The sequence below is a fragment of the Thermochaetoides thermophila genome (genome assembly GCF_000221225.1).
Source record: "Thermochaetoides thermophila DSM 1495 unplaced genomic scaffold scf7180000011821, whole genome shotgun sequence".
Lineage (NCBI taxonomy): Eukaryota > Fungi > Ascomycota > Sordariomycetes > Sordariales > Chaetomiaceae > Thermochaetoides > Thermochaetoides thermophila.
The window spans coordinates 1,285,925-1,421,490 of record NW_006383037.1 but is presented as its reverse complement, the minus strand read 5'-3'; the positions used below and the strand labels follow the sequence as shown (position 1 = coordinate 1,421,490).

Here is a 135,566-nt window from a genome sequence, read left to right as displayed (position 1 = left end):
CATGGGATTAAATCTGGTTCATGCCTGGTATATCCAAAAGCATCTCGGCAATGGAAAAGGATCCATTTCCAACAGCTTGTTTGAAAAGATCCTGAAATCCCAACTTTCTCAGTTCGTGATGTGCCGTGTTAGATTTAAGACCTGCTTTGATGCTATTGATCAACATCTAACATGTGCTCTTACGAGCATTCTGGACAGCATAGAACAAGGGACTTCGTTTAAACGCATCTTTTGTGTGGATCAGCGTTCCGGAAGACGTTTGGAAAACAATCTGAACCGTATCATTTTCCATAAAACGAGCAGCTCCATTGCAAGACCATCTAGGCTGGTGAAATCAAATGTGTCAGATCCCATCTTCTTACCAAGAGCGTGATATTTTACCAACCATATAGCTCCGCACAAGCAAAAATGATCCCTGCCAGTTCTTGTTGCCTGCCCTCAGCATCTCTACGCCTGGTAGCCGATGCGGCTATATTAGCTGGCCGCTCAAGAATAGAGCCAGATTCATCCATAGTGGTCATCACGTCCAGCATGTACTAACATCATGATGCCCATGATATGAAGAACTAAAGGCAGGATGATTGGGAAAATCAAGCCAGTTTGGCGATTCATTCCAACAATAATCTCTAAAGTGAGCGAGTCCTCTGCAGCGGCAGTTGGGATTTCTCGCATGCACTGATGTGTGCTCGCCATGAGCAGCGTTGAGTTGCGCAGGCGACTGCTTCAGTCGTACGGGTACCAGAGCAGAAGTGGACGTAACGGTGGGAGGTCGATGTTGTTGCTCTTCTAAAGAAGGCTATTGTCCTTGGAAGCCTCATTTTTATACCTGAATACGGACATAAATCGAAGCCCTTTTTGCCCCCCCAAAATCAAACCCAAATCGAAGAGAGAAGGGAGCAAATGGAGGAGAGCGGTAGTGCAAAGGTTGGACTGGAAACATGCAACTAGGTAGTTCTCCGACTGAACAAGGCTCCCGAAGAAATGCGGGGTGTGGGGAGGATGTTGAGGTCTATTGACATATTTGTTACCAGGGACACATGTTTATACATTACCCCCATGGTTTGCCCAATGACACCACAACTCAACCGAAAAACAACGCTTTTCAGAGCAAAAAGGTGGAATAAATGGTTGGAGAATTCATTTCTTAATTATTCCAACTTTTTTTTACCAATATTAGTGATTTTGAGCAAGAAATATGTGGTTTACAGTATGAGGCCGACCAGAACCCCTGTCCAAAGGTTCGCACTAACAATTGAATAAGGGGTGAACTATAGTTCTACCCTTGAGTTTCCAGTTACCGTAAAGCTTTTCTGCGAGCCACACCCACGCTGCCTGAAGGTTCTGGACATCTGCCTGAATCAGTTTGAGCACTCTCAATTGAAGGCTGGTACTTCAGTCACTCAACTCTATTGGCTTCGTTCTCTGGCTGATACCCTTGCTGTAGCTTGCAGTAAGGACAACCTAACAAACAAACCAGGGCAGAATTAGATGCCGTGTCAAGTATATGAGTTACTCGGGGGTGACAAACAGGAAGCCGAGAGGTTCGTGTTAAGCCTAGCTACCTAATCTTACTTAGGGAGTCTTAACTATCAAGTATAACTAGTTGACCTAGCTTTTGACTCTTAATAGGAATGAGTATCTAACTTTCATAGAGGTCAAGAAGGCAAAAAAATCTACATCATCAGCTGCGCGATAGTAAGGTATTCGCAACCAAGGCAAGGGTACTAAGATCAATAGCTCGTTTCCCTGCACAAGTTAAAAGTCCCCGTGTCACGACCAACAATGACTCTGTCTGGGAGAGTAGCTTCCGTGCAACTCGCTGATCGGAGTATAAGGGCGTTGTAACCCATCGAACTCGGATATCCGCCCCCAACAACCGAACATTGGGAAAGTGTTCCTCAACACCCAAGGATGTTGACTCTCAACAGTCTGTGCTGTTGAGGAAGAAGGAAGGGAAGCCACAAGAGTGCATGAGATGTATATAGATTCCAAGTAGGGCCATCTGGCCCAAGAAACTCTCTAGTCAGCAATACAAACAGTTGTTTTCCAACTGGTGACCACAACGGCCACTTTGATTGTGTGAGAACTCCTGTCTCTTAATCCAGCAGCCTGGCAATCATCGAACCCGTCTCAGGAGGTCTGTCTGGATCGTTGCGCCCCGCTATACAAGTCCGAGTGTCCGACCTGCGAGAAGCGCGGTACCACCTCGACGGATAGGACTGGTCGCGCATCGTAGCTAATTGTTAGCTATAACGTGTTCTGATAGAAGGGAGCCGATCTCTTTAGAGACGATGTCTAGGACTAAGCAAAGAGGGAAGCAGGTACAGAAGAAGATAAGGAGCAGGGGCTCCCAGTACTGCCGCTACAGTGAAAAAGGTTCGCTCGGACAGGGATAAGCAAGTCTGGGTCAAGTGGGCACACCAAGGGCGGTAAGGTAGCTTGGGTAATCGCTTGAACCAAAGTTGCGCGCTGAGGATATTGTTGCATTTCTGAGTGGCTCAGGCCGCCAGATAGGTCCGAGGAGTATTGTGCTTCCAAATCAGCCAGGAGGATGGCTTAGGAGAGTATAGCCGCAGTTAGGCGCGCGACAAAAGGTGAGATCACGTGGTATAGACTCAATCAAGCAGTGTCAAGCTCAGCTTGCGCGGATAGGACCCACAACCCGTAGGAGGTCTCAGCAAGGCTAACCAATAAGAAGCTGCTCCTGAGCCAGACTCCCTCAGCCTCATCGGAATGCGCATCTGTCGCACGCGCACGTTGCAAGCTGTCCTGTTTTCTACTTACCCGTTCTCTTCTCAGGGTTGTGATGTGACAGCCTTCGTTTTCACCAACCCTGAGTTGGATCCAATCAGGTTTCCGGGTGTTTCGTTGCCATTGGCTCAGCTTGGTGCAAATGGAAGCTTGAATTGACCTGATTCGTGTTTTTACGGGATTTTCAATATCCAATTCTGCGCTGTGCGGCGACGGGGAGCTTCAAGTTGGTTGGTTTAGTGGTGAGCTTGGACCTGGGGACGAACTACAGCTTCGACGTGAAGGATTGATAACGACGACAACGAACAAGCGCGACGATAGTAGACAGACAACGAGACATCGAGTAAAGTGACCTCCTGGCGAAGTCACGTCCCCAAATAGCCGAAATGAATGGCTACGGCTACCCCAGTGAGAAGCATCACCACCATGAGTTAGACGAGGACCCCTTCGCGCCCAAGTCGGGCAAGATTTTCCAAGCGTTCGATGCCTTTCGTACGTCTCTTTCAAACCCCCCTATGCCCCCTTGTTCTTTCCAATACTAACCCGCATATGCTCTAGCCAAAACCAAATCCCAATACACCACTCGCACCTCCGGCGGCGGTAAATGGACCGTCGCCATGTCCTTGATTGCGCTCATCCTCTTCTGGGCTGAGCTCTCACGCTGGTGGCGCGGTACCGAAGAGCACACCTTCGCGGTAGAAAAGGGCGTCGCCCGCACCCTCGACATCAACTTAGACATCGTGGTGCGCATGCGTTGCGCCGACCTGCATGTCAACGTACAGGATGCTGCGGGCGACAGGATCTTAGCGGCCGAGCGACTTACACGCGATCCGACGATGTGGGTGCAATGGGTGGATGGCAAGGGCGTGCATCGGTTGGGGAGGGATGTGCAGGGGAGGGTTGTGACCGGGGAAGGGTGGGTCGAGGATGAGGGGTTCGGCGAGGAACATGTGCATGATATTGTTGCGTTGGGGAGGAAAAAAGCGAAGTGGGCTAAGACGCCGAAGCTGCCACCCAGGGGAGGGCAGGCGGATAGTTGTCGCATTTATGGGAGTTTGGAGTTGAATAAGGTGCAGGGGGATTTTCATATTACGGCTAGGGGGCATGGGTATTTGGAGGGGGGGAATGCGCAGCATTTGGATCATAGTGGTATGTCAACTTTTTCCCTTTCTCTTTTTATAGAAGATGTCGCTGACTTTTGTTCGCAGCCTTCAACTTCTCGCACATCATCTCTGAGCTCTCCTTCGGTCCTTTCCTCCCCTCCCTGTCAAATCCCCTCGACCGCACCGTCAACCTGGCCAGCCACCACTTCCATCGCTTCCAGTACTTCCTCTCCATCGTCCCAACGACCTACAGTGTCGGTCGCCCCGGCGAGATGGGCTCGCAGTCGATCTTCACCAACCAATACGCCGTCACGGAGCAGAGCCACCCTGTCTCGGAGAGGAACATCCCGGGCATTTTCTTTAAGTATGATATTGAGCCAATTCTGCTGAATATCGTTGAGACGCGGGATAGCGTTTTCAAGTTTTTGGTCAAGGTGGTGAATATTGTTAGTGGTGTACTGGTTGCAGGCCACTGGGGGTACAGGTTGACGGATTGGTTCCAGGAAGTGATTGGGAAGAGGAGGGCGAGACGGAGCGAGGGCGTGCTTGGGGCGAAGGGAGATGATGACGAGTGAGTGGTAAAGTGTGTAAATATGAGTCTTTTGTTATATCTTAGTTGTTTTTTTTTCTTTGGCGTATCTGGGTTGGTTGTCTCATTGCATGGACAGGTAGACAGCAAAATTATATTCCCTTTTTCAATACTCCTTGCCACGGAACTAATACCTTTCAATCAACCAAGCCCGTCTCTCCTCCTCGCTCATCCTCCCCAACAGCCCCTCCTCAGCTTTCTTGACCGCCACGTACCTCTCCACAACCTCCTCCCCAAGCATCTCCACTAATTCCTTATTTCCCCTCAAAGCCCTCAATGCCTCGTCCACACTGGCAGGCAACATCTCCTTTACTCCCATCTCGGCTCTATCATTCTCCGACATCACCGCCGGATCCATTTCGCAATCGCCCCAAACCCCCTCTAACCTCCCTCGATCAGCAACCCCCCTCGCGCCCGCAAAAATGACAGCCGCCACAGCAAAGAACGGGTTAGCCGTCCCATCAATGCACTTCATCTCCCAATGACTACCCCTAATCTTTCTCAGGGGCGTCTCTCGATTCTGAGTGCCCCACGCAACCCATCTCCCTCCGGCCCAACACCCATCACGCACTCGTTCATACGATGCCGGCGTGGGATACGTAAACGCGCAAATTGCCCTCAACCTCTTAAGGACGCCGGCATAGAAAGCGCCATATACGTTAGGGTTCTCCCCATCCGGGCTCTGAATCGACAAATGCATGTGTGAGGCGGTACCACACGCACGGGGGAAGGGTTTAGGATGTAGAGTGAGCTTGTAGCCTGCTTGGGTCGCTAATGCATGCAAGACGTCGCGCGTGTGGAGGAGGGTGTCGACTGCTTCGAGAGGAGGCAAAGGGGGTAGGATGAGCTCGAATTGTGCGGGGCAGGATTCCGCGTGGAGTTGTTCGACGTGGATGGACATGCTGGCTAGGGTGGCGACCATGTCGCGGAGGAGGGTTGCGAGCCGGGGATGGGAGAAGTAGCGGGAGACAGACCAGGCGTGGCCGTCTGTTGCGAGGGGGGTGTATTGGTGCTGGGCATCAGGGGTGCGTTCGAGGAGTAAGAACTCGACCTCGAAGCCGATGAGGAGGGAGAGGCCGTGCTCGGCGGCGTATTCGATTGCGCGTTGGAGGATGGAGCGCGGGCAGAGGGCTACGCGTGCGCCGCTCTCTTCACGGAACTCGCCTTGCATGCTGATGTGCCCGTCGATGGGGCCCACCTTCAAAGACGAAAAATCTGGATGCAGACGGTATTCGCCCGTAGCGGAGGCGCCTGGTACGAGGAGGTCATTCTGGAGCATGCCCAGCGTGGCTTTCGTGATGCCGATGTCTGTTGGCTTGCCCTCGTTGAGAAGGGTGACGAACTTTCGGAAGGGCACCATTCGCATGCGCGGGGTCGCTGTGTAGTCTGTCCAACAGATGCGCACGAAGTCTGGGGTTGGCTGGTCCTTCAGGAAGGTTCGGAGAAGGTCGGCGTCAGTCTGGCACGCGCCTGGCAGCACGCCGGTGACGTCTTCTTGGAGCTCGGAGAAGTCGAGGTCCAGATGGTAGAGCTTGTTGGCGTTCTTGAAGAGCACGTCGCGGACCAGGTCGACAGCGGCACGCCAGCCGATATGGCCTTTCCGGACGTAGTCGCAAAGGACCTGTTGTGTGTTAGCCGCTGCGCTCTCAATGGTATAACGAGGATCATACCGTCTCAAAGACTTCGCGCATCTGCATCACAGCCAGCAGGTACGTTTCTGGGAACCAGTGGCCATCGGTACTCCAGAGGATCTTGGACCACGGACACAGCTCCAATATCTCACGGAGTATCCTCTCCTGACCATCCTGGCTCACACAGGGAAACACCTCACCAATGTCGGCATACACATTCTCGTATACCGTCGCCAGATATCCCGTCTCGCGCACAAACGGATAACCAGCATGCAACAGAACAATAGGCACCGTAGGATAAGCCCTGATGAAAGTCTGCAGATGTGACGGCGAAGCACTTGTCATGCTTAGATCGTTATCCCCCAGCCCAGTATGAAACTGCAACGGCTTCTTCTGCTTCGACGGACTGTCCCTTATCAGGCTGGCTACCCGATGCACAATAAAATTGTTAAGCGCATCATCCCTCAGCTTCTGCAACTCCAGCCCCGACGCCGATGTCGATAGCACAATGTAATCTAGCGCTGTCCTCGCAGCATCATTATCCGGCGCGAGAGGGATCCCCAGCCCCGTCCGATAACACACGACCGACTTGAACGCCACCACATCAGGATCATCCAACGCCGTCTTTACCATCGTCTCGAACTCCTCCACAAACATGTCAAACACCGGCGCCGGCGCATTTGTTCCCGAGTCCCCATCATCCCCAAGCTTCCGTGCCAACCTTCGTATGATCTCCTCGGCGACCGCTTCCACTCTGACAATCCGCTTACACCGCGATCTCGTGAAATCGTCATGCCACGAGTACGGCTGCGCATCATCACCATCCAGTCCATCATCCACCAGGATTGTCTCAATCCCCGAAAGACACGTCGCAGTCCAGTCATCTGGGTTCTGCAAGCGGCGGTCCTCAATCGCCGCGACGACTGCCTCCCAGGAGAGACCGCACCCGAGGACGGAAGCTAGCTGGCGGACAGCACGAAGATGGGGCAGGGATGTCGTAGCAGAGTGGATGGCGTCGCCGGTCGCTTCGGTGGTAAGGGCGAGGAGGGGGTGTTTAGCGAGGGCGTCTGGCTTGAGCAGCGGGTGCGCATGGTGGTCGATGATGGGGGTTTGGCGGATGGCGCGGGCCACGGCGTCCAGCTGGGCTGGGGTTGCGGTGGCGCGCATGCCGACCCAAGAGGCCATGTTTCTGAGCTTCTTCCTTTCTTACTCAACGTTTGACTTAAGAGAACGAGGTGCCGTGATGCTGTTTGGTCAGGGTTAAATAGGCAGCACCTGGGGCAAGTAAATGAGGAGGTGCTGAGACACGGCGTGACAGCGCCTGCCAAGGTCGATGATGTAGCACGCAATCATCTTGGGCAGCTGCCATCATCTATCGGCTGACGGTGTATCGCGTATCTTACACTGCAGTATTCCGTGCGCTTGAGCCCTCCAATCTGCATCGCGGCATCATCGCATAGGCGTTCGCGAGGTACTCAGCCTGATAACAACCATCCCTGTCTTCCTTAGGGGGGATTTGGCAGCATTCTCGTCTCTCTCACACGTATCTCTGCGTCCAATTACTGGCGTCGAAGTCCAGACTAGTTCTTTTTGTTATAGTATAAGCCATTTACATGTAGATTTACAACAAGATCGACGATTTGACGGTCTCGATGTTGATATTTCTTTAAAGGTCGACAGAGTGGTTGTGCTAGTGAAGACGGTCGTTTTGGCGGGGTAGGTTCCCGAGGTGGGCTGCCCCGCTGCCAAGATGACACTGGCTAAAGGGTGGGGGCTTTGTGGTGGAGGTTTTGATGCTCGTCTTGGCATGAAAGTTAAAACGCCGATCGATCGATCAATCGAAGAGGCCAAGGCTGATATCCGCAGATCCGCGTAAACATTTGGTGACATGATAGAGGACAACGACGGTATTATAGAAACATTTTTACTCGGGAGGAGTTCCTTCAACAGGCATTGTCACTGGATTTCGGCGAGCCAAGCACAACATCGAGATGCCGAAGAAAGAGTCGATGGAGATAAAATGGACATGATCGCACATAACCCTAACTGTTTATAGGCAGTTCCTGGACAAGAAGTCGCATAACCAGCACCAGTCTCGCGCGAGCACTAGCTCGCAAATAAGCTGAATTTTAAATCGATCAGGTTTGAATGCTATCATGAATCATCTATTTAAACTCGATACTTCACTGCCTTTTGGCCCCAAATGCAAGGCAACCCCTGGCTGCGGGATCATCGGCACAGGGCAGCGTCATGCGGGCTTGGCAAGGCTTGTTGATCGCCAAGGAACAACGGCACCCGCGGTTGTGGGAGCGCCAGCGGATCCACGCGCTTCGCATTGCGACGCACCAGAATTTCCTGGATATCGTGTTGTCGTCCGTCATGACGTACTTCCTGTGCGTTAAAGGGTCTGTAGGTTGGAGAAGTCAACTGATTGGGAACAATGGGTCTGAGAACTCACCGAGGATAGGTGTCGATAAGGGGCATCAAACACAATTGAATGCGGTGACATGACGATAGATTGCTTAAACCACGTCGCATTGTTCTTGGGGAACATTGATGGAAAAACGAAAAAAATCCCCCCTCCCTCTTCCCAATACATAGGTTGTAAGAAAATTTCTCGACTCCACATTTTAGGCGGCACCTTTTCCACGGCACTGTCAACTGATCAGTAGGAAGGCTGCGCGTTGCACAAGACCGCTGATATTCCCACTTGGAAAGGGTCTGTGAGAGGGCGGGAGGGTACTGTCGAAAAGGCCCTGAGGGATGCCAGCCAAGCGAATCTCTCCCAGGGGGGGACAGGAAGTGGATGACGACTACTCCTCCGCTCTGCCGGTGTGCGTCTATCCAGTGCCTTGACCTTGGCTGCGGACCGCCCTATGCCGCGATGTCCCTGGCACTGTCCGTTCCACTAATTTTCCAGGCCCGGGCCACAGCATGACCTGTTCATCCGGATTTCAATCGCTCACCCGTCCATCTTGCCCTCATCACTAAACCTTGTTCAAGTTTCAATGGCCATCACCTCTGTCTGAAGTCGTTCGTTTTATTTTTATCTTTACGGTACAGGAGGAGAGGATAGGGCAGTCGCTCACTTAGTCATTCGCTTAGTCAGTCGAGTTTTCCTTGAACTTCCTTGCCGGCCCATCCGATGCTCCCACTCTCGCTTTCATCACCACGCTGGCTGGCGACAGCCGTCCTCTTGGGCGCCCGCGTCACCTATGCGGCCTTCAAGCTCGACACAATTGGTACGCTTCCAACATCCAAACTCCAACTCCCAATTAAATGCTAACCCTCCCCCAGAAGACATCAAAGAAACCGCCGCGACCGTCGCCTGGGACCTCATGCAATACTACCACGGCAACGAGTCAGGCCAAACCCCAGGCATCTTACCTGGACCTCCTCCGGCAGGCGACTACTACTGGTGGGAGGCGGGTGCCATGTGGGGGACGCTGATCGATTACTGGCACTGGACGGGTGACGACTCGTACAACGACGTCATCACACAAGCTATGCTCTGGCAGGTCGGCCCAAACCGCGACTACATGCCCCCGAATGTGACCGCGTCTTTGGGAAACGATGATCAAGGGTTTTGGGGTATGTCAGCCATGTTGGCGGCTGAAAATGGGTTCCCTGATCCACCAGAGGACGAGCCGCAGTGGTTGGCGCTCGCACAGGCCGTGTTCAATACCCAGGCAAGTCCGACCCGGCACGATGATACTTGTGGAGGGGGCTTGAGATGGCAGATTCCTTGGTCGAATAACGGGTACAATTACAAGAATAGTAAGTCGTAAATTTTTTATTTTTATTTTTATTTTTATTTTTATTTTATTTATATATTTATATATTTATTTATTTATATATTTATTTATTTATATATTTATTTATTTATATATTTATTTATTTATATATTTATTTATTTATATATTTATTTATTTATATATTTATTTATTTATATATTTATTTATTTATATATTTATTTATTTATATATTTATTTATTTATTTTGCGCAACCAAGAAAACCGACTGACGGTCCCAGGCATCGCCAACGGCTGCTTCTTCAACCTCGGCGCGCGCCTAGCCCGCTACACAGGCAACCAATCCTACGCAGACTGGGCCGAAAAGACCTGGGACTGGATGGTCGGTGTCGGCTACATCGACAAGGATTACAACATTTACGACGGCGGACATGTCGAGCAGAACTGCACCGACATCAACCGCGCCCAGTTCTCCTACAACAACGCCATCTTCCTGCTTGGCGCCGCCTATATGTACAATTACACCAACGGCAGCGATGTATGGGCAGCGCGCGTGAATGGGCTGGTTAACTCCACGCTGCGAACTTTCTTTAGGGATAACGTTGCTTATGAGGTGGCGTGCGAGGAGCACATGTCTTGTACGACCGACATGCTCTCGTTTAAAGGATATCTGCACCGCTGGCTGGCGACCGCCACGGAGGTTGCCCCTTTCATCAGGGACACAGTACTTCCCGTTTTGCGGACCAGCGCCGAGGCTGCCGTGTCGACATGCACTGGCGAGGAGAACGGTCGCACATGTGGGTTCCAGTGGGTGAAGAGGCAGTACGACGGGAGTAAGGGCGCCGGGCAGCAGATGAATGTGCTGGGCGCGGTGTCGGCGCTGTTGGTGGAGTACAGCAAGCCGCCGCTGACGAACGGCACAGGCGGCACGAGTAAAGGCGATCCGATGGCCGGCTCGAGGTCGGATACGCTCACGCAGGAGGTCAAGCCGCCTACGGGAGGGGATAAGGCGGGGGCGGCGATTCTGACGTTCGTGGTGTTGGCTACGACGGTGGGGGCGTTTACTTGGATGAGTATGGGCGAATGAGTGAATGTGGAGGGGTATATATTTGAGCTTGCTTGATTGAGCCAGGTGCATATTGGGCGTTGGCGGCGATATCCATTTGTTGATAGATTTGTTCGGGTTAGGTACATTTGAACGAAGCGCAATAATGCTTCAGAAGAGCCAGTGAAGAATCGAAACCAGAAGAGTGAGATCACGGCCAGATCGCCTTGATGGCCTTGATGATCTTGCAGTCGGCCTTATGACCTCCTTCGTTCCATGCTTTGGTTTGACATTCCTGTGAAAGTCAGCATCTCAACCGCAACTTCAAAGCCTTTCCCAAAGTGAGCCTACCTTCCCGCAATACTTGACTCCACGGCACCCAGTACATTGCTTAAGCGACTTATCCTCTCCCCCCTGCGCTCCACACTGTGCGCACGAGTTCCCCTTCGCCTCGTCCTGCTCCCTCTCCCGCAAGTACTTCCCCACGCGCTGCACGTCCTCCAATTTGCCCGGTATGATCTTGACCTCGTCCTCCTCGGCTTTGCTAATCCGTATCGAGCCTTGCTTGCGTTTTCTTTTTGTTGTCCCCCCATTCTGGTTACCATTGTTCTGACTCTGGCTTTGCTGTCCCCCGTCCTTCTCCTTTTTGGCATCATCCCCTTCCCCCACAGCCTTCTCAACCTCCTCCTCATCCTCCTCCTTAAACTCGTTCCCTTTCCCCAACCCGAGATCAACCCCCATCCCCGTCCTCATCCGCTCAATTTGGTCATCCCACCCCTCCCTGACCACAACATTCCTCTTAGCATTCTTCAACACAACAGTCGTACTTCCCGCCTTGAACCCCTTCCTCCCCAAATCCAACACATTGGGTCCTACGGTACCTCCTCCCCTGGGCCCGGCAAAGGGACCGGGAGCTACCCGGTCGGCGTAGACGAGAGCAAAGCGTTGCCCAGTTGAGTCAGTGAGGATGAGGGTTGGTTTGGTGATTGTCATGTTTTGCAGGACGGTGGCCATTAGGTAGTAGTCATGTTGTTGCAGGGAAGGGTCGGGGTATTCGATTTTGTGGGGTTTTAGGGAGGAGAAGTTGGTTAGGGCGGCTTGGGAGCCTTCTGTGCCGGGGGGAGGGATGGTGGTGGTGGTGAGGGGGAGTGAGAGGAAGGGGGGGAAGAGGGTGGGGGAGTTGAAGTCGGGGGTTGGCATTTCGGGCTAAGGGTAAGACTGAGAAGAAATGGAATTACAAGAAGTGTGGGAGGTGTAGTTTCAGGTGAGTGTCGAAGTGGGTTACACTAGGTTCTAGGTTTAAGTTGAAGTGAAAAGATAGGGGCAGTCAGTGAGGTTGACTTTAGGTTGTTTGAGGCGAAGCATGGAAGTTTCTAGGCTCACAGTGAAAGGTGAGTGGTCACTGGCGATGACGTGGGGTTGGCCAAGCAAAGCTTCAGCAGTCCCACTGCGGGGCTTGGGGGGGTACGGTACCATGCCACCGGGTCTTGTGTGAAAGTGGCGTTGCTCAGGATAATGTTTTGGTTGTTTGCATTGGTTTCCATGTAACTATGATTCGAGGTCAAGTATCCAAAAGATGATAACCCTAGTTGCGCCACAAACTTCCACAAAAATGTCGTCAAATATCATCCCTTTACATGACTATGTCGGTATCCTGCACCATGTCGGTATCCTGCACCTTCCTTCCCTCATCGTCTAAATCCTCCTTCGGCACAAACTCATACAACAGATCCATCCTGACAGTATACTTCGTCCCAGTCCGCACATCATCCCCTGAGTGTACGAGGCGATAATGCTGGAAAATGAGCACGCGCCCAGCCTTGGGATGGACATCCAGCCCCCGGGTTTCATCTGGCGAAAAAAATGGCGTCGAGCCCCCTGCCAGCTCAGCGCTCGGATCCTCAGCCTGCGAGTCGTTCAGATAGAGATGAACCGTAAACAGAGTTTTGACGGGGCGAAAAGGGTCCGGGTGGGCGGTGTAGCTGCCGTCGCAGTGTGCTATCATCATCATCATCATCATCATCAGCAACCTGTATCTCACTCATACCAGTCGGCAAGACCACCTACGCCTAAAGAACCCGCCAACTCCATACTTTAAAAACCTCATCCTCTCATTCATCCCCCTCACCCTCCACTCCCCCTCCCTGCCCGCATCCTTCCAACTAACCACCTTCTCCTCCTTCCCCCCGATAACCGCCAACTTCTCCCTCACCCCTTCAACCCCCCAACACCTCGCCCATATCCTATCAACTACCTCCTTACAATCCCAAATAATCCTCTCCCCATTCCTATACCCCCTCTGCAACACCTCATACCCGCCGCCGACATTTTACCAGTGCCAGACTCCATGCACTGTTCCCTTGATTTACGGCTTTGATAATTTCCGGCACACTTTGCTCCGCTAGTTGGAGGAGGGTCTTGCATTCGGAAGGTGACAAAACGTGGTCCAGCACCATGGCAACGCACCCATCGTACTCGGGAAAGCCGGACGCGGGGAAGTTGATGGGCGTTAGGGTGATGGGTTTGCTGTCTGGGGGGAGATGGGAGGGGTCACAGGAGAGAAAGTTGGGGGGCAGGGGGACCGGAAGCGAGTCGTAGGCTGTTTTGATGGAGGAGGGGTGGAATTGGTTGTTAGTTGGGGGGAGGACGCGGAAGGAGGGCCGTTGGTCGGGCTTAGGTTTGGCGAGGAGGTTGCTGATAACGCCGCGCATTTTGGGTGTTTACGGGATCGAGGTTGAGAGAGGTGGGCTGGCGGTGAGGGGTGGTGCTAGTATGGGTGTTGATGTATGAGTCTGGGTCTCGAGTTGGTGGTAATGTTCCGGCCCACGAGGGATAGTTTCATGGGTCAATGATGGTGAGCCAGACAGAGGTTCGGATACCTGATGCAAGAGGAACGACAACAATACTTTCTTGAGGATGTTTCTGGCTTTTATACCTACCATATCCTATCCCCAGAGCAGCTGTGACTTCGGCTTGGCGTTGCTGCCTTCAGCTGCATCCTGAGTAGTATCTTACGCTACGCGTATCTGTTGATTACAGACCCCATAGAACAGCACCCAGAGACCAATCAAACGAGTCTCCTCCCCCCAAGTCCTCTGGCAAAACCGGAACCATTACACGTAACTTTGAATGTCCTTGTACAGATACTGTCAAGGTAAGATGACGAAGCTCTCGCCGTCGGATTGGTCATCGAACTCATCGCTCTGCTGCCCAAGTTCGGTCACCTCGCCCAGGCAGTCACAAAGAATACATCACTGCCTATGATGAACCCTAAGCACGATTGAGCATATACCTTCATTCATGGATTAATATACCCTATCCTCTAAGTACCCAACCTAAGGTATCTGTACTGCTTTAAAAATCTATACGAACTCTATCCTCCTCAGCCCCAGTAGCCTTCTCAACCCAACCCACATCTCAAACGCCCGCAATTGCATCTCAACCCTCAAAAACCCCAGCCACGCCGCCAGCACCCTAATCGCGTTCGGCGGCCAACAGAGCGACCCATGCGCCCGAATCTCATCCAGCTGCTCCCGGAAAACAGTTCGCATACAATACCGCGCCAAAATCAAAAATTGCCGAACTGGACCCTGCCGAGTCTGCAGATTCTCATCCAGACTCCGAGTTAGGTCGTTGGTCTTGAGGATGAGCAGGATAATGCGGGGCACTTGGCCTAGCATTTGAACTAGGTCGACGAGCAGGCCTTCTTGGAGAGCAGTGCTCATGGATTTTTGCTCCGAGGGGTCTTTCGGCTTCATTATTGACGAAGAAACAACGCTCCAATCGCGGCCAGTGATGGCCGACGCAAAGAGTTGGAACTTGTCCTCTCCTACGCCGGCGACCTCGCCGACGTACTTTTTCGTGCGCTCCATGTCGCCGTCGATGATGGCAAGCCACATCTTGGCATAACTCCTGCGTAAATCGGTCGGGATGTCGCGATAAAGTCCGTGATCGTACAAGATGAGATCAAAGTTCGGTCTGCCCAGACCCCGGGATGCGTTCTTGCGAATGGCGATGTTGCCTCCGTGCGGGTCACAATGCAGGGGCGCCCCATCGCCAAAGATCATCTCGTTGAAGATGCGCGCCAGCGTGGCCGATACCTCATCACGGTCGATGCCTTCGGCGTCCATGTACGCTAGGTCGTCGAGCCGCTTACCCGTCTCGCACTTCATGACCAGGATGCGCTTTTGGGCCCAGATCACGTCAGGGATAACAAGAGGAAGTTCGGGAATACGGGAGAAGTATTCCTTTGTGCGGCGCGCGTTTTCGGCTTCACAACGGAAGTCGAGCTCCTTGGGCAGAGAGACTTCGATCTCGGAGGAGAGCCATTCTAGGTCGTATTCGGGGAAGAAGCGTTTGAGCGTTGAGAAGGTGAAGCTTGTGAGGGACATGTCGAGCTTGGAGAATTGTTCCAGGCTTGGGTGTTGGACTTTCACCGCTACCTTCTGGCCTGTCTCCTTAATCGTCGCGAGGTGTACCTGCGCTAGGGAGGCTGCGCCGATGGGCTCAGGAGAGAACTCTGAGAAGTAGTCCCATAGCTCGCCGCCTGTATCGGTGCGGAACATCTCCTCAATGGACTCGAACGAGGAGACGGGGCATTTGTCTTGCAGAGGTATGAAGGTCGTCGTCCATTCCGGCGGGAGTAGGTAGTTCATTGCACTCTGTCCGGGTCAGCCTTCTTTCCCTCTATCATCTGGTTACGTAAAACCTACCAAGTGCTGCCCAAGCTTGATAAATATCCCGCCATTCTGCTCCAGCACCTTGAGCGTCCGCAACGCGCACCGCTTGTGGCACGCAGACAGTAACCGCTCTTTCTCCTCGTCGTCCTGTATCTTTTCGCGCTCGTTAAGCGTGCTGCGGTAACTGTAACTGTCTCAGTTTCCTATCCATCCAATTGCTCGACTCAAGAGTATCCTTACTCATTGATGCACAACACAAGCGCAGCCGCCACGCGCCCTGTCCGCTCCAACGCTTCGTAGCCATTCTTCACGTCCTCGCCGGCTGCCGCAAGCATTGCTAGTATCCCGCCGCCCGCTGACGCTAGCAATACTATTGCTGTGCGCCGGCTGCGTGGCTTTGACCGCCCCATCTTGGGGATCGTGGCCGACGGTGTAGTAGTAGAAGCATGCCGACGAGCAGCGGCTCGCTGGGCCCGGGCTCGGATGAGGGTCTGGATTGGTCTGGAGAGAGGAGGCAGCAGCTGGCTGCGACAGCGGGCGCAGGTCCAGCCAAGCAGGGCCGTCGTGTTTAGGAAGCGTGCAGAAGAAATTGTTCGCTTCAACATGCTTGCTGGTGGTCACCGTCGTCGAGGCGGGTCATTGGAAAGGGGTCAAGGTCTCTTCCACTGTAATAGTGATCACGTATCCTGGCATGGCAAAAAGCACGTTGATAATTATTGAACAATGGGACAACCTCTCAGAAGGAAGACACCTCGGCGCAAGCGCGCGATCGAACTGTGCCCTGTGGGTGTAGATGTGGGCTGGAGCAGGAGCCGTAGCGGTTCCGCTCGCTCTCTGCTCTGGTCTGCTGGCACTTGTCGAGGAAATCTCGATGCAGAAAAAACGCCGCTGTCTTCGTTCTTGCAGGGAGGGATATTGCCAGGGTCCGGCCTGCGCCTGGGTCAAATGGCGCCGCGGCGTCGGGTGGCTTCGGGACTTCCCGCATAGGGGTTAGGGTTGTATAAGTGTGGTCTCGTTAGGGTTCAGAAGGTGTGTGCAGATCCCGGCTGTTTCTTTGCTTCTTGCTTTTCTATCTGCCCTCCAAATTCTGCGGTCTTATTTTTTCTGAGGTCAGCTGGGGCTCACAACGCGTGTGTTTGGCCAGGATTTTGATCAGTGAGAGCCCAGTATTGTTGAACCATCAGGCGCAGAATGAACCCCAGGGCTGAAAATGTCCAGAAGAGCTGATGGAAATGACTTGGGATGAACCGCCAGCCCCAGCTCCTGAAACGGCCCGAGTCTATAGACGGATGCATCGGCCCGAAACTTCCATCACATTGGAGCTTAAGGATTTGGAACAGCATGAATTCTTGATCCTGAGAAACTGTGTGGAACATTTCTATCACAATTAAGATTGCTACCGTGACTCTAAGGTGTCTTGACAGCATCCACATCATGGACAAGGACATTGATTCACTACAGAGTTCTTATTGTGATATTCAGTATAAAATACCTATAATTTTCATTAGCAAAAAAAAAGCATGGAATGATATTAAAATACAAAAAGAACCACATGAACAAGGGAAAGCTTGTGAACAAAAGTGAATGATTCTTGACAAGAGTGAGATTTGAACTCACGCCCCATTTCTGAGACCAGGAATCTTGAACATGTATTCAAGGAAATTCAGGTGGACCTGAACCTGGCGCCTTGGACCGCTCGGCCATCTTGCCTCAATAGTTGGAAGACTCGCATTCTGTAATCTCACTCAACCTCCCCACCCCAATGCCTACTCTCAAACATCACCACAACCATCCCTAAAGAACCAGAAAAATCAATTTAAGGCCGATGATGAGGCCCCAAATTTGTGGTCACACCTACCTGATTCTTCCTTTTCTCATCAAACTCCATGGAAAAAGAAGAGTGGCCGAGGTGACCATGGTGCAGACCCGCCATTGACAGAGAGGGAGGGCTGCCACCGATATAAAGAGTGATGGAAAGGGAAAAAAAATCAATCAGAGGTTAATTATGTGATTATGAGCCATCACAATTGGTGGTCACTCTTTTCCTCAGCCAGCTTGAGCTCCCATAGGACGAGAAAGGGCCAAGGTAAGCATGCAGGCCTTTGCCGTTGAGGAGGTCAGCATTGCAGCATGAGAAGAAGAGAAAGGAAAGAAGTTTGAGAGAGGATGAGAAGTATACATAACTGGGAATGCTGAGATGGGCGATGTGATTTGAATGGAGGTGTTCAGTAGTGTGCAAGGTGCTACTCTCATCGCAGGTTGACTGTTGTCAGCTTCGTGTCATACCGCCACAGTGGTTCACTGAGCTTTCAGGGTTGAGTGCCCCGACTGCCATATGACTCGTGATGACATCATGCACTTTGCCGACAGATGATCTTCGACAGATGGAAATATAAGACTGAAAGATACAGCTGGTTTTGTAAATGAAATATTTTCTAGCATCTCTGCTCATTTTCTTATCATAGTCAAGGACCAACAAGTTGAGTTATGACCATATCGCAGTATATCTAGAGAGCTGACTTCCTAATCATTCATCAATTCTGAGAATGTCCAAGGCAGACAGAATTGAACGAGCGCAGGGGAATATGCCTCTTCCAGACCAACCACCAGCTGATGCAGATTGGAGCACAACGGAGAGAGCAACAACAGCAAGCGCTGGAATCAGCCCAGAACTTGTCTCAAAAGGCATGGGAATGACCTCCAATTTGAGTGAGCCAACTGCAAAGGATTCAAAGAATGATGACATGAGCGGTACTGAGAGACAAAAGCAAGAAAGGTTGAAACATGTGGTTAAGTAGACCTTTTTGGTATGAGTCAAGATTAGATAGCGGCACTCCGTGCATGCTCTGGCTACAGCATTGGTCTGTTAAGTGTAACCAAAACACTTTGTTCTCTTTATTTGTGACTGCCAGATGCATTCCTTATGGGAACATGTGTTGAAGGCAAAATATCATATCATCCTTGATGCTAGAAGTCATACCTCCCTCTCACACTCTAAGTATCGGCCCATAGAAACAGCTAGTTATCTAGGAACCTGTCATTAAGCTTGCTGGACTTTAACGACTTATGTACACTTTTATGACAGCAGTTGAAGCTGCGAAAATATCTTTTAAGAATAGCAGAGATCTCTGTGATAAGTGCAGGAAGAATAAGTGTGAATGTGGTGGCAGGTAATGTTAGGAATGAGGAAATTCGAAATGCAGTTGATGCCTGCTCCTAAGTGAAAGAATGTTACGTGTGGTATTGAAAGATATGGGAGAGAAGGGTTGGAAGACATGCCAAAGGATGCAATGAGTAAATAAAATGCTGGACATGTGTGAAAGCATGCTTGGGGTAAGGGGCGGAGAGATGAGCAAGCAATTAGTGTTTTATGCTGTGCCATGCTTAGGCAGTTCTGCTTAATTCACAGTACAGAATGGTCCAGGATCCCAAATAACAAGCAATGGATTGGCTGGCGTTGATTTTCCACATGTGCTGCATTCCCATGGAGTTAACCTGGTCTAGGAGCTTTTAACTGGAGGTTGCAAGATGCAATATGAAGTGATGTGGCTCATACAGCACCAGTATCCTATCTGCCTAGGTACCCTTGTTGTCTCCTACAATGAAACAACTTAAAGGGCAGGGAAACATCTAATAGGTGCTGTCATCCTACAGTTCCTGTTCAACTAACTGCTCTACATCCGCCATCAGATTATTCCTGGCAAAAGAGAGAAAAGTAAACAAAAAATACATTGCAAACTGGAGCAATGAACGGCAAATCGTCCAGGTTTTGAAAACACTACTAGTTTGAATGTTTCTGTATAGGTAAGGGTGATCTGGAAGCACTTTTAAGCTCCAGCTTGATGAACCACCTTCATGACCTGCAGGTTCCTGAACCAGCTTGTCTTAACTCTGCACAACATTTGACTTTGCATCACTGTTAGGAAGGGTTGACGCTGTTAATCACCTTGAAATATATATGTATATACCACCAGGCTAACTAAAGATCCAATATTTGTGCCCTTTCCTTATCCGCATCCCTCTCATCCCCCTCATACTTCTTCACTGTGCTCCTTGGCCTACCATCTTCCATCCCTATGTCCAATTGGCACCCGACCTCCTCCGCTTTGGCACAGCCTTCTCGGCATCACATTTGGAACCAGCCCCCAGCGAGGCCTACCTCCGTCTCCGCGCTGATGACGCCGCCCTCACAACCCCAACATTCCCTCAGCATTTCCGCGGCGGAAAGCCCTAAGATATCCACGTGAGAAACACGCTGCTGATCTTCAAAACTCTTCCACAGGAATAAATGCTTCTGCCAGCCAGACTCTACTTGTTCCACACTTTTCCCTTCTGTTACCAGAGCCTTAACCTTTCCGGAACCAACAACTCTCCAATGATACCACTCTTCACTGCCATTTACCTACTTAGTGCTTACTGATCTCGTTTACCTTGTCTTCTCTCCTCAAGCGTCACTCTTAAACTGAGACGCCTGCCAATCTAGCTCTCACTGAGGCCAGCGGGTGTCGATTATTCTATGGGCTGAGTCCTCCCTTCTGGTGGACGCTCCGGTTTAATACTTACTACATATTTCTCATCAATTCTCCACTCCTTTCGGTCAGTTTCCCTCAAATTCTTTGACTGATTGCTCCTAACAACAGAACCTTTTCAGGTTCCTTGCCGAAGTTCGGTTATTTCATCATCACCAAACTATTGAAGCTTCCATCCATCGATTTGGGCAGTTCTCGTGCTTTTAGGCACTCCCTCAACATCAGTTGCTGTTTTCCTTGATGCCACTCTTCGAAAACCTGTAAGTGTGCCTTCATTTGTGGCAGCCATTCCTTGCTCCTTCCCCGAACTTCTCATGAAGTCTGCTGTCACCTGCCACCAGCTGCCTTCTCTTTACTGTTGAGGCCTCCTTCCCTAACTACCTCTGACTTCAAATATTCCAATCTCCCCACAAAATAGCAGGATTTTAGAATTTTTTTAAATGGCACTGGCTGACTTAACATCAGGATTTCGAAGTTCCTTATATGACACTGGCTAACTTTAATATTCAGTTCAACCCTTCCTGACCCTCTTAACTTTCCCAACCTCACCAAGAGCCCAGCTCTTCCACTCAGCCCAACAACTTGCTGAAAAATACGACCTGATCCGGCCTGTTTCTGCTCGATATTGATTGCCAACATTGACTGTCATAGCTACTGTTAATGATGGCCAACAAGAAAAATGAAAACAGTCAGATTGGTCAACGGCAAAACAGAAAGACCGTAGCCCAGATCTTCTCCGAAGAGTGGGAGAGGAACGTGAAGACTACCATGCTGGTATGTCTACGTTGAGTAGTTTGAACACGCCTGACCTTGGGCCTTACTAACTGGATTACTCTACAGGCGGATCTTGACCAACATCGCGAGAACGAACTTCATTTGACGGACGAAAACGAGGAGCGCGATCCCCGTAATCGGGTGAATCGAGGAACTGAAAACCGCCAGAATGGTCAAAACCACAATAATAATGGTGGCTGCCAGGCCAATCAGCCTTTACTCAACGTTGCCACAAGCCTTGGGGCCATTTGGCAGGGTCAGTTTTCTTCTACTGTTACTTTCGTGCAAGTCCTGACAGACTCTAGCGGCTATTGAATCTGGCGCCTTTGATGATGATGAAGCGGAGCGTGTCAAAGGTCTTCATGACCTCGGTGGCGCTAGGATCTATGACAAGAAGAACATCACCGTTTCTCGTCAGCAGAAGGCGCGAGATTTGACCATGCGCATCTTGAAGCAGAGTGCAATCAACCAGGCTACTCAGACGTGGGTAACACGCTCGCTGCTTTCATAGTGTGATGCTAAACTGCTATTTAGGGTTGCCCAATCCAATGCTCCGAAGAACAACAAGTGCAAGGCACAGAGTAACGATGCCGAAAACGAGAACGCTGGGAAGAGCAACGCCGGGCAGAAGGGTGCCCCCTCTGTTGTCAGCTCTGACATATTTGTGAAGTCCAAGAATTCCAAACAAGGTTCGACATCTATGACGCGCCCTCCTCCTCTTCAGCCTCCCTTGCCGGTTCGCATGCAAGACTTCTTGACGATAGAGTCCAGCACAGCCCCAGACAAAATCATTTACAAGAACAAGATCCGCTTTCTCACGAACGAGATCCATCCGGCCATGCCGGCTCTTCTCTACCTCTCGGAAGATGAAGGTGGCAAAGTCATGTTTACTGTGATGGTTTGGGGTCGCAAGTACTGCCACTGGCCAATTTCCCAGTGGAAAGACCACATGGCAGGCGAGAGCAATTACCTTCGTTCTGTGTTCGGCGAGCCTGATGGAACCATCCACATCTACGACTTAGTCTTCGATACTACTGCCCAGATGGTGGAGTTTAGGAACACGGCTCAAGAGTTGAAGGATTGTCAGTCAAATGCGGTTGCTTCCACTATGCCTTCTGCTGGTAAGACTGTTCAACCCACTGTTGCAGACTCTTCTGGAACCAAGACTGTTGTCGCAACTCGGGCTCGCAAGAAGGCCTCGATCTCGTCAAGCAGTAGCACTGGAGTTGATGCTGGGATGCTCGCTACCAATGGAGTTCAGCCGGCTTACAACGCCATGAAGCATGACCTCTTGCTTGAAGGCTTTGAGCCACCCATTTGCCAGGACGATGACCTTATCAATCTTGATAGTCCTCGGGACCTGCTTACCAGGCCCAACTCACCGGAGCTGCCTTCCTGGAAATTTTTATGCCCAAATGCTGTGAATTCTTGCGCAGGCTCCTCCGAGTCTGAAGAGCTTTTTCTTGACAGCCCTGCAAATAAGTCCGGTAGCGGTGCATCAGTTCTGCCGTATGAGCAGGCTGTCCGGGAGTTCAAGCAGACTTGTCGCAGCCTGTTATCAGTATTTCTGGCTAACAATATTAGCGGTGAGACCATGAAGGAGATCGGCCAAACTGCTGAAGGCATCCAGCTTGGTGTGACGAAATTCATTATTGAGAATGCACGGAGCGGTGGTGCGTCAAAGGAAGCCCTCGAGAAGGTTAAGGAGCTGATCAAGGTCGTGGTCGCTGATGCTCAATTCGTTAAGACTCGTTACGTTTACTCCATCGAACAGCTGCTGTCGATGCGTGAGGGTACCATTGCACCAGCTACACCATTGCCTGAGTTCTCTAGGCGGCGCCGGGAGACCACTCCACGGCAGGTTACTCTTGAGCCTCAGTTGACTCGGGCTACTGCTGACGTGCAATGGCTTCTCGGGCAGGATAAACATGCCGCCAAAGAGACTACTGCTTCTGGCGGTAAAAGCTTTGACGATTCTTCGAAGACAATCTGCCCCCGTGGAGACAAAGGCCTACAAGCATCGCGCTGGGCTACCGGGAACGAAGTCATCTACAACAACGCTTTCACCGGCCCTCTTTACTCAAACAAGGTCCGGAATAACATGGCACAGGAACTTGCCCAACTTGATCCTGAGACAAACGTCCACAATTTTGCGGGTATGCAGCATATTCTGGACTGCTATTTCCCTATGACCGCAATCAACACTTACAGCAGTGTTCCAGCATGGGCTCCTGCTCAGTACGCTCCTCCCTTCGAGAGTCCCCATTGGCGGTCGGATTCCAACATGAGAGACATGACCATAATCCAGAACCGCTTCTCTCAGTTCACGATTCGGTCTCCTCCGCCGGAGACTGCGGGCCAGCATTCTTCTGGTGGAATGATTCCCTCCATCATCATTACCGATGAAGCTGGTTCGGGGTTTATATCGACGCCGTCTTCTCTATCTGCCACCTCTCATGCTTTTTGTCGCTCGTTGCATCCTTATGCTCAGATTTCGAGGGCTGTCCAGGTTTTTGCGCCAGACTCCATGGTCTCAACTTCGCGCATTCCCTCGACTTCAACACTTGCGCCTAACCCTGTCCTCAATGACTTAAGTTCCGCTACTTCTGCTACTAGTCCAATAGTTATTGGCGACTCGAAGCAACGTTCGGCATCTGCTTGGATCATTACCAAGGGTTCTCAGCTTCAGGCTCCAGTTCATGTGCCTGTCAAGCAGGCCCCGGTTCAGCAGGGCTTGACTCAAGCGGCTCCGATCCAGTCGATATTTGCTCAACCGGGCCCTATTCAGGAGATTCCCGTTCCGGTCTCTGCTCAATCGGTTCCTGCTCAACAGGTTGGTACACCGGCTCAGTCGACTGAGGCTGTTTCCCAGCTCAACGTTATCTCTCAGCAGGCCCCTGTCCAGCACGTCGTTGCTTCGCAGACTCTTGTCCTGCAAGTGGCTGCTCAGAAGCCTCCTGTCCTTCAGGACCAGCCGGCCTGGACTAACCAGACTCCTCCTGCTGATCCTCCTGTCCGTGGTCTTGCTGCCTCTCGGCATGCCCCTTGCAGCGATTCGGGCTCCAGCTTCACGTAGCCTGGTAGCTCTACTCCTACCTTCATCGAAAAGTAGCTGGAAGATATTTTCAAGCGTTACAGCATGCGCCAGTAAGGTAGCTAGACGGAGATGCTCAACATCGTTTCTATCTCGGCACAGTCACTCTCCATGTGACTTATCATATAGGGGATGAGCAATCATAAGTCTCGTCACTTACTGACTGACTGATCCACTGGGTCACAAGCAGCTTTGCTGCGTGTTGGGATATGATTAATAGGACTAAATGTTGCGACAATTCTTTTTTTTCTAATCACTTTTTCTTTCTCCTTTGTTGTTATATCTTCTGGCCATCTATTGGCCACATAGCTAATTTTTATGGGGAGGAATTGAGGCGTTGGAGGTGTTGGGTGGCAAGAAGAAAGTATATGGACGAGGTTACTAACGATTTGAGAAGTCGCATAACCCTTTGGGCGTGTAAATTATGACTTTATGTGTAGGATTTTATTGTAATAACATATTTGTTAATAACACCCTTGTACGAGTAAATACTCGTGGCTCCGTGAGAGCCCTCCCAGGTGAAAGTAATGACATCGTTGTTATAGTTGACGCTTCACCATGTTTACGACATGATAGTTGGATGTTTGTGTTGGCATCATTCTTCATTCATCCAGTTTCCTCTCAAGCCTGCTTAATCTCATCATGTAATCCCTCCACTACGTACAATGTATCCCCAGTGTTCTCCGTTACATATACTTCGACAACAGCACTGCCAGTATCCAAAACCAAGACCGTAAAGTCCGAATAGATTCACAAAGGAAATATTTAGTTCAACGAGTGCAGCCGACTCCATCACCTATAATTGGTAGGTCTATGGTGTTATGAAGGGCCCAAAACGCCATAACAACACAACAACGAACCGTGTAAATGCGAAAGTGTGACAAAGGAAATGTTGGCGTGGGAAGCGAGTGACGCTGGGCATCATAATCTTATACCACCTATCCTGGGTATGGGCCATATGGCATATGCCCAGGTGCTTTGGTTTGGTTCGACTCGTTTTGATTCCCTCTTCCTTCTTGCCATCTCATAAATCCACAACATCCATCCCTGATGAAACCAAGCCATGTTTCGTGCGCATTCACAACTTAGCAGTGATTGCATTCCTTAACCTGCTTTTCCTAAGATGCATCCTAGGGCTGGCCATGTTCAGCCCCGACCCCGAAGCCGATGCTGAGCCGTTGAGGTTCAACCCCGCCATCGGCCCAAGCATCGGACTTCCCGGGATGGGACCTAACGTCGGGCTGGAAATGGGGCTTACACTTGGGGAGGGGATCAACTCCTGCGAGAGAAGGGCTCCAGGTCCGTAGACAGCCGGTCCTGCGCTAGGGGCAGCCGGACCAACCGTCATGGTGGTAGTGTATGTAGATCCCGCGGTGGTCGTCGTAATAGTCGGATACGTCACCGTCGTCGTAGTAACCCCATTGGCCGACGTAGTCGTGGTGATTGTGGTACCCGTGGGAACGGGCACAGACATTGCAATAGGCTTCAACACAGGCGACGCCATCCCCATGTGCGTCCGCTCCATGCGTGCTGGCGAGCGGGAGAGGGAGCGGTAGCGTGATGAGGATGTGCGCAGGGCTGTGAGGGCTGGTGCAGAGGCACGCCGTTCTAGGAGGGGCAGGCGCTCGTCGGAAGGTTTGGAGAAGGGGTTGATTTTGAGCGGGGTTGAGGAGGGGTTCCAGTTGGGTGGGGGGGATGTTGACTCGGTTGAGGATGGTGAGGATGGGGAAGTCGAGTGTTGCTGGTGCTCGGATGTCGGTGAGCTGAGCTGAGGAGGCTCGGTGAGCGGGAGGTAGGAGTTGGTTGGGTGGTCGAGGGTTGGGGCCGCTTGGGGCTTGTGTTGTTGTGTCGGTTGTGTTTGTTCGTCTGTTTGGGACTTGGACTTCGTCCCTGATACTTCGTCCTCCTGTTTCTTCTCATCTAGGCTTTGCTCTGGCCCTCGAGTCTTTTCCTCTTCCGCCAAGACCTCCTCCAACTTATCTACCTCATCCTCATCCTCAGCCAGCACCTCCTCTAGCTTATCCTTCTCCTCATCTTGTTCCCTAAGCTCCTCCTCCTCAGTCTCGGACGCCAAAGGCCACTTATCATCCACGACGGCGCTCGCCAACTTCCCCCCATTCACCCAGATATTCAATTCCGGACTGCCCGGCCTAGCCGCAGGCTCACTTCTATACGCCCTAGCCTCCTCCTCCGCCCTACGTTCCATCTCCCGTCGCCACATCTGTTCCTCCTCCTCTGTTCTCCGCCAATATCGTCCCATAGCCTTCTGGTTCTCCTGATGTCGCCTCCATTTCACCGGATTCTGCGTTAAATTCTTCGGCAAGCTGCGCCATGATGGGTCTAAATAGCTCAGCGTACTCCGCGACTTGCGCTTCACGGGCAAGAGCTTCGCCCCGGGGGAGTAGACCTCGATGTGGTGGATTGTGGCTTTGGCGAAGCGGACCGTGGGTTCCCTTGGTGTCTTGTTTTGAGTTTGAGATTGAGGGAATTTATTGTTGAGGGATGGTGAGAGAGGAGGGGTTGCCGGGGCGTCGGAGGAGGTCGTGGTGCTGGAGGAGGGAGAGAGTGGGGGCGTAGTCTGGCCGGGTTCTTCTGAGGAGGATGAAGCCGAGGGGGTTCGTGGCCGCTTGGAGACGTCGGGTTTGGGGTTACGGAGGATAGATTTGGGCCGCTGAGGGCTGTGGTGTCTGGGAGATTTGTTAACGAGACTTGTTGTATGAGCGGATGCGAGAGAAGGAGGTTTTGATCACTTACGGGTACTTGTACCGAACAGGGGTATTGGGACGACGAGCACCAGCACTCGGGGCACTGCCCTTCTCTGAGTCACTCTTGATTGCCGTCTTGACGCTCATCTTATCACTGTTGTTGTCCTCTTTCAGACTCACAACGGGGGATGTCTTTGCAGGTCTCGTCTTAGCACTTGGTCTCTGCTGGAATGCTGGGTTGATCGACGCCAGGAGGCGAACAGTGCCAGATTCTATACGTGCCTTCTTCTTGACATCGATAGTGAAAGAGCCGCTGCTGTTGGTGTGGCCGCTATGGCTATGTCTCCGCTGCTTGCTATTATTGTGGTTGCTGTTGAAGGAGCCGCTCTCGGGAGGATTGGCGTTCGTTGAAGACGGGGAATATGAAGCAGGCGCTGTGGACGGTCTCGCAACAGGGATCCCGATCCCGGTCCGACCAGCAGTCCACGAGAGGAGCGAGGTGAGCGAGTCCTTTCGTTGCAATTGGCGGAGGGTCTCTGCCCTGCCCTTCAGGTCCTTGTGGTCCTTGGACATGTTGTCACGCTGCTGACAGGGCAGACCACAACGGGGCAGGGGGAGCCGGGACTCAGGAGGTGATCAGCAGCAGGTCACAGGCGTGAGAGAAGGAAGGCCATCAAGATCCGAGGAGGGGGAGGGGGCGGTGTGTGAATCTAGCAGTCGTTGACTCGACCACAAACAACAAAACAAGACCACAAGGAAGTCAGCGAGCGAAGCAAGCGAATGGTTTGGAAAAAAATAACAGGCCTTGCCTGGCTGACACGAGGAAGCAGCACGGGCACGAGCAACGGCGAGCGGGGCTTCAAGGGGAGTGTCTAGAGTAGACCAAGACACCCTCGTGGAGCAATCAGCGAATTCACAACTCTCGGCTCGCTGCTGTCGGCTCAGGCTAGGCCAGGCTAGCTAGGGTTGTGGGCGTGAAGTTGGGCGACAACGTCAACGCAACGTGATGCAACCGGGGCTCGAAGCCAGGGGAGCCACAAGTGCACAAGGCCACGGAACGGCGAAGAGGAGAATTGTGAGAATGCGGGACCCAATCACGGCGGCAGATGTCGACATGCATCAGCGTGGTGTCGGCTGCCATCTGGCATCGTTTCGCAGCAATATCACTCGATCCATCCCGTGGACGGTTCCACGGCGGGGGACGCGCCGATTTACCCGCTTTGCGCTCTGCGCAGTGCTGTGTTGTGATGGCAAGCCGGGGGGGGGGGGGGCGTGGCCGTGGCGTCACCGGGAAGCGAACTTCAAGCAGTGGTTCACTGGGTGCACCTCGGCTCCTTAGGTTGACTCGGGAATCCGAATCCGTTCATACCGCACGGAAAAGGGTGAATGCATCATCTTCATGTCCATCTCTCCAGCGATTGGCGCTTGACTGCGTGTAATTAGACGTCAAAATATTTGCCGGGGCCGGGGGATCTGTTTCACGACGAAGCGTCAACTAGGCTCAGGAGGGCGATGAGTTGGCACACACGCGACCAGTGAAAACTCGGCGCCAGACGTGGCAGCACAGGAGCGCCTGCAACGGCGCTCGACTGCCCTCCTGGGGTCGCTGGGCCCCATACAGGACGTTAGGGTTGTCTTTTAGTCGTTACATACCTCATCTTATCCGTCTGCCCTGGCCCCGCGGAACGCTGCCGGTCCCAGAAAATGGAAGAGAAGGCTGGCGACGCTGGACTCGATCACGTTCATCATCACAACTGTCTTCGACGTGGTTCTGAAGTGCTGGCAGTCCAGGCTTCGTGCAGCCTCGGCCCGAAAGAGCCTGCAAGTAAACTGGCGACAACTGGAAGACAGGGGTCGATGTGCAGACATTGTTGGCTTTATATCCTCTTTTATTCCAGCTCCCACGGTTCTGCCATTTCATATAAGCGCAACCTCCTCGGGAAGGAACCGGATGCAACATTCGGGCCGTGGAGGCGTTCGGATGGGCTTCAGCTCGGATTGATGTCATGGGAGAAGTTGATTCCGTCCAAATCCGGAAATCAACTCACCTCTCAGGTTGCTTAGTGAGGTGGACTTTACATAGACTTCGAGCTGGAATCAGCCTAAACCTTGAAATAACCACAAACGGAATAAAACCAAATCTGCACTGCAACCCGTGGCATGACAGCTGTTTGCTAGCCTGCCCAAAATATCCTCACATCCAGACTGTCGGGACGAGGGCAGGCGGCCTTCAAGGTAGCCCAAGGTTGCTGTGACGGTGTGACACCGAGGTCAGGCCAAGGTGAACAGCCGTTGCAACCCCGCTTTGCGAGGCATGAAGCTCGGGCCAATATGAAAACGAACGCCTCCTCTGATTGGCCGCCTAAATCTTCCCGCCTAAGGCGCCTACCAGCGGCTATTTTCGGGCCAATTGCACGCCTCTCGCGCTTGCCCATGTCACTTCTGCCGCCGCTTTGCACCGCGTTGTATCGGCGTTATGATGGCATTTTGGAGCGCTAGCTCGATCTTTGGGGGGTCACGCCGCCATTTCTTTATCTTCAAGCAAATCGGCGCTTGCTCGAATGGAGGGATGAGAGCTGGAGTGCGTTCCAATTGCTGCGTTCGCGTCTCTCTGCCATACACAGCAAGTCCACTGCCCCGCGCCAAGTGGATTCATTGTGCCGGGCGACGGCAACGAAATCCACCGAAAAAAGTTCAAAATTTCAACGCCAAATGATGAGTCAGGAACGACAACTCCCAAACTGTTGAAACACTCGTGGCGTCACGCGCAGCAATTGATATTGAAACAGAAGACTCATCTTTTTGCCTCCGGGTTCGGAGAGTCCGCATGCACGATGCGTTCATCAGGTGCCATCTTGCATCGCCGTGGCTGCCATCCTGGAATGTCCTAACCCAGATCCGCGTGGCCACCCCGGTCCATCCGCCTCCGACGGCAAGGAACGGGTCCCCAAGCCATAACGCATCCCAGGGCCCAGCAGAGAGGTCCGACAAACGGACTACATCGTGCGGAAACCTCCGGCACTCGTCCACAGGCCCGGCGATCCCGGCGGTGCTTCCGCTGCTATCTCTCTGCGTGGGCTGTGTGGCTGCAGCGTTACAATGTGTGATAGGCCTCGTCTCAAGCGAAGAAACGAATTTTTTATGATCCCTACGCCCTGCCGTAGACGAGACGATATTGATGGAGTCCGGCTAGCCCACCCAAAAAGCCGGGGGCGGCGCGGCATGTCCCCATTGACCAATCGGCCGCCGAGCAAACACGGCCCCAGAAGACCCCAGGTCCATTCTGGCGAGCTTCTTAAGAAGTGGCCGGCCCCCGGTCCCCGTGACTGTTGCCTTCCTTTCTCTCTTCCAGTTGTTCCCAGTGATCAGAAGAGGCCATTGCCTGGTGTCGGCCGCATCTTTATTCCAGCTTCAACCAACCGTCCAACCTATCTTAAAATATAACCCCGATCTCTTAGAGACAACCGTCACCATGATCCCCCAGAAGCGCCCCGCCGAGGACCTCGCCGCGACTGCTCTTGAGCACAAGATCGCCGAGCAGCCCGCTCTCTCCAACGGCAGCGCCAATGGCACCGGCAACGGCAGCTCCCTGGCTCCCCTGGACGCATCCAAATTGATCATTACCCGCGCTGACCCTGCCGCTCGCCCCGTCCCGGACGAAGCCACTGCGTGCTCCGGCAACGAGACCGTCTGCACTGACCACATGATCACCGTCTCCTGGAATTCCTCGACCGGCTGGTCCGCGCCTGAGCTGAAGCCGTACGGACCCCTGACCCTGATGCCCACGGCCTCGGTGCTGCACTACGCGACTGAGTGCTTCGAGGGTCTCAAGGCCTTCCGCGGCTTCGACGGCAAGCTGCGGCTGTTCCGGCCGGATCTGAACTGCAAGCGCATGCTCATGTCGACGCTGCGCATCTCCCTGCCCGGCTTCGATCCTGCCGAGCTGGAGAAGCTCATCATCATGCTCATGTCCATTGACGGACCAAAGTGGCTGCCCGCTTCCCGCCCAGGCTCGTTCTTGTACTTGCGCCCAGCCATCATCGGCACTCAGCCGCAGCTCGGTGTGCAGACGCCCAAGGAGGCGCTGCTCTTTATCACAGCCTCCTTCATGCCGCGCATGGATAGCCCTAAGGGCGGCATGAAGCTGCACACCAATCCGGAAGACATGGTTCGTGCGTGGGTGGGCGGCTTCGGCTACGCCAAGGTCGGCGCCAACTACGGCCCAAGCCTGCTGGCGACGAACGAGGCGAAGGAGCGTGGCTTCACCCAGATTTTATGGCTGTACGGTAAGGAGGGCTACTGCACTGAGGCCGGTGCTAGCAACTTCTTCCTGGTGTGGAAGACTCCCGAGGGCAAGACTCAGTTAATTACCGCGCCGCTCGATGATAAGCTCATTTTGGACGGTGTCACTCGGAGAAGCGTGGTTCAGCTGGCCAAGGAGAGGCTTGCGGATGAACTGGAGGTTGTTGAGCGCAAATATACCATCGATGAGGTCATTCAGGCTCACAAGGAGGGCCGTATTGTCGAGGCTTTCGCTGCTGGCACTGCCGTAAGTTTTTTTTTTGTGGAAAAAACGAGGTTTTGTGAGCAAGATGCTAACAGCGCCCAGTTCTTCATCTGCCCCGTTTCCCAGATCCGCCACCGCGATGTCGATGTTCACATCCCAATGGCTCAGGGAGATGTCGGCGAGTACACGGCCAAGATCAAGCAGTGGATGGCCAATATCATGTACGGCAAGGAGCAGCACCCGTGGGGTGTTGTTGTTGAGGAACAGCAGTAGAGATGCTTTGTATGGCGTTGGTTGCATAGCGGAGTAGCGTAACACCGGTTGAGCCGCTTGCCTGATTGTTAGTCGTGTCGCGTAAAATGGGGTTGGGGTTCTGGGTGGCGTTTTTTGGTTTTGGTTACCCATGGGTCATTAGCATACACTCCATAGAGTTGGATTGACATGCATATAATCTCTCATTTACTGCTTCAAGTGGCGTTAACTGTTTATTTTGACTTTAGCAGCACGGTTTGAGCCCATCTTGCCAAGATTTCAATATATGGAGCAAGTTCTCCTTACATCAAAGCAACAGTCCGCCACAATCCTACAGTTCCTCGATAGATTGAAAGAACAGATGCAAGTCCGGCAGCGTCGCCTTCCGAAAGTCCTGAGGATTGTCAGCCTATCAAATTTCATAAGCACCCAATCATGCAAACTTACCTTCTCGATCTCCTTCATCATCTTCACTGCTTCCCCCCCCAGATCAGTAACCTCTTCCTCAGCCTTAGCGATCTCCTTCTCAACCGCTGCAGTATACCGCTTGAGCAGTTCCCCCCCTTCACTTCCTGCTCCTGGCTCTCCAACCCTCCTCATCAACCTTCTGGCCTCCTTTTCTGCAACTACCCACTCCCTCCACAACTCCTCCATCTCCTTCTCAAACGCTCTGGTTTGTTCCGTTGCATCAGCAACCAACTCACACACAGTCTTCAGCTCCACATTCCTCTCTCCGTCACCGTTCTCGGCATTGTCGCTGCTCCCTGTGCCAGTACCAGAGTCTTGAATAGTCGTTTTTCTCCTCTTTTCGGACTGTATCATGAACTCATCGAGTGGAATGGCCAGCCGCTCGATGTGCTGTTCAGCATGGACGAGAAATTCCTCGTCTCCGTTGAGGGCTTGGGTGAGTTTGTGAGAGAGGTTCTGCTGAGCGAGGTCCAGCCGCATGAGAGCTTGCTCGTGGAGTGTTGTAGCCGTTTGGAAATAGTGTTCTAAATACGAGTCAGTCGGATTCTTGAGTAAAAAAGTGAGCTACCTACCCTTGAGTTGCTTCAACAGATCATCAGGGGTCAGAGAAGGGGACCGCCCTCTCTGATCCCGAGTCTTCGCATAGCTGGACGTGGAAGGAGCCGGACCTGCCTCGAAGGCGGCCTCGATGCGTTGGAAAAGGGGAGCAATGCTGACCTTGCGCGGTTTCTTGTCTTCATGCCGGGCGGAAGGATTCCGATGCTTCGGAGGAACGATTAGACGGTCTCGAAGGGATGGGCCCTTTCTTTGCCCTGGATAAGAAGGAATTGATGAGGAGCTTGGATTGTCCGTGCTGCTGGTGGTTGTGTCTCTTGGAGAAGGAAGACGACCCGGCTGCAGCTTGTTTGTCCGAGGTTCGGTCGTCTCCTTTTTCTTGTTCCAGGACCTGATTGGACGAATTCTCTTTACCCATGGCTCTTCCATGTCGAGTTTGTCCTGGGAAGGACGCATACCAGATGGATTGTTGTGGCCCTTCCTTGTCAACATGCTTCGAGTTAACATCGACAAATAGACGAAAGAGGATCAAAACGTCAAACAATCCCACTTCGATAAGCAACAAACAAGTGAGAGCCAAAAATTGCTACTCGATTGAAAAATCAATGAGTGCTGCCTAGTCGTGTTCCAAGAAAGTCAAGTAACACCTGATTGTATGGTATTTTTAACAATACCCCTGAGACTCATGGAAGGAGCAGGTCGGTGAAATTCTTATGTCCTCACCTAATCCTATGCTTGTACGCTTATGAAAGGAGAGAGATAATAGTCCGTCATAAAGATTACTCCTCAATAGGATCACTGGTATATATTGCCTCTCTTGTTTCATCCTCGCACAGGAGATGGGTCTTGATCAAGATAAACAACAGATAACATTGTAGGACCTAAAATGCTCAAAATAACCTAGATTCTATTCATGTCACCAGACTGAGATATAAACCTATCTCAGAGCATGTAAACCAGGTGTATATTTCATTCTGATTGGTATCTTTGTGTTCATGCCAGACTGAGAACCCTGAATAATTGACTCGATAATAACCCGAACGCCATTGTGGGCAAGAAATGGTTATCATTATGAAACTGAAAAACAGACCCTCCTTATGCTGACGCTTTTTCCGCTTTTTCATTCAAAGGGACTGTCTCTGACTCTTTCGTAACCACGTCCTCTTTCTTTTTAACACCATTCTCATCCTTCCACTCTCCAGTCCTCAACCCTTTAATCAGCCCCATCTGCCCAGCAAGACTCATCCCCTTCCCTTTCCTCGTGGTCAAAGCCTTCCTCCACCTCTCCTCATCCTCACTCGGTTGCCCATACCCCTCTAGCCCCAACACCTCCATCAACTCCGGAATCTCAGCATGATCCCTGGTATTCCGCATCCGATGGCACCATGTAACAACCTTATCCTCGCCATCTCCATCTGGCTCAAACTTCCCATCCAAACTAGCCTCCTCCCTCCTCGATCCAGGCCTTTCCCCTCCTCCTTTCTTCATTTCATCTCCCGGTTGAGAAAACAACACATCCCTCGGCAACCCTTCCACCGGACTTGCCACTGCGCCCAGCACATTCCCATTCTTCCTCACCGCATCAACAAGTGACTTTGGCTCAAACAGAAACTCTCCTCCCACCTGCTTCGCATCACCCCCTTTATGGACTTTCCCCTTGCCCAATTGCTTCAGGCCCTGCAGAACGGACGCGGCGCTGCTTACTAGCAGATGCTGCTGCATGTAGGCGGGGCGCTCGCCCAGCGCGAGGGTGCGGCCCATTCCGAGCGCCTCGTAGAGGCGGCGTGAGGGATCGGTGTAAATGGGGAAGGGACAGCCAGTGGCGTCGGCATACATTTTGATGAGGGATGGATCGCCGCAGCCGACAACACAGATGAAGGTTGTCAGAGGGAGAGAGAGGAGAGCTTCGCTAGTGATAGAGGCGGAGAGCGTGCGGAGGTAGTTTTGGCAGTTCTGGGACCGAAGTTAACCTGCATTGTTCGAGATAGCGGGGCTTGAGAGCCAGAGTGGGACTTACACCGCAGAAGAAGTGACGAACAAAGATGATCAGCACCCGCCTCGCGACATGCTTCCCGGTGTACAAACTCCGGAAGCTGTGTGCCTTTCCATCTTGATCGAGGACCTGGTAGTTGTCAATCTGGCGGATGAGTTCCAACGACGGCAACTCGTTGTTGACGTTGGCCAATTCATCCTCCCGGCTGTCGGGTCTGTCACAGGCACAGGAACATCTTGAAGGTGTGCCGGTGCCTGACGAGGCCGGTCGGGATGTTGGTCTCGAAGTTAGTCTCGATGAAGGGGTCTGTGCTGAAGTCGGTTCCGAGGCTTTTCTTGAGTGCTGGCCTGATGTTGTTGGTTTGGGAGCGGCTGCGGCTCCGTTAGAGGTGGAGCTCTTTGAAGCTGACGTCATTGTAATTTGTGTTCTGCCGGTAGGTTGATGGTTGATGGAGCGGAAAAAAAGTGATGTAAAATGGTGGTGAATAAAGAGAAGGCTGGTGGAACTTCCCTAGTGATGTCCGACCCCAGCCGGCTTTCACAATGAGTCGGTTGAAGTTGGAGTTGGTCGCAAGGGATGAATGGAGGATAAAGAACCTGAGTAGGGTCACTTCCGTCCAATATCTATATCCTCGGCGACAACCAAATGAACAACCTGCACAAATCTTAAAGATGCCAACTGTTTGTCTCGTCCTGAAGCTGCAAGATGACGTCGAGCGCGCAGCGCCGTGGTGGCAGTGCCCAGGGCCGTGTTACCCGAACGGAAGTCGAATAGCGTGTAATCCGTAGAAAAGATAAATGCTTAAACTTCAAAGTCCCAGATTGCCATCCTCAAAATCAAATTCTCATCCCGCCTGGAAGCTGGAGAATTTGGGCACCAATAGCAATGCAAGCTCAACCCAGCCACTAGAGTAGAGAACAAAGCAAAGCAGTGACTTATTCACGTATCTGACCAGTTGGTTAAATGTTCGTGGCATCCACTCGCCATCGAGAGCAAAGGACTGCATTAAAATCCAACAAAACCACTGCAGCACCAGAACCTCGAAAAGCATGAGGGCTCGCTAAGGCATTAAGCGCTGCTGACGTTGTCCACTCAGGAGTCGCGCGCTAAGACGAGGCCGCCAGCGAGAATGTTTCACCTCGGCGAGCCCAGGACACCGGACTGCCTTCTCTTGGAGCTTTCCTGAGAACGTCGCTCTCTTCAAAACCTTTCTGCTGGGAAACGAGCGCTTCCAAGTACTAGGGGAGATAGCCATATACGGAGATTGCAAAGCTACTGCCGAACTCTTCAAGAGATCCACCGTAGCTGAACATCAAGCCACAGGTGAGGTAAGTCTGGTCTTCCCGCGACACCTTGACCCGGGCGGCCTCGCCACGGGTCTCGCAGCGGGGACGTCTCCGACCCAACCTCCGACCCTGCATCAACCTTACATTGCTGGATACAAGCTAACAAAATGCACAACTCACCTCGCAGCGCCACCTGACCGAGCCATCTGTGAAAAGAATGAAGTGCTATTCTCTGTTCTGCTCTACTTTTCTCAGCTGGGTCTGTCCATTCTGTTTCAATCAACTCTCAAAAAGTAAAACATCTAGGCTGCCTCCAGAAAACGAGTGACTGAAGGAAGAGCCATTCAGACTAAACGGGAGAAGAAAACGGCCGAGTAACTCTAAGTAAAGCAGGAAAATTTACATAGAATAAATCAGCGCCTTCTCCTCTCCCTGTTTGTCAACGAAGCGAAAACGCTGAACGCTTGTCTGCATCAAGCATGGAAAACAATGGAATGAGCATGAGTGGCATCACCGCATCCTCTATCCTCAAAATCATCTCCTTGGAATAAGGATTGTATGAAAAACTTCCCTTATCCATTACCAACCCACATCTCAATCCATCCATCCATATGTCCATACCTGAGGCGGCCGTTGAAAGCTATGTGAGGCAAGAGGAAGAGTGACACCGATTCCTTGACTGTGGAATGCCACTTATGAACTTCTCAATCACCTGATACCAGCTTGCTCTCCTCCAGGCAGGTAATGGCTATGTTTCCACGTCAATGGCAAACAGCCATAAGTCAAATAAAATCCTTCCCTCTCTTTAAAAGCGAGATGCTTCGTTTGCCATGACTCCGGTGGACCGACGGTGGCGCAGGATTGATTGAGCGCTTCGTATATACGGGCATAACGACGACGTAGCGGTAGAGATCCGAAGCATCGCGGAAGGCCTTTGTTAGCAGTAAGCCTCCGAGTTAAGCTGTGTCGTCTTGCTCGGATGTGCTACCTTCGAAACAGGGAGGGAGCAACTACCGAACACTTCCTGGTCAGGCCAGAAATCCTCACTGATCTGCTGCAAACCCGATCTGCACATGTACGCTCTACCGAGCTATTCAGAACGGCAATTGAGGCATGCAAACCGGGACAGACCGCTTCTTTGCTTGTCCAGAGGATGGATGATCCACTTGTCTAGGCATCTCTCCGTACCCGTCCTTCGCCATTATGCAGGAGGAATGACCCAAAAAAACAAGTGTGAGAAAACAAGGCCCCCTGAAAAGGATCAAGAAGAACCTGTCCTCCCCGGCAAAAACCGTTCAGTCAAACCCCGAGCCGATCTGGCTCGCAAATGCGGTGCTGACACTTTTCTCATCGTCATCATACCGCCGACCATACCCATTGCCAACACCCATACGACCGCCCGTCTCAACATACTGCTTCAGCCGATCGCTCTGGCTGTATGAAGCAGGGCGAGCTGTGTGTACCGTCTCAGTAAGACCGGCACCTAAGCTAGCACCGCCCTGGCCGACGCCCTTACCGCCGATAACGCTGGCGCCGGCATCTGTGTATTCGCTAGGGGCGACACTCTCGCCAGCCACACTCTCTGCGCCGCGGCCACGGCCTTTGGTGCCAGGACGGCCGCCCGCGTGGACGCCGGGAAGACCGGGCCACTGGTCAGGATGGAAGTTGGAGAAAATGTGTGGGTAGGCCGAGCTAAGGCCGACGCCGCCGAGGGCAGAGCTGTGGATGGAAGAGACGTCATCAGGGATATACGAGACCATTGAGCCAGTTTCGTAGTCACGGACAGAACCGTTCATGCCTCCATAACGACCATTGGGATAACCACCGGCAACGTGCTGCTGCTGTTGTTGCTGTTGCTGCCAGCGGGGCTGGCGATAGGCCGTCTTGGGTTTAGGGAACTGTAGCAGTGATGTCTGCAAGTTGTTGAGCGGGCCTTCAACCAGGCACTTACGGTCTTTGAAGTGCACGAGAAGATGATGCCAGAGCTCGTGCTTGGCAAGCACCTTGGGATTGCCGATGATGACCAGACCATACTTGGCGCGAGTGAGCGCGACGTTGAGACGGCGGGGATCCGAGAGGAAACCGATGCCCTGATTGTCGTTTGACCGGACGCAAGAAAGCACGATGTAGTCCTTCTCACGGCCCTGGAAGGCATCCACAGAGGCAACCTCGACCTCCTTATACCACTCCTTCTTAAAGGTGCCCGTATTCTGCATGGTGCTAACGATGTAGCTACGCTGGCCCTCATACGGCGTGATCACACCGATGTCGCTAGGCTTGACGCCCGCCTTGAAGAAGCGGGTTACAACCTTCTCGACATTCGCCGCTTCAGTACGATTCAGATACGACGTACCCGAAGCCGAAATCTCCTCACTTCCCAGATTTGACCAAAACATCATGGGCATATCGGCGACCGGCCAGGGGAAGTCGACATCCTTACGGATGCGCTCCGCATGGGTAACGCCGTTCTGGAGAGAACCCTCATAGAACATGTTCGAAGGGAATTCGGACAAGCATGGGTGCATTCGGTACTGGACGTTCAAGCGGATCGGCGTCAGGTTGAGCTTTACCAAGCGCTCGAAGAGAGACTGGTTCAGGCCAGCCTTGGCGGCCTTCTTGTTCATGATGACGGGGCCGAGCTGCTTGTGATCGCCGACCAAAACTGCCTGCTTGCAACCCAAGACAAGAGGAATCATGCACTCAGGCTCAGCCGACTGCGTAGATTCGTCGATCAGTACGTTCCGGAATTTCATCTTGGCCAGGCGCGGGTCGCCAGCGCCGACGCAGGTACAGCACACAACGTCCGCATTGGCAAGGATCTCCCGTTCAGCTTGGCGCGTCAACTGCTTGAGCTTCTTCTCATCCTGTGACGACAGTTCGCCAACTTCGGCCTTCAACTGCGCAAGCTTGCGGAGATCCGGGTTGCCAGTGTGCATACGCACTTGTTCATGCAATGCCAGGAACTTCACCGACGACTCAACATCCTCTCGAGACTTGGCCGTCAGACGGACGACTTTCAGGCCGGTACGATGGATACGCTCGCAAAGCTGGTCAACGGCAACGTTGGATGGTGCGCAGACCAGCACTTGGCTGTTGTTCATCTTGCACAAATGATAGATAATGGTGGCCGAGGTAACTGTCTTTCCCGTGCCCGGAGGACCTTGGATTAGGCTCAGCGGAGTTGAGAGCACCGTCTTGATGGCTGTAATCTGACTGTGGTTCAGCTCCGGAAGGCCAGGCACATGGAACTTCTTAGGCAGCTGTGTCTTCATAGGAGCGACTGCCACTTCGTGGCCGAGAAGCTTGTGGAAAATGTAGCCTGAAACGCTCATTTCGTCGACGGCAAAGGTCTTCATTGCAGCCTGCATGCGGTCATATGAGGTGGCCTTCCAGACATAGTCGGCCGAGAAGCAGGTCGTAACGTCGGTTGGCACAGACTTGTCGTTCGGTGACTTGCGTAATTCGAGAGTGACCTCGTCGGACTGGTTGTTAGGGATCTTGATAACGTAGCCCACGCCCTCCCAGTAGGGACGGAGGTCGCCCTTGTACTTGAGACGCATCTCGTCGCCAACGGCGAGCTTGACGTCTCCGGACTCAATCTTCGGAAGGATAAAGCTGACCAAGTGCTTGTTGTTCAGGCCCATATCCCAGCGAACCTGGAGATTGTCCTCCGACTGAGCCTCCTTCAGCTTCCTGTCATAGTCGGACTCCATCTTGACGAGCGGGCCAAAGATATTTTGGTAGTGATACGGGTCCTCGTACTTGAGCAGCACCGGATGCGGTTCGTCATCGACGCCATTATTCTTTTCCAAATCAGCGACGGTCGCATTGGGACTCTCTTTCCACATTTCCTCGAGCTTTGCAATCATCGGAGGGGTAAGGTGACGTGCCCGAAGTTGCTCGGCGTCGGTAGGGGGCTGGACAAGCCAGGGGAGGAAGGATCGGTCCTCAATAAGGGGCTGCCATCTCGAAACATCCCAGCTCATGTCCTTGGCCGATGTGCTCGCAGCGCAAGGTTGACGACACAGGAGCACAACCACGGTATCGGACTTGGCAGGAATGAAACCGAGGAGGAAGACATTCTTGGTACCGCAGTTGTAGCATTCGAGAATCGTGTCACCCAGGGACGACTGTGGGTGGAGCTGGACTTCCTTGTGGCGGGCGCGCACCAAGTGGTTGATAATATGCGAAGAGCTGGAATTGCCACGGGCACTGCAGAACCACTTTTCGCAAGTGAGACACTTCACGACGCTGGCAGGAGAGTGGATACCGCAGTATCTGTTGGACTCGTGAGTCAGCATACACGAAGCTAGAAGCAAGAGCAGCAGATGTACTCACGCGCAAGCATGAGGGGGCAGTTCTTTCTCCTCCTCCTTCTTAAGCTTGAGTCCCTTCATGCCCTCAACCGGGACACTAGCCAGGCTCTCGTCGTCATCGTCATCCAGGACTTCGGTATCGTTGTCGTCGTCGTCCTGGCGGCGCCTGGCACTACTCAGACCGGTGCGAGCACCACCGCCCCGTCCGCCATGCACGCCATAAAGAAGGTGCTCGTCCGGATCGAGGTTAGACAGCTCGTCAGAGCCCCCGGCTTTGATAGCCGCAGCCGAGTCGGAAACAAGGTGGTTTCCTAGGTGAGTAAAAGCACCCTCCATGGCGCAGTTTAAATTAGGAGAGGCAGCGACACCCTAAGTGTAAAGAAAACCGTGTCAGATGGCTGGTTGAAATAGATGGGATGAGTTTGAGGAGAAGAGACAGGCTATCAAGATAGGCAAAGCTGAGGGGGGGTATCTTGGGAAAGACGCATCGAGGCAGGGAAGTCGAGGCGAAGGGCGTCCGACAGCCGGAACAGGCTTTGAAAGGGACTGTTTTCGGATGGATGTAGAGGGACACAAGGGCGATGCTAACCTGAGGGCTTCACCACTAGGATGGTCGCAGATATACGATGAAAAAGGGGTAAACAATCTAGAGTCAGAACCCGCGCGGCTGAGGTGGTCGCGGGACAGCGCAGAGTCTATAAGAGAGTAGAGAAGAGGATTGTGGGAGAAAAAACTGTCACATCATCGCTGGCAGCGGTTGAAGCGGCTGAGAGCTCGCCGGAGTCAGTCAGCGCGACTTAAGGGCTTCGCTGGGGTAATTCTGGCGATGCTGCGCGGGGTGCTGTGGTCGTTGGTCCTCAGCGGGTTGGTTTTGTCTTTGATTTTTTGGCCGCCGTGGTGCATCAGTGGTTCCCAGCCGTGGGCCAGGCGTGGATGGAGTCGATCGGCTGCTGAAAGTGGAAAGTGGCGGAGACGCTTGTCGGTGAAAACCTAGCTTAATGGTCTGTGCTTCTCCCTGCTGCCGTGATCATAGACAGGACAGGCTGCCACACGCCCCGCCTGCTGTGGGAGCCCCACTTTCAACGCTAAAGATCCCTGTAGCTTCAGCCTTGCGGCCGGCCATTTTTTTTTCAAGCAGCCTCTTACAGCACCTAGCAACGCCCAGATTTGGACATTGTATCCCATACCCTTTGTTTCATACACAACAAGATGCTTGTAAGCGGTCGCATCGATGTCTCCTACATGGAAACTCAACTGACAGAATTTCCAGCGCAAACAAGCCCGCCAAAGGAGAGATTATCTCTACCGCCGCGCCCTCCTCCTGCGCGATGCTGAGATCGCAGAAAAGCGCGCCAAGTTGAGGGCGGCGCTTGCGTCTGGCAAGCCTCTGGATCCCAAAATTGCGAACGATAAGGAACTGCGGAAGGACTTCGACTACGATGTGTCTCGGGATATTGCCAAGGAGCAGGGCGAAATTGACATCGACGACGAGTACTCAGAGCTGTCGGGCATTGTTGGTACGGACATCCTACGTTTTTGTGTGGAGTCTAGACTATCGCTGACCGTATTCTTTAGATCCGAGAGTGCTGGTAACGACATCCAGAGACCCCAGTTCTAGGTTAATGGCCTTCTCGAAGGAGATTAGGTTGATGTTCCCGACAGCAATCCGGTTAAACCGTGGTAACCTCATCCTCCCTGACCTCGTCATGTCCGCTCAAAGGGAACGCCTCAGCGATATTATTCTTCTTCACGAGCACCGTGGTACTCCGACAGCCATTACCATCAGCCACTTCCCGCATGGCCCAACCCTGATGGCTTCTCTTCACAACGTCGTTCTTCGCGCCGATATTCCCAAGTCCATCAAGGGCACGGTCAGCGAAAGCTACCCTCATCTGATCTTCGAGGGCTTCAGGACACCCCTCGGCCAGCGTGTGGTCAAGATCCTAAAGCACCTGTTCCCTCCCCGCGATCCCACCAACAACGCGAAGTCAGGAAACCGCGTTATTACGTTCGTGAACCAGGACGACTGCATCGAGGTGCGGCATCATGTTTATGTCCGGACGAACTACAACTCTGTTGAACTGAGCGAGGTCGGCCCGCGCTTCACCATGCGGCCATTTTCTATCACCATGGGCACTCTGGAGAACAAGGATGCGGATGTTGAGTGGCATTTGAGCCAATACACTCGCACCGGCAGGAAAAAGAACTATTTCTGAGGGGACAAGCTGGTGCAGGGCGTGGTTATTCAAGACTCAAAGGCATTCGTGGGACAATGGGATATATGCAAGCCCGGGACCAATCTACGAGCAAGCATGATAGCTCTCAACTGAGGTAATGCAATGGATCATGGATTTCGCGAGTTTGGGGTGGTATGGAGTTTGGAGTATTGTGTAAGGTTACTCATCTAAGTGGGCAGGCTGGAGAATGTCGGGAAAAAAGGAAACAGAGAAAGGTATAGATCTCAGTCAGTCACGGTCGAACGATAGCATCTATGAAGCTAATCGCATCTTTATATGTTGGAACAGCCTAAGCGGATCCCAAACGGAGGGTACCTTGGTGCTTAGTGTTAAGTGGCATGGGTCATTTTCAATCTTCCATTAAAAATTGTGTGAGGTACAACATAGTAACACAGTATATTTTCAATTATTATTTTTTGATATTGAAGGACAGAGATCCCCAACGTAGCTTTTTCACAACAATATCGTGTGTTTGCTGATTGGATTCACTGCAGTGTCCAAATTATATCGGTACCGGCTGTGATGGCAGCCTGGCTCACAATCGCCATGATCATCCCGACCTGATCCACAGCGATTCATCCCGTCCAACTAGTTAGATAGGCAGGTATTCCAGACCAACCTAGCTCTTTTGTAGGTCGCCAACTTCATCTATTCACGCAGTGCCCTTTCCGCGACTTTCCTTACAACATCAAGTTCTAGAGCAGGCAGGTAACATTGTGACACAGGACTATATATGCTGGGCCTCGAACAGCAGTTACCACTCCGACATAACGAGCTATGCGTCCTTCTGGGGGTTGGATAGAAGCCTTGTAACTCATAGGTATTGGGCAAGCCAAGCCAGTAGGTTTATGGGGTCTGCAGTTCCAGCGCTTCTATTGCTAATCAGAGCATAGTTTGAGTTGCACAACTGTAAAAGAACTCTCGCGGATGTGTAGCATGATGAGCCTATGGCTCACCCTCATACCCGCACTATCATTATGTCAGGTTGGTTAGGCATATATGGTTTGAACGGCCTTCTGGTTGTATCGTCCCCAAAGGCATCCTTGTATCCTGTTCGCGTTAGAGCTAAGATGTTCTCGTCTTGTTCATGTTAGATCTCCTCTATGCAAAAGTCTTTGTTATACGAGCGAGCTTTCTACATAACTATCTTTCCTTATTCCTCTTTTCACTGTGCTTTCTTCCGTCAATATTGATAATACATCCAACTAGACCAGAGCGACTTTCAAGGTCCTGCTTCTTTCCAACCTAGGGGAAAATCCACAAATATCGTGCTTTGACCCAATGCCAGAACATAGGGCTCGGGGGTGAAAAGCGAAAATAATCGAAAAGCTCTCACTGTCTAAGACGTTTCATTTTAGAAACCTAAAGGGTACTGGTATCCAGATTGGGCAGAATTTTAGTGTTATCAATACTGGTCCCCGTAAAGTCAGCAAGCAAAGTTTGTCCGAACTTTGATCTACCATGTTTGCAAGTAATCGTCTTGTAGCCGATCTTGAGCTGACATCTGTTCCATAAGAACAAAAAGATACAAAGATTATCAACTGGCTCTCTTCCCTGTCCAAAGAAGACTATTCGACACAACAAGCTGATTTTCTACGCCAAAGAGAAGAAGGCACAGGACAATGGTTCCTAGAATCCCCTTACTTTCAGGCATGGTATAGTCCTTGTTTCCTTCATACCTGTCCCATTCCTATATTTTTCCTCAAGCTAATCAGTCCACCAGGCTGTCAAGGAAGTGTGTGACTCTGTTTTTCCCCGGCATACCAGGTGCTGGGAAGAATATCCTTGTATCGATCGTCATCCATTATCTCCAACAGAACTGGAGGAACCATGACATTGGTATCGCATACCTATACTGTAACTTCTGGCACGTAGACGACCAAACCGTGGGGCAGCTCGTTGCCAACCTCATAAAGCAACTACTCAGGAATGAGTTTTCACCGCTACCAGCAGTCATGGATGCCTATACTCAACACAAGAAGCATATATCACAGCCATCGTTGAGCGATCTCGTGAAGATGTTCCATGCTGTTGCAGCAACGTACAGGGACGGGATCTTTGTTGTTTTTGATGTGCTGGACGATTGGCAAATGACCAACAATGTTCATTCAAAGTTCATTGAAACGCACCTACACCTTCAATCCAGAGGAACTAAGATCAACCTCCTGACCACATCCCACCCTATGCCTGACATTGCGGAAGCATATGACTGGCACTCTTTCATTGAGATCGTGGCTCAAAAGGACGACATCAAGCGATACATGCGCAATCAGATGACCAATTGGCACTCGGTCTCAGATAACCTAGACCTTCGACATAAGATCATTAGTAGTGTTGCCAGTGTCGCAGATGGCATGTAAGTTATAGTGTTCTACAAACCATGGATTATTGATTCAATTGAGCATATGGTTTTTCGCAAAATCAGGTTCCTACTTGCTCACCTCTTCTTAGAGTCCTTAAAGAATAAAGTTAGCGCAAAGCGTATCCGTAAAAAACATTGAACAAGCTTTGCAACAACTCTCAAGAAAAAGAGCCAAAGCTTGCCCTATTACACCAGGCATATAACGACGCAATGGAGCGAGTCAATCGGCAACCGGCTAATCACAAGGAGCTTGCCAACCATATACTATCCTAGATCATCTGTGCCAAGCGTTCTCTCAAAACGATAGAGGTTCACTATACATGGGGCTGTCAAGGATAGTGAGGACAAGCTTGATGAAGCCATAATTCCTGATGCCGAAGGCATATTTTCGGCAGATTGCGAGTTCTTTGTTATCGACAAAGAAAGCGAAATCATTCGACTTGTTGACTACACAGTTCGAGAATATTTCCAGAATACTTTGACTCGGTGGTTTCCAACACCCACCCACCGCGATATTGCAAATGCACGCGTATCATACCTTTCGTTCAAAGACTTTTCCGGTGGTCCTGTCATGCCACATGAAGAGGTGCGTGAACGACTTGAAAACCTCTCCTCACCTATTCGGTTAACTACTGGGGACATCATGCATCTGCCTGTTCCTTCTGCACCCCTCAGCTGCTTGACTTGTTGATAAATCCAGAATGGGTCAGTGTGGTAGTACAACTTTGTGACATTTTTTCAAAGATTAGAAAGCATTCTCAGGACTATTCAGTAGGTTGATGTCATCTCAGAATGCATTTCACATAGCTGGTGCCTATTGGCTCAACAATTTAGTTAAGGTACTCCTTATGCGTGCCAAGGATATTGATCCAGACCGACAAGACAAGGAAGGCCGAACACCGCTGAGTTGGGCTACAGCCCTTGGCCATACGGAGGTTGTTGAAGCTCTGTTATCTGATGGCCGCGTTGACCCAGAACAGCAAGACAATTATGGCCAAACACCGCTGAGTTGGCTGCAGAGAATGGCTATATGAAGTTTGTTGAAGCTCTGTTATCCGATGGTCAAATCTGATCAATAGAATAGGTGGGACTAATATTGGACTAGTGGCATTCCTCCAGATATTGCTAAGCTATTTGAGATCCACAAAATAACTTATATGAATCTTCAAAACTATATAAGCATACGTCACCGAGCCATTCGATTCAAGCTGCGCGCATTGGGTAATTCCTTCAGAACAGCAATATCGTGAGCCAACAACGAGCTCATATCATTCATAACTTTCCTTCACTGTACCTAAGGGAACATGTGAATGAGTTGAAGATAACATTGGACGACCTCTTCAAGGAGTTTGACACAAAGACCGAAAAGCCGATACCTACGAGCAAAATAGCCAAATGGACATGTTTACTTTGCAACGAGGAGTCTGCACAGCGTGAATTAACAAAGCATAACCAGCGAAGACACTTTGAAAAAGGACTACTCGACGAAGCTTTTCCATATCCTCGATGTCAACAGGACGGTCAAACGTGCATGATCAAGAATTCAACGCACTGGAGCAGCTAGATTCACCAGTTTCACGGTCTGCCGTATACGCCATATCCGCCAACACTAAACTTCCTGGACAAACCTAGCAAAGAGAAGATGTAAAACGAAATATCTGCCCACCGCTTACTATGCACGAGGATGTTTTATCCCGGGAGTGGTTTTTCTTATCACACCAACAGAGAACACACAGATCTTCTCTAGAGCACATTGACAATTCTGAGTGCCAGAGACAAAGAAATGAACGAGTTGTCATCGAAGGCAGAGAGGCGTGGATGAAGCATGTTGCAGACGAGCATAAACAGGTCGGTCAAAGAGCCTATTATCTCGGAGAGCATGAGAGAAGTATCTTGGGCAAAAGAAAGAGGGAAGGATGAGATACATAGTGGCAATTTTAGACTTTGAAGGAAAAATAAAGACTGTTAATTTGGACCATACCTATCAGGCTGAACCATATAGCGTGGGTCACCCCATTTTCCCGGAGCAGGTGCGTGACCAAGTGCACACCCATGCCTTTGATAGGGATAAAGTCCTTGTGCCTTTCTGACTGATCAGAAAGAGGTGCTCCCTACTTATCAATATCTCAAACTAGACTAATCAAATTCCTCCTCTTATTGACGAAAAGTCCAACGAGAGATTTTTCGATAAGCAAGAAAAAGACAATGAACAGCAAGTGGAGGACGACTCCGCCAACGATTACAATGAAAGCATGCCCAACGAGTATTACAAAGAGTCACAAAACAAAGAAAAGGAGCTAGAAGAACCAAAAACTATCACAAGGCCTCGCCTCGCACTGGCCTTGGTCTTTTGGACCTTCTGGTCCTCCTGGAGGCTGTCCCGCTGGCCCGTCTCTCTTTTTCCCGCAGACATTATCCTACAAACACTGTGGAACACTATGCTCCGGCACAACTAGGAACAGACTGGAGGTGATCCCTGCAAGTCATATAAAAGATCATGGCAGGTTCCTCAGTATAGCTCTCACGATGCATTTGGATCTTTAATCGCTAAATAACAATTCCTTTCCAGCATCATAGCTCTGTGTGAGATCATATCATACAAATGAAAGCGTCTCGTCCATGTCTCTTTCAAGCGCAATGATGGCTCCCGAGCAGAGGGTCAACATGAGCCGACTTCTATTGACAGGCGGGTCTACGATCCAATGAACCTGGACTCGAGTCACAGCTGGACACCCAGCCCTTGGCCATCTAACACCGACATTTACAAGCTGGAGGACCTAAATCATGGTTCAGAGCTTTGGTTTTAGAGGGCTTCGGTCAGTTGGTTGGCCCCGAACCGCCCATAATGTCTAACCGCTCTTGAAACCTAACCATATCCATGGCCCCAATGCATGCACGTTCTGACCTCCCTCGCCGATGTGCACGCAGTGACAGTAACAATGTTTATGAGCCCTGACGGAAGGATGAGTTCCCCGACAGGATCAACTAACGGCTGGCCAGACGGGATGTTCTCCCTCTTTGCTTATAATTTAGTCCTTTGTGCCTGGCTCCGCTCTTACCGCATGTCACCCTTGTTGATCGTTAAAAAAAATACATGAAGGAAGGGCTTACCCATATTAATATTCGATAAAACTTAAGCGAAAGGTATCTATCACTCAGGGTACTGTGCAGACTAGCAATCACCTAAGCGTTTTTAGCAAGTTGTCATAGCAAAATGCTCATTGGCCAGCTCCTTAAGAGGAGACCGGCCACGAAAACCCTTGCCAGGGTCTTACTCCAGACGAGACCTTAGTACCAGGACTCGTTGTGCACAAAAAAAGAGGGACACCTCTTTCTAAGCAAGTGCGGTGCAGGATGGATGACCAGAGAGTCGAACGCTCAAGCTTTTAAGACCATATGTTAGATACTTGGCATGCGCGGCCGCCTACTCACGCTGAGCATGTGCCTGATGAGTGCTAGAGAGTCGTGGTACGTAGCTTCGGGAGGTGTGGCAAGTGGTGGACGATATACCTACGTGATTGCGTCTTCAACTTGGAGATTAGCAATGTAAGGCAGGATGCTATCACAAAATTCTAACTCCTTGCCTTGAGCATTTGGCTATTCTTCCGGCAGCAGCAGCTCGTGACCCATGTCATTTCATCTTTCAGACAATACACATCCCTCAAAAACCTTCTCGAACTAAGCGTATCCTCTCTACATCTCTATATCATTTGGTCCCCTTAGGGGAGGGAGCAGCTTACCCGAAAAAGCTGAACCTCCGCTGAACAAACATGGCCCTGGTCATCTGGGTGTTTTGCGATGCATCTCCAAATACCGCCTTTTCTCACATTATCATTTGAAAAAAGAAAAAATTACGTGTACATACGCAAAGGGCTCTACCAAGACCTGGGTCTCGGCCGACTCGGGGAATCAAGGAACTGATGTTTACAGTATGCTATAATTTTTTGCGGTTGTCTAGTGCAAGGTGAGTGCCTATGGAGCGCTAAGATTCGTGGTCCTCAGTTTTGTACAATTCTGGACGGTGGTGACCTCTCTCGACTTCTATACCATCCCCCTCGTCAACAGTGGTGACTTCTACGTCCCAACACCACAATTCTCGCTCACTATGTAGATTCAATCCAACCGTTAGAGTATACAACCGTGCTCAGCTGATCCCACGCCCATTTATCCTTCCGCGTCACCCCAATATAATCCACCATTAACACATTCGGCCAATGCTTTGGATCCATCCCATTCACCCCAGAAAAGTACAGCGCCGAATTCGTCGCGTGAATCGCAAACTCCTGCAGCGAGTATGCCGTTGCGGCCACCGCATCCGGCGTTACCGGCCACTGTGCTATATGAAGCCCGTTGTGGTCGGCCCCGGCGCCCGTGTCCCGGACGACGGACCACCACGCGCGGATCTGGTCTCACGCCATGTCTACCGCGTGTCGCATACGACTCGGGGACGGTCGGGTCAGGAGACAGCTCAGATATGTCGGTAGTTAACCGAGCCAAGGGACACCGCTGTCAGCGAGATGGCGCAGTACCAGCCAGTATGCCACATCAGTCCGGGCCCAGGTCCTTAGACCTGACCGACAGCAGACGGCCACGCAAACCGGGCTGTGCTTCTCCAGCGATGCACGGCGCGTTTTGCGGGGGCTGATAGCCTGAAAGAGCCGTGCCTGGCGATCCCACATCTTTGGTGCTCACCCAGAGCTCCACCCCACTTGGTCCTCAGCCTCATTGGGTGACGCCATCCCATCGCGCCACAACACAGCAGGTCGGAAGGATATTTTAGTCCTCGTATTGCTCCATAGCTCTGCTTGCCCAAACAGCATGCAGTTTAGAAGTTGCATGCACGGGTAAATCAGAGAAAAAGATACCAGACTATTACGTATACCGTAAGCTATCAAGATTTGAGGTTTTGTCAGGTAGTGTACCAGGCTCAAATGGCGAGCAACAACTTCATGGCCAGCAGCGCCTTCACATGTCTCACTTCTCTGTTATTCTTTTGAGCACTCCCCTTGCAATGATCGGCTGCGCACCAGTGGATCGCCGACAGGGTTCTTCTTCCAAAAACTTGCCCGGTCTCGACTCTCACAGGTTCTGAAAGCCTTCTGTGGAACCAGCAACACTTTCGTAGTGGGGGCCAAAGGTTCGGCCTTTGAGAGGTTCATGAAACTCTCGGACGCCTCCTCCTGCGGCTTCCTGCCCTCTCTTTCCAGTAAGCCGATCCTCAGCCACAACCCGCCCAACCGGTTCTCTGTCAGCAGGGCGAAGCAGCTGACAGGCAAGGCCGCGACAGGACGGCCAGTGATTTCAAATTGATCTTTGCCAGAGCCTGCTGCTTTCTTGCAGCTCTTTCACACCATATCCATCGTTTCCGTTTCCTGGTTTTGTACTTAGAGCCGGACCACACAACCTTCACCTGTTTCCCTCTAGAAGCACTTTGAGGATAGGAGAAGAAAAACAACGGCTTCCCTTAAAAGTCAATTAACAGCTCCTTGAGACAGCAGTGATGTCATACAATCCGTATGCCCAAGGCCCCTCGGCAGAGTCGGGATATGCCTATGGCCAACCAGTACGTATTATGACTACCACGGCAGGCGACGTCAATGCCAGCGACACCAGGAATTTTGGTGGATTGCGATCCATGCCTGCTTTTGTGTTTGCCGGCGATGGGCATTGCGCTCGCTCAGATCTCACAATTGAGACCCCACGATTGCTAACGCGGGGCATTCCAGGAGCAGCATGAGATGCAGCCATACGGCCAGCAACCCTCTCACTACATTTCTTCCTACGATTCTCCGTATTCTTCACAACCAGCGCAGCAACAACAATATGGTTCCATGCTAGATCCAGTCTCCTCCGCCGGCCGATCCTCCTCTCAACCCCAACAACGGGCCGCAGCCGGTGATTCCGTCCTCTCAACAACCGAGTTCCTCGCCCGCGTCGAGTCCGTCCGCAACGACATCCGCAGCCTGACTGGCGCAATCCAGCAGATTGCCTCTTTGCACCAGCAAGCCCTGGCTAGCAGCGACACAACCGTTGCTACCGGCCCCCGAGCACAGCTCGACCAGCTGGTGGCCAACACACAGGTGCAGAATACCTCCATCCGCTCGCAGATTCAGGCGCTCAAGTCGGATGCCGAGCGCACGACGGACGGCAGTTTTGCGATCAAGAAGCGCCAGTGGGAGAGCTTGAACAATGAGTTCAAGGAGACGATCCAGAAGTTTTTGCGGGAGGAGCAGCAGTATAAGGAGAGGTATCGCGAACAGATTGCTAGGCAGTATCGGATTGTGAATCCGGAGGCTACGGAGGAGGAGGTTCAGAGGGCTGTGGACGCTGATTGGGATGATGAGGGTATTTTCCAGCAGGCTGTAAGCTCTCACTCTTCACTTTCTCTAACTTTATGGCGAGCATTTGCTAACATCACCCCTACAGCTACGCACCAACCGCCTAGGCCACGCCAACGCGGTCCTCGGCGCCGTTCGCGCCCGGCACAACGATATGGTCAAGATCGAGCGGTCGATCGAGGAACTCCTTGACCTTCTCCAGATCCTAAACGAGCAGGTCCTGTTGCAGGGCCAGACTCTCGACCAGGTGGCCATCAAGGCCGAGGAAGCAACCGAGCACCTAGGCCAGGCCAACGTGCAAATCGAGAAGGGTGTGCAGCACGCGCGGCGCGCGCGCAAGCTCAAGTGGTGGTGCCTTGGCATTGTGCTGCTGATTTGCATTGCTATTGCGCTGGGTGTGGGATTGGGTGTGGCGTTGACGAAGAATGCTACTAGTTGAGGGGTGAGCGCATACGGTTAGTGACTTTTGGTGAGCTTGAGAGAGGATTGGCATGGGAGATATTATCTTTCCTTTTTTTTCTTTCTCTCGATCGCCTTAGCCAAGTCCTCTCGATGTCAGGCCCCTCTTGCGCGTTTGGTGAATAAAGCCTGGTAAGCGAGGGGTCTCGCCTTTCTCAACAAAAGTCATGGGATGAGTGAGTAAGAACGGATGGAAGGGCTTATGCAAGATCCAAAGATTGACGGATGAGATCATCGGATAGAACCACAGCCGTTTTAACTTGCTGTGTGACGACGGCGGATATGGGGGTTGGGACGAAAAGGGTAATGGTTTTGGGTATGTCGGGTTGAAAATGGGGTTTCGTTTCTCTCACAATGGTATCATAAACTCTCACTGTCAGTATATGTAATGTACATGACTCCAACATATTTAATGATGAACCCTGGTTGTTATGCATGCGTTTCATAGCTTTTCCAGCAGTAATGGATCTAGTGTAGGAAGCGTATCACCTGATAGACACTCATGTTCGGAGATCGGCAGCAAGATCAGGGCCGACTAGATCTCGAAAAAAAAATTGAAATAAAGCTGTGCTTCCGTTACGTTATCAGATCTGCCATAGCTTGTGCAATTTCAAGCCACCTCCCCGAAACCTCCCTTCACCCACGGATTGTGAGCGTAGAGATGTCATACCACCACCCGTACATATATAAGTTCATAACTAGACTATACTACTGCCGTCTAAACGAGACTGCCTTCCCCCTTCGCTCAAGACTACAGTGCCGGTACCGATCAGACGGAGCTTGTCACCTCGCTACCACTAGAGCAACGAGGGTCGTCTGTATACCTATCGAAATGTGGTAACCTACGTAGCAGCAAGAGCTGAATGTCTTTACATACCCCTGGTGACCCCTGCCCCTTAAGTGTATCTCGTCTGTCAACTCAAGAAACCAATACAAAGGATAGAATCAAGAGAACAAAAAATTATTCAACCCCACAAAGCCCTGCAACCACCGTTTATCAAGCGAGGCTTTCCGAAAGTATATAACCACATTTCATGAAAGAAAAATCATTTTGTTGGGGTTGTGCTTGGATGTTGTGTTTGGGGGTTGCTGTTTGGTTTGGTGGTTTTTACACGGTCAACCCGAACCCGTCCGCACCCGTTGTTCCCGGACCTAGTTTCATTTCAACCTTCTTGTCCCTGTCTCCGTCCCTTGTCACATACACACACCACTTCTCACATCATGCCCCCCGTCTCCCCATCATCACCTGATTCCCCACCCCCGGTACCGATCTCGAAATTTACCGCATCACCTGGCCCATCGCAGCCAGCTTGCTGGCCAGCTTGGGATACTTCTCTTGGACTTGGATCTGGGTGCGCGTGGCCTCGGCGTACGACAGGGCATTAACCAGCTCGCCCTCCGTACGGGCCAGCTCGGCGGCGCGCTCGAAGTACTTGAGCGCCTCCGTCACCTTGCCTTGCTGCAGGAGCAACTGCGCCATGGTCGCGACGGCGATGTCGCACTCGGGGTCAACTGTTTTGTTTTTCCCGTGTCAATTCTGTGTAACGTAAGAGGATGGTTAGGGGGACATACTGATCAGCGCCTTTTCGCAGAGCTTCTCAGCCTCTGCGAAATCCTGCTTCCACTGGAAGACGGCAAGTGACTTGTTAATAAGCGGCAGCACGTTCATGCAAGTCGGCTTGGTCTCCTTCTCGAGCTCAATGGCTTTCTCGAACTTCTCGATGGCCTCAGTAAACTTGCCCTGGTCGAGGAGCAGCTCGCCGTAGTAGTTGTACACATCCGGTGTCCTCTCGAAGTTCTTGATGCACCGGCGGAAAGTGGCCATGGACGAAGCGATCGAACCCATCTTGTACTGGGTCACACCAAGCTGGATATGGGAAAAGATGAAGTCACTGTCCAGGTCGATCGACTTCTGATAATCCTTCTGGGCCTCAGCGAATTCGCCTTTAATGAAGTGAAGTTGCGCCCGGTGGTAGTAGATGTCGGGATCCTGGGGGTTCTTGGCCAGAGCCGCAGCGAAGTCCTCCTCTGCCTTCTCAGGGGAGCCTAGGGGAAGTAGTCAGCAACCATGTGCCACCAAACTAATAGCCCAAAAATACCCAACGTACCCTGTTCCAGGTTCATGCTGGCCCGCTTGATGTAGCTCTGGGTCAGGCTGGGATCCAGCTCGATGCTCTTGGTGAGATCAGCAAGGGCCTCCTCATGCTTGCCCATGAGATTGCGGAAGGTACCGCGCATGTTGTAGGCAAGAGCCTCGTACTCGCCAAGGTCGCCCAGCTCCAACGCCTTTTCGAAAGCCTCAGCAGCCTCCTCATAGCCCGGGCCCGTCTTGCTCTCTAGAGCCTTCAGACCTCTCCGAAGCTGACCCTTTCCAGACTCCTCCTCAATCTCGGCGTCGTCCTCCAGACCCTCCGGGCGCGGCTTGGCCCGGAAACTTTGGAGGTAGTTGCCCACGAAGGTTGAGCTCGGCAGCTTGGCGGGCTTGGTCTTGAGGATCTCCTTCGCCTTGGTCTCGGCGAACTTCTTGAGCAGGCGCTCGACAGCCTGGGCTGCCTGCTCGTTGCGGAAGCCATCGATAATGCAGCTCGCGGTGAAGTCAAGAAGCGCCTCGCTGTACTGGCCGAGGTGATCGTAGGCATTAGCACGCCGGTTGAGCGCTTTAACGTATTCCGGATCGAGGTTGATAGCGGCAGTGGTATCCTCGACAACCTTTTCCCACTCGCTGAGCGCATTCCAGCACGCAGCGCGGTTGGAGTAGTAGACGGGATCCGGTCTGCAGAGGATGGCCTTCGTGTAGAGCTCGATCGCCCTGTGGAACTCCTTGGCCACATAGGCCTTGTTGCCAGCCTCCTTCAACTTCTGGGCATACTCCTTGCGCTGGGACTCCGTGAGCGTTTGGACCGTGTTCTCGTCGATCTCGGGCAGCTCGTTGGCAGCCTCGATGGAGGCAGCCTTGGCGGACGGAGCAGCCTCAGCAGCCTTCGCAGACTTCTCGGCTTCGGCCTCCTTCTCGGCCTGCTTCCGTTTCCGGCGCTCCTTCTTGCTAGGACGTGGTGTTGTCTCCTGCTGGGAGGGTCAAGCGTCAGTGGCAAGGCAGGAGGCGAAACAGAACAGGGCAGGCTGGAGGAGAAGCGACAGACCTCGTCAGGGGCACTGCGGATGTAGTAGACGGCGCCGGCAGTGGTAATGACAACCGCGACACCGGCAATGGTGTAGACCACGGCCTTGTGCTCCGAGACCCAAGTCGAGATGCGATCCCACAGCGACGAATCGGCCGACACGGGCGCCGATGGGGACCCCAACGGGCCGGCGGGTGGTGCGGGAGCCATGGCTGAATATGACTAATCCGGGTTATGAAGAGGAGAAAGGGGAGGGGGAGGGGTTAGAGGGCTACAGGATAGCTAGAGGGGAGAGGCTGTGGTGGTAGTTGAAGCGGCAGAGCGGCACGACGACCTTCGCTGGCAGGCGACTTGACTTAGCGCGACAGTGTCCAGTGACGGGAGTGGAGGGGTAAAATCCCAGCGTCCCACGAGACCCAGTTCCGAAGCCGTGAAGGCCGTATCCCTAGCTTAGCAGCAAGCTCGACGCAGCGAAAGGCCAATGAACTTATTTGGTGACAGGGTAAACCGACGCGGTACCCAGCCGATTCGATGATGCAGGTTCGCATCAAAAGCTGAAAGCTGGTCGCAGTGGGACTGGGAGTGGGCGATGGCTTTGCGGCCTTCCGTGCGGTGCGGTACCAGAGCCAGCCCAGAGCAGATAGCAGCCGTTGCTCGGCCGAAGCCTGCGAACAAAAAAAAATCGTGCTGCTCACCCGTGGCCCGTGGACCGACGCGCGCCCACTTTGCCCACCTTGTGCCCACTGGCCCAATTACAGCGCAGCTCTGCCCCCGGTGGAAACTTGGCGCTGTTTTTCCGGCTCTGCCCGCCCCCAGGTCTGCCCTTGTGGCCGTGGTGGCTCTGATCACAGCTTTGGTGGCCCTTCTGTTGGCTTGTCCATAGCGTCATGTTGTGGAGTCATATTATCGCTGCCCAGTGGCTCGAGCCTTCATGTTTCACCCAGTTCTCCCTGATAGGCGTCGAGGGGCGCACTGGCCCTGCCACGGCGGAGTGCTTGCCCCGACTGGCCCCTCATTCAATCTCATTTACACACAATTGCTCACTCATGCAGTCCGAAGCTCTCAGCTTCACTCTCATAAAGCTCCTGTCGGTTCAAGTAAATTTATCATACGATATAATATTCTTGTATATTAGTGTCAGTAAGTAAGGATTAGATCTTATAATGACTGATATTTATATTCAGCAGCATTCCTTTACCCCACTTTAGGGTTTTGAGTCTAATATATCACTCATCAGTTCTTAACCTCGTCCCACAGTTCCAAACCCTCTTCACCTGAGTTCGAGTCACAATGGCCGAAGACTTTGAACTCTTTTCATCTCTCCGTTATGACAAGGCATTGCTTCAGGTAGCTGGCTCCGATCTCACTCATGCTGGCTGGAACTGGGCAAATAGGTCGCCCTTGTACATGCTTGACTTCCACCGTGACCGAATTCTCAGAGCAGCGACACACTGGGGTTGGGATGCTGCAATTGACATTCTCAGTGGTGAGGCCGGCCTGAAGCGTCTCGAGGAATTCATTCTGAGCAGTTTGGGTGAAAATATATCATCTCCTATGAGAGTGAGGGTGTCCATCACAAAACTTGGCCAGCTCAAGATCGTTACCGGCCCAGTTTCGCAAACGCCTTTGGAAAACCTCTTCCCAGAGGTACTTCCACCTCCAGAAGGAATCAAAACCGATAAAACGAGCACCAATATGCCAGTAAAGTCCCCTGAGTATATGGTCATGGTTGACCAGATGGGATCTGCTCGGTCAGAGTATACCCACTTTAAGACCTCTAAGCGGGCTGTATATGATGGGGCAAGGCAACGGGCACAGATCGGTTTGCTTGATTTAAAGGAGGTCCTCATCGTCTCCGAAACCACGGGAGATATCATGGAGGGGTCTGTTACGACACCTTATTTTTGGAGAGATGGCAGATGGGTGACACCTGCTGTAAGTAAGGAGTATAGTGCGGAGAAAGGCAGCGGTGGGCAAGATGGTACATCGAGAAGATGGGCTCTGAAAAGGTACGCAAATCTTCGATAGTGCTACTTGATTGGGACGTTCTAACCAATAACAGGGGCATGGCTGTCGAGGCCACAATCCCGGCCAGTTCCCTAGTTGAGGGCGAGGAGTGCTGGTTGAGTAACGGTGTTAGGGGATTTATCTTTGGCAGAGTTACCCTACGCTCACCTTAAGATGTCAGCCAACCTCGGTCAGAAACTTCACCTTTAAAACCTTTTCAGGAAGTCAGTCATGCACAGACGCCCTCTCCTGATCGCCAGGGGCTTACTGTATGCAACAGTCGTACGACTACCAGTGCCGTGCAAACCACCAAGGATTTCTTGTGTGAACAATGATCCAATCTGAATTGGAACCCTCCTATATGTCCATAAATTCCACTGCCATCTTGCCAGTAGATGTTACTTACGCGAAGAGAACCGAAACCAAGAAGTACCTAACTATATATATCAGGATAGGCCCAGCATGCTAAATGTTAAGTTCGAACAGTGAAGTTGGGATCATTTGTCCTCGTAATTCTTGTGGCTGGTATTTCCGTCGGAATGGCAACAGTCATCACAGTCTTTTGATAATTCACCCATTGCTCCTTACTGCTACAATGCTAATATCATCAAGTCATGTGCGAAGGCGCCAACTCGAGAGATTCCTTCCTTTTCCTATATAAGTCTCTGCAAGCTTTTATTAAATGCTCTCCCGACTCCGAAAGGGTAAACACTGAAGAATCCTAAGCTTCATACCCGCTGCATCATCAACGTATTGCATATTTTTCAATCCCTGAAACCTTCAGCTTCCTCTTGAATTTTAGTAGTTGACTCCGTCTAAACTCCAGCCGTTCATCAGAACATCAAAGTCTATTCACCATGCGAGCCGAAGAGCACCAAGATGCCCCATCCAATGAAGCCATTCTCAAGACCCAAAGGAGACTCCGCGAGAAGACCAGCATCCGTAAGGTGAAGGTAATCCCGAACCCCAAGTACCAACGCAACGGCACCAAGGCATACGTTCGGACTTTAGTGCGCTACCAGTTCCAGCCTACCAAGCCAGGTCCATATTACAAGTACTTCGACCAGGAGCCCAAGACAGGAATTCTCGCTGCTCTATGGAGTGCCCTTTCTTTTGATAAGAAGGGCGATAAGAAACCAGGCTATGTCCCAGCTTCGGACTTCGAGTACGACGCTGCGTATCTGTGTGAGGTACTCGTCGGTAGCAATCAGCAGAAGGTCATGCTGGATTTTGATACTGGGTCTTCAGATCTCTGGGTACGACATCAACAGCTCTTTTCATTTCCTCAACCATACTGACGCCCAGCAGGTCAACCCCCGCGCCTTCAACCCCTCCCAGTCCAAGACCTGGACACTCAAACAAGGAAAATCCTGGACCATCCAATACGGTGACGGGAGCCACGCCTCAGGCTTCGTTGGTACAGACAACATCTCTGTCGGCGGCCTTCTCATTCGCAACCAAGCCATAGAGGTTGCCGAGACCCTCTCCCCGGAACTCGCCCAGTCCGGCATGGACGGCCTGTTAGGTCTCGCCTTCCGCAAGCTCAACTCTGTCTCCAACCACGGCATGCCCGATCCGCAGAACACCCCCATGGAAAACATGATGTCGCAGGGGGATGTGCCCAAGGATGCGCAGGTTTTTACTTGCGCTTTATACAGCGTGCGTGATGGGGATGACAACAGCGAGAGTAAGGAGTCGTTTTACACGTTCGGCTTTATCGACAGCGATTTGGTCAAGAGCTCTGGGCAGGATATCACTTGGATTGATATCGAGACGCGTCGCGGGTTCTGGGAATTCTCTTCCCCCACTGTCAGCATTAATGGGCACACTATTAAACGGTCGAATAACTATGCTATTGCCGACACAGGTACTACCCTGGCACTAATGAGCGATGAAGTCTGCGAGGCACTGTATAAAGCTATCAAGGGCGCGACCTATTCAAACAAATACATGGGCTGGGTGGTGCCGACAAGCGTGACGCTGGATGACTTACCCGAGTTCAAGATTGGCGTGGGGAGAAACGAATTTGTCATTCAGAAGGAGGATTTGCTGTATGGGCTGGCTGATGAGAAGCTGTGGTACGGAGGGGTGCAGTCCAGGGGGAAGAACTCGTTCGATATTCTGGGGGACACGTTCCTTAAGTCTGTTTATGCTGTGAGTTGCCCATGTGGTGATGAGAGGGTTGAGATGAAGCTGACGAGATAATACAGATATTCGATCAGGGGCATAAACGCTTTGGCCTGGTGCCTAAGATTGAGCCGACACAGAACATCACTCCTCCCCAGCCTGTCCAGAAACGGAAGTAAGCGGAGTGTAGGCCCCGTTAGAGCAAAAGCTTAATCCCTACTGATGGTCTCCTGAACTACCTATATCAAATATTACGACCTAGAATTTCCTGGAAAAGTTGCGCTCTCCTAGTAGGCCGCCCGTAGTCTTAGGTTGAGAATCAATACACATTCACCACGGCTATCATCATCCGGCCATTTATGGTGATATGTAAACCTTGAAATTTACCTAAACAGAGAGGGGATCAATCTGAATTCTTTCTGTCTGTCTGAGAGAGTCTGACTGACGAGTGTGCCGGACTCATTCCATCAATCCATTTCCATCCGTCGAATGGACACCATCAACTGGCTACTACCTCTCCATATACACGCCACACGCAAACACGCAACATGCCCTTAGCTGTCCTTGCAACTGTTTTGCTCCTTTCAATGGTCAAGTTTGGGCCGGACCAGTCAGGTACTCGAGGCTATAAAGAGCCAACGAGTCATATCAATAACGTCCTGCCTCTTATGCCAGACCTTGATTTTTCCATCTTTTTTCGTTCCTTTTTGTCCAGAGAACACAGTGCAGGTAAAGCAAGTACAGGGGGATAGAAGCAAACGAAGTCTCAAAAATGGGCACAAGAGGTGCACAAACACTCTTGTGCCCACATTCGAGATGGAAGATCCAACCGTATCAATCGACCAAGCAGTTGACCAACCAAAAGACATGTTTACAAAGTGCGGAGAGGGATGGTGGTGTGTGCTATGTGAGCAGCTTTTTTTTTTGTTTTCTCGGCTGCCAGGCAGGTAGCAAGTTATGGAGTGCTTGTGCCAGTGCAACTGAAGACAGTGAGAAAGAGAGCTTGAATTGAGAAAAGGAAGCGAAAAAGGAAAGGAGACAACAAACAAACCGTACACATCCCCCGTAACACAAGATGGAAAGGAGAACATAAAGACAAGACACACCCGTTCCGAAAACAAAGATAAGAGCAGAATCCCATAATCCATTCATGTCATCCATCGAATCAATCCGTTTCATCCATCATTTACCATCAATCCAGTTCGTGTTCATAACCCAGCTTCACTCGGATCGACCAACTCTTCTCGCTTGAGCACGTCAACCTTACTTCTGTTTGCTCGTCGACGGGTGCAACCCCATGGAGAACTCCTCATCCGAGGCATCAAGAACGTCGTACTCCTCATCAGTAAGGAACCCATCCTCCGAGCCGTTTTCAGGCCAGTCGACGTCCTCGCAGTCCTCAAACTCATCCTGGATGCTTGGAACTGCGACAGAAGTAGGAACACCCTCCGACCGGGCCTCCTCCTCATGAACGCTCATAACGGGCGACTCTCTGTCCAGCTTGGGGAAGATCATCTGGCTGGTGGCCGGCTCGGGCTCGGGGCTCACTTCCTTGGCCTTCTCCTCGACGAAGGCGGGAGCAGGAGAAGGAGAACGAGACTTGGGCTTCTCAACAACAACATCGCACCACAGGCGGTGGCCGAACTTGGTACCCTTCGGGGTGGTTAGACGCCAGTGGGAAATAACACGGCATGCGCGGTAGGGAGTGCGCAGGAGCACGGTGAAGGGAGCCTCCTCGCCGGGCTGGACGGCGCGGTCGCAAACGGTCGACTCGCAAGACTCCTCAACCTCCTTCGAGGCAGCAGGGTGGGCCGAGTCAACGCGGCCCATGTAGTCGCCACCAACGAACTTGACCGAGCAGCCAGCCGGCCAGGCGACCTTGCCCGTGTTGCGCAGAACCCAAGTCTGCTCGAAGAGGTGGTTGGGAGCAAGGACGGTGCCATCCTGAACAGTGTCGCGGACGAAAGTGGCCTCGAGCTCTTCAGCCGATGGCTCCTTCTCAACAACCGGCTCTGGCTTCTTCTCGACCTTCTCCTCAACTTTCTCCTCCTTGACAGGAACCTCTGGCTCAATCGGCTTGACGTCAACAACGGTCTGGACGTTGCCAACGTTGCTGGGAGCAGGGCACTGATGAGGAGCTGACTCGGGAGCACGAGGACGGGGCACCCTGCGATCACCCATAGGTGGCATCTGACGACCATGCTCGTTCTCACCGGTGGTGGTGACGCTCACATGGCGAACAGGAGTCTTGAACTTGATAAGTGGGTGAGTCTTGTTATGAGTGTTAGCGGGGCTGGCCTCGCAAGCCTCGCAGAAGTCGGTGTCGTGGCAAACAGCGCACTTGTAGCGGTCGCCAACAATGTATCGGTTGCTGTTGGGCCCGTTATTGCAAAGTGGGCCATCGCAGCAAATGCCGAAGTGTACAGGACGAGACTGGAAGCGGAAGTTGGCATTACTGTCTGCCTGCTCCAGAGGCTCGTAGATGGGCACGAAGCGGTGGCCCGGATGGATGACAGGGGCATTCAGAATACACTGAGAGCAGTAGTCCCAGTCAGGGCAGTTCAGGCACTTGTGACGAACACCACGGATGGTGTTATCGCAGCCATCGCACAGGGCATTGTGGATGACTCCCCGGCCAGGGGCCAGGAGACGAGCCACCTCGGGCTCCAGCCTGGTGCCTTCAACGGCGGGAACAAAGGCATGGCCGGGGTGATGACCGTGGCGGTTCTTGGCGAAGCAAGAACGGCAGAGGTCATAGTCCTCGCAAGTAGTGCAGTGGACAAAGGCCACCTCCGGGAAGTCCCGTACACAGCAGTTGCAAGTGCGCATGCTTGAGTACAGGAAGTCGTTGAAAACGGGGATAATACGCTCGGAGGTCATTGTCGGCACCGGAGGAGCAATAGGAGGGGTGACAGAAGTGACGGGAGCTGCAGGACCGGTAGGGAAGGTCCTCGGAGGTGACGCCGACGTCGTCGCAGGCTTGGGGGTTTCCGTGGGAGCAGGCTTCGTCTTGGGCGGAAGACGCTCCGTTGTGCTGTTGATAATGACGCCATCGCGGACAAAGCGCTTGATCATCCAGTGATCAGCACCCTTGCAGGTGACCCCGCGGTCGACACATTCCTAGCACAGGTCAAAGTCGCCATCGTCACAGGTCGAGCAGTGGTAGTGGGCATCGGGAATGGTCCGGTCGCAGTTGTTGCAGCACACAGCGTAGTGAGAACGCAGAGGCGGGCAATCAACGCGGCAGGGAAGAGGAACAGCCGCGGGAGCCGGTGCAGGAACAGGTGGCAGCTGCTCTGGAGCAGCAGCAGGCGCTGTCGAGGCCTCGTTGAGAACCTCTCTCAGGTACTCTGTGCTGGTCTTCAGCTTCTCACCGAACGACTCAATAGCACTGTTGGTCTCGGTGGTGCTCTGCTCGGCGGCAGCCTGGGTAATCTCGACCTGCTTCTCCTCAGGCATGGGACTGGCAGGTCTCTCAGGGGCAGAAGCGATGTTCTCGGCGGTTGCCGAGTCAGCCTCGCGCTCCGGTGCAGGGACAGACTCGACAGGCTGCTGAGCCTCCTGCTCGGGAGCATCCTCAACGGCAGCCGGCTGAGGCTTGTTGTTAGCCTCCTCGGGCTTCTTAGTTGTGACACGCAACTTAAGCTTCTGCTTCGCCTTGGCAGCACGGTAGAGTTGCTTGTAGACGGCAGGCTTGTTTTGGTCCAGCACGACAAAGGCAGCGGCAGAGTCGGAGAAGCGCTCAAAGACGGCATCGACCTCCGGAGGGATGTTCAGGGCAGCACGAAGCTACCAAATGTGTTACTTAGTATCTGCAAGTAGTGTAGTTCATCAACTAGACATACCTTGCCCTCGAGGACGTTGATGCCGACATCGCGCAGAGGCAGCTTAAAGCGACGAGGCGAGCCATCAAGGCTCACCTTGAAGGTGATAAGGGTATCGGGAGTGACTTGCACCGCTGGAGTGGCCATGGTGATGATGACCACCGACTGCAGATACGCACAGGATGGTCAGTCGATGGGGGAAAAAAAAAAAAGAGAAAAAAACCGGTAGGAAAGCAGACAAGATGGATGATAGTAGGCAAACAAGAGGTCAAGGCAGGGCGGTCGGTCAGTGGGAAGTGCAGCGGGTAAAGAGACGCAAACAGACTTCCAAGCTGCGCGCTGGCCCGAGCGGTGGGTGCTGGCTGATGGACGATGACAGGCCAGTGGCTGCGACTCTGCGGGCGTGCTGCTGATACAGTGCACAGGTCGATGCTGAAGCCACCAGGCCGCCGATAAGTGGAGCAACCGAAGCCAATCGCGCGGCTCCAGCACTCCGATTGCGATGCCAGCAGACGACCAGCAACAGCAGGTGGAAAGCAGCCCGAAAGAGCAGGAACAAGTTGCCCGTTGCTGCTGCAGTAACCAGTAACTGCAAGTGCAGCCGCTGGTTTCCTTTCGCCTTTTGCCGGGGGAACTGGAGGCGAGACGAGAGACAGGTCACTTACCAAAAAGCGAGATGCTCAGAGTGACTTTGTAATCCGTTTCGCAATCAATCGATCAATCAGAATTCGATCGGAAAGGACTCTGCCGTCCTCATTCAAGAGAGGATGCAGGTCCCCGGTATGAAACCAGCAGGGTTAAGGGAGTCCCCTGGTGATCACTGTTGTGGAATCTGGGATCGGGAAGATGGGCGTCGCTCTCGGGTTGCAAGGTGCAGTACAGTTGGGGAAGCAGAAGAAGGAAACAGGAGAAAGTCGGGACGATGGCAGCGGCAGAATATGAATGGATGAAGAGAAAGGCCAGGTGCCAGGGGAGCTGTCTAGAGGCCGGGGTTTGGCTTTGCCCTGCTTCGAAGCTTTGGCCTTGTTGCCTCACACCCCGGGTCCTAGGCCTTGCCTTGCTTTGCTGATGTGCTTTGGCTGGCTACAAAGGCAGCCTACAAATGTCGCCCAGACACCGGATCTCGATTCAATTGAAAAAAACAGCCGGCTTCTCACCTGTGTGTTTGCGGCACTGAACACTGAATGGATGAACAGAGCACACAGATCAGCCGAATGATGTACCCAGGGCCTGATAAGCACAACTTGGGTCCAGGCTGACAGTCGGTCACTGGAAGTAGTCACTTGGTCGACCAGGTTAGGTGAAAATGGATTACGTGAAAGGAGGCAAATTGGCCCAGCGAATGAGCTCAAAGTGAAGAAATGTGCAGTGGTTGGACAGGTGAATGCGACGGAGAATGAGAGCAGAAGCTTGGAGGTAATGACAGCTCCAACAACAGCTCCAAGCGGTGAATGCGTGTCTTGAGAGAAGGCGGTCAGCGATACCTCGGCGGCGTTAAGCCGGGCCAAGCACCCCGAAAGAGGCCCACTGTAATCCGTAGCCACAGGTCGGGGTTGCTAACAACTCCTCGGTACCTGACCGAGCCAATAGAAAAGCCACGTTCCGGGCCTGCGGAGACATTGCATTGCGGGTGGCCACTATTTCGTCACTGTGCTCTGATGACTGATCGTGCGGGCAAAGGGCTTCGCCTTACCACCGCGTTTGCCTGTTATCCATCATAGTCCGGACCTGGAGATGGTCCTGAAGTTCGCCGCTGCCGCTGAGCCGAGACAAGCATTTCCCAGCTGTGCCTGTGCCGAGACAAATTTGTTTGCAGACTCTAGCTTATTAAGAGCTGGGCTTCGCATACTCAGCTGCTTCTCGAAACACCTTTTTTGAGTCCTGCTTTGAGTTCCAGTGCGTCATCTACTACCCACAACTCTCCGCTCACCCCGATATCAGCACAGCTCATGACGTGAGTAAGTGACCCCACGGATGTTAGAGAGGGTGATAACAGCTCAGCTGCAGAGGGCAAGACTTGCAGGGGTTATGGTGCGGGGCAAGGCAAGAAGTGGACCCTTCGATCTGGCAAATGCCAGCCTTGAAAAGCGGAAAGGCTGCAGGGAAGGTGGAGCAGCGCAACGGCACTGGGCTGGTGAGCTATGGCACAAGTCTTGGCTCCACTAAATTTCACCTCGGTTTTGCTTCCCCACTTCAGCAACAAGATGGACTCCACTCTCCACTGTCACTTTTTGCAGCAGTTGCAGTTTGCTGCAGCGATCAGCAACGCCATATTCAACTTCCAGCCTTTCGCCTTTTGCATCTGCTGCGTCATCAGACAAGTCTAATCCAGGCCTTCAATGTTGGCAAACAAGCAGGTTACATGTCCATCTATTGATCGACCATCGAGCGCAATTTGGTAGCCTACAGAATATCAGGGCTGGAAATTGCGATCAGAGGGGGATGACGACGCCGCGCTGGAAATTTGAAATTTTTTGGTCTACGTAGTCCCGATGCATCCGCAAATGCGTAGTCTTTGGTCGGCCATCCGTGCCTTGATCGTCAAATTGCCATCTATGATGAGCCTTGGATGGGGGTCCCTCATGGATGATGATGCGTCTGCATACGCAAGTCACGAGGATCGAATCCTTGTGCAGCCGCATTCAACCTGAGAGGCCTGTTTCAGGCCGCGCGGTTGTGGATTCTCAACGGACTCAGCTGCTGCTCGGCATCGGAGGTCGGCGCTTGTAACGAGCGATGCGCCGTTGGTGAGGGGGGAAAAAAGGACAATATGAATTAAAAGTAGTGTGCCAGAGCTCCTCCAGTCCAAGCTTCAGCTTTCCAGTCCTGTGTCTCTCTCCTTTGTTATTGTCTCTCCACGCCATCTTGAGCATCAGAGGACAAAAGACATCGGCATTTGCAGCGGCATAACTCTTATTTACCCACACGGCTGGAAAAGAGCCCTTAGTCCGGTAGTACTCTTTGTGTTGTGCTCGGCAGCCATCGGATTACCTCAGACACTGAAAGCTCCGTAGTATTTTTCAGCAGCAGAAAGGCACAAAGCAGGTCAACGGGCGCTGACGGCAGTTTGCTTCTCTCTCTCTCGCTCCCGTGCTAGGCCTAGAACTCCCCGATCTCGCCGACCGACCGACGGCCCCGACGACCAGAGAAACCTGTTGGGGGCCAACACGACATGACGAAGACAAAAAGGTCAGCCAGTCTCGGCCCGTTTCGCCCTCGAAAAGCAATAATCCAGGCCAGCAGGCCAGGCCAGGCCACACCCCAGACATGCTGTTTCCATATTCTTGGACAACGGTTGCCCTCCTCATTCTGAACGGACAGTCAGCCCCCCTGGGCGTTCTGCTGTGCGCCCTGGCCGCGTCACTCGAGGTTTCAGAGTCTCAGATGCGGTGTGTAGGTATCTTGGTTCTCCAGGGTATTACGTAGGTAGGTTGGTGGGTTGGTCTGGACTGTGGTATCCATGCTCTCCGCTTGCCCGCTCTACCCGCCTGCGCTCATACACATCGACGCTGCTTGCCGTGTGTAACCTCGGAGACGCTCAGACTCTTGCCATGATGGTGCCTCGAGTCAGCAGGGGGGGAGGGGCAGCACAGAGACAACACACCGACGGAATGCAGATAACAGAGAGGAGTTGAGCTTGGATGCATGTTTACATCTTCTATTACGCGTTGGCTGGGTTACCACGACATGAGAACGACACCATGAGGGCGCTGAAAAGGGATTAGGCAAGTCAGGTAGGTATGTAGGCGCCTCTATCATAAGTTTATCTATCCGATTAGCCACAATAAACACGGCAAGGCTCTTCTAGTTAGATAGCTAACTAGGAGAGGAATCGAAAGAGAACAGAAACCCTCCGTTAGGACAAGATTGGAGCCAGGAGAAAAAACGTGACCAAAAAGGCCATATCAAGATACCAAGACACTCCTCAAACCTTCATTAGCGCTCTCCCATCAAACGAAGCCCAGATCCCTTACGACTCGATAATCCTCTCCAAAGCCACTCCCAGAGCCTGCTCATCATACCTCAACACCACTACTCTCCTCTTTCCCCTCCTCGCGACAATCTCCTTTCTCCCCCTAACTTTCACACACGTGATCCCCAACCTCTCCAACTCCTCCACTTCCACCTTCGGCATCAGCGGCATTTCTTCCTCATACCCCTCATCACCATCCCCCTCTTTGTTACTCACCCCATCTTCTTCTTTCGCCGGAACCAAATCCTCCCGATCCACATAAATCAAGTGTGTCACACACCTCCTTAGCACCTCTTCTTTGCCTACCAGCTCAGGCGCTCGACTCTCTACACAAGCTCTCGCAATAGCAGCGACAAAATCTTTCGCGCTCATGGGATTCGTCCGCGGCCCCGTCTCGCGATCAATCCGACTATTTAAGATCAAAATCTTGTGCCTGATCCCCCTTTCGCCCCCACCGTGAGAAGAGGGAGGATGTGAAAGGGCCTCCAGCGCAGGCGACCTCCCCGGATCTCCTCCGACAGGTGTACCCGTCCCAAGCCTCCCTGGAACAGGCGACGCCGTCCCAGGCAACAAATCCGAAAACGCGATGGCCCTCCCCACAGCGCGAAGCACAAGACTCGGGATAATACTCGTGTACAAACTCCCAATGCTATACACCACCACCCTGCTCTGCGCAAGCGCCTCGACGACCTTGGGGTTCGCAACGGGGGCAATTTCTTGCCCGTAAGGATTGATATACCATAGCCTTTCAATACGCGCGGGCAGGTCCTCTTCATCGTCGGCGCTGTGGTGCTTGGAGAAGGCAATGTTGGGCCTGCGGAGCGCGGGCAGGCTGCCGGGAAGGTTGGCGCCGTCTTCTTCGTCATCGTCGTCTTCTGTGAAGTCGGTGAAGGTGTTGGGGGTGGGGGAGGAGGTAGTGTGTGGGCTATGGGAGCAAGCCTGGGCTTGTGCTTGGGAGAGGAGGACTTGTTTGTGGAGGGCGAGGGTTGGGATATTGTGTAGCAAATGGTGGTGGGTGGTTGTACTGTCGCCGGGGACGGCGGTCGGGGCCGAGGGGTGGCTGATGGCGTTCTGGCCGGCGATGATGGTGCCGTCGGCTAGGCCGGCGCAGATATGGTGGGCGAAATTGGAGTTGATGACGGGGAGGACGGAAATGGAAGGTGGAATGGAGCAGATCATGGAGAGGAGGTAGATGGCGGATTCGAAGGAGCCGGTGAAGAGACGGGCACTTTTGGGGGAAGGGGGGGTTGGTGGTAAGTAAGTGGTTGAGACAGGGGAAGGTGTAGGGTTACTCACCCCGTCAGGAACATGTTGCCGACGCTGGCACTGGCAAAATCAAAGACGTTTGGCGGCCGTGCTCGCTTGACGATCTCGAGGTTGACCGTGTTTAGGACAGACCGGATCAGCTCCCTCTTGGGGCTGGAAATGAAGCTCCAGAGTAGCGACCGTGACTCGACAATGTCCTGCCATTCCTCTCTAGCCTTCAGCGGGTCAGAGTCGAGCCGGTGCTCGAACAACAGTTTAAGCGCAGACATCTCCCTGTCATCTTCCTGGTTTGGGATGAGCCGGACAAGGCGACCTAATGCATGGTCAGAGATAAGCACTCTGACAACAGACTAGCAGGAACTTAATGAAATCATGAGCAGGTGCTCATAACTCACATACTTCTTATATCGCCCACACCTGTGCGCAGTCAGCATGCTGCTCCTTAACATCTCCGTCTCATCCCGAATAGTCTAAGGCATCCGATGGATTGGTATCACTCACTCGGCCCGCCAATGAAGCGGATTAGCTCTGAAGAGCTGCCGCCGTTATCACTAATAGGAATGACATAGTTCAACTTGCAGCGCCTCTTCTCAGCTATCCTGTTGAACACATCGACAAGGCTGTTTGCTGCCGTGCCTGTTGCTGGTGTCAGCACTCCTTTCTATAGGTGACTCATTCAGAGGGACATAGATGACCCCAACTCCACATACCCCCAGAGAATACAGTGATGCCCAATCGGTCACTGGGCCCATCTCCGTTGGTAACGCCTGGTGCCATATGGTAGCTTATGTGTGAGATCAACGCAGTCAAGGCTCAGATGACGCTTCTCGAGTGTATATTTGGGTAGTTGCAGTTGTCGAATTTGATATGGAGACGCTGGAAAGCTTGGTTGCCCTTGTAAGTAAGTGATATGTAAGTCGGCAGCCCGGCGTCCCTAAACGCGACGCGATGGCCCAAATCAGGAAGGCTGGAACATCCCTGTAGCTTAATTCAGTTGGGCTTACAGCGCTGCTGCGGCGCTGAATGGGTCAGCTGCCAGCCTGTCAGGGGTACCTAAAGAGGCAACTTGCAAGCAGCAAGCACAGTCACGCGTCAAGAACCCTCGTTCTCGTTTCTTTTGATGCCAGGACTGTTAATGTGAACGTCTAGAAACAAGCTCGGCCGATTCCAGTGTTTTCGACGTGTCGCACTCGTATCGAGGGTGGAAAAACCCGTTCTGGCCACATGGCCGCTGGGCCCTCTTCTCCACGGAAGGCAGGTGTAAGACCGGTAAATCCACGGAGATATTGTCGCTAACCCCTGAAATGAAGGAGCCCTCGCTTTCCCGCGGCTACGCAAGCTGCTTGTAACGGTTCTGTAGCAAACACTACGCGTAACGTAGGGATAGAGTTTCGTTAAAAGATCATTAGAACTTTCGGGTGATAGGTTAATTGCAAAAATAGCATAAATTCTGTACGGTAGTCTTGCGTCACCGAACTTGCTGTCGAGGAGCACCGGTTCGCCACGCCGTTTCAAAACTCGGGCAACCCCTGAACCGAGGGCTCTGCCAACCTGACGAAGTCGTTTTGTTGGCCGAGGAACCAAACCAGCGCCACCAACACCAAGCAATGAAAGCATGATCAAGCACACAGAAGTCACCAACCGTTAGGGAACTGGATATCCAACACAAAATTGCTTTTAGGGCTCAACTACCACTTAATGTTGATACTTCCATAACCAAAGAATCAATGACCTGGTGTGTAGGTGAAATCTAGGTTACCCAGCCGGCCGCTTATGTCTGTTTGGATGGCCCCCTTTCACCAAGACCGCGCCCTCTTCGGAACCCAAATGGTAAAATCTTGTGGAAATAGGTAAGGAAAAAAAAGAAATAACTGCAGAAGTGGAATTCCCAAACGCGAAGGGGTCTTGGACTCCGTTGACGCCATGCAGCAAAATCAGGAAGGCAAGCAAAGTGGGAAACTCAGGAATGAATCACCAAGGGAACTAGACAACAACGAATGAAATGGCAAAGTGTGAAAACCTTGCCCTGACGACGCGATCACCAGCCTACCCCTTTGCGGGAGTCTCTGAATCCTCACTCATCTCATGTTTCCTCTCCTAGCACACACCCCTTTCCAATACTTCACCGAGGCACTAATCTGAAGCAAGGGATTTGGGAAATAAAGGTACCCTGCTTTTTCACTTTACCACACTTCCCTGGACTATGCGCCCATCCACCGTACGGGGAACTAGAACACGTCAAGAGAAAGAAAAACAGCTGATAAAGAGACAAAACCATCCCGTCCAAACCTTTATTTTTATTTCTCTTTTCTCTTCCAGTCCCGCATCTTAAGGCAAGATAAGACAATAGTCAAAAAGCAGATACCCATAACTCCAACCGCACCAAACGGACTCCATTGAATAAAAATATGAGAGGCAAATGGAAGAAAATAGCAAATCAGCCACGGAGCTATCAAAACGCAACCAATGGCCATGGAGATATCCTAAGGGGCAGCAACAGATAATACGCAAGGGAAAGAAGTTGACCAGACGGGGAATCAGTTTGGATTGCTCATGAATGAAGCGGATGAAAGCGACGAGGATAAAATTTTCAAAATAGCGGGATGAAAACGAGCGAAAAGAGAAGTTGAAATGCCAAAACCCGCCGGCAACCTGTATAGAACTTAGGGAGTAAGAAAAGAGAAATTCCATTAGGGAAAGAAAAGAAGCAAAACAAAAAAAACAAGCAGCCCTTTTTCTTGACAAAAATTACTCACGGCCATGTCCTTTCCTATCCATAAGAAGGCATCGTCAACCAATAGAAAACCCAATGTAGGTAAGATGATAAAAGAGGACGTGAGAAGAAAAATGACAGAGTTGTTTCGCAGAAGAAGCAGCGAATCTAGCCAATGATCCATCCATTCCATCATTCGTTACGACAATAGCAAGTGAGGAAAGTTGTTAAGACCAAAGAAGCTATCCACCCATAGCCATCCATGCAGACCATCCATACCATTCATCCGTCTGGCCATTTGTCATCGTCCATAGCAATAAGAGAGCAATAAGAGGGAAATGAGAACAAGCCCCATCCACTTCAAAGTGTTCCCCGTCGCTGACTAAAAGAAGCAGCGGGGTAAGGTAGGTAGGTCATAAACCTAGGGAACTCGTAAACGTCATCTCTTGCAGACCCAAGCGTGATGGTACAAGAAATCATCGTATACCTCCAAATCGTGGTCACGCTAGCGTAGGTGGCGAGATAGCTACCGGCACGACCGGAGCGGCCTCTGACAAAGTCGTTTCTTTCTCTACCATCGAGACCGGCATGTGCGTCTGCATCGGCATCGGTATCACTGGCACCGACATGACCGGCATTATTCCAGCCCTGCTACCCACACCTCCGCCGATGCCACCGCTACCAAGAACAGGCCACCCCCTTGTCTACTGGGGGTAGTACACCATTCCCGTTGGCGGCACGGCAGGCACTCCTTGCTGGTAATAGTACCCATCAGGGCCAGGCACCATGCCTACAGGCGGGGGAGCACCGTAGGGGGCACCATAGGGACCCGGAGGGGGGCCCTGGCCAGGCGGGGCTGCAGGGGCAAACTGTGGAGGAGGGGGCAGCGGCATTGGGAGCTGCGATGGATCGTAGTAGTAGACCATGCCATTAATCTCTTGGGCGACGAGGTTTTGCGGCCCAGGAGCAGGACCAGGAGGAGGAAGAGGCGGTGGCGGGCCGCCGGGTACGTCAGCTGGATTGGTTGGAGGTTGAGCAGCAGCCGTGGCGGCTTGCTGGGCGGCAGGGATGAATGCAGGTGCTGTGGCTGCGCTAGGGGGCATGTTGGTCGTGTAGGTTTGCGGCGCGGGATAATAGAATCCCTGTTGGGGCTGCACAGTCGCATAAGTATGTTGAGAGTAGAGTGCAGGTTGGGCATAACCAGCGGGTTGGAACGGAGCAGCATGGATGGCACGCTCCGGAATACTCGAAGCAGCGAGTTGCGACTGGAAAGATGCGGTTTGAGCATGTGTGTCGCGGCTAAAGCCGCCGGTAGTGAGTTGAGGAGGGACTTGTTGATGGAAGGCTTGCTCATAGGGCGAAGGAGCATTTGACGCCTGCTGAGCAGATGTCTCGATGCTCTCCGCAGAGACAGCCTTCTGAGGACGTGGTTGCTGCACAGGAACGTTTGGTCGCGCCTCTTGAGGAATAGGCTTTGGAGGCAGTGCGTGTGTCTGACATTGAGGTTGCTCGTTAACAGAAGACTCAGCGGGAGCTGGGGCCGTCGCAGGGCCGCTCGGCTGGGGAGGAGCAGAAGCAGCAGTAACAGATGGTTGGGGAAGACGAACAACAGGGCGGCCACCCTCCATCGAGTGTGGAGGGCGCGATATAGCAGAGCTAGTAGGTGAGAGCATCACCTCCCTCCCAATCTCGGGGGCGATCGAAGACCGACGACTAAGAGCCACACTGGGTGAATACACACTGCCGTAGATGCTGCCGCCGAAAACGCTCGCTGCACGAGAGAAAACTCCCGAGCCTAGGACAGATCGAGGAGCCTTGGCCCGAGCACGTTGCTGGTTAGGGCGCATGGCTCGCGGAATGAAGATAAAAGACCGGTCCTGGTGCGGGAAAATGTACCGCGGCATGATGGGAGGATCATGATAGGGTATGGAAATCCGAACCGGCTTGTCACGACGAAGAGGCGGCCGGTGGTCGGGCAGCTTGGTGTACTGCTTCAAAGTGACACCAGGGAAGAGCTTGGCCTCGCTCATGCCAGCAATAAAGACCCGGACGGTCACTGTGCCGATGACCTTCTCGGTCGACATGGCTCGGTTGATCGGAGTTTCGGGCTTAGGTGCAGTCGGGATGATGCCATTGCCATTCGGCGGCCCCTCAGTAGCAGGGGGATACCGAGTTTGTCGAGACGGCTGAGGAAGAGAATCGGCAACCATCTCGTGCATGTCGTGCTTCCACGGATCCGTTACAATGGGATCCGAAGCACCAGACACTGGGCTAGGCAAATGTTAGCATTCTGCGGCGCGATAGAGGCCTTCTGAGCAAAGTGACAAAATGGGACTTGACATACTTGAGCGAGGCAAAGTGGTTGCCAAACGTGCCTCGACCCCGACCCCGAACTCCTCCAGGAAAGCGCCGGAAGCCATTCCCGGCAGGACCAAGCTGCCGGTGGTCGTGCAGGAAGAAGGAGCCCCTGTTGGGAACAAAAGTGGGATCCTCTTCCCTCCGCCGCCGATACTCCTCGTCCTTCCGCCGCTGTAGTTCTTGCTGAGGGTGCCGCTGCGTGGCAGCACTGGAGCTTACAATCACCGGGGCCTCCTTTACAGGGGGCTTTGGCTTCGGCTCAGTGTCATCAAAGTGCAGTACCTCAGTATCGTCCTTCTTTCCCAGAGTCAGCTGGCTCATCATGGTGTCGGAGTCAGCGATGAGTGGTTTGGGTGACTGGGCAGTCTCGGCGGGCGGCGTCTTGACGTCGTCCTCGTTGCCGTTACGGCGATATCCGGCCTTTGCAGCGCCGTTTCCGTTACCCAAAGATTTTCGTGCGTTGGGCGAGGTGGGCGACGCATCGTCGACATTGCTCGTGTCGCTGCCATCGACAGGATCGTGGTCGTCGCTACCGATCGAACCGTCGGTCACCGAGTCGTCATCAAGGTCGGCGGGGGAGTCGACGCCGCAGTCGTCATCGGCCTCATCCTCAATACGGCGGCGATGGCCGAGGAGTTTCTTACGCTGAGTACCAGAGGCAGCCATTGTGTGCGATGGCGGAAGTTTGGCGACGGATCGGCAGCGAGTTGGGCGGGAAAATTTAGGAGAAGGGTTGCAGGTGCAGGGAACTGCGATGACGTCGGGTTTGCTCGATCATGCGGCAGTGGAGCAGGACGTTGAGCCTCTCTGCTGGGTTGGTAGACGACAGGCGGGTGCTGGCCGGGTTGGCCCCTCTCTAAGGCTTCCGTACTGTCGAGCTTCTTGTTTGCTCAGTTTGTCGTGTTCTTAAGCTCTCTCTCACCCAGCTTCTATTCGCCCCACGCGGATAATAATAATAATAACGATGATAAAACTTCGCAGATTTGGGCCGTAACAGTCTGCCCGTTGGTGGAAACCGTCCAGCGGCGCTGGGTCAAGCAGCCAAGAAGCCAGGCAGACGGGGTGCAGTCGGGGCTGAAAGGGAAGAGGAATAAAATGTGGAGGAGATGGGGAATGGGATGAGATGAGGAAAGCCGGCGCGCACAAGCGTGAGGTCAAGAAAAAAAGAGCCCAGAAGCGCAGCTCCGATCCGGATGGGCAGCGTTGGAACCTGTTGGAGCAATAAGCTAAAGTTGAGGTTCACGCAGAGTGGCAGGCCAAGGCACGTTCCAAATCCCATCCAAAAGCTCAGGCAGGGCTGTCGAAGTGTGCCCACTGTTCGCTTCTGGGGACACCATGCCCCTCCACGTAATGACTCCGTAAGGCTTACAAAATCGGGTAACAAACGACCGCCGCTGTGTACTGCTGCGGCCAGCAACGACGTCATAGTCTTTGGGCAGCAGAGACAGATTTGAAGAACTGTCCGTAGTAAGCCTTTAACTTCATTCTTGAGATTCACATGTATCGTTTCTCTTTTTCCACCTCATGACAGCTGCTGCCAGAGGGGAAGCTGAGGTAGCATCGGGTCGAAGGGTGACGGTAGGGTTACCTTGCACAGTGCAAATTTCTCCAAAAACTATACAGAATGTGACGTTCACTGTGTGTGGCTACTGTGCGAATAGCCAGTCCCTGCTGTTATTACGCAACCCCGTACTTACACTCTATGGCTGCCTGTTTTGTTGGATAGAAAACTCGATGAGATGAAAGCTCTCACTTTTGTTGTCTCGGTTCAGCAACGCCAACTCCTCACACAATGCATTATCTCAAATTGTATCATTCTGATAAGCTGCGCACTGCGTGTCATAAGCAGTCCAGAAGCCCGAGGGTTGGTGTCTGCGCTGAGCAGAGAGAACAAGACCAGCCACACTCCCCTCTCATAGACATCAACGGGAATCTTGGAAACGCAGACCTCCCGTTGAACATGAGAATGTGCTTCCAATATCATGAATATATAAACGAACATAAACCGTCAACTGCCAAGAAATACAGAAGTCAATCTTCACAGTTGCAACTGCCAGTTTAAATCCTCTTTTGTGTCTTCTGTGTCTTCTCTATAGCAAAAGCGTCAGATCTGGACAGCAACATGGAAAAATTAGCACAATCGCGCTTTCTGGTCGGTACCCTATTTCTGGACTATTGGATGAGGAAGTGATTGAGGCGCCTATCATCCCTCAAGATAAAAAAGGAGCCTGACAATCGATTGTCTCTTATGCGTTAGACAAAGTTCGGTTGAGACTGGCGATGAGTTCGCTCCTATTGCGTTGGAAGGATGCCGCCGTTTGCCGTTCTCAGGCTTGTTCTGTAGGGCAGCCAGCATTGCCGTCTCGCGTTGGGGCGCCTTCCCAACTTTGATTGGTTCTCTGCCACCTCAACCAACACAAAAATCCGACTTTCGGCGCTTCAAGATGCGTTTCCAATAGTAACTCGGAAGTGAGGGAGATATACGGGATCATAATGCTCCAGGGCCCCAGGAACTACCGTATTGCACACTGAACAAGTTTCCCTTAGTCCGGGCATCGGATGCCATATCATACCCAACGGATGCTACTCCCATTCACGACGGAGAGGTCGTTGGGAGCTCTTACTTCCAATAGCTCAGAAGACGACTTCCGCTCTGAATCTTATCAAGTTATTTCTGCCCTAATCACCCATGTATGGCTTTGGGCACGCAAAACAGATGCTGTACGACATAATGCAAGTAACGGCCCGATATGACTGGACCGGCGGTTCATGTACAGAGTTGTCTACAGCATAACCATTATGATACTAGAAGATGCCGGTGTAAGATGGTGTTGGCTCAGGTTCAGATGGGGAAAGAATATCATGTTGCCTCTGCCGCTACACTGCTATAGCAATCTACGGCAAGATGGCCGAGCGGTCCAAGGCGCCAGGTTCAGGTCCACCTGAATTCCCTTGAATTATCACTTCAAGATCCTCCTGGTCTCAGAAATGGGGCGTGAGTTCGAATCTCACTCTTGTCAAGCATCGTACAATTTTGCCCACGGGTCCTATCCACTACGCGTGGAAAATTTTTTTCGTTGATTTATTTCAAACCAAAGTTAGGAGTGGCATTTTTAACGATTTTCAACGGGCATTTGCTTGGTTCGAGGTTTCATGGATGCGGTATGAGGGTATTAGATACAAAAAGAAGATAAGAACAGGATTGCGATGTTCTCCAGCACTTAGTTTGTCCCCAGGACTGCAAATTGTACTTATCTACAAAACCCAGCCAAGCAATCCGACAGAGGCCAGAACAAGGCGCCCAGTCTCAATCGTCAAACTTAACTTTTTTGCCCTGTGGCGCCACCACCGCGCCGGTGAGCCTAGCAACGTTGATATCAGTCGCGTAGCTAGGCTCTTGCTTGGTAGTTTTTTCCTTCAACTCCTTGCTCTTGCTGCCCTTCTCTTTGCTGGCAGCGTTGGTATCGCTCTTCGTACTCTTCTTCGACACTTCTTGCTTCTGCTTCTTCTTCGCTCCCTTACCAAATCGCTTCTGGTACCGAGTCTGATCGTCCTCTGCCAGCTCGACTTTCAGGTTGCGCCCAAACAATTGGTTCACCCACCATTTACGGATACGGGTGCGTGGCTCCTTCAGCTCTTTCTTCTTTGGCTTTTCCGGCTTCGAGTCCGTCTCATCATCGCCATCTTCTGCATTTTCCTCTGAACCAGCTTCTTCCCTGTCTTCTTTGGCGTCCTTCATCTCAGTGTCTCCGTCGCCATCAGCCTTACTCTCTCCATCCATGAAGTCCTCAACTGTCTCAACCGTCTCGCGGATTTTAACAAACCCCTTGACAGCCCACTGTGCTGCCTCAGGCTCCTCAAACATCACCCAGCCGTAACCCTTGCACTTGCCAGAATCTTCAAATGTAGCCACCTTGACCCAGCGAATCTTGCCACATTTTTCAAAGTGCGCCCACAGGTCATCCTCGGTGGTGTTGAAGGCAAGGTTGCCGACGAAAATTTTTGTGCTACTCCTTCCCTCGGGAATCTTCGCCACAGCAGCCTCAGGCTCCTCCTTCTTCGGCCTCCCTTCGTAATTGTTGGCATCTTTGATCAGAAGCCTTCTGCCGTTAAGCTCTGTTTCAGAGAGGGCAATAGCGGCTGTGTTAGCTTCGTAGGTTGCAAAGTCGACATAAGCGAACCCCTTGTTTTCAAACGTTCTCTTCGACCCAGCCATGGGCTTGTTGGTTGGCATATGCACACGGGTAATGAGATCTTCGGTTATGACACCGCCAGAGTTGTCGACCAGCCATTTCCGCAAATCGGCCTTGGTGACGGAGAATGGGAGGTTTCCGATCCAAACACCATAAGGAGAACGTTCCTTCTTTTTCTTCTTGTCATCAGCAACACCATCAGCTTTTCCGTCTTCTGCCGGTTCCTCGTTTTCATCACCGCTTTCGCTCTGCTTCTTAGGTAACTTCTTGCCCTTTTTGAGGAGACGGCGGGCCTTCTTGGATGGGGGCTCAGGAGCAGAGAGGTCGACTTGGATTTCGGCAAGTTCGGACTTGCGCTTTTTGACAGTTGTTGTGGCTTGGTGTTGCTCCTCTTGAGGAATCAGCTCATCATCTTTGTTCGCCATTATGATGCCGAAATTCAATTTTAATCTGCATTAGCCATGAAGACAACAAAGGTCGTGGTTGTTGGAACAGGCTTGTAAAACAACTTTCAAGGCTTGAAAATTTCCTTGTCGATAAGTGATAAGAGCCACGCTCCAGGCACACTGTCCAACCCCTTTGGTCATTGCGGGGCTGATATGACCCACCCCGCGGCTATCAATGACGGGAGGGCATGGATGTTAGTTTCGGAACATGGAAAAGGCATCTTTATGAGACGAATTCAATATGCGATATTTACAGACATATGCTAGTTTCGATCGCAGTCAGACCTATTAAACTTGCGCTCAGGTTAACAATCAAAAGCATATCATTTTGTTCCCCCCTCAGGAAAAAAGTCTTTTCATGCAGTGGACTACCAACAGCCTGCACAGCATTACGAATCTGTACTGTTCACGCAGAGCACAATTCACGGGGTCTTGGCACAATGGGGTCGAAATTCTCTTAGCTAGTCTGGAGCTGCCCAACGACTGGACAATTACTCGCCGACGACTGCAGGTAGCTTGCAATTGGATGTGAGCCTGTTTGCATCCAGGAACAGTAAGCTGTCGGCAGCCAAATCGATTCGTGGCTTGAAAAATCAGCGGCATTGATGATGTTGTCCTGGACAACAGAGCTCTCCGCTTCGGTTGGTACCCAAAGGCCCAAGTCTGCCCAATGCGCTGCGAGAAATCCACGAACATGGACAACAGTGATGTGCTGGAAAAAGAAAGGCGATAATTTACTGCCATTTGTGGTTAGCCTCCCCAGCATGCCGCCCCTGGGAACAGCGCTGGGTCACAAGTTGCCCCACCGGGCGCCACGCAGCACTGGCCACTGACTTGCAAAGGAGTGTTCCGACCACACATCACTCGCTGACTGGCGGCCAAGGCCAAGCTTTGAAGCTGGGTTCGCCTGGATGCATCGCTGCTTTCTCTCCGCAGCACCTCCGCTCCCTCATTTTTCCCTTCATCCACAGCCCGGTTTGACCTGTACCTCTTGACTCTTCCACCAACTCCTGTAACCCCAGCGACACAACACTCCCAAGCCCCGCCTGCCTGGGCGACACTGCTCCAGAACTGCATTTCCCTCTCGCACTTTCGACCCTGAAGCCCATCGTGGCCACCGGCCTTTGATCGATCTCTGACAACAATGAACGTCCTTCTATCGCCGCAGCCGCCTGTTCTTCCCCATCAGCGCGAAGCAGCTCGCTGCCCAACTCCTCTTTCTGGTATGCTTGCCTCCTGCTCTCGCTCCTCCTCGCTCGATGATGAGAAGGATCGAAGAAGGGCTCTTCTTCACCGTGCGAGAAATTCGGGTCGCCTTTTTTCTGACCCGTCTGCAGCGTCCCAAATCGCCATGGCTTCCAGGAAGCGGAAGGTCGATGACGACCAGGACGAGATGTCCGTCTCGCCGCTGAACTCGCCGCCAACAATCTCGAGACAACTAGCCTCAAGGCCGCCGAAGAGAACAAGGCCTATCAACGACATAACTGGGCGTCCTCTCCCGTTACACCGCCTACTCGAGACCCTCAATACTACACAACTGCGCCAAGTCTTGCAGAAGATCTGCGAGCGCCATCCCGAAATTAGTTACGAGATTGTTACGACCGCAGAACGACCGTCCCCTGAAGCCGCCCTTCAAGTCCTTAGCGAGTATCAAGAGAAGCTACGCGCAGCGTTCCCCTTCGGAGAATCAAGTTCTGATTACACCTATTCCCGAGTCAGGCAGGCCCTCATCAGTCTGACTGATGCCATCTCCGATTTCATTCCGCAGTTCCTTCCACCGATCGAGCAGCAGGTCAACCACTCTTTTCAGTTCCTCGACGGCGCTACAAAAATCATCCACGAACTGCCCGACTGGGATAACAAACAGTACAACCATCATAAGGACAATGCCTACGACGAGATTTCGAATGCTTGGGCTTTGACGATTACGGAGGCGGCCAAGCGTGGTGGTGGCTTCATTTTGCATAGTGCTGGCTGGGATCAGTGCCTTGCCAAGCACAATCAGCGGTCGGGCGGCAAGCTGGGACTGGCCATGAACGCTTTGGTCACTCATGTTGGTTGGATTGGGAACAATAATGGGAATGTCTACCAGAGCAGCCCGGCTCCTCTGTCCGACCAAAGCTCAATCCTGAACCAACTTCTTAACGGGACTTACGGTTCGCCTGTCCGCGTTGGGCCATGGTAATAAGAGCTCGGCAATTACTGGTAGGAGGAAGAGGATTAATATGACCTCGGGTTATACGGGCGAGCAAAGGTGGTGCCTTTCAGGATGCAAAAGCAATAAGAGCTAGGAGGAAGAGGGGGGATTGGGGCATGATTATGGCTATTTTCATCTTGTTGTGCGAATGGGGCATTGGTTGGGTGGTCAGGGTGGCATAGATTCTGGGATCAATTTCCTTTTTACAAGGTGTCATGTCTACGGCGTTGTTGCTCGTTTTGCTCTTTTCTTTCTTACTTTTTTATCATTATTCTGATATCCCTCATTATTAAGCCATTTCTTATGTTGGGACGAGATCTTAGTCTGCCCTCTCCGCATTTACATGGTACTCTCGTTTCCCTCCCTTCATATAGCAATAGGCTGGTTGGGCAATGACATACATGGCATGGGCTCAGGTTTTGTACGTCTTTCATCTGTCGTGTTTGTTGTCTTTGAGAGAGTGTGTCCTTGGAGGGTTGGCCCTTGTCTACAGAAAATCTTTGCCTAAGTTATGGAACCTCCTTCTGAATGGAAGATGCAAACAAATTTTATGTATTATCTTGTAGAATCAGTAGCCATTTTTATCTGTTTACCTACGCGGATTTTTAAGTAGTGAACTCGTCGTTTGCCCTGACCTTCGTCAGTTCCCCGACAACCGCATGTGTTCTTGGCCTGAACTGTTCGTTGTGGCTTCGCTGTTGTGTTGTCTGGGATTCTAGGCTACAGCTCGGTTCGTTTAACCGAAAGCTATGCCACGTAGCCAGCCCGCTCCATCTACATGCTTCTCGTCGATTCTGTGTCTGTTCCTGCATCTCGTAGTGGAGATAAGAGGGTGGAGGGTTAATGCAACCTATGGGTAAAGTTTCGCGACCCAGGCCGCTGGCTGTACGAATAGGCAAGCAAACAAAGCAAGGGATCTGGATATGCCAGATTCATTCTGTGTCGTGATTGTCATTAAGTCTCAATTTGGTTGTGCTGGATGACTGCTTGAAACAACTTGGAATTCTAGAGTTCTGGAGCTGAATTTTGAAGGGATCTTGTACAGGATACAGCTTGCGTCTGATAGACGATCGAAACAACATCTGGTCATATTGTACGAGGTCCAGTAATAGGGCCCAAACCGGATTTAACACTTCATCCATCATTTTATCGAGCAATGGCCCATTCTAGCTTTGACATTGATGACGCCTGAGCTTCTCTGTTGCCCAGGGTCCCAAAGCCTCTTTGGATACTTTGTGATTGGCGGGGTCCATGGCTCTGCGCTATGGAACCTACATTGGGCAATGCCGCGTGGGTTCAGGCAATAAGTCACGTGACAGCCTGTTGCCTACGTGCCCCACCGTGACTGAGGGAGGACCGCGAAGCGCGTCTCTCGTTCAATGGTCGTGCCTGCTTTTCTTAATGCTCGCCCACTGTCCAAGTAAACCGACGGTTTGCATAAATTCGCTTTAAGGTCTAGACACCTACTAAAAATCACAAAATATTCTATAATTTGATCTGCTAAAGACAAGTAAATGAGCGAAAAGCGATTCTAGATTCGCTCAAGATGCCCGCGTATGATTTCCAAACACTCAATCCTCATCGCAATGTTCCTTCCTTCACCTTCGATAACATGATGCTAACAAACATCACACAGTCCCGGCGACCAGCACACTTATGTTGTCAATCCCTTTGCTGAACCTCAACAACGGATATCTGAGTACACGGCCCAAGAGATTGCAACCCTACAGAGCCGGCTCGATAAGCAACTTGGTCCCGAATACATATCGACACGCGCCGGCCCTGGTGGACAAAAGGTACACTACATTACCGCTGAAAAGTGCATCACTCTTGCCAATGAGGTTTTTGGCTTTAATGGGTGGTCCTCGAGCATTCAGAACATCCAGGTCGACTTCGTAGATGAGGATCCAAAGACGTTGAGGATCAGTTTGGGCCTATCTGTCATCGTGCGTGTCACTCTGCGTGATGGGACATACCATGAAGACCTGGGGTACGGCCACATCGAGAACTGCAAGGGAAAGGCGACTGCATTCGAAAAGGCCAAAAAAGAAGGCACCACGGATGCTCTCAAGCGGGCACTACGGCACTTTGGCAATGTCCTGGGCAATTGCATCTACGACAAGTCGTACCTGGAGAAGGTTACAAGGATGAAAGTACAACCAGCTAAGTTCGATGAGAGCAATCTGCATCGTCACCCAGATTATGTAAAAAAGGGGCCTGTCGAGCCAGAGCCCCCGAAGGCAACGGAGAACAATGGTCCACTCCAGCCTGCTCAATTGGTGGCCGAGGATGCATTCGATGATGACTTTCTCGGAGAGTTGGATGAGGCCGATTTTAACATCACCGATGACGGTCATCCCGACTGGGTCGTTTTGCCGAACACAAATTCAGCTGCCGATACATCCCAATTCAACGGCGCCAGTAACGCAAAAAGTGAGCCAATCGCCAACAACGCGACAAACCAACCGGCTCAACCTCTTACGCGGTCAGGGTCAGCAGGCAATCTGCCGCGGCAACAGCCACCACACACACCCATACAACAGCAACCACGACCACAACACCCGAATGCCTTCCCGGGAGTTGGACAGAATCGTGGGCCTGCAGGACCTCCACGGCCACAGCAGCACTTCGCCCAGCAACAGTTCAATCAGAATAGACCATCTGCTCCCGGAAATGGAACTGCCAACAATCAAAAACCGGCCAATCATACTGCACCAGCTCCTCCACCTGGACCTCCCCCGGCGGTAGCACCACCTTCTGATGAAGCACCCGGGTTCTTCTCAGCAAAAGCCTTGAAAGACATTCCTGAGGAAGCCGTTATTAGCGGAATTTTGGCTCCGAAGGAAGGCCAAGCATTCAATCCTTACTTCGACAGTCCGTCTATTCCAAAAACCCCCGGCATAGATCACACAAAATCGAAACCTGTATCCAAGTTGGGAACGCATGTTGCCCCGAAGAGAAAGTATACTGACGAGGAACTGGATGAAGCTCAGGATGCCAGGTCTGGGACCGAGACCAAGCCCGGCCCAAATGGAGTCGCGAGTAATAAATCAGGGGGGCCAGGGGGGCCACCACAACAAGCACGTCCACCAAATCAATTTCAGTCAGGGGTAGGACGCCCTCCAGTGTCTCGCGTCCCTCCCAATATTGTCCACCCGCATATGGAGCAGGCAAGGAAGATAGGTGCGCCGCAAGCCTCTCAGAGCCCGCTGGCCAACCGTTCACAGTTCCGGCCACCAACGAAAAAAAATCCTGATGGGACATCAGCTGGCATCAACGGAGCTGGGAGCGGTAACGGAGCAGGTGGAGGGGGAGGGGGAGCTGGTGGAAGAATGTCACCGGGTGATACGGCCAATGCTGGTACAGAGGTGAAGAGCGAGGGGCCAGACTCGAAGAGGTTGAAGACCTCTTAGGATCGTTCAGGCGTAGGGATCTGATTGGAGATTTTGCCTTGCTCGCTTGATTGCTCTTCTCAACAGTTTGCTTCGCATTGCATCATGGAGCTTGGGGATGATGGACACAACCAGATTCCTAATCACGCAGGCGTTGTTTTGGCTTGGGAGTTAGGGAGCTATCATTTGCTGGGCATATTTTGCTTTGATTTTGCTAGGCTAGGTTGAGCGTTATGGAGAGGGGATGTTTTTTTTCTTACCTTAACGTTCTCAACGGTCTCTGAGAACAAGAGTAAAGTACTTCGTTGTGTGAATCCATGTGAGTTTAACCTGACATTTTGATAGTCCAAACTTGATAGAGTTTTTCGTCCAGTAGAAGCCAGCTGTTCCAAACTGAAGGCGAGGGGATTGATCAGAGTCCCTAATCATGTTGTGTTCGTAAATTCGTTACTTTGAGACCAGTTTGTCTCGGTGTAAGTAGAAACTAACTGGTTGAGGAGTAATACCGAGCATACAAACAAGTACCTAGATGATTGAAGCAGTTCCACAAAAGCATCTAGCTCAGACTCGTTTCGACATTTCCCAACAAATCAATCAAAGGCTGGCTGTCGATCGCCTTCATGCACGATTGGATCGAGCCAAATGATGCTTAACATTGACAGGGCGATGATTGGTCTCTTAGTCGAATCTCCGGGCGATGGGTTCCATGATCAACAGTGCTGCCGCCTTCTCTCTTACTGTCTCCTCAGGTACCCTCGAGGGAAGCTTGACAGTATATATCATGCCACAAGACTTTTCTTCCTTGGTTTCATTATACATAACTTGCAGAAAACATATGCAGTCATTTTTTGTTCAATATATCCACAGAAGATCCAATGGCTTAGTCCTCTAGAAACACTGAACTGTCACCAGCAAACATCGAAACACAGTGCTGATTATTGCTGCTCAGGGGTGGGGCTCAACCCCAGATCCCCAGATTCGGGTCCGCAATCGGACCCCTGAAACCGAGAGGGACGAGATGGCGCAACTGATATTTTTTCTGATGCTTCTCCTGCGTCTGCAAACCCCGCCAACTTGCTATTCCATAGGCCGGGACAGTCAAAATGAGGCCAATCGAGCTTGTCGGTCGGTCAGGCGCCGCCCTGAGGGTAAGTCGACGTGACCAGCCTATTTCCAAGCGCCAGTAACACTCATCGCAACGCTGTTGAACTAAGGGACAAAGAGCTGACCACTTACACGTCCAGAGGGCCTTCCAAGCCCAACAACTTCGCCGTGTTGCCGTAAGCACGCGACCATACTCCAGCGCCAGCCCCAATGGCACGCTGCCCCCAACATATGAGAAGCTCTACAGCAAGTATTCGGAAGTGCGCCGTGTCTTGGGCGCCCAGCGCCTGACGCTAGCCGAAAAGATCCTCTACAGCCATCTGGACAATGTAGAGGAGTCGTTGCTCAGCAATACCAACAACGGCAAGGATATCCGCGGCAAGGCCAACCTCAAGTTGCGCCCGGACCGCGTCAATATGCAGGATGCTTCGGCCCAGATGGCTCTTCTGCAGTTCATATCCTGCAATGTGCCCCGCACCGCCATCCCCGCCAGCATTCACTGCGACCACCTGATCATTGGCGAACGCGGTGCTGAAGAGGATCTGGCAGCGGGTATCAACACGAACCAGGAGGTCTTCGACTTCCTTGAGTCGTCGGCGAAACGCTACGGTATCGACTTCTGGCCTCCTGGTGCCGGTATAATTCACCAGACTGTCCTTGAGAACTATGCCCTCCCCGGCATGATGATGCTGGGCACCGACAGCCACTCCCCCAATGCTGGTGGCCTCTGCACTATCACCATTGGTGTTGGTGGTGCCGACGCCGTCGAGGCTCTCGTTGGTGCCCCCTGGGAGCTGAAAGCCCCCAAGATTCTGGGTGTCAGACTCACTGGCCAGCTCAATGATTGGGTCTCTCCCAAGGACTTGATCCTGCACCTGGCTGGTCTCTTGACTGTGCGCGGTGGCACCGGCTACATTGTTGAGTACTTCGGCCCTGGTGTCGAGACTCTCAGCTTGACTGGCATGGCCACCGTCTGCAATATGGGTGCTGAAATTGGCGCGACCACCTCTATCTTCCCCTTCACTGAGGCTTCGGCCCGCTACTTGAAGGCGACCCGCCGCGAGCAGGCTGCCAAGGATGCTGCTCTCTTCCAGACCTGGCCCGGCGCCGGTGCGGCCGAGGATGCCTACTTCCGCTTTAAAGCCGATGAGGGCGCTCAATATGACGAACTTATCGAGATCGATCTGTCCAAGCTTGAGCCTCACCTTAATGGTCCCTTCACCCCTGATCTGGCCATTCCTCTATCCAAGTTTAAAGAGACTGTTCAGAAGGAGGGCTGGCCCGAGAAACTCTCTGCTGGCCTCATCGGCAGCTGCACCAATAGCTCGTACGAGGATATGACCAAGGTCGAAAGCATCGTGCGGGCTGCCCACGAGGCTGGCCTCAAGCCCAAGGCCGACTTCTACATTACCCCTGGCAGTGAGCAAATTCGCTCGACCCTCGAGCGCGACGGCACCCTCGAGACATTCAACAAGGCCGGCGGTATCCTCCTATCTAATGCTTGCGGTCCTTGCATTGGTCAGTGGAAGCGCCATGACGGCATTGAAAAGGGCACACCCAACGCCATCCTGACCTCCTACAACCGCAATTTCCGTGGCCGCAACGACGGTAACCCAGCCACCTTGAATTTCCTGGCTTCACCTGAGATCGTCACCGCCATGGCCTACGCCGGCTCGACGACCTTCAACCCCATCACCGACACCATCACCACTCCCGACGGCAAGGAGTTCCGTTTCCCGTCCCCACGCGGCAAGGAGGGCCCCGAGACGCCCTTCTCCCAAGGCCGCGAGACCTTCCGTGTTGCCTCTAACCCCCCTGATCCTTCCGTTCCGGTCGCCATCTCCCCCAGCTCAGAGCGTCTCGCTCTCCTCGAGCCCTTCGACCCCTTCCCGGCCGGCGACCTGACCGGCCTGCGCGTACTGGTCAAGGTATCCGGCAAGTGCACCACCGACACCATTTCCGCGGCTGGCCCCTGGCTCAAGTATAAGGGCCACCTGCCCAATATCAGCGCCAATACGCTCAACACGGCCGTCAACGCCGAAACGGGTGAAGTGAACGCCGCCTACGACCATCCGCTCGACGGCAGGAAGTACACGATTCCCGAGCTGGCCCGCTTGTGGAAGGAGCGTGGCCAGGCATGGCTCGTCGTCGCTGAGCATAACTATGGCGAGGGCTCCGCCCGTGAGCATGCCGCCCTGCAGCCGAGGTACTTGGGTGCCAGGGTGATCGTGTGCAAGAGCTTTGCGCGCATTCACGAGACGAATCTCAAGAAGCAGGGTGTGGTGCCGCTTACTTTTGAGGAGCCCGATCGGGATTATGAGAGGATTGGGGCGGGTGATATCGTCGATACCATTGGGTTGTATGAGATGCTACAGAATGGCGGCAAGGGTGATGTCAAGCTGCGCGTGACGAAGCATAAGACGGGCGAGGTGTTTGAGATCCCTGTTAAGCACCAGGTCAGCGAGGACCAAGCTAAATTTATCCTGGCTGGTAGCGCGCTAAATCTGTTGGCGAAGAACGCGGCGCTGAACTGAGCAAGGAGTGCAGAGGGGATGTGAAGTTAAGGAGGGTGGTTCTTCCATGAATGATCTGATCGAGTCAAGCGGGCAAATCTGGTTTACTAACACATTGAAATTGTTGGCGGGGATACCTAACAAAACGGATTTAATGTACATACATGCGGATAGAGCTGGTAGGCAGACTGTGTGTAGAATCAAAACTGCATATACCCTTCGCCTTTGTCTCTAATCTCTGTGAGTATGGAAAACATCATAAACCTCACCTACCATTCCTTGCAAAAGCGACGGATGGAATGAAGTCAAAACACCGCCCACTGGGAAAGACAAGTCACAAATCCTCAACTGTCATCTCAACTCTCCTTTGCCAACCATCTCTTCCTCCCCGAACTGAAGATCTCATTACTGACCGTTTCCAACAGAAAGGAAACAAGAATATCCGCAAGAAATTAGCACAAGAACAATCGGTCCCTCTGTTCGCTTGGGCCCTTTGGAATTCCAGCTTCCTCGAGGCGGACGACGTACCGTACCACTTGACCGTTTGGCCAAGTAGGAGGGGCTGGTTGTTGGGAGGAGCAGCGCTGGAAGTAACATATATTCTCTCGAAGGTGCGAAGAGGGAAAGTTGTCAGGGGTGGTCGGTGTGGTCTCTGGAGGGTAGGCAGTGGGGTCCGATGCCTGAGAATGGAATTCAGACTCGGTCTGAGGACGGCGAAGGGACGTGACAGCTTGTAACTGGTAAACTTGCTCTGTTCCGGCTCAGTTCTGTAGGGGTGTATAGATTTGAGAAGAGGGATGCTTTGCCACTACGCATTTGAGACTACAGACCGAGATGGCTGAAAACACGCTTCCAACAGTAGATTATCAAATAAAATATCAACGTATTTTCGTTAGCTTCCTCTTGAATTAGGAGCTAATATACCTGATACTCCGACGGCGCCAGGGCATGCATTCAAACCCCTTTCTGCCCGGTAGAAACCCCGAATCAACCCATGGCCAGGTCGCCCGCCCAAACTTTCATCCAGCCTTATATATTACCAACATTCCGGATACTCCAGCCCATGGCATCCTTCCCTCCTTTTCCCCTCTTGACAGAACTCCCGGTCCAAAAACAGATGTATAAACACTATCGAAACCCTCCTTTCCCAGAAGATGAAAATCCATATGTACCATATGCGATAAAATACGCCTTACGTCTTAATGAAGCCATCCACACCTTCTTGACCACCATTGACTTCACGTCCCATTAACCACGCCACTTCCTTTCCCATTCCCATTCCGGCTGCTCGAGCTCCCCCTCCTCCTCCTCCTACCCATACCCCCTCTCTTCCCTCCCTTTCCTCCTCTCGCACTTGGCTGCTTTTCTCCCTCGGCGCCTGCACTCTTTCCCTCACCCTCACCAAAACATTCCCCTTCTAATAGGGGGGGCAACCCCTCCAACCATCTCAACGCCCTCACCCAAGCAGGGTTTGCCGCGATCTTCTCCGGCAGTGTGTTAAGCCATGCTCGACCAGCATCATTCCCAGCCTGCTCCTGTTGCTCACGGAGACGTGCACGCAAAGAATCGGCGGCGCGGCCGAAGTTGGCTTTACGCCCCGGACGTCGGGCAATCTCCTCTTTCTTGGCGAGGAGCCAGTCCTCGGAATGGCGCTGAGGCCAGTGGATGCGGGGGTCGATTGGGGCGTAATAAGGTTCGTCTTGGTCTTCGGTCTTGAGAGGTCGCTTTGTTGAGGTTTTAGTCTGGGAGGAGGGTTGTTGGCTGCAGCTCGAGGATGAAGATTGATCTATCTTCCGTAGTTTAACGCCGGGCGGTGGTGAAGAGGCGCCTTCTTGTGAGTATATGAGGGAGTCAAAGAGCTCGACATCTATTGTTCTCGGTTCTGTTTGACCCTTCGGTTGGAACTTAATCATCCCAGGGGACGGGTGTGGTTCAGGAAAAGGGAAATGTAACGTCTGTGGCAAGCCGTCAAGCGATTTGTCATTGACTTCTCGAGAGGATGAGCTCGTCGAGCCAATCCGCTCAAGCAACGGTTTTTTGCCTTGTCCATTGAGAAGAACGGAAAGCTTGGAAGTAGAGCGCAATGGATCAGCGCCACTGTTGACCTTCTCATTCCAATAACCTTTGATTCCCTCATTAAGGGAAGGACCAGAGGTCAACTTGTCGTGTTGCTTGAGAGGACTCTCGTTCACTCCGAGCTCGAGCTCTCCAGAGGAGTGTGATGTTGATGTAGGAACCTGGGAACTGTCCAGAAACTTTACACTAGCCAGAGTGAGGGGCGCTATCCGCAGGCCCTCCTTAGCCTTTTGCTTTGGGACCTGTGTGACTTCAGCCTCTCGAGCTTTATCAACTCCTGGTGATTGGGCGGATGCTCGACGACTAGCTTTTGGGCTGACAGACCGAGCAACTGATTTGGGCTCTTGAATCATCCTGGAAGGTGACGGCTTCTGTTCATAATCTCTGCTCAACATTGCTTCTGGTGCTATCCTTTGTGGCGTTGACATGATTTTTTGCCGTTTTCTCGAGGGCTCGCCATCTGGAGAACGCGGGCTAGCAGGGGGTGAGTGGACCTGCGGACGAAGCCCTAAAGCTTTCGGTAAAGAAAAAGCGTGTGTTGATTGAGACTCACTCCCAGGGCGAGATGGAGGTGCACTGTTGCTGGGAGTTGGCTGCTGGTGTATGAAGTTGGGTGTCCAGCCACCTGCTGTCTTCCGTCTCATGATTGGCCTCCTGCCTTCCGACAAGAGTAACTTCTTGGGGTTTGGAGAAGCTGGAGGAGGGGACCGAGATGTAGTGCTGGTTCTACCCACGGGCGGTGGAGAGCCTTGTGTGCCGCTTGAGAAGTTCGAGAGAATGGAGTCACGGCGCTGCCCATTCTCGGCTACCGTTTTTGGCAAGTGATCCTCACACAAAGGAGTGGAATTCCCATCGATCCGCCTGACGCACCCTGGATAGGAGCATGAGATAATGGCGGCATTATTGAAGGGGTTGCGCTGAGCAAGGAATGGAGATGGTGCGCTCGAAGAGAGAGCAGGAGCAGGGGCATTGGCTCTGCCATTGCTGAGAGTTGAGGGTTGGCTAGCCGCAGCTGTGGCGGTGGCAGCCATCATAGCAACGGGCTGGGCGGAATGTAGGCGATTGTCCAGGGTTGCTGCAAGGCTCGTGCCGCTTGGAGAAGTGCTCCGCGAGGTCTGTGAGGACCATGCGCTCGAGCTGCTGTCATTGTACCGATACCGCAACGGTCTCTTAGCCCCGCGGTCTTGCGCAAGACAGCGCTTGCAGACCCAATTGGTTCTGATTATTTTGCGTCAGCGGGCTTTACGCCAACAATGTTGGAGGTGAGAAAACAGTCGAGAAATCGCAGGTGAGAGGCGGTGTATATGGGGAGGGGGGATCTGAATAAAACCGCGGGTGTCAACTGACAAGTGCAAACGTTAACGAAAGGAAAGAGTAAAGAAGGTTGGGTAGTGATGAGATGTAAAGCCAGGCAGGTGCACGGATAAAATCTTGGGTAAGGGTTTCTGTAAAGGGGCTGGGTACGGCAGACTAAACGCTCTGTACACGTGGGGGTATAAGAAAGGGGGAGATGCCTCTATATAGGTTTATTGGACATCGTGCGTTGAATATAGGGCTTCTCCAATTTTATGGGGTGGGTAGCAAAAGCAGGGTTTGGGCAAATGTAGATTGAGACTAAAAGTAGGCCCTTCTGGTAATATGCTGGCAGCCCAAGAGCTAGACATTTATACACTTTTGAGTTGTGGATATGGTACATAGGAATCAATTGATGTGGCAATGAGAACACATGATGGAAATAACGGGAATAAAACTAAGGTGATGTGTTGGGATAGAACAAAACGAAATGTAGGATATACTTTGAGTCTTGGACGGAAGGAAAACAAGATGAAATAACACCTACATGGACTCGTCTGGATGAGGCCGATGGCATGCAGAATGATAATAGCTATGGCAACAGGTACATTCGAAGAGCGGCCAGTCGATTGTGTGCTCCCCCTTTGCACCGCTTACACCGGGGCATTATTAGTCCTTGTCACAGACTTGCATATGCTTTGAAATGAGGGGATCCTGCGACTGAAATTGAGTGTATTAGCGAAATGTTGAGGGACAGTACATTTGGTTTTCAAACAGCTACGATGTTTGCGTAGGAAAAGGTGTCTCAGGTCTTTTCAGTGGTCATCACACAGCTGAGCCACAGCGGCTTCGTGATTCTCCACGGCCAGCTATACAAGAAGTGATGTCTGCCACGGCCTTTTGTACCTGGTCTCCATTGAGTCGAATGCCAGGCCTCCGGGAAGTGGCAGCGTTGAAAACAAACCGTTATCAACATTGCTATCTCCAACCCTCTTTTCATGCAGCCTACGTCCTTAAGGCGGCATGCAGTGAGTTGCCGACTGACAAATCGTCAAGTGGACGCGCCAAGGCGCCGCTGATGAGCTGGGCCATGTTGAATCGCAAAACCAGAAGAGCCAGATATTGTATAGCTGTCTGACCTTTTACCGTTGCTCATCATCGACACCCAAAATGAACTTTGAGAGAGCAGGAATGAGATGTAAGATGAGGCGAATAGGCACTCACCTATTGGATGTAAAGATAGTCCGGACTGTATGAGTAAGGCTGCACGGCTAACACCAGTCTGTTTGCAGCCGCTCTGCGCTCGCCGAGTCGTCGGCCATAAACAAGAACCTGCGCCCCGAGGCCTTGGGAACTCGGTAGCCTTACTGGCCCTACCATAAACTTATAAACAATTGCAGACTTGGGCTTGAAAGCTGTGCCACAATCAATCCGCATCGGTCACCAAGGTGAAGGTTGCAATTAAAGGCCGGGGACCGCAGGCAAGGCGCAGGTAGACAAGCAGAAGGCAAAGAAAACGTGGGGAAGGAATCGCGAGGCCGGCGCCAAATCGTCAGAGCCATCAAGTCCACTGGGTAGATCCATTGCAGTGGGGCACCTGCAGCCAGGATCCTCTGATCCGTGCACCAGCACTCACGTGCCTCGATGCGGACCGTGTTTTTGATGCCTGCATCGGCGACGTCTCCCCGCCTGCTTTTCTTGGCTAGCGTCTTGAACCCCTGCCAGTGAAGCACTTCGCGATAAGGTCATCCATACAGCGTTGCCAGCAAGGACAACGCGAGGTGCGAGACGAACACGTTCATAGAGCGTGATCCAGCAGTGCCAAGTAGTAGTTGGCAAACTGCTGCCCCTGGATCGAGACGTTGAATTGTACGCGACCCGGGATATCAAGTCAGCGACCGCACGCCCACCATGGATTTCCTGAAATCAGCTGTCGCATCTGCCATTGCCGCCAAAGGCCCCCCTTTCCCATACACCTTTGGCGACAAGGTTGATATGGACCCCTCCATTTGGACCCTTTACAACGGAACAAAACGAGTACGCCGCCAAATACGTCTCCAGTATCGACATATATAGCCTTGGGATTTGTATGACCTGGCTCTGACCAAAGTCTCCTCACAGGAAGACGGTTCTCCTTGCAGCATCTTCTCCTTCGAGGTCTCTTCAAACCGTTCCGCTCTCCCCCTAGCCAAGAACGCTCTCAAGAAACTCCGAACATTGCGCCATCCCGGTGTAATTAGGGTGCTAGATACAGTTGAGGTATGGGGACTGCTGAAAAGAGTGGGCATGTGCCGGGGGCTGATATGCCCGAAAGACAGATTCATACATCTACATTGCTACGGAGAGGCTGGTCCCTTTGCGCTGGCATGTGAAGAGGAAGAGCTTGACTCCTGAGACGGCGAGATGGGGTCTCTACAACATTGCGGTCAGTTGCCCTGGGATTGACGTTCTGATCGTGGGCACGAAGCATTTCGGCTAACACAGATCTGCAGAGAACAGTAAAGTTCATTAATGACGAAGCCTCGTCCGTCCATGGAAACTTGAAGGTTGCGTCAATCTACACAACAGAAAGCGGCGAATGGAAACTCGGCGGCTTTGAGGTGCTCAGCAATATTAAGGATGACGAGGCAGTCATATATGTATGCTGCCCATCCCCTACCATGATCAATAAACCTGCCGACTCAAGACTAACCACATTGTAGACCTATGGCAGCCTCTTGCCCGACTCAGGACGTTATACTCCCCCTGAATTGGCCAAGTCAGGCTGGGATGCCATCAAACGCAATCCGCACTCAGCTGTAGATGCTTGGGACTTCGCTGCTCTCATCTTCGAGGTCTTTAATGGCACCTTCAGCGGGAGTGACCAGGCCGGCCAGACCAAAAATATTCCACCTAGCATGCACTCCAGCTATAAACGCTTGGCGAATGCTAATCCAAAGGTTCGATTAAGCGTTGCTCACTTCTTGGAACAAGGCCGGAAGAATGGCTCATTCTTCGACACCCCCTTAATCAAAGTAACAGATGGCATCGAAAACCTCGGCATAAAGTCTGAGGAAGAACGAGATGCCTTCTTGGAGTACGTGTTTGATTTCTCTCGGTGCCCGGGAGTGAGGTATGCTAACTAGTTGACAGTGACCTGGAGCATCTAAGCGATGACTTCCCGGAGGAGTTTTTCAAGATGAAGATCTTGCCCGAGTTATTGAAATCAGTCGAATTCGGCGGCGGTGGCCCAAAAGCTTTTAGCTTGGTCATGAAGGTCGCAACTAAGTTGTCAAGTGACGACTTTGATGCAAAGGTCGCCCCTGTTGTGATTCGGCTGTTTGGAAATCCCGACCGCGCTATCCGGGTTTGCTTGTTAGACCACCTGCCCCAAATGATCGATCGCCTCTCGCCAAAGGTCGTGAATGATAAGATTTGGCCTCAAGCTGTAAGTTTGTTTTCCGGCATAAACGGCGGTTATAAGGGTATCCTATGCTAACCTAGATCAGGTCACCGGATTCATGGATGTCGAGCCAGTTGTAAGAGAACAAACGTTGAAATCAGTTCTCACTTTCATCCCGAAGCTCTCTGAAAGAACCGTCAACGGAGAGCTCTTGAAGTATCTGGCAAAGACTGCCAACGATGAGCAACCAGGCATCCGCACCAACACGACCATTTGTCTCGGCAAGATCGCCAAATACTTGGGTAACTCGTCAAGATCCAAGGTGCTGATTGCTGCCTTCACCCGCTCACTTCGCGATCCCTTCGTGCACGCCAGAAACGCTGCTTTAATGGCACTTGCCGTCACAGCGGAGTACTTCACGGAAGAGGATTGTGCTGTCCGTATCCTTCCCGCGGTCTGCCCTTCTCTCATCGACAAGGAAAAGCTTGTCAGAGACCAGGCAAACAAGACCATCGAAGTCTATCTGGCAAAAGTGCGCAAAGCTGCGGCTAACATGCCGGAGACCGCGCTCCCGTCAGAAACTGCGGCATCGAATGCCGGCGCCACTCCCAGGATGAGCACCCCACAGCCGGATATCTCGTCCGCAGCATCGTGGGCTGGCTGGGCTATCTCATCATTCACGAACAAGCTTTCTGCTGCAGCAGGGGATATCCAGTCAGCTTCAGCAGCATCCAAGTCCAATGGGCCGTTATCCACACAACCATCTAAACCTGCCACGTGTCCTACGACATCTCCTTCTACCTCATCTACCGCAAACACTCATCACCGAAACCTCAGATCCCCAACCCCCTCAGCCCCAACCTCTTCACCGTCAGCAAAGGAATCGGCCTTCTCCCCTCCGCCTGAAGAAGACTTTGACGGCGCCGACGCATGGGGTAGCATGGATGACATCTATGATGACGATAATAACGACGCCAATAACCAGCAAGAAACAGACGAAGACCCCTGGGCCGCCAAATCCAAGCCCAAGCCAACAAGCACCAAAATCTCGGCAACTCCCTTCGATGACGGCGGTGAGCCCGACTTCGCGGGCTGGCTTGCTGCACAAGCAGAGAAGAAGAAGCAGGGGAAGGTGTTACCGAAGGGGTTAGCGAAGAGCTCTTCTCTTGCTGCTTCCAGTGCTGGTGCCAAGAAGCCAACGACTACCATTGTGAGCGCGAAGACGACCAGCATGGCAGGAGCAAAAAGCAAACCTGTTGTGGCGAAGAAAATTGATATGAAGCCGAAGGATGAGTCGTTGGATGATGACGAGGGGTGGGGTGGTTGGTAGAGGCACGAAAGATGATGAGGTTTCGTTGTGTATTTAGACGAGGCAACCCCCTTGGCTAGCGTGATAGAAGGAGTCCGGATATTGGAGTTGCGGGGTTATAGACACATTGGTAGATACCTTGGCAAATAAATGAAGTTTTCGTGGTGGATTGAGTTCTATGGCTTCTCATTAAGTTCACAAGCCGTTGCTCGAACTGTCATAAGTCAGGATTATGACGACTCCGACGTAAGCGAAGGTCAAATATGCGCATACAGCGATATTGTTGATGTAAGTTCTAGGAACTTGATCCAGAGAAGGAGGATCAAAGCCATACAGTATTCATTTCGCCTAAAGCACTCCATTAGGTGACTACCATCCATTATTAAGCCGTGGTATCCTTCATTAGAAGACATCAATCCCATCAAGATCGTGCTCCATTAGTCGTTCGTCATCACCAGTCCGCCATTACTCCCAGCCATCTGGTAAAGAGAGAAAAGATCATTAACCACAAGTCCGGCCAAGGATTCGCTAGCGAGGTAATCCAACGCTAACACACCCATCCAAACGCCCAGATACTCAAAGAGATACGAATACCCTCGACCAGTATCTGACCATCCAAGACAAAACATTGGCCTCAAAAACTGTAGTCGAGCGTTACCCCCTCAGCCCGCTCATCGCCTCTAAGCCAGAAGGATCGCCTGGACAGCTCACATGCGGCTAGGAGTGAGCCCCAGGTGCCTAACTGATATTCCAACTCTCCCCCTGACAGAAACAGGGCTAGTGGAAGAGAGGAATCCAGAGAACGTTGAGGATATGAGATTCTATCACGGCTTGAGACTGACAGCATGCCTAATGCGATGATGTGCAGGCATTTGTCCTCATTTAGGGCCAGGAGCCTGGCAAAGGGATTGGATGAGTGTGTCTGGCGTCGGCGCAAGCTCTTCGAGAACCAAGCTTCAGGCACGTTTGTGACCTGGCTGCTGTCCGTTTATGCCACTATGCATCCGAGGACTCATTCCTACCGGGCCTCAGAGTAGTCATTCAAGGCGACACAGACAGCACCACGGTGATGACCGCTATATTGCCGAATGATTTGTTGGCTCGAGAGCTCCCACAGACGGGCATAGTGATCGCTGCATACTGTAACAAGGTAGGCGCTATCGGCACTAAAAGCGCAATCCCACACCCAGCGCTGATGGCCTGTCAGCGTGGCCTCAAGAGGGAATGGTCTCGGCTCAGAATTATCGGGTCCCGCAGGCTCCATATCTATCACTTCCCATATCTTGGCGGTGTGGTCTGCGCTGCAAGTTGCCAACTTCTTGACATCGGGAGAAAGAAGGATTCGAGTAATGTAGTGCCTATGTGCTGAAAAGTGCGTGATAGGGACCAGCTGGGTGCGGTCAAAAGCTTGAATCAGCTGCCAGACGTAAACATTGCCCTGGGGGGTATTAGCCTCTGCCACCAATACATAGTTTTGGGATGGAAGATACGTACGGTGTGATTTGCAGCGCAAAGCAAAGAACCATCTGCTGCCACAGTCACTCCTGACACTGACACGTCTTCTTCGGGTATCAGTTGGTGAGCGCAGATATTCTCCGTCAGGTCCCAGAGTCTGATGCTACCGCTGCGGTCGCAGCTGATAATCTCAGCTTGATTGGGGTGGATTACGACATCATTCACGGGCGAGCCGTGGTTGTAGCTGCGTTGGATGGCACCAGTCCGTGTATCCCAAATCTTAACGGTCCCATCCTCAGAACTTGTCACCATCCATTGTCCTTCACAATGGAACGCAACCCCTGTAACATTGCCAGTGTGGCCTTCGAAGGTAAGCAAAGGGGAAGGGTTCGAGGAGCGAATGTCGAAGAGCTTCACATTGAGGTGTCCAGCCGCAGCAAGGTAGCGCTTGTCGGGGGAGATGCACAGGCGATTAACCTGGGAGTCTGGGTGTTGGATAGTCCTTGAGCAGATGCCGGTCAGGGCTTCCCAAAACCTATCAGCACATGTCAGCAGGCCCCGTCTTATACAAGATAAAAAGCGCATCGAGGAAGCGCCCTTGCCAAGGTATGATCGCAAGAAGTTGTTTGATAAGCATCTTACCGGATTGTATGGTCGTAGCCCGCTGCAAGGCGCAGAGTTAATGAGCGTTCTAACACTAGTCTGAAGATGCCATTATGATCGCCTACCTGTGCAGAGAATGACTGACATATTTGCTGGAGCTTATATACCATGTCCAAATTGCAAGAGCCCGAAGTTTGTCTGACAGCGTTGTGAGCTTCGAAGCTTGAAGTTGCTTCTTCGATCCTGCTCGGAAACGAAGCCCATCATTGCCCCACATGGAAGTGGGGCTCTGGGGCACAGCCCGGCTGGCAGGGAATGATCCTTGCGACGAGGGGTGACCCCACTTCGCACACAACACTGCCCCACCACCAGTTGGACTTTTCACATGCCAATTCGAGTATAATTTTTGGCCTTGTTGTTGCTGAATGAAAGGAACAGAAGTGTTAGCCAGATCACATCGAGTTTTGCTGATAGCTTGTGGAATAAACATTCATTTCTGAGAGTATTTAGTGAGATCCATAATTGTTTGGTCTTGATCAAGTCAATGGTTTCTGAGAGTCTAGTGACCGGCTGAGTCGTGGTTTGCTGAGGAAAGAATCCCTTATGTGTGTAGTACTGCCCATGACAATCACAGCTTTGGTTATTTTTCATACTATTCTTCATGAAGATTTCATCAATATTGGATATGAGATATAGCATCAACAAATATCTCCATTGACTATGATCCGTAGCCAAAGCCAGCAAGTCATCAATTTCTGCCGGACGAACACCCAGAAATGGAGTGCAAGGTTGTGAAACCAGCCTCATGCTTTGCGTACAGTTGCCGCTGCTTCGGCAGAAGTCTTGCGTCCAGCTATAGGCCATCCTTGAAGTTTTCTCTTTATCACTTTTCATCTTCCTTCCGATAGCCATTAGTGGCGTCCAATCGGTATCAACATAACAAGAAGCAGACAAAAGTGGTTTCACACCACCATGAGCGAGGATCAATATCGGGATCTTTCAGCGACAATACAGGAAAAACGGGTCGGTCCGTTCGCTGCCAGATGCCGTTCGAAACAAGACATATGCAAACCATTCAAGAAATCTGCATTTCAATCTCATAAATAGCTGCAAGATCTTCATTCAAAACCTGAGGTACATTCCTTGCTCCTGCTGACACGGTAAACTATACAGTATACTTAACCATATTGGCCTAAGTTACAGGTAACTAGATGTTGCACATGAACTTGGTATCTTAATCAAGTGGAATTCGTACCAGAAGTTCGCAAAGCCCGAAGAAACTTCGTCAAGTTTGCTAAGTGGACAAAGCGAGAAGAGAAACAATACAGTTAAGTAACTTATGCCAACCATGCAGAACGACCGCTCCTTACTCCCTTTGTATGCAAACGACTGAATGCAATGTCCCTAATAGTAAGTATGCAAAACGACTGACGCCGACCCCGTGGTTTCTTAAGTGCGAAAAACAGAATATCATGAACTGCATCCGGAAACTAGACAGTAACATATCCGTCCAAAAGAAAGCGGCTCAGCCAAATCCTCTCAAATCTCCCCCCAATTCTTTGGTCATTGTAAACATCACGTTTGCCCCCTCGTGTCCTGCACTATTGATGAACGACTGACAAGCTACGGTGTCCTTCACTGCCTTCAGCTTGGACCCCCAGCTGGGGCGAGGAACATTTCGGATCCGTGTCCGTTGGTAGACCCAATAGAGTTTGCGGTAGAGACTGACTTCATTGACATCCCATGAGGGCATGGCTTGGGGATCGTTTTTCTATTTTTACAGGCGATGCAGGCCCTTCCAAAGTGTCAATTTTGCATTGCATGATAACGACTGACATAGTATACCCCAGCAACTTACTGGCGCATGTTACCCATACAGGTTCCACATTCAACAAGTTCATACAACCCTTGACGTCCGGGCCAGGGGACACAGTTGCAAGACGTGCTCATGATTGAGATATTGGATGTCGGGAGAAACGAGATAGGTGTGTGGACTTGTTAACATCCACTGTTTGTGAAAAAGTGTTGATGGTCTGAGAGTGAAATGGTCTTTCCAAGCAACAACTGATGAGAAGATTCAAGTACTGGAATTGCTTTGTTCTTGGCCAGAAGAGAACTGTGGACCACCAGGGTGGCCCTGAGACTTTATAGTCGTTGGGTTCGATGCCTTCAGGAGCCTGTTATGTCGTTTTGGCTCTTCGACATCAAGCACACTGCTAGCAGAAGTCATCCCTCCATCCGCTAACCCCTCCTAGTCATCCTGACACAGACCAATGATGGAATGCAATTTTGTTGCTACAGCCCGGTCTGGTGACCATTCTTACCGCCAAGCATAGCATGTCAGCGTAAGGCCGTTCCTAGAATCATGGCGCGATGGCATCGGCAAACTTCACTTGACTGTCTCGTGAGACATCCATAAGTCCACAGATCCGGCAACTTGAATGGCCTAAAGTTGTCTCGCTGAAGATGCATCTTTGCTAGTACTGCTTGTTGGACTACCGCTCTTCCATTGGGTTGCCTTCTGGCACCATCTATCCAAGCCGCTGAGACCTGGAGTTGCCGGCTTTCATAAGGAACAAAGAATTACATGAGAATGACAAGTCGCTCAGTCTGTGTGCTACCATGCAAGTAGCCGCAGTGCTGCTTCGACACGTTGGCTCTACAGGACGCCACAACTCTCAGTTCCGCGAACGAAGGCTCGTTGAGTCCGCAGCCAAAGGCAGCTACCCGTCGACATCCTGCAGTTAAGCCATTCGAGAACACACTCTACACGGATAACCCCAATGAACCATTATCTTTGCTGACACTGTTACATTGATGATCAAGTTTTAGTTGCTACCGAGTCTAGTTAATCTGTTTTGTGCTTTCTCGCAGGTTGCCACAAAGCCGACAAAAAATGCGAAGAACCGAATCGGTTCCAGCCAGTTGGGAGACCGTATATGGAACTATTTCCGACCAATGTAAGCCATCTTTGCAGAAGTGAACCACAATGACGTTATCTGCTTGGTGATTGCAGGGGTAAAGGGTAACACACAATGTGTCCAAAGCTTCCGGTGAAGACATCATCCCTCGGATGAACATTGTTGTCAACCCACATCCAAGCCCGCTTATCCCTTTTCCCGCCACCGCCATGTCCACTTTTCACAATCCTTAATCGGATGACAGTTGCCGAGGATATATCAATTAGTACTGTATCACTCTCTCTGAGGGATGTCCTTGTCCTTGATATGGTGTGGTGAAACATAAAGGTACTCCAGCCCTAGGAAGCCATCATCTTTTTCCACTTCCCAAGATGGATATTGCAGTCAACAAGTGTTGCCAGATAATGTTTGAGTGAGCCATGCGGAGTGAATGATTTGCAGCTACCAGCAGCGTGCCGATAAGTTGAAAGAGATGCCTACCACTACCAACTTCCCAAACCTTGTGCTTGGCTCATGCAGGTCGACTATTCGAGGGTCAGGCTCACAAGGCAACCACCCTGTCAATGCCCAACAGGCGCCGTTGCCATGTACTCTCCTCGGTGAACAGCACGGGTCTTTCAGCAAGTGTTGCATATCTCTGTTTCGAAGTCCCATCTGCTCGAGGTGATAGCATATGAAGGTAACTTCGATCCCCGGAAGATGTAACAGAGGAAAGGATCGAACAAGCATGTCATCATGTGTAAGAGAAAATGACAAGTCACACCGGTCTCTCCTATTACAGACTCGATGAAGTTGGGAGGTAGAACTACATGCATGGGAACCGCGGGTGGCTTACGCAACTGTGTTCAATGACCTCTACATGAATTCTTTCCCCTCATCCCATTTGGCTTTCTCCTCGCTCTTCCCCAAGTGCTTAGGGCTTTCCTTTCCGGAAGTTTCTAGGGAAGTAGAATGAACACACGTTTCATCAGCTCTCTTGGGTTTTCCGTTCTTATCGTTCCGAGAGAGGACACCAACCATGGTAATCAAACATGGGTACTTCCGTTCAGAACGCTCTTTACGCCCCTCACAATACAGCTAAAGCACCACGCCAAGGGTATATGCAGTGAGCATCATCAACTCAGCTATAGATCCGGTTTTATCGTAAATCACAATGCCATAAGCCTATCCAATTGATCAGGTTGACATCAGAAATCGACTAAGTTGCTGGCTTGCCGTTCTATTTCTTAACACTCCAACGCTGAACCAGTGAAATGTCGCATCATATACACAGGCTCTCTAAAACCCGGAGCTTATCGGACGGGGTAGACACGGTTATTGAAGGCCATTGGGAACCTCGGAGCCTGAGCGGGGTCTCAAAATGTATCGCTTGACCGACTGCGAGTTGAATGCTCAAGATCACCATTCAACAACATCGGTTTCCGTTTGATGAAGTTAACCAAGTACCTACAGGTACTTTTCAGTACTTTCCCAAGGTATGATAAAAGAAAAGCTCCTTGACCGAAAGAAATGAGGCGGTCAGGAAGAGGGATCGCGGCAGTACTACCATTCGGCGGCTACAGACAAGGGTCATACTGGCTGAACGCCTCTCATCGAGTCTTTTATGAGCTCCCTCCAATAAGGTCACTGCCATATGTACACACAGAGGCCATGCTGTTGTCAACCACTTGGCATTTGGTCAACTAATTCCCTCACAGCCCAACCTACTCTGATATCGATTCGAGTTGAACAAAGGCCCATTAGCAAAAGAGATTAGCTTAAACATGACTGCGCTGGACTGGATGGTAAAAGACTATCTTCCAGGTAGACATCGGATATTGACCCAACGCCGGCTTCCCAGGAAGGAGGGTTGCCTTGGATGAGAGTGCTTTGTCACTGTGCAGAACCGCAAGCCGTCGGGATGATTCGCATCAAAGTGCACCCTAGCCTCAGCCTTATCCAGATGTCTCAGATTTATGTTATTATTCTTCATCGTCAGCTTGAACCCGCTGTCAGGAGTCAATCTCACTATTGAAACCCTTATCAACGAACAGGTAAATCACCCCATGAGCTCACATGTTCACGGACATGACTGCTACTGATAGGAGTCTTGTAGGTTGATCTTTGGTCAAAGTTGAGTACCCATAGAGACTTAAATGCAGGACATTCGTCGTTCACAACTTCCCTAGAAGCGCAAGAGCCAAGTCGAGTTTATATATTTTGAACAGAGGGGGGTTTAGCACTGAGTAAGCAGACTGAATCCCAAAGACGAACTAAATAACCATCCTTTCAAGCGAATGAAAGCTAGGAAGATCCGTTTCATCACTGATAATGACATGACCTATCTTCGTTTTCTGGTTTCATATCATTTTTATGTCCATTCGGGTCAAAGAAGCAGAGAAATGGCTGAGCAGCCAAGTAGCTGCCCAGACAAACCTCTGGTTTGCCCATTGCAACCTCCTTGCACCGAATACCATTCAATTGGTATCAGTTACCGGTTCCACCATATACATGTGATTCCCGTATCCCATAAAACCAGAATTCCACAGTCCTTAGAAAAGCAAGACATCAAAGACGTATGAGACCTAAGAACCATAGGAATGAGAGATACTTTCCGGGCCCCAACTATTACAGACCCCTTTGTTTCCAGCCTCCGATCCCAAATTCGATATTTAGAGAGACAAAGGAAAGTTCGAATGAGCTGACATCATAGGAAACATAAATACGATCATTGATTGTGATGACTTCTTGCGCCGGATACCTCATAAGTTGGCTGCTTCCATGTGTTGTTGCAAGTCGCTCAGGTCACAATTATCATTATGGTATTTTTCCAGTGCCGAGAAAAAGACAGGCCGATGAGCAGCTCTTGTTGGAAATTGAAAGAGACACGAGGCAAGTCATGATTCAGGTTTTATATTAGTTGAATGTTGGGGCAGTGTAGATCAACGTCCCAACAATCATCGCGCCAGCGGTAACCCCTCCCAGTGCCGCGTAGCCCACCCGTTCGGCAATTCTTAGCAACTTGGCTTTTTTGGAAGGTCTCGCAGGCTCGGGAGTAGCTGGTATGGACTTTGATGGAGTAGGGATCGCCTGAGCAAGAGAGGCAGAAGGCTTAGACATATCGCAAGGACGCTCCGGCGAAGACTCCGATGAGAGAGCAGGAGAGAGTGGCGGTGTACAGATGGGCCGAACAGGTTCGAGAGGTGTATCCATTATGTCCTTCATCACTTGGGGTGATGTTTCTTTGGCTGCCCACTGCTCTTCCTGCTGAGTGGTATCGGAGATGTCATCTGCCTTACGCTTCAGACTGTTTGGCAGTTGTTGAGGGCTATTAACGATATCAGAAATGCCCACATAAGTCCGCGATGAGCTAGAAGTTGGATTCCTTAAGGACACAGCAGCAACCCCAGAAGGAGTCTCAGTTGACATGGTAGTGCTAGATCCCTCAGCCACCTTAGCAGAAGGAGGGGACACTGCAGAAGCGGTGCAAGCTGAGGGCCTTGAGGCATCCGTAATAGCCTTGTTATCAGCAGAAACTTGTTGTTTACTGCTGGGCCTGCTGTTAGTTGTGATATACGCGGCAGGCCCAAACGCGCAACTGCTGTGGCTTCTATCCGCAGAAGACTCTTCGTTGCACAGTGCGTAGACGGATGATATCTGTCGAGGCATGGCTGCTCTTTGAGCGCTTAGAATCATCTTGTTGACCTCGCGAGCTTCGAAGTAGTCAACTTTCCCTGTCTTGGCCCCAAGAGTTTCAACCATCGATGGGGCAGGCTGCAACAATGAAGGGGATGTATGGGAAGGTAGATATGAGGCTGCATCTGGACGAGGGACTGCTTGCTTTGACAAATGCTCTGGCTTGGGCAGAGCGATACACGAGACGCTGGAATCGTCATTGTTGAGCCGCCGTTCGATCCTGTTCGAAGATGTACTCCTTGGGGCCCTTTCCCTTCGCGGAAGCGGAGAAAGAACAACAGGTGAGTCTTGAGGGTTGACAAGGTCCTCGACTTCAGGATAGTCGTCCGATGGCTCATACCCAGCTTCTGAAAATACAGTCAGTTACAGAATGTGTAATATTTTGAAAAAAGAACGCTTACCTCGAGAGCCGAGATCAAGATTGTCCTCAGATCCCAAGTCTACGATGTCCATGCTTTCTCCATCCTCAAGCCCATCTTCATCTTCATCGTCCTTAGACTCATCAAATACATCAGACATGTCTTCTGACAGATCCTGGCCTGGATCAATTTCAGCATCATCAAGTCCATTGTCATCGGCGTCTAGCGAGAAGCCCCCAGTAGGAGATGGGATTTCATCAGAATCACCAGAAATGGAACTAGAAGTGTTAACGTCCCCAGAACTAGGCGGAGAAGGCCCCGCCTTGGTCATGATGTTGGCATCGGAAGACTTGATTTTGTCAGTGTTAACACTTGGAGAACCCTTGTTGATGGGTGTGGTGGTTCCAGAAGTGGAAGACAGATCAATGACCTTTGGATCCGTTTGGGTTTTATGGATGGCCTTGTTCATAAACTCTGGCTTTCGGGCGTCTGGAGTTAAGTCAACGATGTTCAGCTTTGAACAAGAAGGGGCAGCAAACTTGGCTGCTCTCTCGATGTCAGTTTGGCACAGATTATTGGCCTCATCGTCGCTATCACTGCAACCGCCACTCTCATCGTCAGAGCCGTCTGGTACCTGAAAGGTACCTGTGGTAGTGGTGTTCCCAGTGTTTTCGGAAATGTCCCTGTGCAAACTCGTAAGCCACCAAACATGACAGTCCCAAACGCAAGCAGACGTACTGGGTATGGAATTCATATGTGACACAGAGTATAACGGGGGGGAACTCCTCGTTCCCGCGCCAAACGGAAACCCCGAATCTGAGAAAATCCTCCTGCCCAATGATTTGCGGTCCTTCTTTGTGAACCAAAGTGTTCGTATTCAGAAAGGTGCCATGAAGGGAGCCGAGATCCTTCACTTTCAATTTCTGTACAAAACAAAAACAATACATTAGCTAGGTAGGAAGCTGATATTAGGCATGTGTTGTCACAGTCAAACCTTTTGGGAGAAATCTGCAGTAAGCTCGGCGTGGTGTCGTGACATGACCGCACTGTTGTACCATGCATTATCAGGTGCGGGATCATAACCTCTGGATGATGTCTTCGAAGCACGCCCGATGATAATGCTTGGGTTCTCCGGGGTCAACTTGATTTGCCGCTCAGGAAAAGAGAAGGTGAACTTGTGCATCTGCAGAACATTCAAGTTGACCATCACTACTGCAGTTAGCAGTGCCTCGAGAGCGATAGAGAGCATGCGAGGAAACCAACCATAGTCACGAGAAGACATCTCTGCGGACATTGTGAATATGGACTAGCTTGTTGTCGGCGTTCACAGTTATGGTGCAGAAGGGAGGTCAACAGAGATGGGAGTTGGAAGAGTTGGTGCCGAGAGGAAAAGGGAAGATCCCCCACCTAGAGGAGAATAGGTAAAGAGGCTTCCACGTCAGACAAAGCTTGGGCCACAGCTCGAAACAATGAACTCAACCTAAGCTTGAGCACGGCGATCTGGGCCCTGGTAAAGTTGGCTGTGTTCGTTCCCCGCTTTATTCAGTTGGATGTTGGCTTCACACGGCCACAACTCGCATCACTTGCGGCGGTTTGAGAATTGGAGAAATATAAAAATTGAAAAAGAGGAAGCAATCAGGCAGGAAGCCGAAAGTAAGTGTCAAGAGTTGCAGAAGGGGGGAGCCGTTGGTTGGAGGGAGAGATCTGCCACTGTTTCGGAAGGTGGGGCAGACAAGCATCGAATGTACCCGTGGGAGAGAAGTCACAGGGCAGGCAAGCACAACACACTGTTCCTTCCTTATCCTGCTCCCCTTCTGGCTGTAGTGTCCTATGGGAGCTAACACTTCAACTTGACCGCTGGGCAGCTATCGAGATGGAATGTGCACATATTTTCAAGCAGAAACAAAATGCGATCTTCACATTATTTGATTTTCAGGTTGCATAAAGATCAGGTTGGAAACCTTGCTACCGGAGTAGAGCCTGGTGTGAGGTATGATCATCATGGCGAGTTACCAGTCGCTATCATTCTTCAATGCCCCGCGGGGCTTGCCAGGTGACCATGCGGGGTGGAATGGTCCAGCCGCCGGCTCCCCGTTTCTTAACCATGGAAGTGCACCCACCCGTCTTATACGTTCATGGCTTTCGTAGGCCTACCATCCGGCATTTCCCAAGTTGTTTGTGTATCGATTTGTCGAATGCCATAGTCGAGTCCATTTGTTGTTACACTCATAATACTAGCGATATTGATGCTATAAAAACATGATGGGGGAAACATCAGTAAGCCAAGTTTGGGCTGAAGAAGAGACAAGGCAGAAAGGCAGAGTGGGGCTTTCTGATCGGAAACTCTGTTGGTACTGCTATGGGCAAGCAAAACGTCACAGAACTGCCCAGATGACCCGAACCAAGGTGCGTATCAAAGTGAGATTTTAATATGCTCTAGTAAGACGGTGTATCCTCTAAAGATTGAACTAGCAGCACTGAGATGCTTTTAGTGTTGAGATTTCGATTCGATACGCTTTCGAGTGCTGCTTATGGTCAAGTTTACTACTGTGATGTCACCACGTCAGCGAAGAAGTGGAGGTGTGTTCCGCGGGAAGCCCGTTCCGCAGCTTCCGCAGTAAGCTAAGGTGAGCTTAGGATAGCCATACAATTGCATACCGATAACCTTCCACCTTCAAGCCTTTACTATGAGCAAGAATGAACAACGGTTTAGCTGCTTGCAACAATTATCATAACTTGAGCTCTCTCACTCCAAGCTCTAGGAGCGCGAAGCTCGGGCAAAGTCGCGTCTACGCGACTGACACCCCACATACTAGTTATGGATGCAGCTAGCCATGTTAGGCTAGTCACCCATGCAACCACTTAACGTGAGCAAGGGCCTTCCGTGCCAGGTGGTACGCCGCCACTGATAACGTGCAAAGGCTCCAGGTACGAGACAGGCATTTGGTAGGACCAGGAGTCTCGTAAGGCGAAAAAGAGGTTTACAGAAGAAGGCATGCAAGCAATGAAAGGTTACGACTTATATAAGAAGTGCTAGAAGACGTGAATCAGACATTTAGTGAATGATTTTGAGTTTTATTACTATAAAACTGTGCCAAACGAGCAGTATCATAATATCCACCATGTGATTCTCTAACTGGAAAAAGGACGGCCGAAGCTCCCCGCAATCAGGTTGAAGATCCCCTCTGTGGCGTGTCATGCGTCACTTGCCGCTCAAACCACGCACACATTTTCTAGTGTGTTTTTTCATTGTACGCTAACATAACAAGCTTGAACTCTCTCGGTTCTTTACGCGAACCTCAAGATCATGTTGCTGTTGAAGTCAGGTTACCTTCACTGACTCTGACATATATTCCTCTTCGTCACCACTAGACGCCGCTCCCATCTAGGTCTTTTCTGTTGCACGTCCATTCTGCCCATGGACATTCTGCACCGCACAAACCCAAATCACAAGACAATTTATTTCCAGCCGTTTACTGGTTCCGCCACCCATATCACGTAACAGTGCAAAGTCCAACTGAGCATATTTTTTCAAGAGCTGTTCTAGGCCGAGCCTTATATAATTACTTCTAAACACATAGAAACCAGGCGCGGGCCGTGTTAAGCAGTCGACTTCGAAATCTCGAGCCAGCCTGAGACAATTGAGCGCCGATAACACCATAACACTTTGCCATCATGTCCCAACTACAAAGGCGCGCACTTAAGGGAGAGAAAACAATGTCGAAAAAGGCGCGCGCGAAGCGTGAGGCCGGGCTCTCTCCCTTTCAGTCCCCAAGTGCCTCTGGGGCACCTTCTCCTGCAGTATCGCAGCCAAGCTCACGGCCGGGCTCACGGCCAGGCTCACGACTCAGCTCGCGCCCCGCGAGTCACTATGGATCCGATGATGAGTTTGAAGGCGATGATTACCTTGGATTCGAGGACTCAGCTTCGGCTTCTTCAGGGGAGGAGGGTCTCACCTGGGCAGACCGTCTACTTGATCTCATCCGCGAGCTTCAAGGCCACAAAGACCAGAAGCGCACGAGTGTCCAAGATCGCGAGTTGGCTCTTGCAGGTTACAGCCATATTCTCAGACACCATTACGCAGAGGAGCATCTTTCCTCTGTCCTCGACGATATCCTTCCCACTTTTTTGAAGCAGATCCGGGCAGGGCGCAGCAACAAGGAGCGCGCGCGCGCATTGCAGGCTTTCACTCTTACACTTCTTACCTGCCCTTCCGATAAAGATTACGAGCAGGCCATTTCGGCTTTGAAGACTGTGTGTGAGGACGTGGAAGACAATAATGTCAAGATTGATGCTATCCACGCGCTCTGTGTTGCCGTGATCTATGGCGGGGGCAACAATGCCGCAACCGAAGAGTTGCTTGATTTCTTCCTGGAGATTGTTTCAACTGACGGAGATTCGGTCAGAGCTCCCGATGATGGGTCAGTGGTCACAGCTGCCTTGCAGGCATGGGCGTTTCTCGCTACGCATGTGGACGACTTGACGGTAAAGGGAGAAGAAGCCGTGGAGTCATTTTTAGACCAGCTGGATAGTGCAGACTCGGACGTCAAGGTGAATGCCGGCGCGAACCTTGCGCTGCTGTTCGAAGCCGCCCGTGAGCAAGAGGAAGAGACTGGACAGAGCTTCATCACGGCGTACAACCAGCATCGCATCATGACACAAATGGCCAAGATTATGCGTGACTCATCAAAGACGATATCCAAGAAAGGCCGTCGCCACGTACGGACCAACTTTTCCAGCATTGTCACCTCGGTCGAGCGTGGAAAGGGTCCCGGGTACTCGACCGCTGGCCGATGGGGCAATCCACACACGGGTGGAACTGCAGAAGAAGAAATTGATGGGGGTTTCGCTGAGTTTGGATATCGTGAAAAGATTCGTCTTCCGAACCGGTGGATAGTGATCAATACCTGGTTTCTTCGGGCCCGGGCCGAGCTTCTGAAGACATTGCTTGGTGGAGGATTATTGGTCCATTATGAAGAGAACCCAACTGTTAGAGAGCTCTTCCGCGGGGCGGATGTTGAATTTACTCCGGCCAAGAAGTTTAGAAAGTGAGGAATTAACAAGAGGCTGTTGATCTGGCTACGTGATAGATTTCTCATATCTCTTTGGCCGATTGATGAGTTCAGATTTCGCTCAGACTGGGATCTCAGGAGTGATAGAATAGGTACTCTTATGCTCAGCTGTGAGACATGGAGATTGATATCATCGGCTTATGGTTTCTAGAAGGGTTTTGGAGTAGTATCATTCTGCATGTAGCACTTGAAAAGAGACACGATGCACCAATTGCAACAGTCAGCTGAATTGGGGTGGCTACGGCAGTAGGACATGTTGACTTATCTGATTATGCAAAAGGTATTAAGGGAAATTAGTGTCCCAGTCAATGGTTGTGAGAGAGGTATACCATAGCAAATGTTCACATTTGTGCTCCTGGTCTATCCTCGCCAGCTCCGGTAGGAAAAGAGAGTATTCAACCGATTGTTCCACAGCAGCAAAAGCGGGACGAAACTTGGGCAGCTGGGATGTCTGAACAACCCGTGAACGGCCTTACCCAGTACCAATCCTTGTTGGCTCTGGCGTTATTGCGTTGATAGGTTCGTTCACGGATCTGGAAAGCAAGAGAAGCGGCACAATCAGCTGCTGTTTCGAAGAGCCAGCAACCTCAAAAACACCAGGAGCACTGTTGGATCAAAGAACAAAGCTTGACAAGTTGCCAAATAACAACAGCCTTTGATTGGATGGGAATCGCTATGCGTATCAAACGGACAGACTCGGGCAAGACAGGCTGAAAGTGATCAGGCATGGTTTCAATATAATCTGTTAATAGAAACTGGACCTCGAGAATAGGCCCACCCAGTGTTTGAGATGGATTCAGTCTTTACATCATCAGAGTCGGATCTTTTCACTCCTGTCTGTGCTCCACGTGTGCCCAGAGCGGCGGATCCAAGTTGCCAAGCAGAAGATGTAACTCGCAACCTGAACCCCCTATTCGTGCAACGCCAAAGGTTATCGGAGAACGGGAAACTTAGGTTGCGTTCGCCTTATGCGGGTGGTTGGGAGTGGGGATGGGAGGAAAAGCTGGAAGGTTGGTGAGCTTGGTGGCGATTGCGAGGCGCTATTGGGCGACAGGGCAGCACAGTGGCACGTTGTGGGCGGTGGGCCCACCGGATTGGATTCCCATGAGATCGTCCCCGTGGAGCAGAACCTTGGGAGATATGGAGAACCTTAAGCTTCTTTGCGAGAAAGAGAAACTGAATCCCGTCTCCGTCTGCTATGATAGTTGTCAGTCGGGTTGCCTGATGTGAATCTGCTTGAGCCCAATCCAGCGTCGCAGGGCCGGTCCCGCTCTTCCATGGCCGCGGGGTGCCACCAGGGTGACGGACCAGGGTTGTGTCGATATTTCTTGGCGTTGCAAGGGCATCCAATGTCAACACAACCGCCGGAACCACTTAGCACACACGCTTCCAACGCTCTCAGCCCTTCCCAGCCATCGTCAATTTATTGACAATCCTTGTAGTATGGCTCGGCCTGCACACTTGGCAGCTGAGATGCTTTCTGTGAGTATCGAGTGAAATCTGGATTTTTTGGACTGTCTTCGGTTGATCTGCGAGTTGAAGCAACTGGGCTGCAGGTGAGCTGTGTGAAGCTGTGAGTGTGAGCTGACGATCGGGACTCTTTTCTTCCACGCATCGTGGCCCCGCACCGCCGCCTGCGCAGTCTGCATACCCACACCACCCTCCGCTTGTCCAGGACTCCAAGACCTCCCAGGCCTGTCTTGTCTCTTTTTCCTGCCCGCACCGCTCACGCACCGCTCCGCCGTTTCCTGCACTGCACGTTGCTGCACCAGAGACTCTGGACTCCACACGCAATTGGCCCGGGCCCGTCAAGCATCGCCAGCACATCGACGCTACCCATCTTGGCCATTTGTGGACAATCCCAACTCCTCCCATAGGTTCCTCCCTCCGGGCTGCGTCCGGTTGGTAGAAGAAAAAAAAAGGCCACAGCAGCACGTACGGCAGAGAAGGATTCCCGCTTGGCTTCTTTCTGCCTCGTGTAGCCATCTCAACCCGCCTTCCAGGTTTTTGCCGTGCCTGCCCTACAGCTTGCTCGCTCGCCTGTTCCCCTCCTCCCATCACCATCGAGCCTATCTGTGCCGTGCTGCGGAGGCTGGGTGAACCGTGAGCAAGGCCTCTGGATTGGAGGTTGTGCGAGCAACAGGTGCCGCAGCAATCGGGATTCGGCTCCAACCCACACACACATACTCTCTCTTGTCACTCAGCTTTCCTGCTTGTCCTATCCAGCTTGATCCGCGATCCCACAATCTCCAATCCACCGCCAGTGCAACCTGGACCTCACTGGGAGAGGCACAGCTTGTCGCAGAAGCAAAAGGCTTCTGCCTACTTGCCTATCCAACTGCCAAACTCTTGCTGGCATCTTTTCATTTGACCGGCTCGTGGCTGGCCTTCTGATCTTCGCTCTTTGATCACATTGGAACGGAACTGCAAAGACCTGAAAAGACTCTCGAGTCTCCGGCAACCGGCCTCAAGCCAAGTCTCTCCTTAGGACTCTTATCACCATCGCGATTGGGCCTACGCCTGCTGTGCGCTGCCCCGCTAAAGCCAGTGAGGTTGGCACATCGGACTCTCGTTGCCGCTTCAACACGCGACTTGCGCATCACAGTGGACTGCCCATCGTCTTCTGACCGCCTGTGCCGCCTTTCACTTCCCTTCATTTTCACAGGCCGCCCAGAGTTTGTGCCACTGCCACTGCCACTGCCTGCTATACATGTACGTACGTTCGTCGCACCTATCTCTCTTTTTGTGCAGCTTTGTCGAAGTGCAGCATTGTTTTCTTGATGCGCCGTTAATTCTTTTTGAATTGCGCTGCGCAAGAGACTCAGAGTGCAGCACTGCTGCATGATGTGTCTTCGAGTCTGCTTGGGAACTTCTGGAATGATTGTTTGCTCACATGTCACTCGTTGACTGCTAGGGTTAACTGTGATTGCGCCTGATATCCTCTTCCTGACGGTCTTACTTCTGCCTAGCGAATCACTTTTTCTCTGCGTCTTTTTTTCCGCCCCCCATCCTCAGCATTTTACTTCGTGCCAGTCTCCAATAACTTTCTGCCTCAGTACTTGCCGGACAAGAAGCAAGTGACTCCGTGGAAGAGATTAATTGGTCAACCGAACCCAGCCGATAGGTCTCTGATACCTGATTGCCTAACCCCCAAAGTTGCACGTCAGCCTGCCCAACCTGGGTTAAGCAGCCATGGTTGTCGAGAGTAAAAGGCGAACGGCGCCGCCGTTACCACCGCCGACCGATACAAACTCGACCAGCTTGACCGGAACCACAAGCGAAACTGGGACCGATCTTTCCAAGGACGACAAGTCATCTTATTCACTCCCAGAGGATGGCACTCCTGTTACCATCAAAACCCATCGCGCCACCGGGTCACGGGCATCTCTGTTGATCGAGTACTTCGAAGGCGGCAGGGCCAGCACTACTTCCGGTGCTAGTGACAATCGCAAGCCTAGCGTCCGTGTCCGTGTTACCCCGGGCAGTAAACACCGATCGAAGGGGTCTTCGGGCGGTCGCATTGAGATCACGCAAACTAAATTGAGGAGAGCAAGTGTCAGCCGCCGTTCGGCTCATAAGAGCGCTGCCCAGAGCGAGCCCGAGAACCTCTCGGTTGCTCCTGAGGATAACGACGACGCTACCTCGTACGCCTCTGCTACAGAGGAGAGCACTGTGAGTCGAAACGTTGATATTGATATCGACCGGCCTTCGAACGCACGTCGTCGTCGCCCAGCCAGTCCCCTGATTCCGACGGGGGATGAGAGCAAGCTCAGCTACGGACAAAACACCATGAGTGAAATCTCGGCCATTCCTACCAACAGTTTCCTTGACGGGTCGGGTCCGACCACTTCCTTCGGGTACTCAGATGTCAAGAGCGCCAGGAGCAAGAGCCCGTCTCGCACAGCTGACTACGTTGCCGGCACAGCCTCTGGAATGGGTGCCGCGTCTGCTGGCGATAGGTCTCGGACAAAGAACCGTGAAGACCGTGAGCGGGTGTCTGTCTCCAAAACTCGGGAGCGTGAACGGGAGCGTGAACGGGAGCGGGAGAAGGAAAGGGAGAGAGAACGCGAACGAGAACGCAAACACAAATCGAGCAAGAGCCGGGCCAGCAGCGTCAGCAAGGATGACCGACACACCGAGCGTGCTAGGTCGCCCAGGAGGCGTTCGAAGGGTCATTCGGATTCAGTTGTCTCGGCTGCAGACTCTAGTGTTGTCTCCTCGGCCTTCTCACAGCACACAGTCCGATCGGGCGCCTCCAAGGCGTCGTCTATCAACAACCCCAAACTGCTGGAGACGGTCGAGGATGCAATTCGCCGCCTCATCCTTCCTGAGCTGAATGCTTTGAAGCGGGAGCAGAGTCAACGGAAACCCCGTCGCGATTCCTTGACCTCCACAAGCACAACAACGGCGTCAAGAGATGACTTTACCAGTGATAAGCGCCGGGGCGCTGGCGCTGACAAGTCGAACCCTCGTGATAGCATGAGGAGTAAGGAGAGTCGCGATCGTGAGGCTCGTAATGAGTTCAGCGACAGCAGTGGTGGCCTCAGTCAAGAGGAAGACTATGACGATTTTGACACCCCTGTTCGTGCTGTTGCTCCTCTAAGAATTCCATCTAACTACGAAAAGTCGCCGTCGGATGATAAGCAGCAAGCCAGGAGAAGACGTCGTGCCGAGATGCGTGGCCGTATGTCAGAGCATGCGCTCGACGATGAAGAGTCCGACTTAAGCCCTCCCGTCCCTCCAATGCCACTGATGAGTGATGTGAATCCCTCTGATGTGACGAGGGCCTCCATCTTGACGGCTGACAGCGATAGGCCTCTTTCTGCAACCCAAGAGCGGACCCCCGCTCGCGGTGCCCCGGACGACCTACGGTCCGACACCTCTACACCAACGCCAACAAAGCTCGCCGACATTCCTGCTCTGCCAGGCCTGCTCTCCCAGGTGTCCCATGGCGATCTCAAGCTGTTACCAAAGCAGCGGACTGGCGAACCTGATGAGTATGTGCTAGACGACTATGGAAACAAGGTTCCGCGTCGGCGCTACCGCGGCGAAGAAGACGAGTACGATGACGCCGACGATGCCTATGGTGCACAGAACCCTTACGATTATTACAGCACACAGGATGTCCCCCCTCCTCTGCGATATGTGCCGTATCAGCCTGAGCGCCGCGGCCTCAGCCCAATCCCGAGCGTCTCGGGCTGCACCGAAAGCGACCTGCAACCCAATCGTGACTCTATTTCCAACCCTCGGGCCAGCGAAGCCGGTTCTGCAGTAAGCCACGATTATCTAGACGAAGATCGGAGCACCCGCAGCTCTGTTCGTGACCAGCAGCCTGTGAGTGCGGTGAGCAGCGAATTGGAGCCTCCCTCTCCGGCCAAGGCTGTTCGTGCCGTTGACAGCAAGAACCCCGACTTCGTGCACCCTGTTACTGTTGAGTCGAATGTTGCGTCACTTGTTGACGGCTCAATGCTCGATGGTTCCGTTATGACAGGTGAATCAAGCGCCCTTGGTCACCATACATATAACCATGTCCGTGAGTCGATGGCTACCGTTGAGGAAGAGCTTTCGAGAGACCATGGCACTCCTTCCAAGCGCTCTGTGGATGAGCGCGGAGAGACCCCAAGCCAGGACTCTCGCGAATATATCGAGTACGAGCTGGATGAGTATGGGCGTAAGGTGCCCATGTCTCGCTACCGTCAGGCTCCTACGATGTCGGAGGCTGCCATCACCAGTGCTGCTGTCGGTGCTGCCGCTGCAGCTCTCAGGCAGCAGCAAAAACAGCAGCAGCAGCGACAGCAACAGCAACCGCATGTCATTTCGGATGAGGAAGACTTTGAGCCGGCGGGTGTTCAGCGCAACAAGTCGTTCAAGGAGCGGACCAAGAACTTGAATGGTCCGAAGCCTGGTATCGAGACCCCCAGCGCTGAGCAACTGGTCAACGGCAAGGGCAACGAGGAGGAAAAGCCTAAGCTCGGTTTCAGCAGTGTCCCCGACCCCAATGATCCTCTGCCGGAAATTGGTCAATGGCAAGATGATGACATGCTGACCAACCCCTCTCTCCTCAACGGCGACAGTGGTCGGGAAGAGCAAGAACACTGGCCTGCTGATGCCACTCCTCGCCTGCAGCGAGGGGATGCCCCAGACCGCAGCATCCAGGCTACCCCGGAGCAAAGTGAATGGTATCGGTCTCCGGAGGACAAGAAGCGTGACACACTTGTCACCAATCCGTATGAGGGATCGAGCCCGGTTGCCAACCTGCCCGCTATCAACGATGCCCTCTTGGGCAGCGGCGCCTTCAACAACCCGGCATTTGACGATCTCTATGGTACACGCAGCCCAATGAGCCACACCAAGGTTGATGAGGGCTACATCTCTCAGGGTCCGAACAAGACCCCCGACCCGCAAGCTGCCAAGGGTAAGGGACTCGATCTGGCCGGGGCAGGATCTGCTGCTGGGGCTTCCGATTCTTTCCTTGCTCCACAGCACACGCGAAACTTCAGCGGCATGTCCAGCGGCATGGGCAATCAGTTCTATGATGCCGCCACTGGTACGGGAATTGAGAACATTGAGTCCAAGGATATCATTGCTCTGATGCAGCATGTAAGTTTGCTTGTTGTCATCTATGATGGTATGACGATGAAGCAGATACTAACTCCGGCATAGCTGATGGTTCGCGATGCCCAACGCAGCGCACGCGACACAGAGCTCTTGGTGACCCTGGTCCGCGCTGCCACGGAGATGCGCAACAACTTTGAGGACCTCAAGCGTCTGTTGGCCGATACCGAAGATGTAATTATCACCGAGGTCAAGGAGAACACAGAGAAGACGGTCCAGCGTGCCATCGGTGGCCCACGCCCTTATCCTGGCAGCTCCCGGAACTCGCAAGCCGGCACTATCAGCGACGACATCAATGCCAAGAAGAGGAGCATTTTCCGGCGTGCGCTCAAGGGCCTCACCTCCAAGAGTGCCAATGATCTCACCAGGATTGAGGAGATGCTCATGCAGCTCCTGAATGAAGTCGACGCCCTCAAGGCGCAGACCGCCGGAGGCAACATGCAAAGCAGCATGGCCCCAAGCAATCTTGACATGCAGTCGTACCAGGCCCTTCAGCCTGAGGGCCAATATGAGCAGGATCAAGGCTACGAGCCGGAGGGCCATGCTGGCACCTCAACCACAAGCTATCCTTCTCAGTCTGGCCACTTTTCAGTTCAGAGCCGTGCATCTGGCAGACCTGGATATGACCGCAAGCCCTCGGCGTACAGGATCAGCACAGTACCGGAGGACAATGAAGACGAGTACGACCACGGGGGGCGTGCTGATGATATGAACATAATGACTCCTCCTCAGAACCAGCCCGCTAACGCGGCACCCCTGAACACATCGCCTGCTGCTCAGGGCACCAATGATAACACTCCAAAGACCGAGGAGAGTGGCAAGAAGACTAAGTCCGGTCGGTCGAGCTGGTTCCGCCTGCCCAAGATCTCACGGTGGTCGGAGACGACGACATCCAGCAGTGTCCCCGAGTCTTCTCGGCATAGCAAGCAGCCCAGCCGCGACGAGTCTGTCAACAACGCATCCGCCCCGCCACAGTCTGAGCCGTATCAGTATGAAGACAACTACCAGTTCTCCCAGCCGCAGACATTCCAAAGTGACAAGCTGCGTACCGGTTTCTCAGAGCAGGATCTTACGCACGGCGGTTTGCATGAGGAGCCGCAGCCCGACCCGGCGACCGTGTTTGACCAGATCCCGTCTCCTCCTCCGGAGAGCAACTGGATGACCCACAGCATGACTCCCGAGAACCCCAAGTACCGGGCGCACCGTGATTCCCTCAACCTGCAACACCCGCAGCCGCGGCCGGGCCAGACGGAGCGTTTCAAGGCTGCCCTAGAGTCCCAGGCTCTTGGCTTCGATGTCGGCTCCCCTATGAGCCCCAAGTCGGCCGACTGGGGTGCCTCCACTACGAGCCTGCCTCGCTTCCCGGCCGCTCCCGAGAGCTACGGTTCGGTCTCCCCTGGCCCCGGTGAGCACTACCATTGGACGAGCTCGTCGCCTCTGCCGGCCGCCAATCTGAGCGCTCCGCCGCTGCGCCCACCCAAGGAGCCGCTCGACTACCAAGACCCGAACGCGATGGCCCCTCCTGCCAGCCCCGGTGGCCTCAGTCAGATCCGCGGCACCCCCGTTCAGATGCCGCCTATGTCCGACTCGCGGTCGTCGACCCCTGCGCAACATAAGCGCGTTACCGCCCTACAGGGCAAGCAGACTGGCGGCAGCTACAGCGTTGAAAGCGGGTACGGCACAATGACCAGCGGCAGTGCTCCTGCTGCCGGCAGTGTGACCACGAGCGGCAGCAGCCCGAAGCTGGAGAATCGCAATCTGAGCAATGCTCTGCAGTCGAGCGCTGTCAATCGCAGGCCTAGTGGGCCTAGGCCGATGACGCCTAGTGGTCGGGAGGAGAGGAGGAGGGAAAGGGGTCTGTTCTCTCCTTAAATCGAGGGGTTGATGATGGGTTAGGCTGCTGGTTGGCCTTGGTGAGGTGTTGAGTTTGAAAAAAAAAAGATAGGGAGGGGAGGATGGACTGTCTTCTTTATATGGAGGGACCAATTAGAGTATGACGATGGTATGATGCGCAAGTTCATGGCCAAAAGAGAACAAAGACCAAAAATATTATGATGATACCGGAGGATTGGAGGAGGTTTGTCTTGGGTGGATGAGTGGTCTGTTGGGCTTGTTATATCTTCTCGGTTTTTTGTAGACTTTTGATGTTTACGGTAGCTGTTATTACGGCTTATGATGAAGAGTCTCTTATGATGATACCGATCGAATGCGAAAGAATGGGTTCTCTACCTCTATGACGATGACGATAATGAATGTAGTAAGTAACTGGGCTGGTTGTTAGCTGTCCTAATCTGTATCCCCCGATAAGGGTTGAGTCAATGCCTAGCCCGGACCAGGGTTTCGCCAGGAACACAACATTAAAGATTTATCACCCAAGTCCAGCTCTTGATAATTGATGACATCTCTCTTTTTGTACCACTGAGTTCCCTTGAAAATCCCATCAGCATGCTTTTGTAGTCTCAACTTTCAGTAGCGGCGACGCCCGTTGTGTACAACTCGAACCCCCCCCTCTCCATGGTCCCAGGGTGCTCAAAGACCAAACCGTCAGGGTTGACTTGGCCGGGTCCCCGCTCCGCGATCGGGGCCCGGGTCCCAACGAAAAAAAAAAATCCACAATCGCACACACAACCTTACAGGTTCGTGGCAACTCTGTTATCAGCTAGGTGGTGACCCCATTGCAAGACACTGCAGTCCACATCCTATTGCTTGGCTTGCAGTTTGGCCGGGCCGGTTCTTCAAGTCGGGTTTCATCCATCACGCTCATTGCTCACTCACACCCTCATACATCCTGACACACACCCCCAGCCCTTGTTCCCCATCCCGGAGGTTGGTGCGCATCATTAGGCAGGGCTTTGGGCGAAAAACTTTGTCATAATAAACTTACTCTGAAGGAACTTTCAGTGCCTTACAGGTTAAAGCAGACGAGAAAGACTTGAAAAAGGAATCAGAGTCACACATAAAAAAAAGGCACGGCAGGGTCAGTCACACCGTCACAATGGCCATCGAGTCCTTCATCATCAAGACCCCTTGCTCCTCCGCCAACATTGGCCCAGGCTTCGACGTCATCGGCCTCGCCTTGTCTATGTATCTGGAGCTGCACGTTACCATCGACCGTTCCAAAAAGACGTCGACATACCCGCTCAACTGCCGCATCACCTACGAGGGTGAGGGCGAGGGCACCGACGAGATCTCTCTTGACCCGGAGGTCAACCTGCTCACCCGTGTCGCCCTGTACGTGCTGCGCTGCCACGACCAGCGTTCCTTTCCCTGTGAGACCCATGTGCATATCAAGAACCCTATTCCGCTGGGCCGCGGTCTTGGGTCCAGCGGTGCTGCTGTCGTTGCTGGCGTCATGCTCGGCAAGGAGTGCGGCGGGCTGAAACATCTCACCCGGGAGAGGTTGTTTGACTTCTGCTTGATGATTGGTGAGTGTACTGTGCACCCTGGCCGGGCCGTGCTCTCCCGTTGGTGGTGGAACCAAAATAAGATGCGGCCTGACGGATACTGGTGATTGGAGTGAGTGAGTGGTTGACTGACATGTGCCGGCTTCTAGAGCGTCACCCGGACAACGTCGGCGCTGCCCTGTTTGGTGGCTTTGTCGGTACCTACCTCATGCCGCTCAAGCCCGAGGATGCAGCACGTAAGGAGATCCCGCTCAGCGAGGTCCTCCCGGCTCCTGCCGGCGGCATCGACACGGGCATCAAGCCCCCCGAGCCGCCCATTGGCATCGGTCATCATATCAAGTTTCCCTGGGCCCCTGAGATCAAGGCCGTTGTCATCATCCCCGACTTTGAGGTCCCGACAGCCAAGGCTCGCGAAGTGTTGCCGGCTCAGTACCCGCGGCTTGATGTGGTGAGTATATCTTATATAATATTATCTTCACTATGTCAACAGGGAGCTAACCCCAGACAGACCTTCAACCTCCAGAGAATAGCTCTGCTCCCCGTGGCGCTGGGTCAGTCCCCCCCTGACCCGGAGCTCATCTACCTGGCGATGCAGGACAAGCTGCACCAGCCCTACCGGCAGACCTTGATTCCGGGCCTAACGGAGATCGTCGAATCCATGACGCCGTCCACACAACCCGGCCTGCTCGGCGTGTGCCTGTCCGGCGCCGGCCCCACCATCTTGGCGCTGGCCACCGCGAACTTCAACGAGATTGCCGAGAGCATCATTGCCAAGTTCCGAGCTAACAACATCCAGTGCAGCTGGCGCCTGCTTGAGCTGGCCGAGGGCGGCACCCAGGTGTTGCGGGACTAGATTTGGTGGTGGCAATGGGGGGAAAGGAAGAAAAAGACCGAAAAGTAATAGAACTTGTGATACCCAACTGATGGCCTCCACGAGCATCGGTCCTGCTGCTCTACTGCTGCTTCTGCTGCTCTCCGATGGCATGAATGGTGCTAGAGTGCTACCCGGCAACATCCGAGACTCACTGGTGAAGTTGAACGGTCCGGCTGGCTTCAAACATTGCCAAGAGACACAAACTGCTGCATGAGATCAAGCTTCTTTCGATCGATCGGAATATCTCCGTGCCTGGCAGGGCTGTTTCTTGAACATCTGTTTTCTGTCAAACAAGGCAAACCAAATTCCCATCACCTCCGTCTCCTTCTCCCTTTCTTAAGAATTATTGCCCCAATCCCGAGGCGTCCTTGACGATGGCGTCATCCCGCCGACTGCCGGAAACAGCCGCGAACACGCGGCACACACCATGATGTGCATCATCATGGTCAATTTGCATGCCTTTTCTCCTGTCCCGATGCTCTGGATCTCACAAGATCGGTTCCAAATTGTCACCAATCCACCTCCGTGGCGTGTGTCTTGCCCGTCTTCCCCAGCTGAGAAACGCAACCATCACACAAGATCTCACCACGCCCTCCACCCTCATCGAAAGCCAGATTGACACCAACATGGTGATCGATCCAGCAAAACTGTGGCACATTGGAGCCCCACCCCGGCTACCGCCGCCGTAGGCGAGCCAGGCGCGCTGCTTGGCGGGCCAAGACCCTCAAGCGAGCCCGGGTTCCAGCGACCGCGCCAAGAGGGGCGCGGTACGTACCACGAAGCATCACACCACGACCGCGCGATTCCCAGTCCGAAATCGTGCCACGCCGGCCTCCAGCGTAACACGCGATTGGCTGGATGTCTTTGGCAACGCCTGCAAGCCGTGCTGGCTGACGATGAAAGTCTTGTACTCGTTCGCTTTTCTCGTCTTCGCCTGCACCCGCCGCCGCGTCGTGGAATGACATCTCATGGAGACGCCATGGAGACGCAAGGCAGGTCATCTTGCTTTGCGAGAATTGGGATTGGACGATGAGGGGTCTTGGGACGAACATGTTCCGGAGGGATGGCTGAGATGGCTCGGTTGTGACCGCCGCCAGCGGATGGACGGGCAGCTTGGAAATAGGGGATTGGTGTTACATATAAGATCAGGAGATTCCTTGGAACAGAGCGGTTTTTACTTTCTATCATCTTCTATCCTGTGTACCTCCATTCCAGCTCATCGACGTCTTAGACAAAACTAAGGGAACATCTCCCATCTATCCGTCCGTCTCTTTTTCCATCTTCTCTGCTCCCTCAAGCCAAAGCAACCCCTCTCCGCCCGTCGAGTCGAGTTTCTACTGCGCACTCAACCAAACACCAACCTAAACCAACCCTCTAAACACCAGATAAGATCTGTCAAAATGATCGCCCGTGCCGCTACCCGTGCCACGGCTGCTGCCCTCCCGGCCAACGCCACTCGCCAGGCCCTCATCCGCCGTCAGAATGTCTCTCTGATGCGCAGCCTGCGTGACTTCGCCCGTGGCTTCGAGCCCCATCCATTCCAACGCCTGCCCGTAGCTAGCAACCCTGCCCCGGCTGACTATGGCAGGCTCGTCAAGCGGGTCAGCCAGCAGCTTGTTGTGTATGCTCTGTCCTCATCCTCCTGTTTATATCATTTGCGTTATTGAATCAGGGCTGATAGTGTATCAATAATAGCTATCCTCTGGTTGCCTTCGGCCTGCTCGGCTGGCCGTACGTTGCGTACAAGCTCGTTGACGGCCACGTTTAAACGGTGACAAAAGGAGGTTGTTCCTTTTATTTTTTACCAAAGATAGTGGCATCATGCCTCGAGATTCCAACTCATCAAGCAACAATCGATGGGCAGGATAATAACACGACAGACTTTTAGATGGGATTGCATTTGGCGACGGGGTCGGCGTTTATATGGGGTGCATTTTGGGTTGGATAATATGTTTTCGCTGTACACATACCGGTTGTATACACAAACGTCGGTGACGGCCTGGATATGGAGGCATATCTGAAATGAATATGGCAATACGAAACATTGTTTAGGCATCTCGATGGGTTTTTGTGAGCAAGTGTGTTGAAGTGCGCTCAGTTCGTCCATGGCTGTGGATAGAATGGATAGTAATCCCAATCATTCAACCGCATTAAGTGACTTAAAGTAAACTAGGTCTTCATGAAATCAAAAGATGGATAAGATGAGAATTAAAGGGTCCCAGGGAGAACCGTCAGAAACCTGGTTCGAAGGGAGCAGAGAGATTAAATTATAGATGGTATTTTAGCCATGCCTTACAACATCCATCTTTCAAGCTACTTAGTTAATGCAAAAAATTGGGAAGACTTCGTCGACAGTTGGACCCATGGTTGAATAGACTTGTCTTTTTTGTCGCCGTTGAAAAACGGCTTCTGGAGATACCGAGCTTGTGAAGCTGTCCACGAAATTTGGAACACACAACTCCCTTTCAAGAGAACAAGATTAAAAGGTAACGGAGCCAGCATAGTGCCAAGTTCCCTTTGACTGGAAACATTGATGAGGGGGTTGGGGTGTATCGAAGATGGCTTATCGATAAAAGCCCAGCCTCGGCTCTCAATTGGCCCGTGCTGCTCGCCCCTGACTACGAGGCATGGGTTATCCTCAACTCGGCGCGCGTTTGGTGTTTGGTGGACCACCTGCTAATCAGTTGCTGAATGTCAAGTCAACAGACGAAGCTCGATAACCACTGTCTCGAAAGTGACAGCAATACCATCTAGCCACACGACGGCCCTTGACGCAATCCTGTAGCAAGTGCTTCTTGAAAAGCACATTTTCCGACTTCAGTTGTCCCTCAACGGATGGGATAACTACCTCAACAACCCCGCGATAGTCACGCTCCCGCCTCTATACCGCCACAAACCTATCCACCGCAAAAAGACAAGAAGAGACTCTCGAAAGCCGTTGCATGCCGAGGCCTCACCTCGCGGCTTACATCTAGCTGCCTATAAACATAATTTATCTCCGCCATGGCCGACTCGCTTCACAACGCACCCATCGTCCTTGACAACGGGTCGGGAACAATAAGAGCCGGCTTCGCCGGCGAGGACGTGCCTAAGTGTGTCTTTCCCTCATGGGTCGGCCGACCAAAGCACCTACGCGTGCTGGCTGGCGCTCTGGAGGGCGAGGTCTTTATCGGCCAGAAGGCTGCTACGGAACTACGCGGCTTGCTTAAGATTAACTATCCTCTCGAGCATGGCATCGTGACGGATTGGGATGACATGGAACGCATCTGGGTTGGTTGCAACTGCTACTCGGCGTGTGTTGGCGGGGGGCGGGTAGCTGACATTGGGCGTTCCATTTCTCTAGAGTTATGTTTACGATGAAGGGCTGAAGACGCTGAGCGAAGAGGTAAACCCTACTCTTTTAGCTCGCTCTCTCGATAAAAGACCAAACTAACAGATTCTGCTAGCATCCTGTGCTCCTTACCGAACCCCCTCTTAACCCGCGCTCCAACCGCGACACGGCCGCGCAGATCCTCTTTGAGACCTTCAACGTGCCCGCACTCTATTGCTCCATCCAGGCAGTGCTCTCTCTTTATGCGAGCGGGCGGACGACAGGTGTAGTGCTGGATAGCGGCGACGGCGTGTCACACGCAGTGCCCGTTTACCAGGGCTTCACGGTGCCTAACAGCATCCGGCGCATCGACGTTGGTGGCCGCGATGTGACCGAGTATTTACAAACACTGCTGCGCAAGAGCGGTTACGTCTTCCACACCAGCGCTGAAAAGGAGGTCGTGCGCCTTATCAAAGAGTCCGTTTGCTACGTGGCCAAGGACCCGCGCAAGGAAGAGAAGGAGTGGGCGGCTGCCAAGTTAGATCAGGGGAAGGTAGCCGAGTATGTTCTGCCGGACGGCAACAGGATGAAGGCATGCGGTCAACCACCCTAGACTCCTTACGCTCGCTCTGAGAGCCCGTGTGAGCTAACATCCCTTTACGTGTAGATCGGCGCCGAGCGCTTCCGCGCCCCGGAGATCCTCTTCGATCCGGAGATCATCGGTCTCGAGTACCCAGGTGTGCACCAGATTGTGGTCGATTCGATCAATCGCACCGACCTGGACCTGCGCAAGGATCTATACTCCAACATTGTGCTGTCGGGTGGCAGCACCCTGACCAAGGGCTTCGGTGACCGTCTGCTGAGCGAAGTGCAGCGTGTGGCCGTCAAGGACATGAGGATAAAGATTTTTGCGCCGCCCGAGCGCAAGTATTCGACCTGGATCGGCGGTAGCATTCTGGCTGGTTTAAGCACATTCAGAAAGGTCGGTTTTGTTCTTTCTCCTCTCTTTCCCTCTCCATTTCCGAACACACGCTGACAGAGCCCAAACCGAATAGATGTGGGTCAGCATCGACGACTGGCATGAGAACCCGGATATTATTCATACCAAGTTCACCTAAAATACCTCGTCTGCCGGCTCCTCTTCGCAGAGCAGAGAGTTCACCCGCGCTGGGCATCGACCGCCTAGATTGAGACATGCGCAACAATTGACTCCGCTCTCCTTGTACCACCCTCATTGGCGGTCTGTCTAGCCACGTGATGATGCAACCACCACAGTCGTCCCACGCATCTCATTAAGCAGGGTCAGGGGTGGAGATGCGGACCATTTTTCAGGAGACAAACTAACGAGATGATGGCGTATGGGAGCTGATTCCCGGGCCTGGCCTAATGGCGGGGAGGCTTATCTTAATGCTAGTGCACAATTTCAAAATGATGGTTGTTCGAGGTGTGAAGGAAGAAAGAGAGCAGAGCTTTGGGCTGTGTGGTGTGTGGGCTGATGATGGTAGATGGTGCAGGGCTGGGGCCGGAGCAAAGGCGTCTGGACGGTCAGGGGCGAGAGACCGATATGGGATGTGCAAGTAACTGTGCCCAAAGCCTTTGTGTAGAGAAGCTTGTTGTGTGCGTTGTTAGAGGAAGGAAATGCATGATACCCATGGTTGGTTAATGAGCATCATTGCATCATCGCTGAGCAGTGTTAATTTGGGCTAGCCAGTCTTTGGCTTGTGATCCGCGTTGGGAGAGTGTAGCATCCCATTGCCCTTCGCCTGCTGCATGCCGTTGGCTCTTTGGTTATTGTTTGAAAATATAAGTACCTAAACATGGGGTGACATTTCAGGGGCTATACGAATTGCACACAAGGACAGACAAGAGCAAGCTATGGAGCGAATATTGTGCAAGAATGATCACGGTGGGGGTATATTGCTACAACTGAAAGCCAACCCAAAGCTATCACAAAACCATAACCTATTCTCCGCAATCCTTGCCCTCGGGAAAGGATTCTTTTCTGGGATGCCAGAAGCGCCTCGGAGTCATTCAAACCCCCATGCTTCCCAAATTTCCCAGCCTAAGTGTTTCCCAATCCCAAACAAGGTATCATGGATATCATCGCTTTTCCCAGATAATTCCCACACAGAGCCAGTTCCGTCCTTCCCGCCCAGCGCCTTGCATTTTTGCTCAAAAAGAAACCAATCCAGAAAACACATTTAAGGTTTTGCTGGTATCACATCCGACCACCGGTTGTCATAACCCATTAGCACCCAACTTCGTAGCATCATAGAGAGTTGTGAAAGACAAAGGAAAAGTGCCATGCTGGCGAGACAGCCCTGCTGCTCAAGGGCGTGAATGAGTAGAATGAATCGAAGAATGAAGAGTTGAGTCATTCATCCAGGCGAGATTGTGCGTCCCGTTGAAGGTATGATTAAGTAGGTAGTGATTAGAAGCGGGGTCACGTCTCGTCGAGAGGATGTCCGAAATATTTAGTTGTGGCTGATGATGCGCTTGACGAAGCCTCCGAAGCCACTAAGGCTGGACCTCAAACTATCTGCCGTGCTGGCAGTGCTGACACGAGCAATGTTGCCACCGTCAACCTCCTCCTTCTCTACCTCAAGATTCTTCTTGGCGATGTTGCCAGCGCCACCACGGCCGACGTGGTAGCCCATGCCACGAGCAACACGCTGCTCGCGAGCCTCGGCTCGATTGTACTCCTCATCGAAGGACAGGCTGGGTTGGGCGATTTCAATGGGGTGTGCGTTGCCGGCGCCGCCGCGGCCCGAGTAGAAGCGGCGGGAAGTGGAAGAGTTGCTGGTGACAGGCTTCAGGTCCGCGGGGGTAGGAATACCGCTGGCGGGGGTAGTCCGAGGAGCACGGAAGAAGTTGCCAGCGCCGCCGCGGCCAGCGTGAGTGTAGCTGTTTTGGGGCACCGTGGGGTGCGGCTCAGTGACGGTGTACGTGGCCTTCAGCATTTTGGCGGTTGGTGTAAATATATACGTGGTTCTGGAGAAGGTGTTGATGGGAGAAGTGTGGTTATAGTCGGGCGAGTTCAGGTCTCCAAGTCGCAGAGAGCAAGATGATGATTGATGTGAGACGAGGAATGTCAAGTAGCAGACTGCGTTCGTAACTTGGTTGGTTGCGTTATTGATGTTTTAAGCTCGAGGTGACACGGGTCTCCAACGGCTTGAGAGGGAAGAGGGGGTGGACTCTTTAAGAACGCGGCTGAGGAGAAAAAAAACAATTGCCCAGGGAACGTCCGAGAACATGCTCTTCAACAGGATTCCATCCCTCTCCGTCGCCGGTCTCCATTGCATTCTCAAGCTTTTCCTTCTGGGCTGCAGCGCATGACCACGATGCCTGGCGCTAGCTTGCAGTTTGCGCGCAATGCTTCTCCTGCCGCCCCGCTTTCCCAGCGCCGACAGGCGAGGGCCACTGGCCAGGCTCTTTTCCCAGCTCTCCCCTTTCGTCAGGCCTTGTCAGGTGGATGGGAAAATTTTGGCGGCACAGAAAAAATGGAAAGCGTTGGATGGAGAGGCCGAGTGCGGGGAAGTCACTCGTGGATGCTTCTCGACAGGGTCCAACGGCCCATTGGGCGATGGCGTCAGGTGTTCACTCTGGGCTTAGCAAGGCCAGGCTACTGCCCTGTGGGCTTGTTGGGGCTCTCGGCAGCGGCCCCAGGTCAGAAACTTGGCAGCCGACTGGCTGTCCGATCTTTCCCTTAGCTCATGGAAACTCCCCCGGCAGTCACATGGTCTCTTCTTTACGTTATGGTAACAACCTTGCTCAGGTACCATTTGGCTGTGTGTCCCAGCAATTTGGTACTTCAATCACGCTTGGCAGGACCCACCAGTCATGCAAGGAACAAAAATGGACTGGTCTTGGCATGCTGCCTCTCAGGACTACGGTGACACCGGCGGGAGCTCGTCATCATCTCCAGCGTGTAGCTGCAGCATCTGTTGCTTCAAAACTTTACTGGCGAGACGTGGAATGTGTTGGGCTTGGCTTTGCGCCACACAACGAACATTCCACGTCACACGCAGCAGCTGGGATGAATCCGGACATCAATCGGTGTTTGCGTATGGCGCAACACCATCTCAGCTGCATCGATGCCGGCCGCTTCCAGCAGGATGAGCAGGGTTTGGCTGTGACTGGTCCTTGTTGCAAATTTTGCTGTTCCCGTGAGGGCTTGGCCTGCCTGACTCTTCTAGCGTTTGCCCTTGCGCTTCGCCGTCCCATCTTAGGCCCGCCAGGGCCGCTTGTCCCTGAAAAGGTTTCCCGGGCGGCTCCATAGCGCCAACCCCGGATTTTCAGGGATCATGGGGCTCTTTTTTTATCACCCTTTGCCCTGTCGTCGACCACGGGAGTCAAATTCTCTGATCGGGATTCGGCAAGCCGAAACCGAGCCGCATCAGAATCGAAAGCTAAGGTCTGCCACTTGACAGCCTCACGAGACCAGGTTTCCTCCTCAGCCCTAGCGAAATCGTTGGCCATGCAGCAAGCCCTGTCTCTGTGCTCAAGTGCCCAGGAAGTTAACGGATTTGGAAGTTAAAACCTTTGTTACAAGTGGGATTGCGTGCTTCCCGGGTTGGCTGGGTCAGGGCTCGCTTTTACGGCATCCCTGACAAGGCTGGTGAAATTTCGTGGTGTTGGCTGTCATAGGTCGTTGCGAGACCACACGGGGTACAGGTTTTCTCACTTCATACCAAGTCCGTTTCCTTGGCACATTGGAGTCCAAGACGAATGCTGGTCAACATAGGCAACACGTGCTGTCAAAGCTTGCCATTGTGAGACTTGACTCATCAACAAAGCTCCAAAATATTCGCGTCGAGTCATTAAATGGAGTCTTAACCTCGGGCAGGTCTCGCCAGTGATCCACATTTTCTTCGCCCTGAAGACAAAGATCTCTCCTTTGTAACGGTCGCGATCCGGCAATCCACCTCGGTCCACTCGATTGTCATAGGGCACACACAATTTCGAGGGCAAAACGGGCCAAAATTTGCAGTTGGCACAATGTTGTTTCCAGTGGATGTTAGACCGTGGAAGATAGCACGACGATGATCAATCGTTGGAGACATTCCCATCCGCTAACAGTTCCATATATATATCGGTCAATTGGCCTATCCATCGAGATGTCTGTAGAATTTGACACCAACCTGTGACGCGCTTGTCGAAAAACACAGCACGTGCTGCTTTGACTGATGACTTCAATTATGGCTGGCATTAAGACCAACGGTATGTGGGTAGGTACAGAAGATCAACACTTGGTACGAAAAATCGAGCTTCACGCAGATATCAAAAGATACAGGCATCCGAAGGATCGGAAAAAATCATGGACGTACCGCGGATCGAACGCGGGACCGTCTGTAATTTGCATTCGGCAGGAAGCATGCAAAACAGAAATCATACCACTAGACCATACGCCCGAATATAATTTGCTTTCTGTAGCGTCTACAATCTTTGTTAGGATCTAGTAGTCAGTTGTGAGACTCAGTAACCCAGTTCCCTAAAGATCGGGGGCGTGCATCAATTGTTTAGGTAGTTATTGCTTTTTCCAAGATTGACAAAGCTTTACTTCATCAGCTTCATATACTTTCAATGTTTACAATAACTTTAATACTTACGATCATGTCTTCTGGGTGTGAACAGATATAACAACCGAAGCAAACCCAATTCGTCAACAACCACCTCTTGCACAACTCATCTCCATTAATTGACTGCATCAGTTTTGTCAAGATCAATGACCAGCGCAATGTCGGTTGCGCTCACTGCTGACAACATTCTGAAGCATTTGGCATGGCGTGAATATCAGGAGCTCTCGTTTGAGATGCTCGACGCAAGTTTAAGCTCCATTTAGGCTCTGAAGCTTCCCTTAGCCATGGAGACAAGCCTTCCTCGCTTGGAGTCTTCGACAAGCTGCCAGCCGAGATATTGTCTCTCGTCATTCTGCACCTTAGCTTAGCTTCTGTTTCCAATTTCGTGCGAGTCTGCCTACGACCACATCCGTGCCCAGCCTGAATATGCGGCTCTGTGGCGGCATGCTCCTCTTTCAAAGCCGCGTACCACGCTACTGGTACAGCCCACCGGCAGTTGGTTGCGACCCTGCACTAAAGCCCTGCGCGCGACAACCTGTGACACATTGCACGTCGCATTCGGTCCATACCTGTTTCTGCCTTCAGCCAAGCGAGCTTGCTGGGCCTGCCTCATGATAAGGGGCAGTTCCGCATTCTTAAGCCTACGAAAGCGGTGCAGTAGTTGCCTTGTATCCCGAGACATAGAACAGGACTTGGATCTATATTACACGGTTCTTGGCATTCATGGTACTGGATCTAGCTCCGGCAACATGGTGAGAACAGAGAAACGCAAGACCGAGGTGGGCTGTGTTCTTGTCAACGCTGTCGAAGCCAGGGACCTGGGTATTGACGTAAATGTTGATGAATTCCGACAGCGCGTGCCCAACTGGATCTTTGGGGAGGGAATGTTCACTAACGGTCTTCAGATCAGAGACTTCATTGCTGGCGAGTATTTTCTGTAAGATACGAGCCAGTCATCCGAGAACACAGCCTTTTTGGGAATGGTGAGGATGAATTGACTTCCCTGTGATGACTTTCGGTGTAGCCTCAATGCCGTTCCCATCGATCTCAGCGTCTGCGAAGCTCGGGATGTTGTGTGGTGTTGGGGTTGTTATGAAAACATGGAAGGACCATATGATTGGCAATTCCTCTCAGGACATCAACGAGTTGGTCCCACAAGATGCCATCGACGATATTGCAGGGCTGCAAGCCTTGAAACACAAGGCCTGCCTGATTGAGAATTTCATGTGGCATATTAAGAAGTGCCCTCGGGGCAGGGAACTTCTGGACGAACTTAGAAAAGAATAGGAATTGCTCCAGAAGAACGAGGATTGGATTAGACAGCCTACTCCATCAGAACGGCTTCATATGAAGCTAGGGGCATCCAAACCCACTGTTTTCTTGCCATAGTGTTTAGGGTGAAACCTGGGCAGACCAACCACATACACGAGCAAACCTGAACGACCTACATAGTCTAAGTAGCTAATGAGAATGTCGTTTTGCACAGTAGCCCCGGACACACGATAACGAAGAAATACATTCACGACCAGCATGGCACGTAAGGCCTCGGTATTTGTATAGGAAAGAGCACTTACGTGATATGGTAGGGTGCGTTTGGGCTACGGTCCGAAGCGACATTCTCCAGTTAATTCACAGTTCGATATAAATGTATCCATTTGTGACTAGGTACCTACCCACATATCCACTCGACTTCATGTACACGTAACTTTCTGTAAAAGCCAGCACTCGCAGCTTCTTACCCTAAATATATGACCAAACCATGCACTGAATAGAATCACTACTTACCCGTTACCTAGGAGCCTGGAATTGTTGCCTCCCATGATAAAAGTTTTGATCATTCTTTCAAGGTCTGCCCTAATTAGTAAAACTGCAAAACAATCATTTTAAACCCAACGAACTAGCCCTAGTTCCATGTTCCTTGCTACGGATGCAACAAATGGAGCCATACATGAGACAAACAAGTCTAACAAGACAATAACCGTGCGAGAAGCACAATCCTCCCAACCCCGAAATTGCCACACGAGAACCATCCATCTCCTTCAATGAATTATTTACACCGCCCAATGCAAGCCCGATGAAATGAAACAAATGAAGAGACTTGTGGTAATGAAGCCTTCTTTCGTGACAGCCCATGAGCCCAAGTGAATGCTGATACCCCGTAATAATCGAGTATTCAGTGAGAAAATGACAGAAAAGACCACGAAAATAACATTTAAAAAGAGAATGATCTGGGACAGCAGAATGCTAAGCATGCGCATGCAGCTGCATGTAGTTCTTCCAGTGTCGACGGGCAACCTCTTCGGAGCATTAAGTGGAATATAACCGAAGTCCATTTGTTCCTCCCCCCCCCAAAACCAAGATAACTCTACAAAAACAGATCTCCGTGATTGTCACCATGCCTAGACTTAGTCATGACGGAAGGTGCACTTGTCGCCTTTGGCACACTGACCTTTGACCCAAAATGTGCACTGCTTGGTTCCGATCAGGCTTCGAGGAACATTGCCGTTGCCATTCTTGCCGCGATCCCTGTCACGATCACTTCCCCGTATGTGGCCGCTGTAGTTATTGCGCTCCTCACGATCGCGGTCACGATCAGCCCAATCACGGCCATAGCCTCCGTCACAATCACGATCACGCTCCTGGCTGTGACCGCTGCCGCTGGAAGCCCCATAGGCCTGATTGTACAAGTCAGTGTGTCCACCATAAGGGCCGCCGTAAGGAGGGCCAGGATAGTTTTGCACCTGGCGACCTTGCTGTTGCTGATATTGAAAAGCTTGGGGAGCGATGGGGTTTTGATTCTGGTTTTGCTGCTGCTGCTGCTGCTGCTGCTGCTGCTGCTGCTGTTGTTGTTGTTGTTGTTGTTGCTGTTGCTGGGCCCAAGTAAGCGCATTGAGGATGTACTGAGCGGTTTGCGGGTCGGGCTGCGCAGCTTGGCCCTGGGTGTTTGAGAGCGCAGCCACAATGGCCTGAAGTTGGTTTTGATCAAGGGCAACATTCTGATTTCCGAGAGCAGCAAGCATAGTGACAATTTGCTGGTTGACGTCGGCAGACTGTTGTTGCTGTTGCAAATGGCCTACTTGTTGGGCCTGCGCAGCCTGTTGTGCATAGGCCTGAGCCGCTTGTGCATAGAGCCCTTGTTGCTGGGCATACCAAGCTTGCTGTTGTTGCTGAGCAGCATAGTACTGAGCCCAAGTGGTCGAGTAATCAGGAGCCGCTGTAGTAGCCGTTTGGGATGCGGTAGAGCTAGACTGTGATATACCATGCTGTTGCTGCTGTGTCTCTTGGGCAGCTTGTTCGGATCGGAATTTCTCCACAACAGCCTTGACTGCGTTGAATGCCTGTCGGAGAGCAGGATCCCTCTCAATCTCCTCCTCTGTAAGTCGGTAACGAGTCGAATTATGAGGCTCCCGTTCTTGCCAATTACGAGCACGGTCTGAAGCAAGAAGTTCAAGTGTCTGCTGGTCGCGGCGTACAGCGGCATCGGAATCGTACCATTGCTCGGGAGTCCGAGCCGACTGCTGAGACCGAGCGTTGGCAAGACGACCCAAGGCGGCACGAGCGGCATGATATGGGCCCCAATGCTTGCGTTCATATGCGCGCTGCATCATTTCGTCGTAGTGTGCGTTCGCAGGCGACAGGCGCACCTCCACACCACCCGGGTAAGCAGGTCCATCGTAAGGCGGCGAGCGTGGGTTTGGCGGAATATCGGCACGACTGTGGTAGATTGCCATCAGCTCTGTTGACTCACGCTCCCTCATGACACGCTGCTGCTCAGTCTCAAATGTCTTAAGACCTCCGCGAGTCTCGAGCGTCTTTTCTCGCTGCTCCTGAGAAATTTCGGCAGCAAAGTTGAGGGGCACCAGATCAGGCCACTCGCGATCATCAATGTCGATTGTTGTAATTCCTTTTGCTGCACTCAAGCGCCGCATCATTTGGCTCTCTTCGAAATTCTTGTCACGCCCGCCCGCCTTGACACTGCGAGCTGTGCTGCTGACCTCCTCCGGGAAAGGTACAAATTCCCGCACTTCGACCAGGCTGTCACCGCTCTTGAAGGCCACGCGGAGACCAAGAGCCCTGCGTTTCTCCTTCCTGAGGCGACGTTCACGCTGCTCTGGTGTTTCGTTCGGATCCAGAAGAATCGGGGTCTTCGTAACATCTGGAGCGTTGACCTTCTTCGGCTCATCGATCTCAGCCATCAAAGATGCAATCCGCGATGGGCCAGACGAAGTCTGCTTGGTCGATTCTGTCGGTTTTGGTTTTGCGGTCGTTAAGGCCGACGTCGATGTGATTGTCGCCGCGGTAGTCTTCGATTGAGTTGTCTGGCTTCTTGAGGGCTGCGACTGTTTAGGCAACTCAGTTTTCGATGATTGAGTTTGTACCCCTGATTCCAGCTTTCCTGGAGTCTTTTGCAGGTTGTCTGTTTTTGTAGTCTCGGCCCTGTTGACAGGTTTGGCGGCAGGACGGGTCTTGCCCGGGAGCAAAAGTGTGGACCGCGGTTTCGCTGGGGCTGTTGTCGATCCTGAAGCGCTGGTAGCTGTAGGCTTGGTGCTAGCCGACTTGACTGAAGCATTTGCAGAGGCCTTCTGACCACCTGAAGTCACGCTGGTGGTAATAATAGACGGAGTGGTTGTGGTTGGCTTCTTGGATGACCGAATCTCACTTGCAGGAGCATCATCTTCACGGGTGCGCTTGACGCCAGCGGAAGATGAGGCCACCTTTTCGGCAGATTTCTCAATCATTTTGGTGTAGTTGTTGTTGCCATTCGTCTCGGCACCAGAAGCCATCGACTTTTGTTGTGTTATATTTGTTACAAGGACGGATGGCTTTTTGCTGGTGCCAGTGGAAGTGGGCTTGGAAATTGAGGGACTGGCCGCCGCTGCAGCTGTTGTTTTCGAATCGGTTGCTTGATTCGATTGTTTTGTGGGCGCTCTCGCCTGTGTGGTCTTTTTTCCACTTCCTTCACTCTGCCTCTCACCTTCAGGCTCTTCAGGAGCCTTGTATTTTTGTCCTATCTCCTGCACTTGCGCCATTAATGCCAGGGCTTCTGTCTTCATTTCACCCTCTTCCCATCCAGCAACCTTATCCATTAGAGGTCCCCAAGACAATTTCTCAAACCACGATTGCGCCACGTCCATTCGAGAGAACAGAAGCAGGCATTGCTTGAGCAAGGGCCAGTTCAACTTGCTCTGCCCGTCATTGATCAGATGCATTACGCAGTTGCGTAACTGCACAGCAAGTCGACTTCCAGTACCTCGCTGAGTGGTGAGCTGGCGGATTACAGTTTCCGGGGCGACTTGAAGGATTTCTACAATTGTCCGTTCCAGACACTGTTCAGCCTCCTGGATTGTTCGCTGTAGCTCCTCATCATTGGGGCCACCCTGCTGCTGAGGTCGCTGTTGCTTCTTTTTCAACCTCTGACGTTCTGCCAAAGTCTTCCTTGGCTCATTGAGGGCAGTGACCTTTTGAACAAGAAGCCCATTGAGGTCAGTGATCACCTCATTGATGATTGTTGCATTTTTGATGTGTGCTGGGTGAACCCGTGCACACTCAGCTGCCATAAGCGCACTGTATTCTGGCTCCTCTGGGAGAGAAGGTCGAGAGGACTGCTCACAAACAGAATTAGCAGATTAGTTTCATCTAGGATTATGAGAGTAACACTGGCAATCACTTGAGGAACGAAAAGGGCAGATACGTACCGATAATTTCTGCCACCAGTCGCCTGGGATCTCTAGATCGAACATCAGTACTTGAGCGCAAGACATCACACCAGACAAGGCAGCGCAACTCACTTGTTTTCTGACGTTTCGTCTCAATTTCCAAACGGATATCAGCCCGTTGACGGTCGTGCTCTTTGTTTGAGGCCTTGTATGCCTCTGCATGATTTCCAAGGCTCTCAGCTGGCGTCCATCCCTTCCAAAGGTCAGGGAATAGTGGCACATCGCACCCCCTTGAGGTGAGTACCACATAACGCTTTGCTGGAGGAGCCATCTGCAGCTTCACTGGAGATGAACCAATAACAAGGTTCGGTACTCCTGCCCATACGCGCTCGGGCTGACGTTGTGCATCACCAAGCAGGTTTTCATCTGTAAAGTTTACTGTAAAGACCTTGACAGTTGTCTGCTCGGTCTGTGGTTGGGACTGAGACGATAGCAGCACTTGAGGCTCTGCTTGTGTCTCTCCTTGTGACTGGCTCATTAACGTGGGAGAAGTTCCCGCCCCCACAGCAACAACCTTCGCCTTTTTCACGGCAGCCGGGATCGTCTGTGGCTCTGAACTAAGGGAGCGCTTTACCCCAGCAACTGCATTTGTTTCGGGAGAGAGGTGAACCTGCTGAGTTGGGTGCGCCTGCCTAGCTTGCTGCTGCAGCACAATTCCCTGAGTTGCATCGTGTTGGCCTGCAGAGTGATGGGTCGAGTGCTCAGGCTGCTGCGCGGTCTGTTGAGGAACATGCTGAGGAATGTGTTGCGAAACTTGCTGAGCACCTTTGTTTGTGACTTGCTGGGGAACGTGATGTGGAAGCTGCTGGGGCATCTGTTCAGATGCCTGCTGAGGGATCTGCTGAGATACATGTTGCACCAGCTGCTGAGGGGCCTTAAGAATATGGGCCTGTTTTGGTGGCAGATTTACGGTTGAAGATGCAACATTCCTGGCAGAAGTGGGCTGCTGCTGTACGACACCGACACAGGCTTGCTTTGGAGCACCATTAAGAACCGAATGGAATGGCGGCTGAGTCTGACGCAGATCCTCTTGCGTATGCTGGGGTACATCTGGCTGGTATGGACCTTGACCTGAATAAAATGAGGCAGGCTGTCCGTTCGAAATGGTAGACATCACGGAGGGTTGGGCAGCGGGAGGGATAGAATCCGCATATCGCTGATGGCTAGGGCCATACCCAGTGGGCATTTGCCCCTGCCATTGTGGGATAGAATCTTGAGAAGGGTAATTTTCTGGGATCGAGACCTGGGAAGCAGAAACAGCATTG

The 135,566-nt window shown here is 52.2% G+C and overlaps 34 protein-coding genes and 3 non-coding genes across 37 annotated transcripts in view; 18 read left to right on the top strand and 19 right to left on the bottom strand.

The window, feature by feature from the left end:
• Positions 1–3,137: 3,137 nt before the first annotated feature.
• On the top strand, positions 3,138–4,429 carry CTHT_0063020 (uncharacterized protein; the record flags this gene model as incomplete). The annotated part of the gene is made up of 3 exons (XM_006696546.1): positions 3,138–3,243; positions 3,310–3,900; positions 3,960–4,429. The coding sequence occupies 3 exons, from the start codon at positions 3,138–3,140 to the stop codon at positions 4,427–4,429; spliced, it is 1,167 nt and encodes a 388-aa protein (XP_006696609.1).
• Positions 4,430–4,570: 141 nt separating this feature from the next.
• On the bottom strand, positions 4,571–7,259 carry CTHT_0063010 (uncharacterized protein; the record flags this gene model as incomplete). Its single annotated transcript, XM_006696545.1, has 2 exons — positions 4,571–6,064; positions 6,114–7,259. The coding sequence occupies 2 exons, from the start codon at positions 7,257–7,259 to the stop codon at positions 4,571–4,573; spliced, it is 2,640 nt and encodes an 879-aa protein (XP_006696608.1).
• A 1,960-nt stretch (positions 7,260–9,219) lies between these two features.
• Positions 9,220–10,913, top strand: CTHT_0063000 (mannan endo-1,6-alpha-mannosidase DCW1-like protein; the record flags this gene model as incomplete). The annotated part of the gene is made up of 3 exons (XM_006696544.1): positions 9,220–9,316; positions 9,372–9,851; positions 10,108–10,913. The coding sequence occupies 3 exons, from the start codon at positions 9,220–9,222 to the stop codon at positions 10,911–10,913; spliced, it is 1,383 nt and encodes a 460-aa protein (XP_006696607.1).
• Positions 10,914–11,082: 169 nt separating this feature from the next.
• CTHT_0062990 (uncharacterized protein) lies at positions 11,083–12,071 on the bottom strand (the record flags this gene model as incomplete). The annotated part of the gene is made up of 2 exons (XM_006696543.1): positions 11,083–11,166; positions 11,223–12,071. The coding sequence occupies 2 exons, from the start codon at positions 12,069–12,071 to the stop codon at positions 11,083–11,085; spliced, it is 933 nt and encodes a 310-aa protein (XP_006696606.1).
• A 433-nt stretch (positions 12,072–12,504) lies between these two features.
• Positions 12,505–13,582, bottom strand: CTHT_0062980 (putative L-ascorbic acid binding protein; the record flags this gene model as incomplete). Its single annotated transcript, XM_006696542.1, has 2 exons — positions 12,505–12,869; positions 13,225–13,582. The coding sequence occupies 2 exons, from the start codon at positions 13,580–13,582 to the stop codon at positions 12,505–12,507; spliced, it is 723 nt and encodes a 240-aa protein (XP_006696605.1).
• A 651-nt stretch (positions 13,583–14,233) lies between these two features.
• On the bottom strand, positions 14,234–16,155 carry CTHT_0062970 (uncharacterized protein; the record flags this gene model as incomplete). Its single annotated transcript, XM_006696541.1, has 3 exons — positions 14,234–15,532; positions 15,584–15,725; positions 15,791–16,155. The coding sequence occupies 3 exons, from the start codon at positions 16,153–16,155 to the stop codon at positions 14,234–14,236; spliced, it is 1,806 nt and encodes a 601-aa protein (XP_006696604.1).
• Positions 16,156–17,142: 987 nt separating this feature from the next.
• CTHT_0062960 lies at positions 17,143–17,260 on the bottom strand. The gene is made up of 2 exons: positions 17,223–17,260; positions 17,143–17,188 (listed from the first exon to the last, which is right to left on the bottom strand). It is a non-coding gene; the product is annotated as a tRNA-Leu (tRNA).
• A 3,482-nt stretch (positions 17,261–20,742) lies between these two features.
• CTHT_0062950 (uncharacterized protein) lies at positions 20,743–23,929 on the top strand (the record flags this gene model as incomplete). Its single annotated transcript, XM_006696540.1, has 4 exons — positions 20,743–20,853; positions 20,920–21,109; positions 21,159–21,336; positions 21,388–23,929. 4 exons carry the CDS (start codon positions 20,743–20,745, stop codon positions 23,927–23,929), a joined length of 3,021 nt encoding a protein of 1,006 aa, XP_006696603.1.
• Positions 23,930–25,025: 1,096 nt separating this feature from the next.
• On the bottom strand, positions 25,026–27,225 carry CTHT_0062940 (uncharacterized protein; the record flags this gene model as incomplete). The annotated part of the gene is made up of 2 exons (XM_006696539.1): positions 25,026–26,634; positions 26,702–27,225. 2 exons carry the CDS (start codon positions 27,223–27,225, stop codon positions 25,026–25,028), a joined length of 2,133 nt encoding a protein of 710 aa, XP_006696602.1.
• A 2,899-nt stretch (positions 27,226–30,124) lies between these two features.
• CTHT_0062930 (uncharacterized protein) lies at positions 30,125–31,432 on the top strand (the record flags this gene model as incomplete). The annotated part of the gene is made up of 2 exons (XM_006696538.1): positions 30,125–31,201; positions 31,262–31,432. The coding sequence occupies 2 exons, from the start codon at positions 30,125–30,127 to the stop codon at positions 31,430–31,432; spliced, it is 1,248 nt and encodes a 415-aa protein (XP_006696601.1).
• A 310-nt stretch (positions 31,433–31,742) lies between these two features.
• On the bottom strand, positions 31,743–34,841 carry CTHT_0062920 (uncharacterized protein; the record flags this gene model as incomplete). The annotated part of the gene is made up of 5 exons (XM_006696537.1): positions 31,743–31,805; positions 31,859–32,403; positions 32,452–32,691; positions 33,613–34,387; positions 34,452–34,841. The coding sequence occupies 5 exons, from the start codon at positions 34,839–34,841 to the stop codon at positions 31,743–31,745; spliced, it is 2,013 nt and encodes a 670-aa protein (XP_006696600.1).
• Positions 34,842–37,008: 2,167 nt separating this feature from the next.
• Positions 37,009–40,365, bottom strand: CTHT_0062910 (eliminates the production of nonsense-containing-like protein; the record flags this gene model as incomplete). The annotated part of the gene is made up of 2 exons (XM_006696536.1): positions 37,009–39,991; positions 40,052–40,365. 2 exons carry the CDS (start codon positions 40,363–40,365, stop codon positions 37,009–37,011), a joined length of 3,297 nt encoding a protein of 1,098 aa, XP_006696599.1.
• Positions 40,366–41,238: 873 nt separating this feature from the next.
• On the top strand, positions 41,239–42,245 carry CTHT_0062900 (putative U3 small nucleolar ribonucleoprotein; the record flags this gene model as incomplete). Its single annotated transcript, XM_006696535.1, has 3 exons — positions 41,239–41,244; positions 41,300–41,546; positions 41,605–42,245. The coding sequence occupies 3 exons, from the start codon at positions 41,239–41,241 to the stop codon at positions 42,243–42,245; spliced, it is 894 nt and encodes a 297-aa protein (XP_006696598.1).
• Positions 42,246–50,128: 7,883 nt separating this feature from the next.
• CTHT_0062890 (uncharacterized protein) lies at positions 50,129–51,405 on the top strand (the record flags this gene model as incomplete). Its single annotated transcript, XM_006696534.1, has 3 exons — positions 50,129–50,191; positions 50,355–50,990; positions 51,055–51,405. The coding sequence occupies 3 exons, from the start codon at positions 50,129–50,131 to the stop codon at positions 51,403–51,405; spliced, it is 1,050 nt and encodes a 349-aa protein (XP_006696597.1).
• A 1,299-nt stretch (positions 51,406–52,704) lies between these two features.
• Positions 52,705–54,754, bottom strand: CTHT_0062880 (mitochondrial import receptor subunit-like protein; the record flags this gene model as incomplete). Its single annotated transcript, XM_006696533.1, has 4 exons — positions 52,705–52,937; positions 52,998–53,471; positions 53,534–54,491; positions 54,566–54,754. 4 exons carry the CDS (start codon positions 54,752–54,754, stop codon positions 52,705–52,707), a joined length of 1,854 nt encoding a protein of 617 aa, XP_006696596.1.
• Positions 54,755–55,834: 1,080 nt separating this feature from the next.
• Positions 55,835–56,724, top strand: CTHT_0062870 (putative 4-amino-4-deoxychorismate protein; the record flags this gene model as incomplete). The annotated part of the gene is made up of 2 exons (XM_006696532.1): positions 55,835–56,553; positions 56,607–56,724. The coding sequence occupies 2 exons, from the start codon at positions 55,835–55,837 to the stop codon at positions 56,722–56,724; spliced, it is 837 nt and encodes a 278-aa protein (XP_006696595.1).
• Positions 56,725–57,408: 684 nt separating this feature from the next.
• Positions 57,409–58,857, top strand: CTHT_0062860 (aspartic-type endopeptidase-like protein; the record flags this gene model as incomplete). Its single annotated transcript, XM_006696531.1, has 3 exons — positions 57,409–57,807; positions 57,860–58,705; positions 58,774–58,857. 3 exons carry the CDS (start codon positions 57,409–57,411, stop codon positions 58,855–58,857), a joined length of 1,329 nt encoding a protein of 442 aa, XP_006696594.1.
• A 1,084-nt stretch (positions 58,858–59,941) lies between these two features.
• Positions 59,942–62,649, bottom strand: CTHT_0062850 (zinc-binding domain-containing protein; the record flags this gene model as incomplete). The annotated part of the gene is made up of 3 exons (XM_006696530.1): positions 59,942–61,798; positions 61,886–62,467; positions 62,524–62,649. The coding sequence occupies 3 exons, from the start codon at positions 62,647–62,649 to the stop codon at positions 59,942–59,944; spliced, it is 2,565 nt and encodes an 854-aa protein (XP_006696593.1).
• A 3,823-nt stretch (positions 62,650–66,472) lies between these two features.
• CTHT_0062840 (uncharacterized protein) lies at positions 66,473–68,518 on the bottom strand (the record flags this gene model as incomplete). Its single annotated transcript, XM_006696529.1, has 5 exons — positions 66,473–67,703; positions 67,772–68,054; positions 68,141–68,158; positions 68,243–68,377; positions 68,452–68,518. 5 exons carry the CDS (start codon positions 68,516–68,518, stop codon positions 66,473–66,475), a joined length of 1,734 nt encoding a protein of 577 aa, XP_006696592.1.
• Positions 68,519–71,158: 2,640 nt separating this feature from the next.
• Positions 71,159–73,478, bottom strand: CTHT_0062830 (uncharacterized protein; the record flags this gene model as incomplete). The annotated part of the gene is made up of 2 exons (XM_006696528.1): positions 71,159–72,725; positions 72,799–73,478. The coding sequence occupies 2 exons, from the start codon at positions 73,476–73,478 to the stop codon at positions 71,159–71,161; spliced, it is 2,247 nt and encodes a 748-aa protein (XP_006696591.1).
• A 2,233-nt stretch (positions 73,479–75,711) lies between these two features.
• CTHT_0062820 lies at positions 75,712–75,832 on the top strand. Its single transcript has 2 exons — positions 75,712–75,751; positions 75,785–75,832. It is a non-coding gene; the product is annotated as a tRNA-Leu (tRNA).
• A 287-nt stretch (positions 75,833–76,119) lies between these two features.
• On the bottom strand, positions 76,120–77,430 carry CTHT_0062810 (RNA-binding protein rnp24-like protein; the record flags this gene model as incomplete). The annotated part of the gene is made up of 1 exon (XM_006696527.1): positions 76,120–77,430. One exon carries the CDS (start codon positions 77,428–77,430, stop codon positions 76,120–76,122), a length of 1,311 nt encoding a protein of 436 aa, XP_006696590.1.
• Positions 77,431–78,595: 1,165 nt separating this feature from the next.
• Positions 78,596–79,636, top strand: CTHT_0062800 (uncharacterized protein; the record flags this gene model as incomplete). Its single annotated transcript, XM_006696526.1, has 1 exon — positions 78,596–79,636. One exon carries the CDS (start codon positions 78,596–78,598, stop codon positions 79,634–79,636), a length of 1,041 nt encoding a protein of 346 aa, XP_006696589.1.
• Positions 79,637–81,194: 1,558 nt separating this feature from the next.
• On the top strand, positions 81,195–83,061 carry CTHT_0062790 (putative DNA repair and recombination protein; the record flags this gene model as incomplete). The annotated part of the gene is made up of 2 exons (XM_006696525.1): positions 81,195–81,202; positions 81,285–83,061. 2 exons carry the CDS (start codon positions 81,195–81,197, stop codon positions 83,059–83,061), a joined length of 1,785 nt encoding a protein of 594 aa, XP_006696588.1.
• A 1,082-nt stretch (positions 83,062–84,143) lies between these two features.
• On the top strand, positions 84,144–86,678 carry CTHT_0062780 (aconitate hydratase-like protein; the record flags this gene model as incomplete). The annotated part of the gene is made up of 2 exons (XM_006696524.1): positions 84,144–84,188; positions 84,285–86,678. 2 exons carry the CDS (start codon positions 84,144–84,146, stop codon positions 86,676–86,678), a joined length of 2,439 nt encoding a protein of 812 aa, XP_006696587.1.
• Positions 86,679–87,895: 1,217 nt separating this feature from the next.
• Positions 87,896–89,767, bottom strand: CTHT_0062770 (uncharacterized protein; the record flags this gene model as incomplete). Its single annotated transcript, XM_006696523.1, has 3 exons — positions 87,896–89,207; positions 89,287–89,427; positions 89,604–89,767. The coding sequence occupies 3 exons, from the start codon at positions 89,765–89,767 to the stop codon at positions 87,896–87,898; spliced, it is 1,617 nt and encodes a 538-aa protein (XP_006696586.1).
• Positions 89,768–91,937: 2,170 nt separating this feature from the next.
• CTHT_0062760 (uncharacterized protein) lies at positions 91,938–94,738 on the top strand (the record flags this gene model as incomplete). Its single annotated transcript, XM_006696522.1, has 7 exons — positions 91,938–92,063; positions 92,148–92,285; positions 92,341–92,451; positions 92,519–92,665; positions 92,729–93,102; positions 93,159–93,453; positions 93,515–94,738. 7 exons carry the CDS (start codon positions 91,938–91,940, stop codon positions 94,736–94,738), a joined length of 2,415 nt encoding a protein of 804 aa, XP_006696585.1.
• Positions 94,739–95,735: 997 nt separating this feature from the next.
• On the bottom strand, positions 95,736–96,922 carry CTHT_0062750 (uncharacterized protein; the record flags this gene model as incomplete). The annotated part of the gene is made up of 4 exons (XM_006696521.1): positions 95,736–96,155; positions 96,212–96,707; positions 96,815–96,836; positions 96,901–96,922. The coding sequence occupies 4 exons, from the start codon at positions 96,920–96,922 to the stop codon at positions 95,736–95,738; spliced, it is 960 nt and encodes a 319-aa protein (XP_006696584.1).
• Positions 96,923–102,591: 5,669 nt separating this feature from the next.
• CTHT_0062740 (forkhead associated domain-containing protein) lies at positions 102,592–105,024 on the bottom strand (the record flags this gene model as incomplete). The annotated part of the gene is made up of 4 exons (XM_006696520.1): positions 102,592–103,718; positions 103,773–104,413; positions 104,469–104,653; positions 104,725–105,024. 4 exons carry the CDS (start codon positions 105,022–105,024, stop codon positions 102,592–102,594), a joined length of 2,253 nt encoding a protein of 750 aa, XP_006696583.1.
• A 2,381-nt stretch (positions 105,025–107,405) lies between these two features.
• On the top strand, positions 107,406–108,782 carry CTHT_0062730 (uncharacterized protein; the record flags this gene model as incomplete). The annotated part of the gene is made up of 1 exon (XM_006696519.1): positions 107,406–108,782. The coding sequence occupies one exon, from the start codon at positions 107,406–107,408 to the stop codon at positions 108,780–108,782; it is 1,377 nt and encodes a 458-aa protein (XP_006696582.1).
• Positions 108,783–111,994: 3,212 nt separating this feature from the next.
• CTHT_0062720 (uncharacterized protein) lies at positions 111,995–117,289 on the top strand (the record flags this gene model as incomplete). Its single annotated transcript, XM_006696518.1, has 2 exons — positions 111,995–115,402; positions 115,466–117,289. The coding sequence occupies 2 exons, from the start codon at positions 111,995–111,997 to the stop codon at positions 117,287–117,289; spliced, it is 5,232 nt and encodes a 1,743-aa protein (XP_006696581.1).
• A 1,123-nt stretch (positions 117,290–118,412) lies between these two features.
• On the top strand, positions 118,413–119,674 carry CTHT_0062710 (homoserine kinase-like protein; the record flags this gene model as incomplete). Its single annotated transcript, XM_006696517.1, has 3 exons — positions 118,413–118,842; positions 118,971–119,269; positions 119,330–119,674. The coding sequence occupies 3 exons, from the start codon at positions 118,413–118,415 to the stop codon at positions 119,672–119,674; spliced, it is 1,074 nt and encodes a 357-aa protein (XP_006696580.1).
• A 1,421-nt stretch (positions 119,675–121,095) lies between these two features.
• CTHT_0062700 (uncharacterized protein) lies at positions 121,096–121,463 on the top strand (the record flags this gene model as incomplete). Its single annotated transcript, XM_006696516.1, has 2 exons — positions 121,096–121,316; positions 121,391–121,463. The coding sequence occupies 2 exons, from the start codon at positions 121,096–121,098 to the stop codon at positions 121,461–121,463; spliced, it is 294 nt and encodes a 97-aa protein (XP_006696579.1).
• A 1,235-nt stretch (positions 121,464–122,698) lies between these two features.
• On the top strand, positions 122,699–124,123 carry CTHT_0062690 (putative actin-related protein; the record flags this gene model as incomplete). Its single annotated transcript, XM_006696515.1, has 5 exons — positions 122,699–122,965; positions 123,039–123,080; positions 123,142–123,558; positions 123,673–123,987; positions 124,061–124,123. The coding sequence occupies 5 exons, from the start codon at positions 122,699–122,701 to the stop codon at positions 124,121–124,123; spliced, it is 1,104 nt and encodes a 367-aa protein (XP_006696578.1).
• A 1,356-nt stretch (positions 124,124–125,479) lies between these two features.
• On the bottom strand, positions 125,480–125,965 carry CTHT_0062680 (uncharacterized protein; the record flags this gene model as incomplete). The annotated part of the gene is made up of 1 exon (XM_006696514.1): positions 125,480–125,965. The coding sequence occupies one exon, from the start codon at positions 125,963–125,965 to the stop codon at positions 125,480–125,482; it is 486 nt and encodes a 161-aa protein (XP_006696577.1).
• Positions 125,966–128,323: 2,358 nt separating this feature from the next.
• Positions 128,324–128,416, bottom strand: CTHT_0062670. The gene is made up of 2 exons: positions 128,381–128,416; positions 128,324–128,359 (listed from the first exon to the last, which is right to left on the bottom strand). It is a non-coding gene; the product is annotated as a tRNA-Ala (tRNA).
• A 2,573-nt stretch (positions 128,417–130,989) lies between these two features.
• CTHT_0062660 (uncharacterized protein) overlaps positions 130,990–135,566 on the bottom strand; it is a gene marked incomplete at both ends in the record, with an annotated part of 5,062 nt that continues 485 nt past the window's right edge. The window contains 4 exons of the mRNA XM_006696513.1: positions 130,990–133,466; positions 133,560–134,187; positions 134,281–134,312; positions 134,374–135,566. The exon at positions 134,374–135,566 is cut by the window's right edge and continues 485 nt beyond it. Coding sequence (XP_006696576.1) covers positions 130,990–133,466; positions 133,560–134,187; positions 134,281–134,312; positions 134,374–135,566 — 4,330 coding nt within the window. The remainder of the gene's footprint in view (positions 133,467–133,559; positions 134,188–134,280; positions 134,313–134,373) is intronic.